Here is a 144,179-nt window from a genome sequence, read left to right as displayed (position 1 = left end):
TAAACTGAAACGTGTGGAGAAATGCCCATGGAAATGTATAGGCCTGTGTAATTTGCCATTATTTAATACCACGAGAGGATTTTTCATTGAGGGTGTGTGTCCATGCTGCCGATGTTTATCTCATTGACATTCAGATTAATCGAGGTGGAACATATTTGCTTGTTATTTAATTTAGGCTGGTGGGGAATAACATGAAAAATAGATTATGAAAATAATGAGTGCATGAAAATAAACAGTAGGGGTAGGATAAGTGATGAGGATCCAAACTGGGGCTAAATGGTATTCGTATCTATTTTGATTTCCTACAGTCAGTCCTCTCTCAGATTGCCTTTAGTCTGCCTACACTCACTAATGCAGAAAGGTTGCTATTCAGCAGTAAGTGAAGTAACATCTAATTATGGCAAGAGAGGAACATGCTCTCTCAAGGCTTGTTTCATACACCATTGAGTTCTGGGCATAGTCTCTCCTGCAGGAAACTGTTGCAGCTGTTGGTTGTAGGAACAAAGGTACTTATGGAACAACAAAGGACAAACATTTTAACAGTTCTGCATTAGCATTTGGTTTCACTGAAGAGGGTGTTCGAGGGCAAAAGTGAATTGGAAAGTGTGCTATTCCCAGCATTTAAATGAGATAGCTTTACAAGTTTGACTCTGAGTGCAGAAATTGTTGTATTGAAACTTTATAGCGTACATATACAGTGGTGTAAAGTACTTAAGTAAAAATACTTGAAAGTACTACTTAAGTAGTTTTTTGGTGTATCTTTACTTTACTATTTATATTTTTGACAACTTTTACTTCACTACTGTACGTTCCTAAAGAAAATAATGTACTTTTTACTCCATGCATTTTCCCTGACACCCAAAAGTACTCGTTACATTTTGAATGTTTAGCAGGACAGGAAAATGGTCCAATTCACTCACTTATCAAGAGAACATCCCTGGTCATCTCTACTGCCTCTAATCTGGCGGACTCACTAAACACACATGCTTCGTTTGTACATGATGTCTGAGTGTTGGAGTGTGCCCCTGGCTATCCGTAAATTAAAAGAACAAGATAATGGTGCCGTCTGGTTTGCTTAATAGAAGGAATTGTATCTTTACTTTTGATACTTAAGTATATTTTAGCAATTATATTTACTTTGATACTTAAGTATATTTAAAACCAAATACTTCTTGACTTTTACTCAAGTAGTAGGCGACTTTCACTTTTACTTGAGTAATTTTCTATTAAGGTATCTTTACTTTTGGGTACCTTTTCTACCACTGCATATACAGTAGTTCATGTAGTTAACGAAGTAAGCCTACAAAACATAACATATTTTGAATTTCAATATGTCTATGTCCTAAAATGTCTTTGGCCTAAAACACCTTTTGACCACAGCAAAAACGACTTCCATCTTGGTTAAAGTAGCAGCGGGGTAAACATGCACATGCCCAGTTCGATCAGGACATCTCTCCGGTTCTCAGGGGCAAATTTGATTGAAAAACGAAAATATACGAGCCATCAGGGAGAGAGATGATTGAAGATATAACTGGGTTTAATGCCCAAACGAACATCTGGAGATCAGTCTCCTCTCACCAACACTTGATTTTCTGTTATTCTTAACTTGCAATAACGGAGCATGTGCACCCGGTTGATCCATAGGGGTCATGGGAGCCTAGAACAGTTATCATTTCACTCTACAGTGCAGTGTTGTGGTTTCTGAAGGGGCTTGTTTTAGAATGGTGGGGCACTAGACTAGATATGCCAAGACATTCTGGGTATGGCCTACTTTAGTATGTGGTGCAGCAGAGAATGGCTTTGTCAATTTGTTATGAGCAAACTCCATGTTCATTTTAGAAATGAAAGTCAAACTAACTAACTTTGCTATGGAATTCTGTGTGACATAATGGGCATATGGCCGGAAGGTTAGTGGGGTTCATAATAATGTTGATGGTGATGATGATGGTTCATTGGTTGTAGCACAGATAGCTGGAGAGGTGGAGAGATCAGAGAAGGAGAGTAGTACAGTGTGTGATAGATGTTGAGGGTTGTCAGGCCAGACACACACACACACACACACACACACACACACACACACACACACACACAAGCGCCTCTAGTGTTTTGGGGGCCCACCTCACAGGCAAAACATTTTAGTGGACCCCCTCTTGGAGGCGGAGAGAAAAATTGGCAGCTTTAAAGTTAATGTCCTGCAATTGTACACATTTTGCCAAGGGGCAGAGAAAACATTTTGCAGTTTTAAAACGAATTACATGCGATTCTACTCATTTTGCCATGGGATGGAGAGAAGATTTAGCCGTTTTAAAGCTAATTCCCTGCATTTCTACACATTTTGCCATGACTTATGCCATGTTCATATGATATCTGAGTGAGAGTGACTAACAAAATCAATGGGGGCCTTCTGGAGGTCAGGGCCCCTGGGCACCTGCCTTGCGTGCCCGGTCAGTAATTTGGCCATGATTACTACAAGGTTTAGATAGTTGGCTAGACTAATTTAGCAATCTATAAACTGTTAGCTGACATGGGCTAGTTGAGTGACTGTCAGTGACTGACAAGTGGAAAACTGCTGATGCACTACCATATTTGGGTCCTGATGCATAGCACATAGTCTTAGTATAGGCAGAGGCACTTCTGTAAACATACACACACTCAGTCTCTTAGTCTCTCTTTTTCTCACACGTTAAGAAAGTCTAGCCATAGACCGACACTGCTGTACAGATGATCTAGCTGTGAAGTTATGGGAGTGGTTTGGAGTGGTAATAGGAATGTTTTTGGGTAGTTGATGTATCATCCCCTCGCTGTCCAGCTGGTGATGGGACAGAGAAAAGTAGAAAGATTTCAGGTACTCTGGCCAATATAAATAATAAAGTACAGTCTGTAAACATGGATGTGCCACTAATTATGAAAACAGACATAGGCCTATTGCTGGATAACTGATGTGATATTCCTACACAAGGTCTTGTGAGCCACTTTACATAGCGGTTCAGCCATGACTCATTCTTTGCTCACAAACATCTAAAAAATGCTTGTCTGAGGAAAGGTCAACCAAATAAATCAAGAACTTGTCATTGCAAAAAAGACAGATGTCTGAAGAACTGCTAGTTTGTAGCATGGAATTGTATTGTATTGTAATTTGTAAGAGTATTTTGAAGGTGTTGAGTGTATCTTTGTTTGTTTAGCACCATTGCTTCCTATGGGGCGACACAATTCAGTCCAATTGTTTCAAAAGTGCCAAATTCTTCTAACATCAAGAGTTGGACTGGTTTAGAGGCAGAACATTAGCAGGCAGATAAACTCTTTCTCCTACAGTAGCAACATCTTATCTATGTTTTCCTCTATTAAAAAACTAGAGATCTGCCAAAGAGAATATTTCTATGATGCCTGAAATGCCCTTGAAAAAAACAGTACAACAGGCTTGCTGCATTACTGGTCTTCAGTCTCTACCATTGAAGATATTCAGTACTCAAATCTTTCTAATGGCAAAAGCAGGAAATGAAGATAATGCTGACTACCTGGGGAGTGTACGTGTTCTCCACCATGATATAAAGACCCCAAAGTAGCACATCCACAGACACATCGACCCATCTGTACCCACATGACTGGGGGGGGGGGGGGGGGGGGCTCTGTAACCTCTCTAAGGGGCTTCCCTTTCAATACCCAACCTCTGACGAACTGTTGAAAACTCACTTTCTGACTAAATATTATTTTTGAGGGCCCTTGTGTTTTGGTAATGTTTTGCCCCTCTAGTCGCACTTGTGGCATTTCTCAGTCACACATTATCAGCAGGACTGGAAATGGCTGCCTACATGTCAGATTTCCCTGAGGAAATGGCTTCACGGTCCTGTGAGAAAGAGAAGGCCTTCGTTCAATCACTTACTCCTGCTGCACGCGACCCACCCCATTTATACTGTAAGGACCTACCGGCCTAATGGAAAAACAGAACACACCTTGAACAGAGGATGAAATACAGGCAGTCTAATGACACACAGTTAGAAGGAAACACAATACTCAAACTTTCCTAAGCGGGATAACCTTTCTTAAGGGCTATTTCCCACTTCGGGCTACCAGCTGAGGACATAGCGTCTCCCGGGTCCGAGAGTTGAGTCCATTCATGGTGTAATGCAGCCCACATGGTATGAGTATGTCATTTAGTCTTCAAAGAATCATACGTACGGCTCTGGCAAGTCTTGGATGTCAAAACGCTTCCTAGTGATAGTGGGGAATGTTCCTATATACTTGAACTTGACTGATTACACACTGTGCCCTTCCTGTGGTTGAATACCAAGGAAATAGCCAGTGACAATACCAGAAAGTTAAGTCAATATTTGATTTGAAAGGTTGTAATAGTTTTCATGAAATCTGCATCCGGCACCTGAAGAGAAACATTTTAAAGTAAAGACTGATGTTGGGTACATTGTTCGTGTTCTGGGGATATTCACACTATTTGTATCTGTCCAATAGCTCCTGTAAAGTTAGGGTCATGGCATTTGATAAGGGTAAATGTTTAGTGTGTGGCAAATGTATGAATAGAATTCAAGCATCCTCCTCTGCTTCAATGGATGAGGATCCATGTGGATGAGGATCCATGTGGATGAGGATCCATGTGGAATTAATTAATTAAAAGGGTAAGACATAACAAGACTGAATGGATATCTTTTCAGTTCTAAAGGGAGCCAGTGTCTCTCTCTCAACACACACACACACACCGGGTAGTTTTATTAAAACCTTTAGAAAATGAGCCAAGCTTATGTAGACAGCACAGCTGCAGTCCCAGTTTGTAAGGGAGGTTCTTCTATAATAGAGCTCACAGCATATTATGGTGAACAGAGACACTAAGCTCTCCTGTAAACACCCGATATTGGACAAACAATAATAACTTCTCACTGAAAGGTTCAATTAACCACAGTAATGCAAAGGCATTTAAGGCAAAGAGGGTATTCGGCTTTAATGAACTTTTCTCTCATTTGAAATGTCATTTCTAGGTTATATGAAATTGTGCACCACATGATTTACACTTTTGCGCATTAGTTGATAAAAAAAATGTTGGTCCATATATAATAACTCCTAAACGTAAACTGTGCTGATCAGTCAAGCATTTCGCTACACCCGCAATAACATCTGCTAAATATGTGTATGTGACCAATAACATTTGATTTGATTTTGATTTGAAAGTTTGGGAATGCCTATTTTCGAGACAATTTATTTGCTGCAACATGCAGGGGTGTGATGATTGTTTGGTTTAGTCTTTGTTATTTTATCTAATCAAGTGACAATGTCCTTGCACACCTTTATACGTACGAGTAGCCTAGTTCAGAGAGAGGTCAAGTTATCCAAGTGAACTGTAACGTTTTCCCCAGTGCGCAGTGTCGCTTTCCACCTTCTACATTGTGCAGTGATTCATCCATGCAATTTTACAACAGTCATTGGGCTTGTTCTACATTGCAGCCGACAGCTGACAGTGCAGCCGACTGCCGACTGACTGGTCTAAAAAGAATCTTGCATCATAAATAACTACTCATTATTATTTGCAGATCAGTCAGACATTTTCCCACACGATGGGCCTGTAGCCTGTAAAAATATTGTTTTATATTGTCCATCTAAGCTATAAAAAAGTCACAAATCCAATGCAGAATTTACATTTTTACCTAAATTAGGCCACTTTTTGGAGCGACTGGTTTTACACGGAGGACAAATGTAACCTCACATAAACCAGGCCTAAATATTAACTTAAAAGGTTACAAATAATGCATGCATTTATGCCTATAATTTTTTGACATCGCATAAATGCATGGTTTTACTTGCGGGAAGAAACAGGCACGACTGGTAATGTGATACAAGGGGCAAACATGCTGTAGAATACATTCTGTCCATTAAAGTGTTTACATTGCGCGCGCAGGAGAACCTGAGAGAAAATGTAGACCTAGTAAATTAATTAGCCTGCATGTATCCTCACTTAAATTATTTATAAAATATGTGGGATAGTGTAATTATGAGGTCCAGTATTATTTTGCTTTGGTGGTAGTCCTAATAGCCCTCGTATACAAATATTTTTCTGTAGGATAATTACATTGACTAAATTGTTAAACAACTTTAACAATGACAATAATAAACAATGATGATGATTTAGACTAACCTTATTATTATTAGTAGTAGTATTATATAGCACTAATATAGCCCAAAGCTTATGTAATAGTGCTGTTTTAGGTTACTGTAGGTTAATTAATATTCCACATTGTGTCTTTAACTTTTGATATGCATTTTCATGGAGCCTAAAGTGAGACAACCTTCAGTTCCAACCCTGAAAGTGCAGCACAGTACTTCTTCACGTGACGCCTATTCATATTTTTTATCAAATGTGCTATCAGTTATTAAACATTATGAATATTTATAATATGCACACACAGACACACTTCCTGACTTTGACTATGTTTACACAGGGAGCCCAATTCAGATATTTTTCCCAATTATTGGCAAAAGAGCTGATCTGATTGGCCAAAATAAAAAATATCAGAATTGGGCTGCCTGTGTCAATACAGCCTTTGTGTTCCTTTACATGAGAACATTTGAAACAGTACTTTAAACAAGAGTTCCCCCTAGTGGATACAACATTTGTAATAGCCTCTTATGAATTACATTTGACTGTATTTGGGCACATGTCTGCATTGTCAATAAAAACCCCGAAAGATGTACAGGGCCATTTTATTGGAGATCAACTGATCAAATGTCCAACTGCACAAGAGCATTGTGGTCTAGACATCTGATAATGATCCTCATTTAAAACCATAATCCTTAATTGAAACAATAACAAAGCGGTCAACCCACCTTCTGTTTAGGTCAAAGGCTGAGGGATGGGAGAAATGTAACCACTCTCCGATCCATAGACAAGGACAGACCATCCATTATATACACATTGCAGTTGTAACAGTTTTTTGAGGCTGTACCGCATTTGTTTACATTTACATTGTTCACAAACATTGGAGTAAAACAATCTTATATTTCAGGCTCTGAAGGGGTAAGACCATTAAACGAAGCTCATGAGGCATTTATAAATTATAGTCTTCAAGAATCAATTAACATATAGGGTAACGTGGGGTAACTCTCATCTCATATTGCTCAAATAAACAGCAAACCTGGTAAAAGAAAAACCCAGATAAAGCAACACCTCACGGCACAACGCCTCTCCCCTATTTGACCTAGATAGTTTGTGTGTATGTATTGATATGTAGGCTACGTGTGCCATTTTTAAATTGATGTAGTTCTGTCCTTGAGCTGTTCTTGTCTATTAATGTTCTGTATTATGTCATGTTTCATGTTTTGTGTGGACCCTAGGAAGAGTAGCTGCTGCTTTCGAAACAGCTAATGGGGATACTAATAAAATACAAAAATACGAAAACTAGTCCCACCTAAGAACAATGGCCAATTGCTGACACAAAAAAGCGAAGTTAGTTAAAAATTAGGTATGTGGATGATGGTCATGTTTAGGCAAACAAACTATGAAGGGAAATAAGTGTCTGCAGTTAACACTTTTAAAGTTATTTAATTAAAATGTAATTGACCCCTCCTTCATAGTTTGTAACTGGCCCTCCGAAGATCAGTATGTTAAAATCTATTTTATAAATGTTATTTATATATATATTTTTGTAATTAACTCTTGAAAGCTAAAGTCTAGGTATCTTATTTTAATTAAATGAATCAAATATTGAAACAAAATAGCATTGCCCATCTCACTATTAATATCCTTACTATGATGAGGTTTTGATGTAAGGTCCATCTTTTAATTTTCACGCCAAATCATGTCCAAATCATCGTAATGGTATATATACAGTGCCTTCAGAAAGTATTCAGACCCCTTGACTTTTTCCCCATTTTGTTATGTTACAACCTTATTCTAAAATTGATTTTTTTTAAATTATTCTTAGCAATCTACACGCTGTACCCCATAATGACAAAGCAAAAACAGGTTTTTAGAAAATATTGCAAATGTATTAAAAATAAAAACAGAAATACCTCATTTACATAAGTATTTAGACTCGTTGCTATGAGACTCGAAATTGAGCTCAGGTGCATCCTGTTTCCATTGATCATCCTTGATATTTCTACAACTTGATTGGAGTCCACCTGTGGTGAATTCAATTGATTGGACATGATTTGGAAAGGCACACACCTGTCTATATAAAGGTCCCACAGTTGACAGTCCATGTCAGAGCAAAAACCAAGCCATGAGGTTGAAGGAATTGTCCGTAGAGCTCCGAGACAAGAATGTGTTAAGGCACAGATCTGGGGAAGGGTACCAAAAAATGTCTGCTGCATTGAAGGTCCACAAGAACACAGTGGCCTCCATCATTCTTAAATGGAGGAAGTTTGGAACCTCCAAGACTCTTCTTAGAGCTGGCCGCCCGGCCAAGCTGAGCAATCGGGGGAGAAGGGCGTTGGTCAGGGAGGTGACCAAGAACCCGATGGTCACTCTGACAGAGCTCCAGAGTTTCTCTGAGGAAATGGGAGAACCTTCCAGAAGGACAACCATCTCTGCAGCACTCCACCAATCAGGCCTTTATGGTAGAGTGGCCAGACGGAAGCCACTCCTCAGTAAAAGGCACATGACAGTCCGCTTGGAGGAAACCTGGTGGTGGCAGCATCATGCTGTGGGGATGATTTTCAGCAGCAGGGACTGGGAGACTAGTCAGGATCGAGGGAAAGATGAACGGAGCAAAGTACAGTGAGATCCTTGATGAAAACCTGCTCCAGAGCGCTCAGGGCCTCAGACTGGGCCAAGGTTCACCTTCCAACAGGACAGCGACCCTAAGCACACAGCCAAGACAATGCAGGAGTGGCTTCGGGACAAGTCTCTGAATGTCCTTGAGTGGCCCAGCCAGAGCCCGGACTTGAACCCGATCGAACATCTCTTTTTTTTTCATACTGGCCCCCCGTGGGAAACGAACCCACAACCCTGCTGTTGCAAGCGCAATGCTCTACCAACTGAGCTACACAGGGCCTATTGATGAGTGGAAAAAACAATTTAATAAATTTTAGAATAAGGCTGTAACGTAACAAAATGTGGAAAAAGTCAAGGGGTCTGAATAGTTTCCGAATGCACTGTATATACATAGTACCAGTAAAAAGTTTGGACACACCTACTAATTCAAGGGTTTTTCTTTATGTTTACTATTTTCTACATTGTAGAATAATAGTGAAGACATCAAAACTATGAAATAACACATATGTAGTAACCAAAAAAGTGTTAAACAAATCATAATATATTTTATATTTGAGATTCTTCAAATAGCCACCCTTTGCCTTGATGACAGCTATGCACACTCTTGGCATTCTCTCAACCAGCTTCACCTGGAATGCTTTTCCAACAGTCTTGAAGGAGTTCCCACATATGCTGAGCACTTGTTGGCTGCTTTTCCTTCACTCTGCGGTCCAACTCAACCCAAACCATCTCAATTGGGTTGAGGTCAGGTGATTGTGGAGGCCAGGTCATCTGATGCAGCACTCCATCACTCTCCTTCTTGGTCAAATAGCCCTTACACAGCCTGGAGGTGTGTTGGGTCATTGTCCTGTTGAAAAAAAAATGATAGTCCCACTAAGAGCAAACCAGATGGGATGGCGTATCGCTGCAGAATGCTGTGGTAGCCATGCTGGTTAAGTGTGCCTTGAATTCTAAATAACACGAGCAATGGACATTAGACCGGTGGAAATCTGTCCTTTGGTCTGATGAGTCCAAATGTAAGATTTTTGGTTCCAACCGCCGTGTCTTTGTGAGACGCAGAGTAGGTGAACGGATGATCTCTGCATCTGTGGTTGTCACCAGCAAAGCACCCCCACACCATCACACCTCCTCCTCCATGCTTCGCGGTGGGAACCACACATGCAGAGATCATCCGTTCACCTACTCTGCGTCACACAAAGACAAGGTGGTTTGAACCAAAAATTTGGACTCATCAGACAAAAGGACAGATTTCCAAATGTCCATTGCTTATGTTTCTTGGCCCAAGCAGGTCTCTTCTTCTTATTGGTGTCCTTTAGTAGTGGTTTATTTGCAGCAATTCGACCATGAATGCCTGATTCATGCAGTCTCCTCTGAACAGTTGATGTTGAGATGTGTCTGTTACTTGAACTCTGTGAAGCATTTATTTGTGCTGCAATTTCTGAGGCTGGTAACTCTAATGAACTTATCCTCTGTAAGTCGCTCTGGATAAGAGCGTCTGCTAAATGACTAAAATGTAAAATGTAAATTCCACAAATTAACTTTTAACAAGGCACACCTGTTAATTGAAATGCATTCCAGGTGACTACCTCATGAAGCTGGTTGAGAGAATGCCAAGAGTGTGCAAAGCAGTCATCAAGGCAAAGGGTGGTTATTTGAAGAATCTCAAATATAAAATATATTTAGATTTGTTTAACACTTTTTGGTTACTACATGATTCCATATGTGTTATTTCATAGTTTTGATGTCTTCACTATTATTCTACGATGTAAAAAATTGTAAAAAATAAAGAAAAACCCTTGAATGAGTAGGTGTGTCCAAACTTTTGACTGGTACTGTATATATACAGTTGAAGTCAGAAGTTTACATACACTTAGGTTGGAGTCATTAAAACTTGTTATTCAACCACTCCACAAATTCCTTGTAAACAAACTATAGTTTTGGCAAGTCGGTTAGGACATCTACTTTGTGCATAACACAAGTAATTTTTCCAATAATTGTTTACAGACAGATTATTTCACTTATAATTCACTGTATCACAATTCCAGTGGGTCAGAAGTTTACATACACTAAGTTGACTGTGCCTTTAAACAGCTTGGAAAATTGGCTTTAGAAGGTTCTGATAGGCTAATTGACATAATTTGAGTCAATTGGAGGTGTACCTGTGGATGTATTTCAAGGCCTACCTTAAAACTCAGTGCCTCTTTGCTTGACATCATGGGAAAATCAAAAGAAATCAGCCAAGACCTCAGAAAAAAATGTGTAGACCTCCACAAGTCTGGTTCATCCTTGGGAGCAATTTCCAAATGCCTGAAGGTACCACGTTCATCTGTACAAACAATAGTACGCAAGTATAAACACCATGGGACCACGCAGCCATCATACCCCTCAGGAAGGAGACGCGTTCTGAACGTACTTTGGTGCGAAAAGTGCAAATCAATCCCAGAACAACAGCAAAGGACCTTGTGCAGATGCTGGAGGAAACAGGTACAAAAGTATCTATATCCACAGTAAAACGAGTCCTATATCGACATAACCTGAAAGGCTGCTCAACCGCCATAAAAAAGCCAGACTACGGTTTAAAACTGCACATGGGGACAAAGATCGTGCTTTTTGGAGAAATGTCCTCCGGTCTGATGAAACAAAAATAGAACTGTTTGGCCATAATGACCATCGTTATGTTTGGAGGAAAAAGGGGGATGCTTGCAAGCCGAAGAACACCATCCCAACCGTGAAGCACGGGGGTGGCAGCATCATGCTGTGGGGGTGCTTTGCTGCAGGAGGGACTGGTGCACTTCACAAAATAGATGGCATCATGAGGAAGGAAAATTATGTGGATATATTGAAGCAACATCTCAAGACATCAGTCAGGAAGTTAAAGCTTGGTCACAAATGGGTCTTCCAAATGGACAATGACCCCAAGCATACTTCCAAAGTTGTGGCAAAATGGCTTAAGGACAACAAAGTCAAGGTATTGGAGTGGCCATCACAAAGCCTTGACCTCAAACCTATAGAACATTTGTGGGCAGAACTGAAAAAGTGTGTGCGAGCAAGGAGGCCTACAAACCTGACTCAGTTACACCAGCTCTGTCAGGAGGAATGGGCCAAAATTCACCCAACTTATTGTGGGGAGCTTGTGGAAGGTTACCCGAAACGTTTGACCCAAGTTAAACAATTTAAAGGCAATGCTACCAAATACTAATTGAGTGTATGTAAACTTCTGACCCACTGGGAATGTGATGAAATAAATAAAAACTAAAATCAATCATTCTCTCTCCTATTATTCTGACATTTTCACATTCTTAAAATAAAGTGGTGATCCTAACTGACCTAAGACAGGGAATTTATAATAGGATTAAATGTCAGGAATTGTGAAAAACTGAGTTTTAATGTATTTGGCTAAGATGTATGTAAACGTCCAACTTCAACTGTAAATACACATTTTCCTACTAACCCTACCACCCCTCCCCTAATTGGAGTAAACTAGTGAACAACAATGCTTAGGCCTCTACTTCCAGCTTATACATACAGTGCCTTGCAAAAGTATTCATCCCCCTTGGCGTATTTCCTATTTTGTTGCATTACAACCTGTCATTTAAATGGATTTGTATTTGTGTTTCATGTAATTGACATACACAAAATAGTCCAAATTGGTGAAGTGAAATGAAAAAAATAAATAACTGAAAAGTGGTGCGTGCATATGTATTCACATCCTTTGCTATGAAGCCCCTAAATAAGATCTGGTGCAACCAATTACCTTCAGAAGTCACATAATTAGTTAAATTAAGTCCACCTGTGTGCAATCTAAGTGTCACATGATCTGTCACATGATCTCAGTATATATACACCTGTTCTGAAAGGCCCTAGAGTCTGCAACACCACTAAGCAAGGGGCACCACCAAGCAAGCGGCACCATGAAGACCAAGGAGCTCTCCAAACAGGTCAGGGACACAGTTATGGAGAAGTACAGATCAGGGTTGGGTTATAAAAAAATATCAGAAACTTTGAACATCCCACGGAGCACCATTAAATCCATTATTAAAAAATGGAAAGAATATGGCACCACAACAAACCTGCCAAGAGAGGGCCACTCACCAAAACTCACGGACCAGGCAAGGAGGGCATTAATCAGAGAGGCAACAAAGAGACCAAAGATAACCCTGAAGGAGCTGCAAAGCTCCACAGCGGAGATTGGAGTATCTGTCCATAGGACCACTTTAAGCCATACACTCCACAGAGCTGGGCTTTACGGAAGAGTGGGCAGAAAAAAGCCATTGCTTAAAGAAAAAAATAAGCAAACAGGCATGCGGGAGACTCCCCAAACATGTCAGGTCAGATGCGACTAAAATTGAGCTTTTTGGCCATCAAGGAAAACGCTATGTCTGGCGCAAACCCAACACCTCTCATCACCCCGAGAACACCATCCCCACAGTGAAGCATGGTGGTGGCAGCATCATGCTGTGGGGATGTTTTTCCATCGGTAGAGACTGGGAAACTGGTCAGAATTGAAGGAATGATAGATGGCGCTAAATACAGGAAAATTCTTGAGGGAAACCTGTTTCAGTCTTCCAGAGATTTGAGACTGGGACGGCGGTTCACCTTCCAGCAGGACATTGACCCTAAGCATACTGCTAAAGCAACACTCGAGTGGTTTAAGGGGAAACATTTAAATGTCTTGGAATGGCCTAGTCAAAGCCCAGACCTCAATCCAATTGAGAATCTGTGGTATGACTTAAAGATTGCTGTACACCAGCGGAACCCATCCAACTTGAAGGAGCAGGAGCAAAAATCCCAGTGGCTAGATGTGCCAAGCTTATAGAGACATACCCCAAGAGACTTGCAGCTGTAATTGCTGCAAAAGGTGGCTCTACAAAGTATTGACTTTGGGGGGGGGGGGGGGGGGGGGGGGGTGAATAGTTATGCACACTCAAGTTACATTTTTTTGTCTTATTTCTTGTTTGTTTCACAATAAAACATATTTGGATCTTCAAAGTGGTAGGCATGTTGGGTAAATCAAATGATACAAACCCCCAAAAAATCAATTTTAATTCCAGGTTGTAAGGCAACAAAGTAGGAAAAATGCCAAGGGGGGTGAATACTTTCGCAAGCCACTGTACTATATACATTTTATGGACACAGTCAATTTGACAATAGTTCTATTTTGTCTCACCTTTGTGTCTCATCAGATTAAAAACTCTATCGCTCTCTTTGCTTGAGATGTCCGCCTTAATTGTTTTGTCGTTCTGGCATCCGCCATGTTGCTTTTGCTGCCCTCCAGACCCGTGCGCACTTGGCCGTTGTGAGCAAGTAAAATAAGCAAAACATGACTCTGTAAAGTAGTAAATCACAAGCCCCGTTAGCGATGCATTTACCCATCTATTAATCCTAATGACTCGCTAATAGACTGTGTCATTCCTTGCAGGGCCTCTGTGCTAAAGAGCTCTATGACTGTTTATGCAGCCATACAAGTGGTCACGGTTTGTTTTTTAACCATTTACACTTGTAATTTAGGGTCGTTTGATGAACCTTAAGTGGTTTGTGCCAAATGTTGCAATGCACACGTTCATGACCGATAACTAGGTGCTTGTTCAATTTTTCAAATTATATTAATAAATGATATTCCATATTATATTATTTCTCCATAAAGAGTGGCATTAACTGAAGTCATTAATTCAGTAAAGGGATGGAATGAGAAATTTATGGCAGGTCAAGTTTGCACGTGTCTCATATTGTAGCCTCTTTCATGTGTGTTTTGAGTCATGACTGCAGGTTGCAGTGAGGATTGGGTTGGTTGGGGCAGGCCAGCTGGCTTGTGTTGGGTGTCACTAGGTGCAAATCTCTCTCTCTCTATATTGTGTCTTACTCTCTCTCACACACAAGCTCTCTCTTTCTTTCTCTCTTTCAGGGATGTCGATGTCCCCCATCTCACCATGTTAGAGGTGGTAGCCCCTCTGTGGACAACGTCACCCTCCTTGCAGCATTTGGAACCCATTTAGAACTCAAGCCGTGAAAATCCTGTGTGAATCCAGCGCCAGCCCTTTGCCTCTAACCCATCCCCTGTGCAAAGCCCTGTCAAATTAGCCTTGCTTAACCCCACAGACAGGGAGTGTGTTTTCACAGACCACAGCCTATTAACATACACACAGAGACACACACAGACACACCATCACACAGGTACACCCAGACTCTACAGTCTAGTGTCCAAATGACTCAGGCTCTGACAGAAGAGCAGACGACGGCAACCAGAGCTGAATAAATTGTTCCTCTCCCTGAATTAGAAGAGAAAAGACGGAAAAAGGAAAAGGCCAGATCCTGAAATGAAATAATGTTTTCATTAGCCCCTGCCACACACACAGACAGTCATACATGGACATGCATGCACGAGCACACACAAACACACTGATTGCTGAAGAAAAACAATAGCTAATTGTCACTGGTATAACATTTAACAGTGTTCCTTTCTCTGCGGAGAGCTGGGGTATTAGTTCTGATGAAATCCAGACCCTCCTATCAATACTCCCTACGGGATGGAAGACTTGCTCTGGAAAATGTAGTTCTGCATCTATAATATTGCGGCCTCCCTTTTATCCTGGGGCCCCTGGACCCTGGGGACTAATAGTTCTTAGTCAGTTAGCTGGCCCCTAGACCCTGCTCTCCTCCCGATGGCAGACATATGGCTTCCGGCGTTGTGTGCGCCATACAACAGCCCAAAAACTAACTCACAGATATGTGCATAAATACATGCCCACACATGCGTGTGCATGCACGCAAACACATACACACACACAAGCATGCTTAGACTTAAATTTACAGAAAATAGTCCTGTTGTCTCAAGTGATCAATCAAATAGTGGTTTTCATTGTACAGCTACAGTATATTAACATTATTTCTTGACAGCACCTCTCCCCTACTTCCCCTCATAAACACTCAATTTTTGTAAGTATATCTGTATTGTGTTCAAGAGTGTTCAGACATTTAATAGGTTCATTGAGAGTGTATAGTAAATGCAAATATACTCACTGTACATCTGGACTGCGGTGAAGGATGAATAAACAGCCTACATATAACCAAACCCAGAGATTAAGGACCAGAGTTTGAATGGTAGTCTAATTGCAGTGACTGTCATGGTTGCTTAAGCAATTCTCGTTCTTATACATTTTTATAACTTTGATCAAAATCCCATTTCAGTTTCCATGATCACACTAGCTAACATTAGTGTTAGTAACAATATAACACAATTACAATGTAAGAAACCACCGTTTTTTGTCAATGTTTAATACTGGTGGTGATTAAAGGGGTTCAGTATTTTACAACTTAATGTTATGTCACCCTGAAAGTAGTCTATGGGCCAGGAGAAACTGTAATCCATGGATTGGTTTTCTTTAAACAGCCACTACATACTTCAGCTTAATTTAGCCACAACAAGCAAAACATTAAATAGAAGTGATTTGGGTAATAATGGCCAAATCAGATTTAAGTAATATCAAATCCAAATAATTGAATTGAGTCTGGAACCAACAGGACCCTGAACAGCTTCTACCCCCAAGCAATAAGAGTGCTAAATAGTTAGTTAAATAGTTAACCAATAGCTATATCTATTTTTCTATATATTCCTGGTGTTATTATATTTATATTTTTTCTACTATTTATATTTTTTTCTCTCTGCATTGTTTGCAGGGGCTGTAAGTAAGCATTTCACTGTTAGTCTACACCTGTTGTTTACAAAGCATGTGACAAATAACATTTGATTTGATTTCAGTTGATTTGGCCCTGAAATTTTGAAAATTGTACTGTACAGAAAACGTTCTCAGCAATGTTTGTGTTAGCTATAGAATTGCTCCATTCTTTCTTTACCTCTCTTTTTTGCGTCTCATTTCAACCACCTGCAAATAGTACCTTGGGTTGGCACTGATAAAGACCAGCAGACAGTGTATTGAAATAGAGAGAGAAAGAAGATGGAGAGAACGTGGAGAAAGAGAGTGTTCAGCCATCTGTTAGGCTATCTGTCAGAAGACTCCTAGCACAAAGCAGAGATCCAGCTGGAGGGATTTGCCATTGCTCAGACTAGACCCCCAACAGGTAAAGATAACAATAACAGGTCTATAGCCGTACCCAAGCCCTCTCCACCTTCCTCTCAGCTGGACTAGCTCTCGCCCTAATTTGGGTCCTCTCGCCCACTTACAATAAACACATGGTGCCTGCTGCCCAGCCTCCCAGCTCAGAGAACAAGCCCCGCCATTAAGATTTATTAAGGTTAAAATAAACAGATAATTAAATTACACCAGATCTGTTTCCTATAACCATAAGTGAGGGGGATATAGCTGTCAGGCTCATTTTCTGGTTCCTATTAATGAATGTGGGTCCAATTACACGCTGTTCCAAACCGTTCCAAACCGACATTCTGTTCAAAAAATATATAATAGATGCCCATGTTTTATTTCAAAAAATGTCTGCAAGAAATTACAGTGATTATCTGCGTAGAATCTGCGTAGTATTTGTGTGTAGTATGACTTGACCTGTTCTCAACACCCTAGTCTAGGGCGTTTTTCCCTCTAACTGTGGTGTGTAAAGAACCTTTTTGATTAACAAAATGGAGCCACACGCTCTAATGCAATTGTTACCTGTTCAACTCCACAAAATTAACTATGTTGAAACTTTGATTCACTGTAGAATAAATCAATTTCTTATGAATTAAGATTATTTTATTATTTTACCAAGGCTGGAATTCAATGAGGAAAAGGTGCACCTTCACAAGTGTTTGATTTCACAGCGGTGTCCCAGGTGGACGGAGTTGACGTTGGGTAAAAATTGGCAGTTCTGTGGTGTTCGGTGAATGACCCGCTCAGTATAGCCGTGGGGAGTAGTTGGAGTTGGGGGTGCTGCGATTTTTGTTTCTTTTTTAAAAATATTTTTCAAGGGGCACCCTCAGCACCCCTACTTCCCGCAGCTATGCCACTTAGTACTTGCTGTGATGATCTAGTTTCTCTTCAAAGTTACAGTGGGGGAAAAAAGTATTTAGTCAGCCACCAATTGTGCAAGTTCTCCCACTTAAAAAGATGAGAGAGGCCTGTAATTTTCATCATAGGTACACGTCAACTATGTCAGACAAATTGAGAATTTTTTTCTCCAGAAAATCACATTGTAGGATTTTTAATGAATTTATTTGCAAATTATGGTGGAAAATAAGTATTTGGTCACCTACAAACAAGCAAGATTTCTGGCTCTCACAGACCTGTAACTTCTTCTTTAAGAGGCTCCTCTGTCCTCCACTCGTTACCTGTATTAATGGCACCTGTTTGAACTTGTTATCAGTATAAAAGACACCTGTCCACAAACTCAAACAGTCACACTCCAAACTCCACTATGGCCAAGACCAAAGAGCTGTCAAAGGACACCAGAAACAAAATTGTAGACCTGCACCAGGCTGGGAAGACTGAATCTGCAATAGGTAAGCAGCTTGGTTTGAAGAAATCAACTGTGGGAGCAATTATTAGGAAATGGAAGACATACAAGACCACTGATAATCTCCCTCGATCTGGGGCTCCACGCAAGATCTCACCCTGTGGGGTCAAAATGATCACAAGAACGGTGAGCAAAAATCCCAGAAACACACGGGGGGACCTAGTGAATGACCTGCAGAGAGCTGGGACCAAAGTAACAAAGCCTACCATCAGTAACACACTACGCCGCCAGGGACTCAAATCCTGCAGCGCAGACGTGTCCCCCTGCTTAAGCCAGTACATGTCCAGGCCCGTCTGAAGTTTGCTAGAGTGCATTTGGATGATCCAGAAGATGATTGGGAGAATGTCATATGGTCAGATGAAACCAAATTAGAACTTTTTGGTAAAAACTCAAAGAATGCTGAGTTGCATCCAAAGAACACCATACCTACTGTGAAGCATGGGGGTGGAAACATCATGCTTTGGGGCTGTTTTTCTGCAAAGGGACCAGGACGACTGATCCGTGTAAAGGAAAGAATGAATGGGGCCATGTATCGTGAGATTTTGAGTGAAAACCTCCTTCCATCAGCAAGGGCATTGAAGATGAAACGTGGCTGGGTCTTTCAGCATGACAATGATCCCAAACACACCGCCCGGGCAACGAAGGAGTGGCTTCGTAAGAAGCATTTCAAGGTCCTGGAGTGGCCTAGCCAGTCTCCAGATCTCAACCCCATAGAAAATCTTTGGAGGGAGTTGAAAGTCCGTGTTACCCAGCGACAGCCCCAAAACATCACTGCTCTAGAGGAGATCTGCATGGAGGAATGGGCCAAAATACCAGCAACAGTGTGTGAAAACCTTGTGAAGACTTACAGAAAACGTTTGACCTGTGTCATTGCCAACAAAGGGTATATAACAAAGTATTGAGAAACTTTTGTTATTGACCAAATACTTATTTTCCACCATAATTTGCAAATAAATTCATTAAAAATCCTACAATGTGATTTTCTGGATTTTTTTTTCTCATTTTGTCTGTCATAGTTGACGTGTACCTATGATGAAAATTACAGGCCTCTCTCATCTTTTTAAGTGGGAGAACTTGCACAATTGGTGGCTGACTAAATACTTTTTTTCCCACTGTAGTACATTTGTCATAATTTGGTTGTAATCCAGAGAGGTTAGAAAATGTATATAGATCCTCTATGAGGCTGTGGAGTGATTCTAGTTGTGGATTTAAAAGAAAACATGAAGCCCTGGATTTCTAATCCCCTGATATTATTGTTGGATCTGATTTTAATAGCTAACATCTCGATGGCCACAATAAATAGATATGCCGATAGTGGACAACCTTGTTTCACTCCTCTTGACAGTTTAAAACTTTCTGAGAAATAGCCATTATTTACTATTTTACACCTAGGGTTACTATACATGATTTTGACCCATTTTACAGTGGGGAAAAAAAGTATTTAGTCAGCCACCAATTGTGCAAGTTCTCCCACTTAGAAAGATGAGAGAGGCCTGTAATTTTCATCATAGGTACACGTCAACTATGACAGACAAAATGAAAAAAATCCAGAAAATCACATTGTAGGATCTTTAATGAATTTATTTGCAAATTATGGTGGAAAATAAGTATTTGGTCAATAACAAAAGTTTCTCAATACTTTGTTATATACCCTTTGTTGGCAATGACACAGGTCAAACGTTTTCTGTAAGTCTTCACAAGGTTTTCACACACTGTTGCTGGTATTTTGGCCCATTCCTCCATGCAGATCTCCTCTAGAGCAGTGATGTTTTGGGGCTGTCGCACAATTGGTGGCTGACTAAATACTTTTTTTCCCCACTGTATAAGAGATTCACCAAAATTGAAATGCTCCAGGCATTTATATATAAACCCCAGTTGTACTTTATCAAATGCCTTTTTGAAGTCTGCTATGAATAGCAGGCCTGGTTTCTCCGATTTTCCATAATGTTCTATTGTTTCCAATACTTGCCTTATATTATCTCCAATGTATAGCCCATGTAAAAAACCTGTCTGATTAGAATGAATAATGTCCGACAATACCTTTTTTATTCTATGCGCTATACATTTTGCTAGAATTTTTTGCATCACAACACTGAAGTGTAAGGGGCCGCCAATTTTTTTAATGGACTGGATCTTTATATTTTCCACTTGTATCCTGTTTCAGTAATAATGAAATCAGACCTTCTTCTTAAGTGTCTGATAATCTACCATTTACATAGGAGTGGTTAAAACATGCTAATAACGGTCCTCTGAGTATATCAAAAAAGGGTTGGTATACCTCGACTGGTATGCCATCCAACCCTGGAGTTTTCCCGGACTTAAAGTCTTTAATTGCATCCAGAAGTTCCTCCTCTGTAATTTCACCTTCACATGAGTCTTTCTGTATGGCTGTTAATTTTACATTATCAATTTGCTTTAGTTAGAGGAGATGGAGGCGACTGAAACAAAAACATATGCTTAAAGTACTTTGTTTCCTCCTTTAAAATATAATTTGGAGAATCATGGGTGACTCCGTCATTTGTAACCAGTTTCAATAAATTATTTTTGGTAGCATTCCTATGTTGAAGATTAAAAAAAGAATTTGGTGCATTTTTCCCCATATTCCATCCAGTTTGCTTTATTTTTATAATATATTACACTTGATCTTTCTTGAATAAGTTTCTCCATTTCTTTTTGTTTTTTTCTCTAATTTATTCTGAGCCTCTATGTTACAGTTTTTATTGCTATCTATCTGTTCTGTTAGACCTTCTATTTCCTTTGTTAGTGTGGACTCTTTTGACCTAAATTGCTTTTGTTTTCGAGATGAGTACTGAATTGCATGGCCTCTAAAGGCACATTTAAAGGTGTCCCATACAATAAGGGGATTTGCTGTACCTATGTTATGTAGGAAAAAATCAGTTATAAATTCCTCTGTCCCAGTTAAAAACAAGTTATCATCAAATAGGCTTTGATAAAATTTCCAATATCCTCGCCCATGTGGAAATTCAGTAAGAGTAATGTATATGCCAATTATATGATGGTCCGACCGCATTCTGTCCCCTATCAACATTTTAAAAACTTTTGGTGCCAACGAGAATTACATAAGAAAGAAGTCAAGACGACTAGCTTGATTGAGTCTACGCCATGTATGTCTCACTAGATCAGGATATTTAAGCCTCCATATATCTACTAGTTCTAATGTATCCATGACATTCACGATTTCCTTAAGAGCATGAGGGTGATTGTTTGTAGTGTGATTTCCTTTACGGTCCATTGAGCTATTTAAAATGGTATTATAATCTCCCACCATAATAATAGAGTCTTGAATTGCTTGCAAGGTCGATAATTTATTATATATATTTTCAAAGAAGTGTGGATCATCATTATTTGGTCCGTAAAGGTTAATGAGCCATATTTGTTTATGGTCCAATAACATATTTAAAATAATCCATCTACCTTGCGTATCTGTTTGGACAATTTGCACATTCGGATCGAAATTACTGTTAATTAATATCATCACCCCTTTTGAGTTTCTTAGCCCATGGGAGAAGTATATTTCGCCCCCCCCCCCATTCCTTTTTCCACGCAACTTCATCTAGAATTGTTGAATGGGTTTCCTGTAAACAATAGATATTATATTCCTTCTCTTTGAGACATGTAAATATTGTTATTTTTTTGTTATTATCTGCTAAGCCATTACAATTATAACTGGCTATACTTATTTCACCACATACCATAATGAGATACAAGTTTCAAATCTATTTGTCATTATATATGTTTATAAATTTACCAATAGAAAATACCATAGTGATTGAGTGTCCATATAGCTATACCATGATATTTGCAATGTTACTAAATAACCCTCCAATTGTTCTCCACTAATTCCCCCGCTAAAACCCCTCCCCATCCCAAGTTGGGCCGTCATCCCAGTGATCAGCATACCACCCCTGTCCCCCCGGATCCCTATGCCCTGAGGGGCCAGGACCCATCCATCAAAAACATCACATAGTGCCACCCACAAAACAGAAGCAGGTCAACACAGTTGACATTTCTTTGTATATATCCATAAAAATTATGCCAGCTGATTCATGATTTTGACTGGCTGAGAAACGCTGCCTGTCTGTCTGTCCGTCTCGTCCCGACTCCCGACACGTTCATTACTATGGGACAGCTGGAGATTGAATTTGAATATTGAAACAATGTTGCAAATGTCGGAGAGACAGACAGCAAGGTTTATACAAAACTCCGCTGTTGAAAACCAAATATTAGTCTAAAAGAATAGTGAGATAATGTCTAGATGCTTTTTATAGTGGAGATCAAGTTTATAAATTGCTTGGCTGGGCTGATGAGACAGTGGATTGCGAAGTCAGATGGAACAGAATAAATATGCATTTTAAAGTCATAGATTTAGCCGGTGCTAACTTGTGGAATAGACACCGGCTGGAATGCGGTTTTAACCAATCAGCTTTCAGGATTAAACCCACCCGTTGTATAAAGGGAAATAATGCAGGCTCTAGAATGACCTTCAAGACAATCAGAAACAAGTATTCAACCACTGAAAAATCATAATTAAAAAATACAAGTATTAAAAAAAATAATACATTTCATTTTTTCACAAAGGTAGTGCACTGGGCCTTTACTGGTCCTGTATTAACAGACCCATATAGCCATTGGTAGCACATGCCAAAAATAAATCCATGTTTTATTTCCGCCCCTGAGCCCATGCACACACCTACACACAAACAGACTGAAATAGACTCACTTACACACACTCACAGGCACACACAACCTCATGTAGGCCTACATACACTTTTGTTGATTAATAATGTAATAATCTCGGTTACCCAGGGCCAGAAGTAAAATTCTCTAGCGAAAGTTTGTTTTACTTTTGGGGGGGAATGCCTTTAACAATAGCGCTCTCCAGTTTGTAGTCCTAAAAACCGGAAATGAGTTACCTCTGGTTCATTCAGCCATTCATATGGGGAAAATGAATGGGAAAATAATTGGGTTTTGGCATAAATGTCGAAAATAAGGTCTAAGGTTAACACAGGCTTAGGAGATATTCTACGTTTTGTTCCAATATCATTCAGTTAACATTACCTTTTATGAATTATGAAGCCTTTATGTGCTTTTTTAAATTACATAAATGTTTCAAAATTCAAAAAGTGACGTAAGCTGAACAAAACCTATAAGATCTCCTAAACCTGTGTTTACCACATACCTTATTTTTGACATTTATCAACAACAACAAAAAATACGCCATTTATTTACCCCAGAGGCTTTGTCCAACGAACCATGGTGGAGGTAAAGGCGCTACATGGTCATTCTTACGTCTGTATTGGTCGTGCAGCATTTACGGTGATATGGCCTCTGCAGAAGTCAGGGTATTCATACTTCTTGCACTTCGCGGAGCAGCGCAGAGCTGTTGTGAAGGAAGTTGTCAAGGAACCAGGAACTACAGATTCTCGCCGTTTCATTTGTCTACGAGCAATTAATAATCTTCAACTGCTAATTTAATAACATTACAAAATCACAGTTTACTCCACATCAATTGTACGTCTGCATGGACGGCAGAAGAGGGAGCTCTTCTCTAAAATATGTCTCTATTCAACACCACAGCTTGGGGAGCAACAGTCAGCAGTTCCCTTCAAAACTAGGATGAGTTTACCCCCCCAGCTTCTTCTAATGTTAACCATAGGGGGGAGTGCGGGCATATATGGACTGCATTTTAAATCAATGTGTAGTAAGAACAACTTAATCTTACCCCGACAGCAGCGGTATCACTGACTGACGGTGTGCACTATGCAGGGCCAGCATCAGTGCTAACGAGAGAATGTATTGCTGCAGGCTGTATTGCTGCAGGCATTCCATTTGGATCAGGTGTGGGCCTACTCTTGACAGTTTATAAGGTCTAGAAAGGCACAGCAATGGGGAAGTCTCTGGATTTTTACTTCTGATGCTGAGATGTGCTGTCTGTTGCGGATCATCATTCTCATTCTCAAGTCATCCTATAATAATGTGGCCACATACAGTGCCTTCAGAAAGTATTCAATGACTTTTTCCACATTTTGTGATGTTACAAAGTGGGATTAAAATGGATTCAATTTTCATTTTTTTGTTAACGATCTACACAAAATACTCTGTAATGCCAAAGTAGAAGAACAATTCTAAAAAATTTAGACAGCCGTTTTCAAGTCTTTCCATTGAGTTTCAAGCTGATTAAAGTAAAAACTGTAACTAGGCCACCCAGAAACATTCAATATCATCTTGGTAAGCAGCTCCAGTGTATATTTGCCTTGTGTTTTAGGTAATTGTCCTGCTGAAAGGTGAATTTGTCCCCCTGTGTGGAAAGCAGACTGAACCAAGTTTAGCTATAGGATTTTGCCTGTGCTTAGCTCTACTCTGTTTATTTGTATCCTAAAAAAAAACTCCCTAGTCCTTGCCGATAACAAGCATACCCATAACATGATGCAGCCACCACCATGCTTGAAAATATGAATAGTGGTACTCAGTGATGTGTTTGATTTGCCCCAAACATAATGCTTTGTATTTAGGACAAAAAGTTCATTTCTTTGCTAATTTTTTTGCAGTATTAGTTTAATGCCTTATTAATTCAAATATTTTTTCTTCTAATCTTTTCACGCTGTCATTTATGCTAGTATTGAGTAAATACACTGAACAAAAATATAAACGCAACATGCACAATTTCAAAGAGTTACAGTTCATATAAGGAAATCAGTTAATTTATATAAATTCATTAGGCCTGGGAATACAGATATGCATCTGTTGGTCACAAATACCTTTAAAAAAGGCCTCCTGTAGCTCAGTTGGTAGAGCATGGCGCTTGCAACGCCAGGGTTGTGGGTTCGATTCCCACGGGGGGCCAGTATGGAAAATGTATGCACTCACTAACTGTAAGTCTCTCTGGATAAGAGCTCTGCTAAATGACTAAAATGTAAATGTAAAAAGGTAGGGGCGTGGATCAGAAAACCAATCAGTATCTGGTGTGACCACCATTTGCCTCATTCAGCGCGACACATCTCCTTCGCATAGAGTTGATCAGGCTGTTGATTGTGGAATGTCGTCGCACTCCTCTTCAATGGCTGTGAGAAGTTGCTGGATATTGGCGGGAACTGGAACACGCTGTTTTATACGTCAATCCAGAGCATCCCAAACATTGGTGACGTGTCTGGTGAGTATGCAGGCCATGGAAGAACTGGAACATTTTCAGCTTCCTGAAATTGTGTACAGATTCTTGCGACATGGGGCTGTGCATTATCATGCTGAAACATGAGGTGATGGCGGCGGATGAATGGAACGACAATGGGCATCAGGATCTCATCACGGCATCTCTGTGCATTCAAATTGCCATTGATAAAATGCAATTGTGTCTGTAGCTTATGCCTGCCCATACCATAACCCCACCGCCACCATGGGGCACTCTGTTTACAACGTTAACATCAGCAAACCGCTGGCCCACACGACACCACACACTCTGTCTGCCATCTGCGTGGTACAGTTGAAACCGGGATTCATCCGTGAAGAGCACACTTCTCCAGCGTGCCAGTGGCCACCGAAGGTGAGCATTTGCCAACTGAAGTCGGCTACGACGCCAAACTGAAATCAGTTCAAGACCCTGGTGAGGACGACAAGCACATAGATGAGCTTCCCTAAGACAGTTTCTGACAGTTTCTGCAGAAATTCTTCAGTTGTGCAAACCCACAGTTTCATCAGCTGTCCAGGTGGCTGGTCTCAGACAATTCCGCAGGAGAAGAAGCCGGATGTGGAGGTCCTGGGCTGGCGTAGTTCCACGTGTTCTAAGGTTGTAAGGCTGGTTGGATGTACTGCTGAATTTTCTATAAGGACATGGCTTATGGTAGAGAAATTAACATTAAATTATCTGGCAACAACTCTGGTGTACATTCCTGAAGTCAGCATGCCAATTGCACACTCCTTCAAAACTTGAGACATCTGTGGCATTGTGTTGTGACAAAACTGCACATTTTAGAGTAGCCTTTTATTGTCCCCAGCACAAGGTGCACCTGTGTAATGATCATGCTGTTTAATCAGCTTCTTGATAGGCCACACCTGTCAAGTGGATGGATTATCTTGGCAAAGGAGACATGCTCACTAACAGGAATGTAAACAAATTTGTGCTCAACATTTGAGAGAAATACGCTTTTTGTGCATATGGAAAATTTCTGGGATCTTTTATTTCAGCTCATGAAACATGGGACCAACACTTTACATGTTGTGTTTTTGTTCAGTTTATTTGGTTGTTTCATATCCTTCGGAATGCAAAGGCATAATCTACAATACATCCATAGGACACCCTTCAGCTACAGTGTAACCTACCACAGGTTGTGACTTGATATGAGAATACTGTGTACAGTATAGTGCTCAAGTATGGTTTTAATTAACTGTAGGCCTAAATGCAACATTCCAGTATCTTATCATACATTTTCTCTGTGCTTTTATGCTGAAATTGCCAATAAACATCTCATAAATCCTTTCAAAGGTAATAAATCAAATATTACATTGATAAAGTCATAGATGAAATATGCAGTGGTGGAAAAAGTACCCAATTGTCATACTTGAGTAAAAGTAAAGATACCTTAATAGAAAAGTAAAAGTGAAAGTCACCCAGTAAAATACTACTTGAGTAAAAGTCTAGAAGTATTTAGTTTTAAATATACTTAAGTATCAAAAGTACATGTAATTGCTCAAATATACTTAAGTATTGAAAGTAAAAGTATAAATCATTTCAAATTCCCTATATTAAGCAAACCAAATGGCACCATTTTCTTGTTTTTTTTATTTACGGAGAGCAAGGGGCACACTCCAACACTTAGACATAATTTACAAAATAAGCATTTGTGTTTAGTGAGTCCGCCAGATCAGAGGCAATCGAGATGACCAGGGATGTTCTCTTGAGAAGTGCATGAATTTGACAATTTCCCAGTCCTGCTAGCCATTCTAAATGTAACGAGTACTTTTGGGTGTCAGGAAAAATGTATGGAGTAAAAAGTACATTATTTTCTTTAGGAATGTAGTGAAGTAAAAGTAAAAGTTTTCAAAAATATAAATAGTAAAGTAAAGTACAGATACCCCAAAAAACTACTTAAGTAGTACTTTAAAGTATTTTTACTTAAGTACTTTACACCACTGGAAATATGTTACAATGCAAAATAGCCTACCACACGTAGGCCTAGTCAGTCACTAATCATCACTATAGAGGATTCGAGTACCGTGGGAATATGGACATATGGCAATTAGGGAATACGCAAAGTGGGCATAGCTTTGCCATGCTACTTCTACTGTATGACGAAAAATTACACGTCATTTCAATATGCCAAGTAGCCTAGCTCCTCCCCCATTTCCTATGCTACAGCGTTGTAGGGGTTGGACTGGAGTAGAGCGCATAATTATGTCCATAAGGAGACGAGACATGAAGGAATTGACGAAACTATAGTTTCACACATTTTTATCGGGGTTACCTCAGGGACTCGAAGCTATTCAACTCCTTGTCCAGATGTGACTTTTTCAGAACCGTTATGTCAAACATGAAACGACAAAGTTCATGGCAGGAGGATATCGGCCGAAACTTTTCAAGACTTTTTCAAATAACTAAGTCGCAGGACCCTGAGAAAACAGAGGAAAGCAACATCAGGTATGAACCACAAGGTTAACATTGTAACAATAACGATACATCAATGTCATGGTTTTAATTGTAGTTATTACAAGATTGTATCAAAACCGCGCTTGACTATGATGTGAAGCACGAGGACCAGAGTTTTGACCCGAGCGGCAGAGACAGTGGACGCAATCTGTTATATTTTCCATCTACATTGAAGGCCTAGCTAACCGTTCTCTCGATATCTAACATTATCATTCTGTTTCTATGTATCTACTTCGCTGTTTATATATATATATATATATATATATATATACATACATACAATGTAACCACATTCATTTGCTTTTAATGGCAAAGTAAACAGCATTATAATTGTTAACGTGCCAGGCAGTGGCGAGTGCGAGAACTGGCACACATCTGACCATCTGTCACAGTGGAGAAACAATTGAGTGGTTTAGAGTAACCCTCTTCACACAGCTACATTGGTCGCCATAGAACAAACATTTTCGTTTTTGCCTGCTCTGATAGAGTAGGGCCGTAATAAACTTTAATAATACATTTTTTATTTTAAACGCTTAGGCTACTTTTGTCTTATGGAATGATAGCGTTTTTTACATGGCAAAAACGCTGTACGAAACAGTTCAGATGTAGGAGGATGTCGATACTCCGTGTTGCTGCAAATGCCTAGGTGCCGTCTTTTGAGAATCGCTGCCCCCTTGAGACTTGTGGGAACTTGATACATGTCAAACTGGTTGAGTCAGGGAAGGATTCATACTTATAGTGCCTTCAGAAAGTATTCACACCCCTTGACTATTTCCACATTTTTGACAACGATCTACACAAAATACTCTAATGTCAAAGTGTAAGATTATTATATTTTTTATTCTGTACAAGCTTCCTTCTTTTCACTCTGTCATTTAGGTTAGTATTGTGGAGTAACTACAATTTTGTTGATCCATCCTGAGTTTTCTACTATCACAGCCATTAAACTCTTAACTGATTTAAAGTCATCATTGGCCTCATGGTGAAATCCCTGAGCGGTTTCCATCCTCTCCGGCAACTGAGTTAGGAAGGACGTCTGTATCTTTGTAGTGGCTGGGTTGTATTGATACACCACCCAAAGTGTAATTAATAACTTCACCATGCTTAAAGTGATATTCAATGTCTGCTTTTAAATGTTTTACACATCTACCAATAGGTGTCCTTCTTTGCGAGGCATTGGAAAACCTTCCTGGTCTTTGTGGTTGAATCAGTGTTTAAAATTCACTGCTTGACTCAGGGACCTTACAGATAATTGTATGTGTGGGGTACAGAGATGAGGTAGTCATTCAAAAATCATGTTAAACACTTATTGCACACACAGTGAGTCCATGCAACTTATTATGTGACTTGTTAACCAAATTTCTACGCCAGAACTTATTTATGCTTGCCATAACAAAGGGGTTGAATACTTACTGACCCAAGACATTTCAGCTTTTCATTTGTAATTCATTTGTAAAAATGTAGAAAAACGATTCCACTTTGACATTACGTGGTATTGTGTGTAGGCCAGTGACAAAAAATCTCAATTGAATCCATTTTAAATTCAGGCTGTAACGCAACAAAATATGGAAAAAGTCAAGGGGTGTGAATACTTTCTGAAGGCACTGTATGTCTCAGTGAAGAGTGTGCTGTCAATATTGCTGGGTAAACAAATGACACGGCAGAAGTGTGTTTGGTTGGGAGGCCCAATGAGTACACCATTTTCATCAACACAGTACTATCTGGTGTATGGCAATAAACCCATCTGTTAGCCCTCATTCTTCCGCCGGTGTGTAGTCTAATATCCCCCATGTTCCCGGAGCTGAAGGTGTACAGATGCAGATTAGTTATAATTCCATGAGGAGAGTGACCACCATGGGGCTAACAGTTGTCAAACAATGTCCTATTGAAGATGGTGTACTCAGTACTGTACTGTCTACATACCAGTAGTACACAACTCTAGTGCTCTAAGGCTGCAATGTATGCTTGTTTTCATCCTTGCCTTTCGATCAGTGACCAGTGTGCTGCAATGCCAATTGAGTGCCAGGGAGAACCAGAAATCCAGCAGGACTTCCACTGTATAAAACGAATGTTGTGCACCTCTGGTTTATTCTTCTGAGAATTGTTTTTCTCCCATCACCAGTGAATGGAATGGAGTCAGCAGCAGCCTCCGCAGTGAGACCAGTGAAGGGGAGCCATCCCTGCACCAAGAAGACCTGGAGCTGTCCAAGGTATGGATGTCAAGCAGAGCTGACTGGTCAATCCATACCTGGTGCCTATGACTGTGTACAAGTAAACAAGTCTCACACAGAGAGAACCTGTAACACTAACAGTACTGCTGTCGGATGTTGAGTAGAACAGTTGAAGACACGCGGCATGTGCTGAGGATGATGATGATTGCATAAGAAGTGGCCCAAGGGGGGTATTTGTGTGTGGTGTGTGTGTGTAGTGCATAAGTAAGGAATCTAACCATCAACCAGGGCGGTTTGGTTTTGCAGTCAGGGCTGAGAGCTCACATTTTCCACATAGCTTACTGCTGGCAAATTATAATGCTGACCCTGGCAGTATATTATTTGCACATAACCAGAAATAATTCTAGCATTGCTTTTAAAGCCAGCTTAGCAACAGGATTTGCTCCTGGATGTAATTAGACTCAAGTGGTCCTTTTTATAGTAGGGCTGAAATTAATGCCATTTCTGTAGCCATCTTGTCCTTAATATTTGGTGTCATCTTTCTACCAGACATCCTCCAGCCAAATAAATGCTTACATGTTTCTGGGAAAATAAATACAGGTCTACTGGGCTTGTTAGGCATACATTTCGGTTAGATTATTACAAAAATAATCACAGTTTTCGGTTTAAATTGTTTGTTCTTTTACATTAAATGCACTATGCATTATGTGGGTTGAATGCTGAAACAACACAGAATACAACAATTAATAAAACTCAAATGATGGTAGTGACTGCCCATTAATGCTTATCACTTATTAACCATAATTTATTCACATGACTTTACTTTAATATATTATTTCAGTTGTTGTGTATATTACATTTGTTTTATTTGATGACTTTATTATTTCATTCCAAGCCATCATCTCATCTCTATAGAGCTGCTGCCTATGCTGTCTAACAAAATCACTATTTTAATAGTTCTTCAATAGATACAGTACCTCCAGTGCTTGGCTTGGGCAGGAGCTCACTGGAGCTGAGTACCAGCACCTCAAATGCTCTTCTGCTTGAGACCTCTATAGAATATTATTATTATGTCGAGCTCCTGCACCTAAATATAAACAGTACTGGCACCCAAAATGAGGACCGGCACCTATTTCAGTCAAAGTCAATCACTGGATATCTCCCGAAGCAAATGCTCTCTATCCTCTCGAACGCACGTTTTTCGGTCTCTTCTCTCCGTGTCTGCCCCACACAGACCGGACAAGTAGGCACGCAATGGATTATGGTCATTGTAGTTAATTACCATGTTTCTGCGCTAAACTATGTAGAATATTGGTCTGTTGGAAACTACAACTCCCTACTACATCACACAGTTCGGGCTTGATCTGATTTATCTCTAGAGAAACTGCGCATTGAGCTCACAGAAAAAACCCTGAACGAAATGGAATTAAAATAATTTAACTGATTAGTTGTTTAAAAAATGAAAAATAACAGACATTTCGGTTAATTGCTCAGCACTACTAGCCAACGTCGTCATGACATCGCCTACAAGCGTTATCAGGGATTTCTATTGGAGAAGCAGTTTCTGCCTATCTTCATACTGGACTGTCTTTGTTTCAATGGTCTGCTGGCACCCAGAAGCAACATTTTTATTGGATGTTCCATTTCAAGAACCCTACCCCCACACGCCCGTAGAAGGGGTGCTGTGTTTTCCGTCCAAATAGGACACATTTTCTAGAGTTGTTGCGTATGCTAGTTTCAAGTGCTAGTTTTCAAGTTATCAAGTGTGGCCGACAGTGCAATTTATATTTATTCAATTGAAAGTGGATTACGCTTGTAAAGTCAAACGTCACAACATGTTCTAAACCGCTCTGGTGACAAACACACTTTTTACCTTGTCTCCATTTGTCCACATGGCTGCTGGCTGAGCTTTGCTACCACCAAAGAAATTGGGAAGATTGCTCATTATTTCGTTTTTGCAAGGACCCAACGAACAGAGGCAGTGGGAGAACCTATTCAAGTAAGTAAATACATTTTTTAAATGTGAAACAATGTATTATTAGCTAGTTAGCTAGGTAGCTGGCTACAGTCAGTAGGCCACTTTGTAGGCTAACTCAACTGAGCTGCTTGCTAGGTAACTTTACACACTGTTTAGCGAAGTGAATTAAATGTCATCAGCCAGTTAACTTCATGTTAGCTAGATATCTTGATGTTATCATTGTCAATTAAAAACACAGTCTCCAAATGCATTTGTAGATAACAGCTATTTAAAAGGGTGAAATTGCAGCTCCAGCTGTCAGTAAAGGGAGAGTGTAGGCTACTGGATAGGGCATGTCATTTTGTGGGAGGACATTATGAAAATATTATCCAGTTCCAGTCCATAGAGGGGAACACTTTGAGGACAGAGAGATAATAGCAACATAATATTAGTTGCTGTCTTATTTGAGTATAACGAAGCCTGTTTCTTTGTGATGTTTCTGTCCTCAGATATGGAAAGCTGTGAAAGCCTGTTTGCAGATGAAGAGAAAGGTCCCAATGACTGTCCCATGAGACGAAGGGTACATCCTATATACCATGGGTTATAGGTGTAGGCCTCCCTTTGCTAGCAAATGTTGTATACAAAAATACAGTTAAACATCACACACAATTTATAAACCTATTACAATTGGAGCAGGCCAACCCTGCTGGAGGTCTGCTGGGTGTGCAGGGTTCTGTTTCAGCCCAGCAATAACACACCTGATTCAACTTATCAAACCTAATGAGTTTATAATCAAGTGTGCTATTGCTGGGCTGGAATAGAAGTCTGCTCACCTCACCCAGTAGATCAGGGTTCAGTGGAGCAAGGTTGGTCACCGCTGCAGTGTTTTCCACTGGCGCCGGCTGTCGGCTCTACAGCCGATTTACAGACACATTATCAGCCACAAGAGCATTAGTGAAGTCGGGCACTGATGTTGGGCGATTAGGCCTGGCTCGCAGTCGGCCTTCCAATTAATCCCAAAGGTGTTCGATGGGGTTGAGGTCAGGGCTCTGTGCAGGCCAGTCAAGTTCTTCCACACCGATCTCGACAAACCATTTCTGTATGGATCTCGCTTTGTGCATGGGGGCATTGTCATGCTGGAACAGGAAAGGACCTTCCCCAAACTGTTGCCACAAAGTTGGAAGCACATAATTCTCTAGAATGTCATTGTATGCTATAGTGTTAAGATTTCCCTTCACTGGAACTAAGGGGCCTAGCCCGAACTATGAAAAACAGCCCCAGACCATTATTCCTCCTACACCAAATTTTACAGTTGGCACAATGCATTGGGGCAGGTAACGTTCTCCTGTTATCCGCCAAACCCAGATTTGTCCGTCAGACTGCCAGATGGTGAAGCGTGATTCATCACTCCAGACAACACGTTTCCACTGCTCCAGATTCCAATGGTGGCGAGCTTTACACCACTCCAGCCAATGCTTGCCATTGCGCTTGGTGATCTTAAGCTTGTGTGCGGCTGCTCGGCCATGGAAACCCATTTCATGAAGCTCCCGACTAACAGTTCTTGGGCTGACGTTGCTTCAAGAGGCAGTTTGGAACTCGATAGTGAGTGTTGTAACCGAGGACAAACAATTTTTACGCGCTTCAGCACTCTGCGGTCCCGTTCTGTGAGCTTGTGTGGCCTACCACTTTGCGGCTGAGCCGTTGTTGCTCCTAGACGTTTCTACTTCACAATAACAGCACTTACAGTTGACCCGGGCAGCTCGAGCAGGACAGACATTTTACAAACTGACTTGTTGGAAAGGTGGCATCCTATGACGGTGCCACGTTGAAAGTCGATGAGCTCTTCAGTAAAGCCATTCTACTGCCAATGTTTGTCTATGGAGATTGCATGTCTGCGTGCTGGATTTTATAAACCTGTCAGCAATGGGTGTGGCTGAAATAGCCGAATCCACTAATTTGAAGGGATGTCCACATACTTTTGTATGTATAGTGTACATTGATGACTGCTTCACGGCAGACTGGAACTCCTTTGATTAAGTAAAAGGTCCTCTGTCGTTTGTGTTTCGTCTGTTCAGCTTTCTTTGGACGTTGTGTCATGTCACTCCAGTTCACACTGACAGTGTTCAATATTCCAAGAATCATTGCATCTTTGTTTCTCTGTCATGGATGCCGTGTTTGTCCTTTGCTTGTAGATGTAATCCAGTGAGAGTTGTTTTATACAAGGGCCTTCTGGGTTCTCTTTTCGACACTCTCTGAATTTGCTATCAAACTTACACATTTTGTCCATCTCCTTCTCATACTCTGCTTCCCAACAATGCAGAGAGAAAAAATTATAATAATAGAAAAATAATAACATGAGGAATAAATACACAATGAGTAACGATAACTTGGCTATTAACACGGGGTACCAGTACCAAGTTGATTTGCAGGGGTACGAAGTAATTGAGGTAGATATGTACAGGTCATTCAGAAAGTATTCAGACCCCTTGACCTTTTCCACATTTTGATATGTTACACCCTTATTCTAAAATTGATTAAATTGTTTTTTCCCCCTCCTCAATCTACAGACAATGCCCCATAATGACAAAGCAAAAACAGGTGTTTAGAATTTTTGGGAAATGTATAAAAAATAGATGTTCGATCGGGTTCAAGTCCGGGCTCTGGCTGGGCCACTCAAGGACATTCAAAGACTTGTCCCGAAGCCACTCCTGCGTTGTCTTGGCAGTGTGCTGAGGGTCGTTGTCCTGTTGGAAGGTGAACCTTTGCCCCAGTCTGAGGTTCTGAGCGCTCTGGAGCAGGTTTTCGTGAAGGATCTCTCAGTACTTTGCTCCGTTCATCTTTCCCTCGATCCTGACTGGTCTCCCAGTCCCTGCCGCTGAAAAACATCCCCACAGCATGATGCTGCCACCACCATGCTTCACTGTAGGGTTTGTGCCAGGTTTCCTCCAGACGTGATGCTTGGCATTCAGGCCAAAGTGTTCAATCTTGGTTCATCAGAAAAGAGAATCTTGTTTCTCATGGTCTGAGAGTCCTTCAGGTGCCTTTTGGCAAACTCCAAGCGGGCTGTCATGTGCCTTTTACTGAGGAGTGGCTTCCGTCTGGCCACTCTACCAAAAAGGCCTGATTGATGGAGTGCTGCAGAGATGGTTGTCGTTCTGGAAGGTTCTCCCATCTCCACAGAGGAAATCTGGAGCTCTGTTAGAGTGACCATCGGGTTCTTGGTCACCTCCCTGACCAAGGCCCTTCTCCCCCGATTACTCAGTTTGGCCGGGCGGCCAGCTCTAGGAAGAGTCTTGGTGGTTCCAAATCAAATCAAAATGTATTTGTCACATACACGTGTTTAGCAGATGTTATAGCGGGTGTAGCGAAATGCTTGTGCTTCTAGCTCCGACAGTGCAGTAATATCTAACAAGTAATATCTCATAACATATACCTAATACACACAAAACTAGTAAGGAATGGAATTTAAGAAAATATACATATATGGACAAGCAATGACAGCAGCATGGACTAAGATACAGTAGAATATTATAGAATAGAATGCAGTATATACAGTGGGGGAAAAAATTATTTAGTCAGCCACCAATTGTGCATGTTCTCCCACTTAAAAAGATGAGAGAGGCCTGTAATTTTCATCATAGGTACACGTCAACTATAACAGACAAATTGATTTAAAAAAATCCAGAAAATCACATTGTAGGATTTTTAATGAATTTATTTGCAAATTATGGTGGAAAATAAGTATTTGGTCACCTACAAACAAGCAAGATTTCTGGCTCTCACAGACCTGTAATTTCTTCTTTAAGAGGCTCCTCTGTCCTCCACTCATTACCTGTATTAATGGCACCTGTTTGAACTTGTTATCAGTATAAAAGACACCTGTCCACAACCTCAAACAGTCACACTCCAAACTCCACTATGGCCAAGACCAAAGATCTGTCAAAGGACACCAGAAACAAAATTGTAGACCTGCACCAGGCTGGGAAGACTGAATCTGCAATAGGTAAGCAGCTTGGTTTGAAGAAATCAACTGTGGGAGCAATTATTAGGAAATGGAAGACATACAAGACCACTGATAATCTCCCTCGATCTGGGGCTCCACGCAAGATCTCACCCCGTGGGGTCAAAATGATCACAAGAACGGTGAGCAAAAATCCCAGAACCACACGGGGGGACCTAGTGAATGACCTGCAGAGAGCTGGGACCAAAGTAACAAAGCCTACCATCAGTAACACACTACGCTGCCAGGGACTCAAATCCTGCAGTGCCAGACGTGTCCCCCTGCTTAAGCCAGTACATGTCCAGGCCCGTCTGAAGTTTGCTAGAGTGCATTTGGATGATCCAGAAGAGGATTGGGAGAATGTCATATGAAACCAAAATATAACTTTTTGGTAAAAACTCAAGTCGTCGTGTTTGGAGGACAAAGAATGCTGAGTTGCATCCAAAGAACACCATACCTACTGTGAAGCATGGGGGTGGAAACATCATGCTTTGGGGCTGTTTTTCTGCAAAGGGACCAAGACGACTGATCCGTGTAAAGGAACGAATGAATGGGGCCATGTATCGTGAGATTTTGAGTTAAAACCTCCTTCCATCAGCAAGGGCATTGAAGATGAAACGTGGCTGGGTCTTTCAGCATGACAATGATCCCAAACACACCGCCCGGGCAACGAAGGAGTGGCTTCGTAAGAAGCATTTCAAGGTCCTGGAGTGGCCTAGCCAGTCTCCAGATCTCAACCCCATAGAAAATCTTTGGAGAGAGTTGAAAGTCTGTGTTGCCCAGCGACAGCCCCAAAACATCACTGCTCTAGAGGAGATCTGCATGGAGGAATGGGCCAAAATACCAGCAACAGTGTGTGAAAACCTTACAGACTTACAGAAAACGTTTGACCTGTGTCATTGCCAACAAAGGGTATATAAAAAAGTATTGAGAAACTTTTGTTATTGACCAAATACTTATTTTCCACCATAATTTGCAAATAAATTCATTAAAAATCCTACAATGTGATTTTCTGGATTTTTTTTCCTCATTTTGTCTGTCATAGTTGACGTGTACCTATGATGAAAATTACAGGCCTCTCTCATCTTTTTAAGTGGGAGAACTTGCACAATTGGTGGCTGACTAAATACTTTTTTTCCCCACTGTACATATGAGATGAGTAGTGCAAGATATGTAAACATTATTAAAGTGACTAGTGGGCCATTTCTTAAAGTGGCCAGTGATTTAAATAGGCAACAAGACCAAACTTCTTCCATGTAAGAATGATGGAGGCCACTGTGTTCTTGGGGACCTTCAATGCTGCAGACATTTTTTGGTACCCTTCCCCAGGTATATGTGTCGACAAAATCCTGTCTCAGAGCTCTACGGACAATTCCTTCGACCTCATGTCTTGTTTATTGCTCTGACATGCACTGTCAACTGTGGGACCTTATATAGACAGGTGTGTGCCTTTCCAAATCATGTCCAATCAATTGAATTTACCACAGGTGGACTCCAATCAAGTTGTAGAAACATCTCAAGGATAATCAATGGAAACAGGATGCACCTGAGCTCAATTTAATCCATTTTAGAATAAGACTGTAACTTAACAAAATGTGGAAAAAGTAAAGGGTGTAAATAGTTTCCGAATGCACTGTAGGTAGGGATAAAGTGACTAGGCAACAGGATAGATAATAAACAGTAACAGCAGCGTATGTGATGAGTCAAAAGAGTGCAAGGTCAATGCAGATAGTCCGGGTAGCTATTGGTTAACTATTTAACAAATTATTTATCAGTCTTGGGGGTAGAAGCTGTTCAGGGTCTTGTTAGTTCCAGACTTAGTGCATCGGTACCACTTGCCGTGTGGTAGCAGAGATAACAGTATGACTTGGGTGGCTGGAGTCTTTGAACATTTTTACGGCCTTCCTCTGACACCGCCTGGTATAGAGGTCCTGGCTGGCAGGGAGCTCGGCCCCAGTGATGTACTGGGCCATACGCATTACCCTCTGTAGCGCCTTGCGGTCGGATGCCAAGCAGTTGCCTTACCAAGCGGTGATGCAGCCAGTCAAGATGCTCTTAATGGCGCAGCTGGATAACTTTTTGAGGATCTGAGGGCCCATGCTGAATCTTTTCAGCCACCTGAGGGGGAAGAGGCATTGTCGTGCCCTCTTCAGGACTGTGTTGGTGTGTGTGCACCATGATAATTCCTTAGAGATGTGGACACCGAGGAACTTGAATCTCTTGACCTGCTCCACTACAGCGCTGTCGATGTGGATGGGGGCGTGCTTGGCCCCTCTGTTTTCTGTAGTCCACAATCAGCTCCTTTGTCTTGCTGATGTTGAGGGGGAGGTTGTTGTCCTGGCACCACACTGCCAGGTCTCTGACCTCCTACCTGTAGGCCGTCTCATCGTCTGCAAACTTAATGATGGTGTTGGAGTCGTGCGCGGCCATGCAGTTGTGGGTGAACAGGGTGTACAGGAGGGGACTAAGCACGCACCCCTGAGGAGCCCCTGTGTTGAGGGTCTGCGTGGCGGATGTGTTGTTGCCTACCCTCACTTGGGGGCGGCCTGTCAGGTAGTCCAGGATCCAGTTGCAGAGAGAGGTGTTTAATCCCAGGGACCTAAGCTTAGTGATGACCCCTCTTTAGCTGATTTCTGCCATGGAACTTACTCAGGCTGCCCTGACCTCCGCCTACATCAACACTGTCATGTGATTGTTTGCATGTGCCTACATGTGTCAAAGCTCTCTGTCAGTGAGCCTATGAAAGTGTGTGTGTAGGGGGGTGGGGTTGCTCACACTAGTGTAGCACAAACCCTTCAACCCCCCACCCCCTCCCCAGATAGCAAATGAACACGTCATAAGCCAAAAACATATAATTAATTTAAAACTGCAACATTTTCTCTCAGCCTCATGGCAAAATGCGGACCTTGCGTGGGGGCCTTGCAGAACTTCGCTATGCCACTGGTTGCTCATGTGTGAGTATACAGTATATAATGTAGAAGGGCGTCAAATGACTCATGGCCAGGAGGAGCTATATTAGGAGCACTCTATAAAGACTCTCCAGAGTTTGAGAATCCTGCAGGATATTTTCTGGATCAAAATGGGGCTTAGGTGGTGGGCGTGCAGTTGCTGACTGAAAATTCTAGAGTCCCTCCTGTTGGTGGCAATATAATTGTTTTGCTGTTTTAAAGCTGATTTCCTGCAATTCTACACATTTTGCCATGGCTTATGTTATCTGAGTGACTCAAACATCATAAAAATAATAATTGGGGGCACATGCAAATACAAAAATACTCCTGAATAGCTGCCTACAGAGGGTGGAAAATGCTGGCAATTGCTGGAAAGACAGAACTAGCAGCATTTTGACTAGAATCTAACCAATAATAAACACCTCTCTTTGAAGGGTACCTACTGTAAGGACGTCATAATACATTTTAGCAGACGCTCTTATCCAGAGCGACTTACAGTTAGTGAGTGCATACATTATTTTTTATACTGGCCCCCCGTGGGAATCGAACCCACAACCCTGGCGTTGCAAACGCCATGCTCTACCAACTGAGCTACATCCCTGCTGGCCATTCCCTCCCCTACCCTGGACCAATTGTGCGCCGCCCCATGGGTCTCCCGGTCGCGGCCGGCTACGACAGAGCCTGGATTCAAACCAGGATCTCTAGTGGCACAGCTAGCACTGCGATGCAGTGCCTTAGACCACTGCGCCACTCGGGATAATACATTCATACACATTCATAAGCAGTGGGTAAGCATTTTATAAATATTTACGCTTATGTCAAGACCACCAAGTTCACATTACCGTTATGTCACTTACGGTAGGTATACTGCAATGTCCAGCTTGGGGTCGCTGATCTAAGCATTTATGAAATGCCTGTTTTTCTTAGGAATGTGTTATGTATGGATATGAAGGTGTCTGGTGTTGTTATGTAGGTACCCTTCAAATAAAGTGTTACCATCCCCTCTGTCAAACAGCAAAGCAACATTAGCATCTTTCCTCATTTTCAATTTGCTCTGTGCTAGGTCTTAGCTATAGCATGCTGAGTGTTCCTGGCTTGTCACCCTCTTCCTCTGTAAAGGTTGTTCTTGGAAATATGAATTAGGTCAGGAGCAGCAACAGAAAATAGGAGGTTGCTTTTCTCCCTCAGTTTGTTGGCTTTGTCAGCTGGCCAAACAAGCAGAGAATGAGCTCATCAAAACACACTCCCTAAGCTCGCGGCCAGCCGCCCTTTCAGCCCTTATCAACATCCTGGCGGTGCGTCTCGCCACAGAAACAGAGGGGGGAGGGAGGCATCTGTCTGAGTGTGATGTTGTCTGGGTGCAGGATATAGCTAGGGGCCACATCAACAGACTGGCTCTACTAGATGGAGAGTCATCTGTGACTAAGTAGGTATACCACATGATGACTGTTCATCCGGTCACCTAGAGTGTATCAAATCACAATTTATTGAAATTGTGTCGAAACACTCTACAAAAAAGATAAAACAAATTAATAAAAAAGAAAAAAAGAAAAAAATCTAACAGAGAAACAGCAGTCAGACAGTACAGGGGGGGAGGGGGGGTCCAGTAGTGCAGGGGGAATACATGGGGTTAAGACGTGTGGAACAGTAAAACATTAAGGGAGTCCAGTAGGGCAGGAGTGACAGTGACGCCCGTGAGGAATGGTGGAGGGATCGCAGGGTAGAGTGTAGAGTGCATCTGGATTATGAAGACATTTGGGACAGTGAGGACTATTTATGCCTACTCTCTCTATTAGTCCAGAGAGAGTGTCTGGCTTCAGTGCCCTTTGATGACAATGTCCTGGACTCATGCCTGCCCAAAAAGTTTTATTTCTATAAAGTAAGCATGGTTGGCAATGTTTTTGACCTATAGAAGCTCAGGTCATCGTCAAAGCCTATTTGAAGTATACTTTTTGGGAGTATTAAAAATATACGTTCTGCGCTGAATAACCATTTGATATTCATTTGATGTAAGTCTGTGAGACATGGTGGAGTGCTAAATCCAATCCCAGCCTGTCTGTCTGTGTGTTCTCATCCTTTGTGATGAGCTGAAGGATAATTGAATGAGTTGTTCACTTAAGGCCTCCCTGTGAAGGGTGAGGCACACACAGTGATACCAGAGCTAGTTCACTGGTTGAAGCTGTCACAGAAGAGGCATTGTGCCCATATGCTAAAGGATCATGGGCTTTATGTCCATGTAATGGTTATAATATTAAATGTTAATATGAATTCATTTTAATGACTTTCCTTCGTAATGTTCTCAGAGGACTGGAGGAACAAAGCAACATGGTTAAAACCTTTGCAATCCTTTTACCTACCTTGAAGGAAAAGCAAACGAAGAGAGGAGTATTGAGAATCAGCCCCCTACCTTCTGCTCTCCACTCTGTGGTCCATTGTGTCTGGACCTTGACAGCAGCTGTCTGATTTGGTGACCCTAATTCTGCCCCCTGCTCCCTCCCCCCTCCCCCCCAGCCCCCACATCCTAAGATTTGTCATGCTAAAAGCTAGTCTGGTAGCACATTACTTTGTGTCTCCTTGTGGATACTGTAGTCTCAAGACAGGAAGTGATTTACAGTAGCTGAGGAAAGTAAATTAAACCACAACATGAGTGTATGCTTTGCTTGTTGACTACTAATGGATAGAGAGTGAAGGATGTCCATATGCATGTGGGCGGGGTGAGTGTTTCCCATGAGTTTCCTCCTACACGTTACAAACAACATTTGACAACAACAGACAACATTTTGAGTAGGGTAATAATATGGGGGGACCTTTCAAAAGAAGATGAACCTAGTGAGAAAAACGGATTGAAATGACATCATAATTACGTCATTTGGTCATGACGTCATTTCCACCTGTTTTACCTGCTGGGAATGGTTCAATTAGACAGCCTTGATTCGTACATTCTATGCAGGAATGGTTTAGTTTGACAATGGCTATGACATAAAGGCAGCATAAGAATACATGTGGTGCTCTTTTCCCTCTGTATTACTCATGCGGGGACGTAGGTGTGTGCAGCATGCTGTAAACACAGACTCCATCTCTTTTACTACCCTGGCTGATTGCTGCGGTGCTGAGAGAGTTAACTACATTGTGGGCAGGGCTATGGGGGAGGGGAGCGCTGTGTGTTTCATAGACACATTTGCATTAGAGAGCCGTTGCTGCCACTTAGCTGATGTTGCTGAAGAGGGCACAGCTGATGGAAAGAGAAGAGGGAGAAAGAGAGTTTACTGGCTTTTCATGGGAATCTCACTTCGCTCTCGTCCTCTGTTCTACCCTTTAGCCAGGGTGCTGCTGTGTACTGCTTTGTCAGTGACAAGCCTGCGGCTGAGAAAGTTCATCTGATTTGCTCTCACACACCCCTCTCTTTCTCTCTCTCTCTTTCTGTGTCATTCTCTTGGGGTTCCAGGCATTCCAAGGCACGGAAGAAGAGGGAGACGGAAGAGAAGGAGTGCTGGGAGAGGCACTGGAGGACAGAGAGAGCAAAGGAAAGGAGAAAGGAGGAGAGGGCAGCAGCAGCATATCAGACGATGCGGGGGGGTCCTCCGAGGACCTCGTCCCGCCCCCCTCAGTGGACTCTGTGCCTTGCTCTCCGGCGAGCCCCCCGGGGCCCAGCTCTCCCACGCGTCCTCCCCCTTTAGATGCCTTCTTCAGGAGACTGGGGAGTCTGTTCCACTTCAAGGCTGAACCCACCAGAGCAGCCCAGCAGCAGGAGGAACAGCAGCAGGCAGAGGAGGGAGGAGAAGGACAAGAGGAGGAGGAGACAGCATTAGCAGTGGTGCCTATTGAGCCAGACCTCTCAGGAATTACATGTGGTGCAGAGGGGGACCAGGACCACTATGACTCTGCCGGGAGGCTGACGGGAGAAAAGGACACTCGGCACACAGAGACAGAGGACAGGAGAGAGGGAGAGTCTGACCTACACAGTGTATCGACGTCCACAGACCTAGAGACTCTGGAGAAACCGTGAGTACTGTACTTCCTTCACGTGCTTGTGTCTGTGTGTGTGCGTGCGTGCATGCGTGAATGTGTATAATGGTTGAAGGACAGTAATAACTTACAACTCCCTTTATCTATGTAACTGTCAATGTATGTGAACAACAAACTAGACATATTTTTGTTAATCCCAAGCCTCAGTTTCTCGCCCTTTCCTGGGTTGTTTCTGGAACAGCACTTTGAGTTTCCTAAGACACAGTGTAGTAATACGAGTAGCTTGAACGGCTTAAAGCAGAATTGGGACAATAACAACAACAACATCCAGGAAGTGGATAGCCTTAGCGGACCTGCTAGTAATTAGCACTAGTGGTGCCAGGCCTGGAATGTATACTAGAGGTCGGAGGTGCCCCTGGGCATGGGTGTTGGCACCCCTTGGCACCAGCGATGTACACCGTGTGAGCAGGGATGTGCGGACAGGCTCTGCCCCGATATGGAACCTTACACCATCTCACGGTGGGTTGAATGAACCCTTGAGGTGTCGCAGAATGTTTGGGATACAACAGGGCTGTGTTGTGGCACCCCTACTGTTTGACAGCGCTGCCTTTCATGTGGCTGCAAAACTAGAAGTAGGACGAAGTGCCACTAGACACTGATCTATAATCAGTTTTGCATTTCTTATCTAATGGTTAAAGTTTGTATTTGGGGGGATGGTAAACTGATCCTAGATCTGTGCCTATGAAGAAGTTGAGCAATCTAGGTTCATGGTTGCTGCTCCATTCGAAGGAGAGGAGCTGGGCTCTGTGATCATATCAGGGTAATGCTAACATCTTTATTTAAACCCACAGCCAGTTAAAAGAGGAAGGAGCCTTTTACTTAGCCCTAATCCTCCTCAGTTACCTCAGGTTGCCCCCATGGAGAAAACTACTGATTTATGTAGCTCACCAGTGATCCAAACTGGTTTGTCTTAACACTGGCCTCACTGCATCCAGAGGGATAGGTTGCCAAGGTCAGCATTTATCAGTTGGAAGTGCTTCACGGTACAGTAGCTGATAGGAGTAGTAAAGATAAGAGAGGCTAATACATGTACAGCAGGCAAGTAGTACTTTATAGATAAGTGCTATTTAGCAGTAGACGTGCTGTCACAAATCAAGTCAGTACTCAGAAGGGACAACATATTCTTCTTAAGTCTTCCTGGAGACTCCTGTCAAACCTAAATACTATTGGTCAGTGACCGAAAGATGTAGTTCATTATGGTGTGTCTGTGTGTGGGGGGTACGTGTGTGTGTACATGTGTATACAGTGCATTCGGAAAGTATTCAGACCCCTTGACTTTTTTCACATTTTGTTACGTTACAGCCTTATTCTAAAATTGATTAAATAAAACATTTTCCTCATCAATCTACACACAATACCCCATAATGACGAAGTGAAAACAGGTTTTTAGAAATTTAAAAATAAATAAAAGCAGAAATACCTTATTTACATAAGTATTCAGACCCTTTGCTATGAGACTCGAAATTGAGCTCAGGTGCATCCTGTTTCCATTTATCATCCTTGAGATGTTTCTGCAACTTGATTGGAGTCCACCTGTGGTCAATTCAATTGATTGGACATGATTTGGAAAGGCACAAACCTGTCTATATAATGTCCCACAGTTGACAGTGCATGTCAGAGCAAAAACCAAGCCATGAGGTCGAAGCAATTGTCCGTAGAGCTCAGAGACAGGATTGTGTCAAGGCACAGATCTGGGGAAGGGTACCAAAAAATGTCTGCAGCAATGAAGGTCCCCAAGAATACAGTGGCCTCCATCATTCTTAAATGGAATAAGTTTGGAACCACCAAGACTCTTCCAAGAGCTGGCCGTCCAGCCAAACTGAGTAATCGGGGGAGAAGGTCCTTGGTCAGGGAGGTGACCAAGAACCCGATAGTCACTCTGACAGAGCTCCAGAGTTCCTCTGTGGAGATGGGAGAACCTTCCAGAAGGACAACCATCTCTGCTGCACTCCATCAATCAGGCCTTTATGGTAGAGTGGCCAGACGGAAGCCACTCCTCAGTAAAAGGCACATGACAGCCCGCTTGGAGTTTACCAAAAGGCACCTAAAGGACTCTGACCATGAGAAACAAGATTCTCTGGTCTGATGAAACCAAGATTGAACTCTTTGTCCTGGATGCCAATTGTCACGTCTGGAGGAAACCTGGCACCATCCCTACGGTGAAGCATGGTGGTGGCAGCATCATGCTGTGGGGATGTTTTTCAGTGGCAGGGACTGGGAGACTAGTCAGGATCGAGGGAAAGATGAACAGAGCAAAGTACAGAGCGAGATCCTTGATGAAAACCTGCTACAGAGCGCTCAGGACCTCAGACTGGGGTGAAGGTTCACCTTCCAACAGGACAACAACCCTATACACACAGCCAAGACAACGCAGGAGTGGCTTCGGGACAAGTTTCTGAATGTCCTTGATTGGCACAGCCAGAGCCTGGACTTGAACCTGATCAAACATCTCTGGAGAGACCTGAAAATAGCTGTGCAGCGACGCTCCCCATCCAACCTGACAGAACTTGAGAGGTTCTGCAGAGAAGAATCAGAGAAACTCCCCAAATACAGGTGTGCCAAGCTTGTAGCGTCATACCCAAGAAGACTCTAGGCTGTAATCACAGCCAAAGGTGCTTCAGCAAAGTACTGAGTAAAAGGTCTGAATACTTATGTAAATGTGATATTTACGTTTTATTTTTTATTTTTTTGCAAAAACATCTATAAACCTATTTTTGCTTTGTCGTTATGGGTTATTGAGTGTAGATTGATGAGGGGAAAAAAACAATTTAATCAATTTTATAATAACAAAATGTGGAAAAAGTCAAGGCGTCTGAAAACTTTCTGAATGCAGTATGTGTGTGTGTTTTGCCCACAGTGGTAGCTGAGTCTTAAATGAACAGCTGTGACAGCTTTCTCTTTCTCTCACTCTCCCTCTCTCTTTCTCTCTCTTTCACTTTCTCTCTCCCTCTCTTTCTCTCTCTCTAGTCCCTGTCTAGCCCCTGGGCTATATTTTAACACCCTGTCCATGCCAATGTCAGCCAGGAGTGATGTCTTCCATGTCTCCAAATACACCACAACAGGCCACAAGAGCTGGGGAGGGTTGAAGTAGAGGCAGATTATTTCCTGATGTTCAGTCTCTCTGAGGATAGACTATGTTGGACTTGACATTTTCCTCTAAAATGCTGTTTTCAGGGCCTGTTAGGGGTTTAGCCTGTGGGTATTTAGGTTGGCACAAAGGTAGACAGAGTTGTCCCTGAACCAGCCAAGGCCCTGTAGTGCATCTCTGCCCTTTGCCTATCAGATCAGATTACACTGATGTGTACGTGTGTCAGCACTGAGAGGTGACCAACCATGACTATGCACCACATACACACACACACACACAACACACATGTTATGTTCTTCTACACACACACACACACACACACACACACGTTATGATATTTTATCCCTGTGGGGACCTAAAATCAATTTCCATTCCAAATCCTATTTTCCCTAACCCTAACCATAACCCAAACCCTAAATCTAACCCTACACCTAACCACTAACCCCTTACCCAAACCCTAATTGTAACCCTAACTGCAATTGTAACCCTAACCCTAAACCTAACCCCTAAGCTTAAAATAGCCTTTGTCCCACGAGGGAGAACTGGCCCCTAAGCTCGTTATTAAACCCTATTAAGTGTTGGCACACTGTCCCAATGCAATACTATACCGTCAACCACTGCACTATTCCACTTTCCACACAGTCTGTGTGGAAAGTGACAGCTTATCACATATTGAACTAAGCAAATCCAGGCATTAGGTGCCCATTGAAATGCATAAGCCTGTTGATTTCAATATGGATGGACAGCAAGGCAGATGGATGGTCTGAGATGCTGTGTAATGAAAGACAATAAAAGACAGGGAGACTCAGAGGCCCTGCGGTCCACTGGCAGTTCTGTTCTGTTCTGCCCCCGTTATGGAACAAGAGAGGAAAGCAATAGTCAGACTCTGAGAAGGAGGAATAGGCCAAAAGACACCATGACCTCAGCAGAAGGGAGGGAGAGTGGGAAGTGGAGAGAAGAAGAGAAGCAGTGTGCGCGGGGAGCTGTGGGGAGAATGAGGGAAAATCACAGAGGAATTTGATAGTCATGATGAGAAAACAGACATTTGAAATACAAACAAGCTGTGGAGTGAGGAGATTTGGCTGCCTGGGTGAGACCCACTTGATTTGGGTACTCCGTAGATGCTCACTATCAACAAACTATCCGTTTATTTTCTTAATGTCTGACAGCTGACCTTGAGAAAAAAGGTAATCTCTGAAATGAATGGTATTATTTTCATATTCACACATGCCTATCTCCATTACTCACGCTCACATAACTCCATTCAGAATTCAATTCAGTCAAAGTGTTGCAGTTAACTTGGCTGATGTTCTGCTACATATGTCCCTCTGTCAAGGCCTTGTTGAATCATATGGGGGATTTTAGTTCACTCCTAACCATTGGTAACATGGTAATCTCAAAACCTTAGTTTATCAGCTGCACATGCATAAACTAGAACTGCTGGGTAAGATAGTTAGTAGTGAATGTATTTATTGCACATCACAGTTGCATCAGCCAAGTTAACTGCAACACTTTGACTGAATTGAATTCTGAATGGAGTTATGTGAGCGTGAGTAATGGAGATGGGCATGTGTGAATATGAAAATAATACCATTCATTTCAGAGATTACCTTTTTTCTCAAGGTCAGCTGTCAGACAGGACTGAGTGGAAGTTAAGGCAGTGTTCTGAGTAGAAGAATGACGGAGAGACTAACAGACCGTCCCTGCATCCCAATAGGGGGGTGACCGTCCCTGCATCCCAATAGGGGGGTGGGAGTGAGAGAGAGAGAGGGACGAGATAAAGTGACAGCATTGTCATTGAAGGTGAAACTGCTTTTCACACACTGGGTGAAGAAGTAGGCCAAACAACAATTCTATTCATAGCACAGCAATTAACTACAGGAGAATGGAGAAGCCACTAAGACAGCTGGGGCTGACGCTGGGGAACCAAATGAAATGAAAATAAATGAAATGGGGGATGTGTCACGCCCTGGCTCTGGGGACTCTGGTATGTTGAGCCAGGGTGTGAGTTTTCATTTGTGTTTGTTCTAGTTGTTGTATATCTATGTTGGCCAGGGTGGCTCCCAATCAGAGACGGCTGTAGCTCGTTGTCTCTGATTGGGAGTCATACTTAGGTAGCCGTTAGGCATTCATTCAGTGTGGTTTCTTGTTCCGTGTTGGTTCGTGTATGTAACCAGGGACGTCACGTTTTTGTTTTGTTCGTGTGTTCATTCAAATTAAATTAAATGTTCGCATTCCACGCTGCGCCTTGGTCCTCCTCTGTTCCCGACGAGCGTGACAGAAGAAACCACCAAGACTGGACCAAGCAGCGTGTCCAGGAGCCATCGCCAGGGAGATCTCTAGCAGATCTCCTTCGCCTCCTCGACTGGGTCAAGCCGGGTGAGGAAGAGAAGGGCCGGACTTGGAAGCAGAAGGGCGAAAGTCTGGCGAGGGACATGGAGACCTGGTCCACGGGTAGGAGAGACGGCCAGAACATTTTTAGGGGGGGCTCACGCCGTGGACGACGGGGCAGCAGGGGGCCGCGATGGAGCGGTTAGTAGAGGAGGCCGCCAAGTTACGGGGGCCACTGGTCACAAAAGGGGAGGAAAGTGTAGAGGCACGGTGAGAGGTACTGGGGTGGGTTACCAGTCCGGTCCGGCCCGTTCCTGATCCCCGCGTAGGGCCAGTGGTGTGTGTCCCCAGTACGGTCCGGCCTGTTCCTGTCCCTCGCACCGAGCCTGTGGTGTGCGTCGCCAGCCCGGTTCGGCCTGTTCCTGCTCCCCGCACCAAGCCAATGGTGCGCGTCGCCAGCCCGGCCCGGCCTGTTCCTGCTCCCCGCACCAAGCCAATGGTGCGTTTCGTCAGCCCAGCTCGGTCCGCTCCTGCTCCCCGCACCAAGTCAGTGGTGCGCTTCGTCAGCCCGGCTCGGCCCGTTCCTGCTCCCCGCACCAAGTCAGTGGTGCGCTTCGTCAGCCCGGCTCGGCCTGTACCTGCTCCCCACACCAAGTCAGTGGTGCGCTTCGTCAGCCCGGTCCGGCCCGCTCCTGCTCCCCGCACCAAGTCAGTGGTGCGCTTCGTCAGCCCGGCTCGGCCCGTTCCTGCTCCCCGCACCAAGTCAGTGGTGCGCTTCGTCAGCCCGGTCCGGCCCGCTCCTGCTCCCCGCACCAAGTCAGGGGTGCGTTTCGTCAGCCCGGCTCGGCCCGTGCCTGCTCCCCACACCAAGCCAGTGGTGTGCGTCGTCAGTCCGGCACAGCCCGTGCCTGTTCCACTGGTGCCTGGTTCAGCACGGGTCAGCTGCTTCACGCCGGAGCTAGAGCAATCCGCTCCACCAGTGTGCAGTCCAGCTCCGGTCAGCAGGGCCAGACCGGACCAGGGGTACTTTGGGGGGTTAGAGAGCGAGTGGGGATCATGCCCGGAGCCGGATCCGCCGCCAAGGCGGAGTGCCCACCCGGTCCCTCCCCTGTGGTATTTGGTTGGCGCGGTCGGAGTCCGCGCCTTTAGGGGGGGGTACTGTCACGCCCTGGCTCTGGGGACTCTGGTATGTTGAGCCAGGGTGTGAGTTTTCATTTGTGTTTGTTCTAGTTGTTGTATATCTATGTTGGCCAGGGTGGCTCCCAATCAGAGACGGCTGTAGCTCGTTGTCTCTGATTGGGAGTCATACTTAGGTAGCCGTTAGGCATTCATTCAGTGTGGTTTCTTGTTCCGTGTTGGTTCGTGTATGTAACCAGGGACGTCACGTTTTCGTTTTTTTGTTTTGTTCGTGTGTTCATTCAAATTAAATAAAATGTTCGCATTCCACGCTGCGCCTTGGTCCTCCTCTGTTCCCGACGAGCGTGACAGGATGTAGAGTTTTTCTTCTGCATGGATGTAGGACGGGAAATGTAACAGTGGGATTTGATGGGAGGGAAACATCTGATTGGAACAAGATTTGATTTGATTAGTGGTAATGACTCTGATTAAAAAAGGGATTGGCAAGCACTGCCTGGGCCAATAGTTATCAAACACCAGTGGATTCTCCTCATCACACATACGCAATGACCATGAGCTAGAAATAGAATGAGATATGAGAGGGAGAGATTATCTAGGTTTCATCCAATTGGCAACAGATTTTCATGCGAATATTAAAAAATCTGCTTAAAAACAAAATATGCGCATTTTCCCACCAAAGAAGTGTTTCCATCAAATTGACTTGTTGCGGATAAGGCTGTGCGTGATGACGTAGTGCACATAAAATAACTTTTGCGATTAAATTGTACCAAATAAAAAATACAAGTTAAATGGGTTTCTATCACATTTTCAACTTTACTGATGGTTTTTTCACAAAAGTTTATTAGGTACACCCATCTATTACCGGGTCGGATCCCCCTTTGCCTCCAGAGCATCCTGAATTCTTCGGGGAATGGAAACGTTGCTCAATTGATATCAAGGGACCTAACGTGTGCCAGGAAAACATTCCCTACACCATTACCAGCCTGTAATGTTGATACCAGTCAGGATGGGGCCATGGACTCATGCTGCTTACGCCAAATCCTGACTCTGCCATCAGCATGACACAACAGGAACTGGGATGTGTCGGACCAGGCAATGTTTTTCCGCGTGCCCCAATATTACTCGCATAAAAAGGTTGGATGGAAACCTGGTTACAGAAAGTGAGAGAGAGGGTCAGAGGGAGGAGGTGTGACGGGGAGATTGGGGACAGAGCAGGGACAGATCTGCCTGTTTGAGATAAGCCGCCGGTCGATAACTAAGACAGACTAGAGAACCCACAGCGTACACGCACACATATATACATACACACACACACACACACATACTGAAAATTGAGCTATTTTATGCCGAATGTGTAGCACTACAGTGAGGGAAAAAAGTATTTGATCCCCTGCTGATTTTGTACGTTTGCCCACTGACAAAGACATGATCAGTCTATAATTTAATGGTAGGTTTATTTGAACAGTGAGAGACAGAATAACAACCCAAAAATCCAGAAAAACACATGTCAAAAATGTTATAAATTGATTTGCATTTTAATGAGGGAAATAAGTATTTGACCCCTCTACAAAACATTACTTAGTACTTGGTGGCAAAACCCTTGTTGGTAATCACAGAGGTCAGACGTTTCTTGTAGTTGGCCACCAGGTTTGCACACATCTCAGGAGGGATTTTGTCCCACTCCTCTTTGCAGATCTTCTCCAAGTCATTAAGGTTTCGAGCCTGACGTTTGGCAACTCGAACCTTCAGCACCCTCCACAGATTTTCTATCGGATTAAGGTCTGGAGACTGGCTAGGCCCCTCCAGGACCTTAATGTGCTTCTTCTTGAGCCACTCCATTGTTGCCTTGGCCGTGTGTTTTGGGTCATTGTCATGCTGGAATACCCATCCACGACCCATTTTCAATGCCCTGGCTGAGGGAAGGAGGTTCTCACCCAAGATTTGACGGTACATGGCCCCGTCCATCGTCCCTTTGACGCGGTGAAGTTGTCCTGTCCCCTAGCAGAAAAACACCCCCAAAGCATAATGTTTCCACCTCCATGTTTGACGGAGGGGATGGTGTTCTTGGGGTCATAGGCAGCATTCCTCCTCCTCCAAACACGGCGAGTTGAGTTGATGCCAAAGAGCTCCATTTTGGTCTCATCTGACCACAACACTTTCACCCAGTTCTCCTCTGAATCATTCAGATGTTCATTGTCAAACTTCAGACGGGCCTGTATATGTGCTTTCTTGAGCAGGGGGACCTTGCGGGCGCTGCAGGATTTCAGTCCTTCACGGCGTAGTGTGTTACCAATTGTTTTCTTGGTGACTATGGTCCCAGCTGCCTTGAGATCATTGACAAGATCCTCCCGTGTAGTTCTGGGCTGATTCCTCACCGTTCTCATGATCATTGCCACTCCACGAGGTGAGATCTTGCACGGAGCCCCAGGCCGAGGGAGATTGACAGTTATTTAGTGTTTCTTCCATTTGCGAATAATCGCACCAACTGTTGTCATCTTCTCACCAAGCTGCTTGGTGATGATCTTGTAGCCCATTCCAGCCTTGTGTAGGTCTACAATCTTGTCCCTGACATCATTGGAGAGCTCTTTGGTCTTGGCCATGGTGGAGAGTTTGGAATCTGATTGATTGATTGCTTCTGTGGACATGTGTCTTTTATACAGGTAACAAGCTGAGATTAGGAGCACTCCCTTTAAGAGTGTGCTCCTAATCTCAGCTCGTTACCTGTATAAAAGACACCTGGGAGCCAGACATCTTTCTGATTGAGAGGGGGTCAAATACTTATTTCCCTCATTAAAATGCAAATAAATTTATAACATTTTTGACATGCGTTCTTCTGGATTTTTGTTGTTGTTATTCTGTCTCTCACTGTTCAAATAAACCTACCATTAAAATTATAGACTGATCATTTCTTTGTCAGTGGGCAAAGGTACAAAATCAGCAGGGGATCAAATACTTTTTTCCCTCACTGTAATGTATTTTCTGTGAAGGAAAGCTATAGTTGCACATCCCTGATCACTCTATTGAAGCAAAAAACCACTGTTGACTTCCAATATTAAATGTGACTCCTGTCAATACACAGCTGGACTCACCTGCTCCCGCTTTCTCCTGTTCTGCTATTTACAAACAAACACGTGACTGGCTCAACTGTGCTGGGGAACTAAGTAAGCTTTATAATGTAAAATAATGTGACAGGTGAAATAAGAACGTGATCTGCTTTATCTCCTAACGCATTGCACAAGTTGACTGCAGGTATTTACTTAAAATAGCTACAAATATGTATTGAAAAACTTAAAAGAAAGAGTTTCAACGGTATTGACGGTATTGGAAAACCATCCCGTGGCTATTTCCAAATACCCCGCTATACTGTATATACGGTATACCGCCCAAGCCTAACACACACACACGCCAAAGGAAATGCAACATCGAGCCCGCAGTCAGCATACCAGACATTAACACCAAAGTCCATACACCATTGAATCCACAGACACCACACACCATGAAGGACACATATACATACTTGGGCCATGAAGGCATGTTAACTTTATCTAGCTGCTATGTCATTCCAACATTCCTACAAAGCTTGCCAAAGCATACCAACCTGAGATGCGGCTTCATCCACCCGACAAAACTCATCTTGACCTTCCAGAATACAACACACACGTTTTCCACTGTCAAGGAGGCTCGAGACTTCTTCGAGAAGCACATCAAACCCAACACAGAAGGGTATGTGTGACGAGGTGTGAAAGAAGGAGTCAGGCGCAGGAGGTAAAATACCGAAGTCCAGAGTTTAATCCGTTTGCCTAAATCAAATGCCCCAAGCATCAAACTAAACTGTACAAGGGAAATAACACAGTGAAATATAGCTCTACCGAGATACACGCTCTCACAACAAAACAATCACTCACAAAGACAAGGGGAACAGAGGGAACACTTCTACACATACTAATTAGGGGAATGAGCACCAGGTGTGTGTGATTGACAAGACATGACAAGTGGAGTGATGAGAATGGGATCGGCGGTAGCTAGTACGAACGCCGAAGCCTGCCCGAACCAGGAGGGGGGGCAGCCTCGGCGGAAGTCGTGACAGTACCCCCCCCCCACCCCCCAACCCCAGACACGCGGCTCCAGCAGTGCGTCGACGGCCAGGAGGACATGGAGCAGGGCGAATCGGATGGCGACGGTGGAAATCCCTCAACAGGGAGGGATCGAGGATGTCCCGCCTTGGGACCCAGCACCGTTCCTCCGGACCGTACCCCTCCCACTCCACAAGATACTGAAGGCCCCCCACCTGACGCCTCGAATCCAGGATGGAATGGCCCGAGTATGCTGGGGCCCCCTCAATGTCCAGAGGAGGTGGAGGAACCTCCCGTACCTCAGACTCCTGGAGCGGACCAGCTACCACCGGCCTGAGGAGAGACGCATGAAACGAGGGGTTAATACGGTAATCAGGGGGGAGTAACAACCTGTATGTCACCTTGTTTATTCTCCTCAGGACTTTAAACGGCCCCACAAACCGCGAGCTCAGCTTCCGGCAGGGCAGGCGGAGGGGCAGATTCCGGGTCGAGAGCCAGACCCGATCCCCCGGTACGAACACCGGGGCCTCCCTGTGGTGGCGGTCAGCGTTGGCCTTCTGACGACGCACGGCGCGCTGGAGGCGAACGTGGGCAGCGTCCCAAGTCTCCTCCGCGCGCCGAAACCAGTCATCCACCGCGGGAGCCTCGGTCTGGCTCTGGTGCCACGGTGCCAGGACCGGTTGGTAACCCAAAACACATTGGAAGGGTGTTCGGTTAGTGGAGGAGTGGCAGAGAGAGTTCTGAGTGTATTCTGCCCATGGCAGGAACACCGACCACTCCCCCGGCCGGTCCTGACAGTAGGTCCGCAGGAACCTACCCACATCTTGATTCACCCTTTCCACCTGCCCATTGCTCTCGGGGTGAAAACCAGAGGTCAGGCTGACCGAGACCCCCAGACGTTCCATGAACGCCTTCCAGACTCTAGACGTGAACTGGGGACCTCGGTCGGACACTATATCCTCTGGTACCCCATAGTGCAGGAAGACGTGAGTAAACAGAGCCTCTGCAGTTTGTAGGGACGTGGGGAGACCGGGCAGAGGAAGGAGGCGGCAGGACTTTGAAAAGCGGTCCACAACGACCAGGATAGTGGTGTTACCTTGGCAGGGGGGAAGATCAGTGAGAAAATCAATACTCAGGTGAGACCATGGTCGTTGTGGAACTGGTAAAGGTTGTAGCTTACCGCTGGGAGGTGCCTAGGTGCCTTACACTGGGCGCACACTGAGCATGAGGAAACATACACCCTCATGTCCTTAGCCAAGGTAGGCCACCAGTACTTCTCGGTCAGGCAGGGCATTGTACGACCGATACATGGATGACCAGAGGAGGGTGACATGTGTGCCCAGTAGATCAGACGATCACGGATAAGCGCAGCCACGTACTGCAGCCCAGCTGGACACTGCGGTGGAGATGGATCTGTGCGTAATGCCTGCGCTATATCTGCGTCCATCGCCCATACTATCGGCGCCACAATGCATGTATGGGGGTGTTGTCTCTGGGCCTCTCCTCTGTGTCATACAGCCGAGACAGTGCATCTGCCTTCACATTCTTCGTACCCGGAATGTATGAGAGTGTGAAATCAAACCGGGTGAAGAAGAGGGCCCACCTGGCCTGGCGAGGATTCAGCCTCCTCGCTGCCCGAATGTACTCCAGGTTACGGTGGTCTGTCCAGACGAGGAAAGGGTGTTTCGCCCCTTCGAGCCAATGTCTCCACACCGTCAAAGCTCGGACAACAGCCAACAGCTCCCGATAACCAACGCCGTAGTTCTGCTCCGCCGAGCTGAGCTTCTTAGAAAACAAGGCCCAGGGGCGGAGCTTGGGTGGCGTGCCCGAGCGTTGGGATAAGACAGCTCCTATCCCTACCTCGGACGCATCCACCTCCACTACGAACAGTAGTGATGGATCGGGGTGAGCCAGTATCGGGGCTGAGGTGAACAGACCCCGCAATCTACTGAATGCCAAATCAGCCTCAGCAGACCAGCGGAGCCGGGACGGCCCACCCTTCAACAAGGAGGTAATGGGAGCTGCGACCTTGCCAAAGCCCCGAATGAACCTTCGATAGTAGTTGGCAAAGCCAAGGAAGCGCTGCACCTCCTTTACCGTGGTTGGAGTCGGCCAATTACTCACGGCTGCAATGCGGTCTCCCTCCATCTCCACACCTGTGGTGGTAATGCGATATCCGAGGAAGGAGATTGACTGCTGGAAAAACTCACACTTCTCTGCCTTGGCATAAAGATCATTTTCCAGCAGTCGGACCAGTACTTTGCGAACCAGGGACACATGCTCGGCGCGCGTAGCGGAATACACCAGGCTGTCATTGATGTAGACCACCACACCGCGCCATGTCCCGAAACACCTCGTTCACAAAGGACTGGAAAACGGATGGAGCATTCATCAAACCGTAGGGCATCACCAGGTATTCATAATGCCCCGAGGTTGTGCTGAATGCTGTTTTCCACTCATCCCCTTCCCAAATACGCACCAGGTTGTAGGCACTCCTGAGGTCTAATTTGGTGAAAAAACGGGCCCCATGCATTGACTCAATCACTGAAGGAATGAGGGGAAGAGGATAACTAAATCGTACTGTCACATTATTCAGTGCACGGGCGTAAACCACAATCTTTCTTCTTCACAAAGAAGAAACTCGAGGAAGCAGGTGAAGTGGAGGGACGTGTATATACCCCTGGCGCAGGGACTCAGTGACGTATATTTCCATAGCCTCCGTTTCAGCCTGCGACAGGGGATACACATGACTCCTGGGAGGTACAGCGTCTACCCGAAGGTTTATCGCGCAATCCCCCTCCCGATGAGGTGGTAATTTAGTCGCTTGCATCTTGGAAAACGCGAGCGCCAGATCATGATATTCGGGGGGGGCTCCGGCCTGATGCTGGAGAAATACAACTCCAGTTGGAGTAGGAATCCCTTACATCGCGCTGCAGTCCCGTCAAACGCAGGTGGCCGGGATATCTGGATCCCTCCAGGGTCTGGGGTGTAGGTGGCTGGATCCGGTTGACCAGCTGGTCTCGATAGATCGGATCCTCTCCTCTCCAGGCGTTCTACCACCTGAAGAACCCGATCCATCGCTTCCCCCAAGCTGGCCAACATTGAGGAATGCTCCTGGACCCTTGCCACAACTCCAGGCATGCGGTCTTCTCCTGCTGACTCCATATCAGATCAGGGTGAGTGATTCTGTGACGAGGTGTGAAAGAAGGAGTCAGGCGCAGGAGGTAAAATACTGAAGTCCAGAGTTTAATCCGTTTGCCTAAATCAAACGCCCCAAACGTCAAACGAAACTATACAAGGGAAAATATCCACCTTGGCAATAACACAGTGAAATATAGCTCAACCGAGCTACACGCTCTCACAACAAAACAATCACTCACAAAGACAAGGGGAACCGAGGGAACACTTCTACTAATTAGGGGAATGAGCACCAGGTGTGTGTGATTGACGAGACATGACAAGTGGAGTGATGAGAATGGGATCGGCAGTAGCTAGTACTCCGGTGACGATGAACGCCGAAGCCTGCCCGAACCAGGAGGGGGGGCAGCCTCGGCGGAAGTCGTGACAGTATGAGCCGACAGATCTAGGCTAACCCCAATTTGACTGACTCAATATTCAGGTATGCTATCCATGCACAATCACACAGCCATGGCTGTGATCCCACATATAATAGAGAGACACGTGATCATATGCAAATGTAAACAAGGTTTGAAATGATTGTTTTAGTCAAACATACACTACCGTTCAAAGGTTTGGTGTCACTTAGAAATGTCCTTGTTTTCGAAAGAAAAGCAATTTTTTGGTCCATTAAAATAACATCAAATTGATCAGAAATACAGTGTAGACATTGTTAATGTTGTAAATGGATATTGTAGTTGGAAACTGCTGATTTCTAATGGAATACAGTGAGGTAAAAAAGTATTTGATCCCCTGCTGATTTAGTACGTTTGCCCACTGACAAAGAAATGATCAGTCTATAATTTTAATGGTAGGTTTATTTGAACAGTGAGAGACAGAATAACAACAAAAAAATCCAGAAAAACGCATGTCAAAAATGTTATACATTGATTTGCATTTTAATGAGGGAAATAAGTATTTGACCCCCTCTCAATCAGAAAGATTTCTGGGTCCCAGGTGTCTTTTATACAGGTAACGAGCTGAGATTAGGAGCACACTCTTAAAGGGAGTGCTCCTAATCTCAGCTTGTTACCTATATAAAAGACACCTGTCCACAGAAGCAATCAATCAATCAGATTCCAAACTCTCCACCATGGCCAAGACCAAAGAGCTCTCCAAGGATGTCAGGGACAAGATTGTAGACCTACACAAGGCTGGAATGGGCTACAAGACCATCGCCAAGCAGCTTGGTGAGAAGATGACAACAGTTGGTGTGATTATTCGCAAATTGAAGAAACACAAAATAACTGTCAATCTCCCTCGGCCTGGGGCTCCATGCAAGATCTCACCTTGTGGAGTTGCAATGATCATGAGAACGGTGAGGAATCAGCCCAGAACTACACGGGAGGATCTTGTCAATGATCTCAAGGCAGCTGGGACCATAGTCACCAAGAAAACAATTGGTAACACACTACGCCGTGAAGGACTGAAATCCTGCAGCGCCCGCAAGGTCCCCCTGCTCAAGAAAGCACATATACAGGGCCGGCTGAAGTTTGCCAATGAACATCTGAATGATTCAGAGGAGAACTGGGTGAAAGTGTTGTGGTCAGAAGAGACCAAAATGGAGCTCTTTGGTATCAACTCAACTCGCCGTGTTTGGAGGAGGAGGAATGCTGCCTATGACCCCAAGAACACCATCCCCACCGTCAAACATGGAGGTGGAAACATAATGCTTTGGGGGTGTTTTTCTGCTAAGGGGACAGGACAACTTCACCGCGTCAAAGGGACGATGGACGGGGCCATGTGTCGTCAAATCTTGGGTGAAAACCTCCTTCCCTCAGCCAGGGCATTGAAAATGGATTGTGGATGGGTATTCCAGCATGACAATGACTCAAAACACACGGCCAAGGCAACAAAGGAGTGGCTCAAGAAGAAGCACATTAAGGTCCTGGAGTGGCCTAGCCAGTCTCCAGACCTTAATCCCATAGAAAATCTGTGGAGGGAGCTGAAGGTTCGAGTTGCCAAATGTCAGCCTCGAAACCTTAACGACTTGGAGAAGATCTGCAGAGAGGAGTGGGAAAAAATCCCTCCTGAGATGTGTGCAAACCTGGTGGCCAACTACAAGAAACGTCTGACCTCTGTGATTGCCAACAAGGGTTTTTCCACCAAGTACTAAGTCATGTTTTGCAGAGGGGTCAAATACTGCATCAGCAATTGTGGGTTCGATTACAGGCTCAAAATGGCCAGAAACAAAGAACTTTCTTCTGAAACTCATCAGTCTATTCTTGTTCTGAGAAATGAAGGCTATTCCATGCGAGATATTGCCAAGAAACTGAAGATCTCGTACAACGCTGTGTACTACTCTTTTCACAGAACAGCGCAAACTGTCTCTAACCAGAATAGAAAGAGGAGTGGGAGCCCCAGTACACAACTGAGCAAGAAGACAAATACATTAGAGTGTCTAGTTTGGGAAACAGACGCCTCACAGGTCCTCAACTGGCAGCTTCATTAAATAGTACCCGCAAAACACCAGTCTCAACGTCAAGAGTGAAGAGGCGACTCCGGGATGCTGACCTTCTAGGCAGAGTTGCAAAGAAAAAGCCATATCTTAGACTGGCCAATAAAAATAAAAGATTAATATGGGCAGTCTGAGATATGGCTTTTTCTTTGCAACTCTGCCTAGAAGGTCAGCATCCCGGAGTCGCCTCTTTACTGTTGACATTGAGACTGGTGTTTTTCTTATACGCGTGATGCCAGAATGCACTCACTGTTACAAAATGTTATTGTTATGCAACAGGACAGTTAACCCGCGCTGCCCTCAAACTAAGGCACTTTGCCTGCTAATTATCTATAGGCTATGTTTCAATTTGTTAATTTCAAATTATTTTCTAACAAGTTTGATTTTCTAACAACAGTTTGAATTGAGTTGTGTTCCGCCTCCTCATTAATTCACATAAGAAAGTAGCCCATTTCACTGTTGCGGACAATTTATGTTTAGGCTTTACTGAGCCGGACAAACTTCTCTCTTCGACGAGAGCCCAAGCACTTCCCCAGTGTTTCCCCAGATCAAGTATGAAGACATCTCTAGTCAGAACAGACCTTGCACAAACTTTTCCCCCCTGGCACATTTTCTGGCTGGCGCCCGCATTGCCTTCATTGTTGTTTTCATTACAAATAATAACTTTGGACATGTGTGCGTTCCTATCAAAGTAAGTGCCTTATTTTCTGTGTATCGTGTTGTTGTTTCTGCTGTAGCATACTGTATGTACTGTATGTATGGAGCGCAATTATTTTACTGATTATGATGAGCTAATACAAAGCTATTTGCCAGCTATGTGTGGCGCCATGTTTGTTGACATCATAAAATGCATTCTGGTTGTCACGTAAGCATCTGTCAGACCAAAGATGTTATAAAAGAATGAGGTGAAGGGATAGTTCAGTCGACTGACTTATGGTGCTTTCAAGACAACTGGGAACTCTGAAAAATACAAGGTCAAATCATGACGTCAGTGATCTTCAGGTCGGAAAGTTGGAGCTCTAGAAAGAGGCCAGAGTTGACGAGTTGGAATTCTTGGATGACCTTTCCCCAAAGAAATCCCAGTCGGAGCTAGTTTTTTTTCCAAGTTCCCAGTTGTCTTGAACGCGGCATCAGATTGGAACTATGGTACCTCAGGGTTGCCAGCTCAGACTCCCCTTTCCAGGGGTTTTATTTTTATTTATTTGCCCCCCATTTATTGATAAATAAACCCCATCATAGTAATATTTCCTGCACCATATCCCCCCACGATACCTTCCCCCATTTCTACCACCAATGGACTTGAAAACCCCCCACAAATTAAATGAACCCCCCCCACAAACCCCCCTAAAATGGTTTCATCCCTGTTTAGCTTTCGCGCTACGGTTAGGCTACGCAGTAGGCTTGTATTTGGGGTGATGATCTGTGAGGTGATAACATTTTATTTACTTTGTGTTTTGTCAAAAACGGTAAATGACGTTTCATGTGCTCCGGTTCTTGTATACACTGTAACAAGTACAGTTGAAGTTGGAAGTTGACACACGTAATTTTTCCAATAATTGTTTACAGACAGATTATTTCACTTATAATTCACTGTATCACAATTCCAGTGGGTCAGAAGTTTACATACACTAAGTTGACTGTGCCTTTAAACAGCTTGGAAAATTCCAGAAAATTATGTCATGGCTTTAGAAGCTTCTGATAGGCTAATTGACGTAATTTGAGTCAATTGGAGGTGTACCTGTGGATGTATTTCAAGGCCTACCTTCAAACTAAGTGCCTCTTTGCTTGACATCATGGGAAAATCAAAAGAAATCAGCCAAGACCTCAGAAAAAAATGGTAGACCTCCACAAGTCTGGTTCATCCTTGGGAGCAATTTCCAAATGCCTGAAGGTACCACGTTCATCTGTACAAACAATAGTGCGCAAGTATAAACACCATGGGACCACGCAGCCGTCATACCGCTCAGGAAGGAGACGCGTTCTGTCTCCTAGAGATGAACGTACTTTGGTGCGAAAAGTGCAAATCAATCCCAGAACAACAGCAAAGGACCTTGTGAAGATGCTGGAGGAAACAGGTACAAAAGTATCTATATCCACAGTAAAACGAGTCCTATATCGACATAACCTGAAAGGCCGCTCAGAAAGGAAGAAGCCACTGCTCCAAAACCGCCATAAAAAAGCCAGACTATGGTTTGCAACTGCACATGGGGACAAAGATCGTACTTTTTGGAGAAATGTTCTCTGGTCTGATGAAACAAAAATAGAACTGTTTGGCTATAATGACCATCGTTATGTTTGGAGGAAAAAGGGGGTAGCTTGCGAGCCGAAGAACACCATCCCAACCGTGAAGCACGGTGGTGGCAGCATTATGCTGTGGGGGTGCTTTGCTGCAGGAGGGACTGGTGCACTTCACAAAATAGATGGCATCATGAGGAAGGAAAATTATGTGGATATATTGAAGCAACATCTCAAGACATCAGTCAGGAAGTTAAAGCTTGGTCGCAAATGGGTCTTCCAAATCGACAATGATCCCAAGCATACTTCCAAAGTTGTGGCAAAATGGCTCAAGGACAACAAAGTCAAGGTATTGGAGTGGCCATCACAAAGCCCTGACCTCAATCCTATAGAACATTTGTGGGCAGAACTGAAAATGCATGTGCGAGCAAGGAGGCCTACAAACCTGACTCAGTTACACCAGCTCTGTCAGGAGGAATGGGCCATAATTCACCCAACTTATTGTGGGAAGCTTGTGGAAGGCTACCCAAAACGTTTGACCCAAGTTAAACAATTTCAAGGCAATGCTACCAAATACTAATTGAGTGTATGTAAATTTCTGACCCACTGGGAATGTGATGAAAGAAATAAAAGCTGAAATAAATCATTCTCTCTACTATTATTCTGACATTTCACATCCTTAAAATAAATTGGTGATCCTAACTGACCTAAGACAGGGAATATTTACTAGGATTAAATGTCAGGAATTGTGAAATACTGAGTTTAAATGTATTTGGCAAGGTGTATGTAAACTTCCGACTTCAACTGTATATCTACAGAAATACGACAGATCCTGCTTCTGTTGCCTCTTTGAGTGTTTGTTTAATAGCATACTGATTCCGTGAGCACCAAGCCGCATGCAAGGCGGATAAACAATTTCACAAATTCAGCTGTTTTTAATCTTTGCTATGCTGTAATAAAGGATTTACACTTTTTTTTTCGTTAGACCAGCCTCTCTGGTATTATTTATAATTTATTTAGTGTTCCAAATTGTCCAAAAAATGATATTTATAATAATAATAACCCTCCTTTTTCCTTGATCTCCTTCTTCTTATTACTATTATTAATATGATCATCATTATAATAATAAGTAATGTCATTATCATTAGTAGGTTTAGTATAGCAGCTTTGTATAACCACCATCGAGCTGTAGGCTTAAAAGCGCATCCTGTTTAGTCTTAATACCGTAACTTACTTAGGCCTATATTTCAATACTTATATAGGCTACTGTATCAATCTATCATTTATTAGTTCATGTCACCACACAGCATACGAGTCATTTATTACATTTTAGTCATTTAGCAGTCCCTCTTATCCAGAGCGACTTACAGGATCAATTAGGGTTAAGTGCCTTGCTCAAGGGTACATCGACAGATTTTTCACCTAGTCGGCTCAGGGATTAGAACCAGCGACCTTTCGGTTACTGGCACAACGCTCTTAACCACTAAGCTACCTACCTGATTTGAAATGCAATCAAGCATTTTAGTTTGAAAATAAAATAACAAAGCGACTATTGAATAGGCCTAATTAGCGTAAACAATTAATAGGCCTAAACCGCTCCATTTCGGAAAATGCATTTACGAATCAATATGACTGTTTTTAGTCTTTGCTGTAATAAAGGCTTTACAAAAAACAAAGAAACGTTACAACAGACTCTCTGGCACGCTTATAATTGATTTAGTGTTTACATTGTTCCAAACGGTCAGAAAAAGTATAGCCTATTGAAATCTAACAGCACCTATTTGGCACACATAATATGCACGCAGCGCTTGTTCCTTACCTTTTTCTTGATCTCCAGTATTTTCTACAACTAGTCAAATTTATTCCACACATCTGACTTCCTCTTTACCTCCTGAGCAACCAGTAAACATTCCCCCGTTTCGAGTTTATTTGTCACGTCCTCTGCATCCATTTTGCTGTCACATGTGTTACTGTGTTCAGAGTTTGTTTATAACCAGTTTATTGATGTGATTATGATATGTCATAGGTCAGGCCCTATTGGTCACGTGCATGCGATGCATACAGAGAGCAAGGGTTGAGAGAATAGGGAATGTTTTTTGGTAACAACTTTTCAGTCAGAAATGGCTGTTTTTATGTTGCAGCTTCAGCAACACGGACACTGTCGATGTTCCGTGGTGTTCGCTGCAGCAAGAAGGAAAGAGAAACAATGGGTGCTAGTCACTCGCTGTCTTTTTTTAAAAACACAAGTCTGAGCCAGGCCCGGCACAATCAAATCAATTGCGGTCAGACTCCCTCTAGTCATTTGTGTCTTAATTATTTAATCAAACAGTTCGCTTACAGCATCAGACAAGCTCAGTGCATATAGTTGATTTGATTAAAACAAATAGGATGTATCTATATATGAAAAAATACACATTTTTAAATTTCAACCAATCGATTGGTCGAAGGAAAGGAAGACTCTTTGTTGACCAATATATTTTTTAGTCGGGGACAGCCTTAATTATGTTACTTAACGATGATAGCCCCTTAAATCTCTCAATCAATCAGAGAAGATTAATTCATTTTAAATTCAGGCTGTAACACAACAAAATGTGGAATAAGTAAAGGGGTATGAATACTTTCTGAAGGCACTGTAAATGTTTTGTTACCTCAAGACTAAAAACACAAGAGCAATTGACTTCTGAAGGTTGAGCATGCCTTTGAAAGCCTTACCATAGGAGATTTACTAGTAACTTATTTTAGAGCACAAATCTTACAGGGCTACATTCTTTGACAGTGGTTTCTTGTGGTTCTGCCGGGTCTGTCATTGAGCCGTGGTAATATGTAGGCTGGGTGTGTGTATAGGAAGACAGAGGGAGCAGGATAATTGTCCAGTGTAGGCTAGGGTGGAGACTGGTTATGGTGTGTGTGTGTGTGTGTGCGTGTGCATTCGTGCGGGTGTGTGTGTGTGGTGGAGGAGGGAGGCATCTGGCTCTCGCTCTAGCTAAGCCCTCCTGGAAGCCAGTCAGTTACTGGTGCTAAGTCAGGGTGGGGAGACGACGCATGGAAACACTGACAGGAATCTAGATCATTTGACACTAGAGCGTGCCTACGTGCTCTCTCTCTCTCACTCACACACACACATATACACACATATACACACACACACACACACACACAGAGGTCCTCACACTCTTTCACACAGCACAGCATGTAGAGGGGAAATGTTGGTAATGATTCGTCCCTGTGTGTCCGAGATGCTGGCAGGGCTGGAAGAGCATCACTGGTTGGAATGGTTTCAGCCATTTGGCTGGTGAGCAGGAAGTGGGAGCATGGCTAAGTTGCAGGAATGAGCCAGCCTGGCTTCCCTTCTCGACACTGATTAGTGCTTTGACATCCCTTTGCACTGTATTGACCACAGATCTATTTCAATATGCTAAGGTGCAGAGAGAGACAAGAGTCGCACAGTCATTGGATAACATGCTGTTACACTCAAGTGGCGTGAGTGGTTCACACCCTTTAACAAGTTTGAGACCTGTAACTTTCCAAAAGGAAAAGTAAACGTACATGGTAGAACTGTAGGTGAAATATAATATATACTGTAGGTCACAAGTCAGTGTCATGTTTTTGGCCCAAAGTCTCCTCTCCTCCTGTGGCACACACCTCATCATACACACAGTGACTCATATTTTGTGGCTCAACCAACCATCTATAAAAGTCATCTACCTGGGCCCCTTTTTGTGATGCGTCAAAGCCAAAGTTGGTATATGGTGTCCTGTGGGGAGCTGTTACGACGCACTGATGTCCCTGGGGCCTTGGAGTCTGAAAACTGAAAGCCATCAAGACAACGCTACAGACTAACAATCAGCTCCTTGTCAATGTACTGTATTTATAGTCCTCTTGGAGAATCCAATTAGACATTGTCGTTGTTATACCAAAGGCTTTTTTGAGCAGTCAAGCTGGAGATATACACTGCTCAAAAAAATAAAGGGAACACTTAAACAACACATCCTAGATCTGAATGAATGAAATAGTCTTATTAAATACTTTTTTCTTTACATAGTTGAATGTGCTGACAACAAAATCACACAAAAATTATCAATGGAAATCAAATTTATCAACCCATGGAGGTCTGGATTTGGAGTCACCCTCAAAATTAAAGTGGAAAACCACACTACAGGCTGATCCAATTTTGATGTAATGTCCTTAAAACAAGTCAAAATGAGGCTCAGTAGTGTGTGTGGCCTCCACGTGCCTGTATGACCTCCCTACAACGCCTGGGCATGCTCCTGATGAGGTGGCGGATGGTCTCCTGAGGGATCTCCTCCCAGACCTGGACTAAAGCATCCGCCAACTCCTGGACAGTCTGTGGTGCAACGTGGCGTTGGTGGATGGAGCGAGACATGATGTCCCAGATGTGCTCAATTGGATTCAGGTCTGGGGAACGGGCGGGCCAGTCCATAGCATCAATGCCTTCCTCTTGCAGGAACTGCTGACACACTCCAGCCACATGAGGTCTAGCATTGTCTTGCATTAGGAGGAACCCAGGGCCAACCGCACCAGCATATGGTCTCACAAGGGGTCTGAGGATCTCATCTCGGTACCTAATGGCAGTCAGGCTACCTCTGGCGAGCACATGGAGGGCTGTGCGGCCCCCCAAAGAAATGCCACCCCACACCATGACTGACCCACCGCCAAACCGGTCATGCTGGAGGATGTTGCAGGCAGCAGAACGTTCTCCACGGCGTCTCCAGACTCTGTCACGTCTGTCACATGTACTCAGTGTGAACCTGCTTTCATCTGTGAAGAGCACAGGGCGCCAGTTGCGAATTTGCCAATCTTGGTGTTCTCTGGCAAATGCCAAACGTCCTGCACGGTGTTGGGCTGTAAGCACAACCCCCACCTGTGGATGTCGGGCCCTCATACCACCCTCATGGAGTCTGTTTCTGACCGTTTGAGCAGACACATGCACATTTGTGGCCTGCTGGAGGTCATTTAGCAGGGCTCTGGCAGTGCTCCTCCTGCTCCTCCTTGCACAAAGGCGGAGGTAGCGGTCCTGCTGCCGGGTTGTTGCCCTCCTACGGCCTCCTCCACGTCTCCTGATGTACTGACCTGTCTCCTGGTAGCGCCTCCATGCTCTGGACACTACGCTGACAGACACAGCAAACCTTCTTGCCACAGCTCGCATTGATGTGCGATCCTGGATGAGCTGCACTACCTGAGCCACTTGTGTGGGTTGTAGACTCCGTCTCATGCTACCACTAGAGTGAAAGCACCGCCAGCATTCAAAAGTGACCAAAACATCAGCCAGGAAGCATAGGAACTGAGAAGTGGTCTGTGGTCACCACCTGCAGAACCACATCTTTATTGGGGGTGTCTTGCTAATTGCCTATAATTTCCACCTGTTGTCAATTCCATTTGCACAACAGCATGTGACATTTATTGTCAATCAGTGTTGCTTCCTAAGTGGACAGTTTGATTTCACAGAAGTGTGATTGACTTGGAGTTACATTGTGTTGTTTAAGTGTTCCCTTTATTTTTTTGAGCAGTGTATATTTTTAAGAATAACTGATGGTGATGAATAGAGCTACAAGGAAATATCTATCTATAAATAACGCTACTTGTATTCGAACTGGCTGCAATGGGGTTTCTTATTTTCATTATGTGCAAGGACCCACTGAAGTGTTTTATTGTGACAAGATGACAAGATGTCTTTTGGGGTATAAACCTATTTTTTAGTTGCGGGGTAACGTCATGAAAACATGGTGCAAATCAACCAAAATAACCCCCTTATACCATCACCTCATGACTCTGACTGACTCATCCAATAAGGTGAATTCTTAAACTGAATACCCGCCTGCTGTTTTGTGCTCTTTTCAACCTTAAAATGCTACCAGCTTTATTTAGATGAATGACATTGATTACAGAGTTAATCTTAGATACATTTTTATTAACAGAACCACTGGCATCAGCACTCTTCATTACTAATTTACTCTGTTGAGGTACCTGCATTTATCACCCCTGTAGTTTGTTTCTCTCACACATACACAGGCTACAATCAATAAACAAACCAAAGTCAATCGCCAACGTTGGTGTGTCAGTTGAACACAAGGTGGGTGGGTTGGGGTGAGGATGAAGGAAAGTTGCTGTGAGCTGCTTTGTACTAACAGAGGGTGCAGGAGGTCATTGTAATGGCTGTAATTATTTGATGTGTGTTTCCAGGCAGGAGGCTAATTGAAAACACTGTGCACCATTGTGTTTGGAAGGTAACAGCCTTGAAAAAGTAATTTTCCTCCTGAACACCATTATCTTTTTTGAAGCATTGTACTGTTTGATTTCTCATCAAGCCCTTTGAAGGATTAAGATGGGGGGAGGTGAGGGGAAAGGAAAGGGTGCTGGTTGTGGGGTGTCAAAGCTGGTAGATCTATGCATTGCCCTGGGGCGTCTTTGTCCAGTAGCTGTGGATGAATATTTGATGAGGAAGTTCTTGAACTGCTGTATGAGTGGCTGCTTTTTACACAACACTGCTTATATGTGTATGAATCACCTAACCCCCCTCTCCTCACCCAAAGAAGCACTGAGGGAATATGTGTGTCCTTGGCTGTATTCTTATTCACCTTGTCTCTCTGTGTATTAGGATCAGAGCCTTGGAGGAGACGCAGGCGAAAGGCCACAGGGGAGGATGCCGAGAGGGCGAAGCAGCGGCAGACAGCAGCCCGTTGAGCGAAGTTGAGGCGGCGGTGGACGAGCATCAGCGGCGTCTGGCCCTGGCCTGTCCGCCTGTGGTGACGTACGGGACATACCGTGGCCAGAGGGACAAACGCAGGATGAGGCGGAGGCACCAGTTGCAGGTAGAATGCCCCACCTCAGGTGTGGAGGGCAGCCCCTTGGGTGGGGTGACACCCTCCACTTTAGAACTTGCCATTTCAAAGCAGAGGGACATTCAGACTGTATCGACCAATCAGATTGGAGCTCCAACCTCAGAAACCAATGAGCGAGGAGCTTGGACTTCCGAAACAGACTCCGCTGTTTTGGGTCCAACTGGACCTGAGTCTAGTCACATTCCACTAACAACACATACAGCAGAAAGGGCTGGGAGTCAAAGTGCCTTCCCTTTACTCGGAGAGACAGACCTGGCTACTGTAGGAGGCCAGGCCAACGATTCTCTCTCTGGGGTTGGATCCGTCACAGGCCCCCCTCCTGCACCCACAGAGGACTCTGCTGATGCCGGGACTAGTACAGCAGTCAGTGAGACCCACAGTGTAGAGCAGAGCCCACGGGATAAAATTACTCATACGGAGATGGCCAGCGAGGACACTGACAGGGACACAGACGGGGACAGAGACACAGGGCTGAGTGAGCAGACAGAAACCTTATCTGCACACTGTTTTCAGACTGGGTCACCTTCATTTGCTGCTGCTGCTGCTGCTGCGTGGCCAGGCGCCGGGGGGACTGCACAGCACACACATCTGCCTGCCGCTGTTTCCGATGGAGATGGAGGCCAGCTGGCTCCGCATCCCATTTCACCTTCTGCCTTGCTTTTATCAGCGACCGAAAGCCAGGGACTCATGCCAGCAACCAGGCACTCAGATTCTGGTGATGCACTGAATTCAGGCCCTGGTGCTGGACTGCACTGCTTTGAGTCAGGGAAGGAGGAGGGGGACGTTGGTCCTCCAGACGATCTGTTTGAGGAGGCCCTTCATTTGGAGTCTAAAATGATGGTGGATAACATTCTGATTAATGCTCTAGCGGCCCTGGAGAAAATCGAATCCTCTGAGTTGGAGGAGGGTAAAGTGATCCAGAAGGCCAGTGAGGAGACTTACCTGGTCCTACCCGTAGGCAGAGAGGAGGAGGAGGAGGGTGTGGATCGGTCCTTCGAGCCAGATAAGCTGGAGGAGGTAGGGCCTTCAGAGACAGGGGATGACAGACACCCATCAGCCATCCCGGCAGAACAGACTCTCTCATTAAACCCCAACCCTCTGGCGGAGGGCCCCAGGTCCACCCCCTCCTCGGGGTACGAGTCTATCGCAGGCTCGGACACTGACATCAGGAGCAGCCCTGGGCCGGCCTGTGAGAGCAGTGCCCCAACCATCGGTGTCTCAGACCACAGGCAGGGAGAACACTGTGCCGAGGGGACCCAAGGCACTGGTCACCAGCTACTTATCAAAGGTCAACGGCTAATGGATGCTAAAGCTAATGAGCAGCCGCAAGGGGAAGAGGATTCCCAGCTAAATGATCCTATTGAATCTGTATACAGTGGCGATAAGCACCAGAGAGATGTGTTGCCTCTCTTGGGCGGTGGAGTGTCCTTAGAGAAACCAGGTCTCTATGGTGATGACGGAGATATTATTCAAGTAATGAGAGCGAGTCATGAGTATGAGTCTGTCTCAGGGAAAACTAATGAAAACAAAGATCAAGTGCTCGGCACTTTAGGGGACAATGGTTGTAACGAGGTGCTAGGCGTTAAAGGAACACAGGTCGGAGACGGCGCAGTCCACGTAGCCAAAGATGATATCGAAAGCAATAGACATAGTCCTAAACAAGACTGTAATGCTCAATATGGTCATGTTTCTGTGTCCAATACCTCGGAAAGTCCCAATAAGCTCAACAGCACTCTGAATGACAATACTTACCTGAGAAACCAAACAGCATTTCCTGAGCCTGATCTGCTTAGGAAAAGTTCCAAATATGAAGCTAAGGGCAATTCTGAGGCAGACCTCATGTCAGTCAGACCAAAACACACCCACAACTCACTAGAACCATCTCAAGTCAGACATGCTATAAGTCAGAAGCCTATTGCCTGTATAACTCTTTATGATGAAGGCCAAGAGAACGGTCCTGAAATAACATTGAAAGTTCCTCAGACTGAGACCAATGGGCTGAATGACATCCCGGTCAGTGGGGATCAAAGCTTAGTACTGGTTGAGACTTACTTAGCCTCTGTGTTCTCAGAGGGCTCTGACTCTGGGGGTGAAGAAGATGAGGCTGACAGCAGACCAACAGGCACCATCAGCGTGCACCCCTCTTTTTCAAGGAGACTTCCCAAGGACCTGAGCACCTCAGAGGGCCTTGTGTCTAATTCAGCCCCTGACTCCAGTAACGAGGACAGGCCACAGTGGAGCTCGGTGAGCGCGTATCGATGCGACGTCTCTCAGCAGCAGCAGAGTCAGGACTCAGAGACACCGGGACACAGTGGTGCAGGTTCAGCAGCAGCAGCTGTGGCAGGGTTTCACCAGGACCTGGGCATCAGGCTAGCTGGGCTCCATACTACAGGAGGCCGGAGAGCCCCAGGCCTGGAACCTCTCCTCCCCGTCCCCCAGCTTGCCTTCCACGACATGGAGACGAGTGGTTTCTCCATCATCGACGAGGAGGAGGAGACGGATGCGGTGTTCGTCAATGACACAGGCCCCATGCTGAGCCCCACGGCGCGGCGGGTCAAGGCCTACCCTTTCTCCCTGTCTCCCATCGTGGAGGAGGACAGTCTTCGTGGCGAGGAGGTGGCGGAGGGGGGCCTGTCGCAGGAGGACAGGGGCCTCATGGTGCCCCCAGCCACAGAGGAGCTGAGGAGTCTGAGTGGAGGTGTGGGGATGGAGCAGGTAGCCTCATCCTCCTCCTTGTCCATCCTGTCCCTGCTGCAGTCAGTCAGCGAGCGCCTGCAGTCCAGCGGCTACTCCGACACAGACGCAGGCTCAGAGGAGCCCTCCACCCCTCCTCTACGGCGCCCCCTATGGGACTTTTTCAACAGGGGCCAGGCGGAGGCTGAGGAGGGGGATGGCCAGGGAATGGATGGAGACCAAAGCAGCAAGCAGGAGGGCCCAAGCTCTCTGACACTTCCTACTGATTTATTCACTATGGGACCTCGAGATGGGGATCCAACGAAGGACGTGAAGAATCTTTCCACCCCTCGGATTACAATCCAAAAGCCTGCAGATTCACCCATGTATCAGTATTTGAAATCAGTGCAGCCAGTGTTGCCAGAGCCTGACAATGACAACAGTAAACATCATGCCAAACTCGTTCCGTGCCTCAGTGATAACAACTGTTCATCAACAGCAACTGACATGGTAAGTTCAACAGCAACTGACATTTTTATTCAATAATATTATATTAAAAGCTAGTTATGCAGCCTGACATTTAGAACTAATATATGTTAATATTTGACCCCTGTTGATATCATTTCAGGGGGGAAATTGGAGTTATGGGAAGGTCATCCCAAGGCCTACGCTGGTGAGATCACATGTATTACATGAGTCCTCTACTTTCTCACTGTCGTGCTAATTTCTGATCTCATCTTAATGACTGTCTTAATGTTTTAGGCAGTCTGCCTCCTAATTGCTGTGCTGCTGAATAGATTGGAGATGCCAGACTGCCTTTGAGCTGGACAGAACATTTCTCTTTCATTAGTTAATGATACCTCAGGCTGCAGAAAGTAGGGCAGCAACTCATCTTTTCAGTTGAATCTCTTCCTAAGGCCTGTCATAAATGGAGATGAGATTGCGATTATGCAACAGCCTATTAATTGTTGTAAAAGGCTATCTCATCTGCTGTCGAGGGCTGTAGTTTCTCAGAATCTGTACAGAGGAGTGTGGATCTCTTCTAAAGCACTATAATGATAGTCTACAGCCTTGAGAGCTGAATGCAACAGTGAGTCAGGAACTTGGAGCACAATCACATTAATATTCCTGTGGTCTAGCACTGTATATGTCAATTGTTTTATCCAAACCAAGCAAATCAGGAATGGGTTTTTCCTACAAACAACTTGTATGCGGTTTTACATAGATTATGAAGCTTATAGGCTCACAACACAGGCAGTGAACAAAGCACTGAGTGCCAGGGGTTTTGTCTGCATTGTTGTTTCACACAATCACTAATGGAATTGCTTTGCAACCGCACAACCACGGTTTTCTGTTCTATTAGCCGCGTTGAAAAAGTATTTGTTATCAAGGAGGAAACAAAGGGAGCAAAGCAGCAAAACTATCAAGACTTGGAATTAAAGCAGTATGAAAGCAGGCAGAGTCTCGTAGGCTGTTAGGAGTGAAAAAATATGAAAAAACACAGGGTGTTAATTATAGAAGAGGCTGTGCTCTATAATGACTGCTTGGGGCATCTTGTGGGCTGGTTAGGGGATTAACGACACCCTTCCCTCCTCCTTGGCCCCCCCTCCTCTCTCCCTTTCTGTCATCAGAAATGTGTTGGGGGCCTCAGGCATAGTCACTCAGCACCAATGTTACCTCATATTTCTTGGGGTATTGAGCAAATTTCAGGTCTGCTGAGCGCAAACTTGGACGTTGTGAAAATTCTGTGCAACTTCCGGTGCCCGTTTACTGTGAACACTGAGGCTGTACCCGCTTGAAGTTCTAGTTTTAACAGTGGCAAAGTAGGCAACTGTGGCTATTTGATCATAATCTAAGCCTACCAGAGTGGGCTACCATTAAAAGACAATGGAGAAAATGCATCCCATAACATTTTAACATGGAAATAGCAGTTATATTATTCAGCCTACAGTAGCAGCCAATGTGTGGTGTTCAATGTAGGCCTACATTCCATTAGTCTTTTTTTCCACTTGTCCTTCAGACAATGAGGTGACTGAAAATGTTGTTGTATTGTGTTTGATGCAAGAAACCACATTACAAAATAAAATTCATTATTATTCCCATACCATTATTAATGTAACAGAGATTCAGACAAAATGTATGCTACCCTCTGCTGTCTCAAAATACAACACTGCCCCTTTTAAAGACATAAATAAAAAATATAAAGTTCTTTACTTGACACATTTTTCAAAGATGGCTAGAAATGTACACGTTTTGTGCTCATGTAGGAAGCAATCACTCCCCCATTGCTGACCAGAAATGAGCTATAACTGGTCTAATGCAGCTACATGCAGCTCTCGCTTTGATCTCAAAACAAGCACATCTACTCGCGACCACTTGTGCCTGTCAATGCAATAGAATCCTACTCCGATGCGCTCTGCAAAATCTTTTACGTAGTTAGTTTTGCATACTAAGGGTGGATTTACTTTAGTAAAATATGTCTAGTGAGATCTATCGCTTTTCACCATCAGATTAGCAACTTTTCTGTTTACACTAACCTTGGATGTGATGTGTCCAAAGCCACATTCCTGCTTCATGTGTGAATGCAGCTATTAGCATACTGTAAATACCATAGTATATAGACAAACAAAATAAAGATACTGTAGTAATTCAAACCAGGGGTTGGAACCGGTTCAGGGAACAGAACCGAAAACCGGAAAATAACAAACATTTTCGAGGAACAGAATCAGAACCCGGGAACTGTTCGGGAACAGAACCGTTATTTTAAAAGCATGGAAACCGGTTAATAACGTTATTTTATGTTTCTGTTATTTTTTTCCAGTCCCACAAAAAATGCAACAAAGCACCTATGCAAAGCCCTCACTCTGTCACTCAGAAACTTCTTCCAGTGTCTGCCTGCCAACTGAACATCTTTGCCAGTGTGTGTGCGTGTGTAGGCTACCTGCCCCTCCCCCTCTGAAGCATAGTCTACTGTAGCCTACTGACATTACAAGCGTGATTCAGAAATTAGGGAGCAATATTTTTTATTAGAGAAGAATGGATTAACCTTTTCAGTGCTATTTAAGGATACTAGAGTTATCACGTTTCACATTGGATTTATTAATTAATTATTTAAAAATAATAATCTGATGCCGCTCTGCACATACAAGCTTGTTAGCTATCTAGCTAGCTAGCTCTGGTCCAACGTTAAGCCATCTCTCTGAAGTTGAAAGACATTCAAAGTTCCTTCATAAAATCCACTCCTCCGTAGGTATAATTATGAAGGCCTAATTCAGATAATGCATGTCATAACAAGATGCCCAGCGCTTCAAGCCATGCTGCCTCAATCCCAATTCCCAAAGTAGAGGGAAACGTTGATAGTGTTAACTAACAGGAAAGCCTCTAAATTGAGTGAAGGTCAATCTTGTTCTTCTTTGCGCGGGCTGGTATTTCTTCTGCACTGCAGTCCCGGGGGAGCTGCACATTGCTCAGCACCCTGCTCCATGCTGGAAACCCTTTTCCTCAGGCTTTTAAAACCTGACTGTTCACTCGCACCAAGCTTGCTGTAATAATATAATTATGAAAACAACACCCAACCACCACAGTTCAGCTGTCACACAAATATGATCTAACTTTGAAAAACATTGAATTATTGTATGGTTCCCATGTATTGAGTCAATAAATCAAATTCAGTTTAAAGATCATTTGCGGAGGTTGACTGTCAGACTGTATCTATTTTACCATATATTTAGCCTACATGTTGCTGTATGTTTCCTAATGACGTACTCTGTTTCTCCAGATGAGCATCTATGATGGTGTGACGTTCTCTGGGGAGATGCGGGAGATCCACAGAGACCAGGAGGACTCTGGGATGGTGTTTCCGCAGGGTGCCTCGGTGCGAGTCCTGGGAGGATGGTAAGAGGACCTTTAGAGCAAGTGGACTTCTTTTAAGGTTGCTTACTCCTTAAACAGAAGGGATGCTCTTTATGAGGTTATAGATCAGTCTTTGAATGACCAACAGTCTGGGCTTCCAGAAGTAGTTCTGTCGGATCAAGGCTTAGAGTTTGTTGAAGCAGGTAGCTGAAAATCTGTCAAACTTGTATTAAGTCCCCTGTAAAATAGCCCACCTGGATCAGAATGAGCCAGCCTTTCTGTAGCGTCATCCTCTGCTTTGGCCTTATACCCCTGTCTCATCCACTCCCTGCCTTACTCATGCACTCTCACGGAAGAAGGGCCTTATTACTGAACATGAGGCTTAGGACTTTTAGCTTATGTCAGAACAGAACATCTTGTTTGAGACTCCATAATGTTCCTTCCAACTGTGTTGGGGGGGGGGGTTAATCTCCTGGGCTGGCTGTGACAGACAGTAATTGGGTAACTCATCGCTGTTCGCTCCCATTAAAAAGGCCTGTCTGCTGATGAATCTGCCCTCGCCAGACCTTAATGTGTTACATTTTCCATCATAATGCCACAAGCTGCTCTCTGCCCCACTCACAGTGTGAGGTAGCACTATTAATCATAAGGATTACATAATAAACCACACAAACACTGCCATCACTGGGAATCAAGGCCTCGTCCAAGTTTGAGATCTTGAGTTCTTCTCCTTGGCGTCATCACTATTTGCTACTTAAAAAGTGAATGGGGATGTTATGAGCATTACAGATACTTTTTTTAAATTCTCAAAATAAGTATTATTATGTATTCAATCAATCAGCAGAATAAACAGCATTGGACAAATACTTTGTCAGCGCACGTCCATATCACATGATAATCTTTACATGCTTTTCAATAACATAAGGTACATACAGTGGGGAGAACAAGTATTTGATACACTGCCGACTTTGCAAGTTTTCCTACTTACAAAGCATGTAGAGGTCTGTAATTTTTACAAAAATCCAGAAAATCACATTGTATGATTTTTAAGTAATTAATTAGCATTTTATTGCATGACATAAGTATTTGATACATCAGAAAATCAGAACTTAATATTTGGTACAGAAACCTTTGTTTGCAATTACAGAGATCATACGTTTCCTGTAGGTCTTGACCAGGTTTGCACACACTGCAGCAGGGATTTTGGCCCACTCCTCCATACAGACCTTCTCCAGATCCTTTAGGTTTCGGGGCTGTCGCTGGGCAATACAGACTTTCAGCTCCCTCCAAAGATTTTCCATTGGGTTCAGGTCTGGAGACTGGCTAGGCCGCTCCAGGACCTTGAGATGCTTCTTACGGAGCCACTCCTTAGTTGCCCTGGCCGTGTGTTTCGGGTCGTTGTCATGCTGGAAGACCCAGCCACAACCCATCTTCAATGCTCTTACTGAGGGAAGGAGGTTGTTGGCCAAGATCTCGCGATACATGGCCCCATCCATCCTTCCCTCAATACGGTGCAGTCGTCCTGTCCCCTTTACAGAAAAGCATCCCCAAAGAATGATGTTTCCACCTCCATGCTTCACGGTTGGGATGGTGTTCTTGGGGTTGTACTCATCCTTCTTCTTCCTCCAAACACGGCGAGTGGAGTTTAGACCAAAAAGCTCTATTTTTGTCTCATCGGACCACATGACCTTCTCCCATTCCTCCTCTGGATCATCCAGATGGTCATTGGCAAACTTCAGACGGGCCTGGACATGCGCTGGCTTGAGCAGGGGGACCTTGCGTGCGCTGCAGGATTTTAATCCATGACGGCGTAGTGTGTTACTAATGGTTTTCTTTGAGACTGTGGTCCCAGCTCTCTTCAGGTCATTGACCAGGTCCTGCCGTGTAGTTCTGGGCTGATCCCTCACCTTCCTCATGATCATTGATGCCCCACGAGGTGAGATCTTGCATGGAGCCCCAGACCGAGGGTGATTGACCGTCATCTTGAACTTCTTCCATTTTCTAATAATTGCGCCAACAGTTATTGCCTTCTCACCAAGCTGCTTGCCTATTGTCCTGTAGCCCATCCCAGCCTTGTGCAGGTCTACAATTTTATCCCTGATGTCCTTACACAGCTCTCTGGTCTTGGCCATTGTGGAGAGGTTGGAGTCTGTTTGATTGAGTGTGTGGACAGGTGTCTTTTATATAGGTAACGAGTTCAAACAGGTGCAGTTAATACAGGTAATGAGTGGAGAACAGGAGGGCTTCTCAAAGAAAAACTAACAGGTCTGTGAGAGCCAGAATTCTTACTGGTTGGTAGGTGATCAAATACTTATATCATGCAATAGAATGCAAATTAATTACTTAAAAATCATACAATGTGATTTTCTGGATTTTTGTTTTAGATTCCGTCTCTCACAGTTGAAGTGTACCTATGATAAAAATTACAGACCTCTACATGCTTTGTAAGTAGGAAAACCTGCAAAATCGGCAGTGTATCAAATACTTGTTCTCCCCACTGTATATAGTACATGCACAGACCTATGAAGCAACAATTGATGCTACACTAGTAAAACAAAAAACAAGATGAATTAGAAAATAAACCCCAAATAAAACCCACCCTATCACACAGCTCCCATCTGAGTGACCCTTTTGATTGAACTCGTCATAGCAAGAGATCTTACACTTACAGCTGCATTTGACCACATTGTTAAGGTTCTTTCATTAGCACCATGAGAACGAGTAGTGGGCATTACAGATACTTAAATGTTTGGAGGGCCTAACTATAGATAGATTGAAATCTATACTATTTCTAAAGAATCTCTCATATATCAATGTACTATCAGCTTCATATCATCTTACTACTGCAGTTCGAAAAATATGTTGCTTTTATTTATATTTAATGATGAAAAAGCTAAAAAGTATTAATATATACTAGTCATAAGTTTAGTTGTTCATATTAATCTCATATAATGCTGCACTAGGTTTAACTAATGCACATGACAGTATGTCTCTGTGCCTCTCTGCCAGGGGCAAAGCAGGTTCACGTACAAAAGAGCCTGGTAGCTGTGTGGCTATGTTGTAACACTGCTCTCATATTTAATGGATACAGAATGAGAAATGTTCAGTCTTGCGAACATGTTCTGGCGCTGTGTGCTTTTTGTCAAATGACTCACTCAAGGGCAGGCTCGCTCGACTCTGCGCGGCAACGCTAGTGAAAGTTTGGTGCCTTACGCAATATCTCATGCTTTATGGATTGACCCACCTTCCATTTGTGTACTAGTGCGTTGGCTCAGCCCCCCTTTCAGAGCCCTAGACCTGTTGTATTATTTACACCAAACCAGCCTTCCCAAGCAAAAAGTGGGAAAAGCAAAGCAGCTTTCCAACAATTTGAGTAGGAGCTCTCTCCCCTGTCCACCAGAGGGGAGGAGAGAAAGGAAGTGAGTCACGTTGTAGCTGCATTGTTGTGTTTGTGTGTGTTCTCCTCCATCCAATTCTCAGGTTAACAGACCGACTTGGGTCGTATTGTTCCCTCTACGGTCCACAGTGAAGGACCACTTAGAGTTGTTCCCCAAACTAGTTTTGATTTGCAGTACAAGGGCTACTTTACAGGTTGACTTATTTAAGTTTGACAGGTTTTTGACAGACTACATTACTCAACAAATTCCTAGGCACTTCTGGACAACCAGAGTGTTGGTCATTCAACGTTTTTTGTATTCAGTTCAAGTTAATCAGTGAAGGCGTGAGCCACAAAAAGACTCTCCTACATGCTAATTATGAGGGATTTGACTTTCTCGGGAGATGTTTCCTCCCTCCTTGGGCCTCATCCCCAGCAGCCTATACTATTAGGCGATATTGATCTCTGTCTCTCATGGTGGATGTATAATCAGTGAAACCAGGCACTAAACCATTTAGGAGAGACCTGGCTGTCTGTCTGAGTCAATATAGACAGACTCTTACCGCTTCAAAGCAGTTCCTGACCATCCAGATAGATTATTTATGGGCTACTGGCGACACAAATACACACACACACACACACACACACACACACGATAGTGTTGTTTACACTGCACATATCACACCGCCCGTGTTATTTTCAGAATCTACAATATTTGTTGACTGTTGGCATGTTTATCCTCAGATAAAAGGCAGTATTCTGGCCAGGTCTCAGCAGGGATATTGAAGTATTGAAGCCCCCAACTGTGTGCTGTGGGCCTGTAGTTCAGGGGCATTAGTAAGCAGCTTTTAATATTTCAACAAAAAAAAACATTGGTGAGAGCCAGATTGATTTACATTACTGTCAGCACAGCGCTGTAATCTTCTCTTCAACATGTAACTTTAATCATCAACTGTTATAGTTCATGTGTTGGGTGTGTGTACTGGTAGGGGATGATTTTATTTTATACATTATTATTTATTTATATTCTGTCACCAAGGAATAGGGAAGGTGGGGCCTGGTTTCCATGGCAATGCCCTTGCTCTGTTTATGTGTGAGCTCTGTGCAGTCAGTTAGTTGGTGGCTGGCATCTCTTTTTGTGCTGAGTGGGTGAGAGAGAAAAAAAGAGAGAGAGGGAGAGCGAGAGAGTCTGTGTGTGAGAGGGACAGAGAGATGGAAGTGGGTGCTCACACAGTGTGTTTGTGTCGTAGCTGGCTGTTGTACCTGGAGCCGGGGTTCCGGGGCCCCGGGCTGCTGCTGGAGGAAGGGGAGACAGTACTGAGCCACCAACCAGGTCAGCAGCAGGCCAGCCAGGGGACAGAGGACAAGCCCACCGCAATCACCATCGGCTCCATCAGAAGACTAGTGAAGGTGGGCATATTTATTACCATGACATTACAGTGCCATGCGCCATTAGTGATTTCCCTCCAACATTTCTATTGGGAGACAATGGTTCAATTATTTAGACCTACCAATTTGCCTCAGGTCGCACTCTATAGGTTTCCGAGCTGGTCATGGGTGCACCTCAGCCACGCTCAGGGTCCTAAACGATATTATAACCGCAATCGATAATAGACAGTACTGTGCAGCCGTCTTCATCGACCTGGCCAAGGCTTTCGACTCTGTCAACCACCGCATTCTAATTGGCAGACTAAATAGCCTTGGTTTCTCAAATGACTGCCTCGCTTGGTTCACCAACTACTTCTCAGATGGAGTTCAATGTGTCAAATCGGAGGGCCTGTTGTCTGGACCTATGGCAGTCTCTATGGTGGTGCAACAGGGTTCAATTCTCGGGCCGACTCTTTTCTCTGTGTATATCAATGATGTCGCTCTTGCTGCTGGTGACTCTCAGATCCACCTCTACGCAGACGACACCATTTTGTATACATCTGGCCCTTCATTGGACACTGTGTTAACAAACTTCCAAACGAGCTTCAATGCCATACAACACTCCTTCCGTAGCCTCCAACTGCTCTTAAACACTAGTAAAACTAAATGCATGCTCTTCAATCGAATGCTGCTGGCACCCGCCCACCCGACTAGAATCACTACTCTCGGCGGGTCTGACCTAGAGTATGTGGACAACTACAAATACCTAGGTGTCTGGTTAGACTGTAAACTATCCTTCCAGACTCACATTAAGCATCTCCAATCCAAAGTTCAATCTAGAATCGACTTCCTATTTCGCAAACAAAGCCTCCTTCACTCATGCTGCCAAACATGCCCTCGTTAAACTGACTATCCTACCGATCCTTGACTTCGGCGATGTCGTTTACAAAATAGCCTCCAACACTCTACTCAGCAAATTGGATGTAGTCTATCACAGTGCCATCCGTTTTGTCACCAAAGCCACATATACTACCCACTACTGTGACCTGTACGCTCTTGTTGGCTGGTCCTCACTACATATTCGTCGCCAAACCCACTGGCTCCAGGTCATCTATAAATCACTGCTAGGCAAATCCCTGCCTTATCTTAGCTCATTGGTCACCATAGCAACACCCACCCGTAGTATGCGCTCCAGCAGGTATATCTCACTGGTCATCCCCAAAGCCAACACCTCCTTTGGCCGCCATTCCTTCCAGTTCTCTGCTGCCAATGACTGGAACGAACTGCAAAAATCTCTGAAGCTGGAGACTCTTATCTCCCTCACTAACTTTAAGCATCAGTTGTCAGAGCACCTTACCAATCACTGCACCTGTACACAGCCCATCTGAAATTAGCCCATCCAACTACCTCATCCCCATATTGTAATTTATTTTGCTCATTTGTACCCCAGTATTTCTATTTGCACATCATCTTCTGCACATCTATCATTCCAGTGTTAATACTAAATTGTAATTATTTTGCACTATAGCCTATTTATTACCTTATCTCCATAACTTGCTACATTTGCACACACTCTATATATATTTTCTGTTGTATTTTTGACTTTATGTTTTTTTACCCCTTATGTAACTCTGTGTTGTTGTTTTTGATCGCACTGCTTTGCTTTATCTTGGCCAGGTCGCAGTTGTAAATGAGAACTTGTTCTCAACTGGTTTACCTGGTTAAATAAAGGTGAAATAAAATTTAAAAAATCAGGTCATTCATTGTTTTAATAAATCCTCTCCATCTAAATGGCCTGGCTTGAATACGATTCTCTGTAGATTTCCACTCACCTGTCCCTGTTACAAATAGAAAAGAGACCAGTTGTAAAGTGAACAGTGTAGCCAAGCTGTAGTCTCTAAGGAGACAACAGGGGGGAGGATGCAGAAAAACACACAGCTGGAAGGACACTGAGAAGCTTTGGCAGAGGGCCAGGGTCTCTCTGTCTATCCCTCTCTCTCTCTCATTCTCTCCTCTTTTCTCTGACTTTGTCACTCTCTCTATTAGCCTCTATCTGCTCCCCCCTTTTCTCTCAATGCTCTCCTCTATCTTCCCCTTTCTCAGCCTTAGGCATTATAGTGGGGCCTGATAGAGAAGGATTGATAGAGCTGTGTGTAGTGGAATGTGTCCACATATTAAGGGAATGTTGTTGTGTCTCTCTCACCGTTCAGGATGACGGCACTCCAGAAATCCATCTGCTTCCGTCCGGAGCGCCAGGAGGAGCCACGGAACGTTTCAACTCGGAAGTAAACAGCTTGGGAACATGTGGTGGACCTATCCACCTGTCAAACCTGACTGTCAAGTCTGGCTGGTGAGGAGACCTATCCTGTTGCTTGACTGTTAGTGGTAACTGTAACTGTAGAGGAACTCAATGCCATTGTCTGAGCGGGTGCTTTAGGAGCTACAGGCTATATAAACTGAAATAGGAAGCACTAACAATGCTAAAACAATGGGGGAATGACTCATTGAGGAGATGTGTCCTTGCCAACCAGCGTCCGTATTGTTTCAACAGAATTTCGGTGGATTGTTCTCTGCTGAGTCATTGAGCTCCAGCTCTCTAGCATGCACCTGCTAGGAAAGGGCATTTCCTGCTCAAACTGTTCTTTTCAGGTGTGTTTATAAAGCACACACATTTGGTACAGGAATGTTTAAGGGTGGTAATAGAAGTGACAGAATTAACACTTAAAATTAAGTTTCATAATGACTCACTTCAGGGTGGAGGTAGTGTGGTAGTTATTGTGGTAACTCTTCAATAAAGACCATGTCATCAGACTCTGTAAAATGTATTTACAAACACACCCATATTTACAGTTGAAGAATTGTAAAACATTTAGGATCAGAATTTGACTGCCAAAGTATGATGCAATTAGGGATGCGGCAAATTGACAGTTTTGCTTAATGTTTAAACATTGGTTTAAAACATCAGTTTTCCGTAAGTCGCTCTGGATAAGAGCGTCTGCTAAATGACAAAAATGTAAATGTAAAAACGATCAGAAAAAATCACATCAATTCACAATGCAGAATAATGGAACTATTACGTATATATGACCACTACGGCTGGGCAATGTAGTTGTATCTACTGCAGTCATATACCCTTGAAAGCGCCTCGGCTACAACATGCTTGTTTGACTGTAAGGGTACACTACGGCAACTACCACAACTGAAGTTGCAAGAAATTGCGAGCCAAGAAATTGCTTTTGATTGCAGATCGATAGGCCTAGTGCACGGTTCTGACTCCGTCTGTGCCCCTCCCCTCTCTCTCCTTCCCCCGCTAGCTCGCTATGAAAGATGCAAGTGTTTGTGTTTTCGAAGGTACGGAAACTAATCAGTCTCCTCTGTTCCAAAAATACTGAATCTTAGGAGTCAATTCCTAGCCGTAGATGTATTTTCTTTCTACTAAATGTCTTGATAAGTCACAGTAAACTTTAAAGCAGGGCCTATCATCAAAGAATAGGCTAGGATATTCTACACGCAACAGACTGAAGACTGAACACACACTCGCATCATTGGCGAAGAGAAAGAGCAAGCGAGCCAGCTGCACTGTGATTTAAATGTTATGGGGAAAAACATTGTTTTTCCGTTAGGGATTTTCCTTTGTTGTTCCATAGTAACACATTTTCAATAAAATAGTTTTCTTCTCACAGAGAAGATGAGTGGTTTCTATTGTAGTGGAGATTAGTGACACTGACAGTATGACTGTGGACAAAGTATTTGTGTTTGATCATGCATTCAACCATGCATACATTTCATGCATAAAGCAATGAACTGAGCAGCCGCCATAAATGTGGTGCCACATAAATGGACAATGTTTACCTGTAAATTAAAAACAATATCAGCGACGCCCGATGCTTGTAACATACGTGTCTGCTTAGCAAACAAGTGAGATTAGATTACCTGGGCCTCTCATTGATAATGCCTTGATCTTGTTTTTCCACCTTAGTTGGCTTGCCTACGCTAGCCCTGGTTTCCATGGGAACTATGCGGTTATGGAACCAGGCGGCTCCACAACACCTGGCATTGGTCATCCCCAGGTCACCACTGTGAGGTCACTGAGACCCCTCAGAATGGTAAGGGTTCACCAAGGTGGCATCACTTCGAGGTGGCTGACACTGCTTGGCTGTGGTCGGGGTTGGGCCCAATTACATTTCAATGCTGTACACTCAGGAAAGGAGTTTATATTCGATTTCCAAATTGGCCCATAGGATTTCATAAATGTAATGGGCTATGTCTCAACGTCTCAGAAATATATACGTCTGGGCCTCATTTTCATCAAGGTTAGGTTTCATTGTGTTCTGTGTCTTTCTGACAGAGTGGGCTCAGAGTGAGCAGACCACTGGATCCTAAGGTAAGACATTATCAATAGTGAAAGTAAAGCACAAACCCCTGTTCCCTGCAGTAAACATCCGATCTCATACAGTTAAATAATCACTTCAATTTGCACAATGATGTTGAATTATAATGATAATGAATGTAAATTAATTTAGGAAGTGCATGAGATATCGTTTTTTGTTTGTGATTTTTTTTTAGATGTTGGTATTCGAGCAGCCCCTCTTCCAGGGGCGGGGCAGAGAGCTGGGAGGCCACACCCCCAGTCTGGGAGCTGTGACTGGGATGAAGGGGGTGTCGTCGCTACGGGTCATTGGTGGAGTGTGAGTCCATGTCACTGCCCTCCCTCCTGTTTGTCTGCCTGTTTGTGTCTGCCTGCCTGTCATCCACAGCTGATGGAGACAGACGAGGACTCTCACTCATAGACTCAGATTAATGAACATGTCTAAACCCTCTTAGTTAAATGTCATTCCAATTTCTATGGAGAATATAAGGTTTTGTTTGTTTGGGAATCCACATGCATTTGTTTTTTGTGAGTGAGAGAGTGAGTGAGTGAGGGACGGAGTGAGGGAAGGAGAAACTAAGTGCATTCATGCCAAGCTGCATACTTACTCTGGAATGCTACCTCTACTGAGGATTTTGTAAGGTGTCTTTCTGCTGCAAACAGTTTCACAATCTGCTGGTCATGTGATTACTCAGGAATGCTACCTCTACTGTGATATGAAGCAAATGTAGTTCACCTCCCTGCGCAAACATAAGCCAAGTAGAACAGGAAGTGTGTGTGTGTGTGTGTGTGTGTGCGCATGCATGCTTTGGTGTGGTGTTTGGTTACAGAGAGGGTTGGTACGCCTGACATCTGATAACATTTCAATTGTAACACCTCAAAAAACCCAAACAATCACGATCAATCAAACAATAAATCAATCAAACATTCCTTGCCATTAACTCAAGTGGCATATCCACCGCTAAGACACTGTTATCAGCACCACCATATCATTGACACCCAGGCTCCTATTCAAGCTGTGTTGGTATAAGTGTGGGTAAGAATATTTAGCTGTGGTTTGACCTGTGACCTATGTGTTTGACAGATGGGTGGGCTACACTGGAGAGGACTACACAGGGTGGGAGTATTTACTGGAGGAGGGAGAATACAGTGACTGTGCAGATCTGGGTGGAGCCGATCACCCTCTGTTGCTTTCTTTCCGCTTCTTACAGGCAGTAAGTTACGGGATTTTAATAATATGGTTATTTACAGTGTATTCAGTATATGTGGCCTATGTGGGAATGTGTACATGTACAAAGCCTATCCTGAAAGCTTACACTTGATTTGAAAGAATGAGGGAAGTCAATAAAATGTGTTGGGGTCTATGAGTGTGCCTGCATGTGTGTGTGAGTTTTCCAACTCTCAATGGCAGAAGCATTTGTCTGAAACCAGGCCAAATGTTTTATATTAGCCATCGGTATAACCCAGTTGACAGCCAGCAGACCTCTATTCCACTCCCTTTCCATCACCTCACCACTGTCTAAGTGTCTATTTTAGCCTCCTGATATCAGTCAGAAGCACTAGCTAGTAGAAACGCTCTAACAGCAAACTCCTGGCTAGGATAGGTTAGGCTACGCTTCTAATGGGATTAAACAGGTAGAGTTCATTGCTAGCTGTCTATCATACCGCAGGTTCATTAGCATTCCAGTTACCTCCACCCCAGTGCCCTCTGGCTGTTAGCGGCACAACTCTTTTGATCAACTATACCCTGTCGTGTAATCACCAGCCACCAGCAGCCATTCTGTAAAGCTCCCACTACGGCTAGTGCTTACTACCTGAGCTAAATGCAGCAGTTATGTAAATGCAGCTTGTAGAGTTTTTCAGTTCGAGGCTAAAAAAGGGAAACTTCATAAGAATTGGATAAAGGTGGTTTGTACAGTTGTGCTAGTTTCTATACAGTTAACCAGCCCACATTTCTTCATATAAACTCTGTTTATGCACTAGGCTTCTTTAGTGTAAGAGTTGTTGTAGCTATTTTATAAAGCAGTCTCTTACTCATTGAGCTCTTCTGCATGGTTCCCATTGCTAGGACTTCATAGAGCCCTCAGTCTCACTGCAGGAGGAAACTAGCTCGCCTGGAGCCGGGAGAAGGGACATTTTGGATCTGGACGTCCCTGATCTGGAGAAGGCTGGAGCCACTGAAAAGACCACCACCTTCTGTGTGAAGAGTGGAGTGTGAGTATCAATTAGAGGACCAGGGTTGTCGTCAATTCAGGAAGTAAACTGAAATTCTGTTTACTTCCTGAATGTAGCCCTTTACACTCGTACCCGTATATGGGTTGAAAATTGCAGATTTGGACACTGATAAGTGTCTAAATTGGAAAGCAGTGGCTGTATAGTAACACGCTATAAATTACGTCAGAGCTCTGGCTCTGCGCTTCACAGCTCTGTATGGGTTTTGACTGACAGCCGTTCTGAACTTGAGCACAGCACGTGACAAAAAGTTGCCCCCTACCCTCCCGCTAATTGGGCAACTTTTGCACATGTCTGAGTTAAGGAAATGCTGTAAATTAAGAGGACTCAATGTATCTTGAAAGATGAGATGTTGAGGATTATAATAAATACAGCTTTGATGTCATACAAGCATGCCAAACACCCGTGAATCCAAATGTGCACTTCACATTTCCATATCATAAAACTCATGTCATATACACTGAGTGTACAAAACATTAGGAACACCTTCCTAATATTGAGTTGCATCCCCTTTTGCCCTCAGAACAGTCTCAATTCGTCGGAGCATGTACTCTACAAGGTGTCGAAAGCATTCCACAGGGATGCTGGCCCATGTTGACTCCAATGTTTCCCACAGTTGTGTCAAGTTGGCTGGATGTCCTTTGGGTGGTGGACCCTTCTTGATACACACAGGAAACTGTTGAGCGTGAAAAACCCAGCAGCGTTGCAGTTCTTGACACGCTCAAACCGGTGTGCCTGGCACCTAATACCATACCCCGTTCAAAGGCACTTAAATATTTTATCTTGCCCATTCGCCCTCTGAATGGCACACATACACAATCCATGTCTCAATTGTTTAAAGGCTTAAAAATCCTTCTTTAACCTGTCTCCTCCCCTTCATCTACACTGATTGAAGTGGATTTAACATGTGACATCAATAAGAGATCATAGCTTTCACCTGGATTCACCTGATCAGTCTGTCATGTCTTGTACACTCAGTGTACAGTGTCAACGTTTATGATCACTATGTTTGATGTACAGTTACAAGATGACATGGCGTCATACCCTGGGTTGTTTTGAACAGAATGAGCCTATGTTTGTCGATTGTGAAGAAAATTATGATCTATTTCTCTGATTTGCCTTGTGAAAGCCTAACACTATTATATCCTATTTTATAACTTAGCTAGTCATGTTGGCAATAGAACAAGCATTCAAATGATGCCCACCTGACCCAGAATGTGATTTAAAATGGGCCGTTTTTGGATTGCGTTAACAACAACAGTAATTGTGTGATGGCGGGGATGCAGGGTTGTGTTCTAAACAAAACAACTACAAGTGTGCTTGTTCTAGTTCCTCAACGGCACAGCTAGGAGAGCTCACAAAAACACCTTATAGCTGAAGACTTCTTGGTCATGAAAATGCATTGAAATTACTTAGGAACTGTGCAGACTTTGGAGAGGTGTGTGGCCACTTGGAGACACCAGTTAGTCCTCTCACTCAAACCCTTGTATTGTTTTTGTCTTATGTTGCACCTACCCCACATTTCCCAGGAATAGTCTTATCATGTTACTGAATGTATCCAGAGTGTTTTCAAATTTTGTTATCAACAAATGCTGCGAAAAATACAGTAAATATAAAATCAACAGTGTAATGTTTGCATTCAGTCTTGTCAAGTGAACTGTTGTGTCCTCAACTTTGGTCTAATAATTTTCCCATAATCTCCAAACTGTTCCCTTTCAATTGCTACCATGTTTATGCATAAGCTTTTCATATTTCTTCTGTAAGAAATATAGGCCAATTCCATATAGGCCAATTCCCACGAGTGTAAAGGGTTAAATGGAATTGACCCCAACACTGCAGAAGACCAGTCATAATAACATCTCAATAGAGGTGCATCTTAACTAGGGTTGCAAAGCTACCTGTAATTTACCAAAGTTACCAGAATCTTCTGTAATTGTGGTAATTAACAGGTAATCTATGGTAACTTTGGTAATTTATACTTGATTAACTTTTTAAAAAATGTATTCATATATAGTATTCATTTTTTTTTATATATGTCCATATTGTCCATTAGTTTCTAGTGGATAGACCATATGGTTAAAGATATATATATATATAGATAGATATATATATATATATTTTTTTTTTTTTATCTAATCAACAATGCCATTATTTTAAATTAACTCTGCATCTCTTCCAACTATTTACTTTTTTCACAACTGCCACCAGTTTGGCACCAAAACATTTACAACAAAGACATATTGACATAGTCAAATAAATAAGTGTGTTAAGAAATATATAAAGGATATTTCATGCTGAAACCCTAATATTAAATCCCAATGATATTCCCTAAGTTGATGGTTTATATTTAGGACAATGTTTTAAATCTTTGTCATTCTATTTTGTATTTTAAAATCATCATATTTCATTATTTTATATATTTTACAAGTGGTAAGGTCTCACAGAGGTCCAGAGATAATTACAGACACCTGTGATAATCTGAAGTACCCAAAGAGGCCACTAGATGTCATCTGTTAAAATTAAAACTTGAAAGTTACCAAAATTCTGGTAGTTCCCCGTAATATACCCTTCCTATGCAACCCTAATCCCAACAAACTAAAGTTCACATAGTTTCACATGACTTTGTCATTCACTATTCACTGTGCCTCTGCGGTGCTGATTGTCTCTGGGCTGTGCTGTGTTTCAGATGGGTGGCGTATAGCGAGCAATGTTTCAGTGGAGAGCAGTGCATACTGGAGAAAGGCAAACATCCTGCCACTCTGTACTGGGGTGGCAACCATGGGGCAGCCAAGTCTATCCGACCCATACGATTGGTGAGCTCCATTTCATAGCCTATTAGAGGAATAGATCATAAGACTGACATAAGAGTGTCATGCAGATGAAATCCCTCCTATGTCTCTTCTATGTAGCTCTATGTTGCTCTCTGAAAAATATATGGTATAGATGTTGGAAAATATGACTTGGGAAAATATGTCAAAACACTTTTTTTTTATTACAGCAGCACCTTTGTTGCACCGGAGAACCAAAGTTCTTGGTATGTATATGGAATTACACCACATTAATTTCACCTGTCAAAAAGAGACTAGGGAAAGGGGCTATCTGAGTATTGATATCCAGCTGTGAAGTGTGTACTAAGTTGTGCTTTTGTGTCTCCAGCTGTGGGCCTACAGCCAGCCCCACTACAGGGGAGTGAGTGAGGAGTACAAGGCGGAGGCAGGGCACTGTGGCTCTGCCTCCCCCATGTCCTTCAGAGTCATCAGGGGAAGGTGAGTACTAGAGGACTACCATTGTACTATTGGATCTGTATTGATCCTAGAGGTGGAGTTATGTCCCCTTTTACTATGTAAAGCGCCTTGAGCACTGGAAAAGTGTTATATAAATCCAATCAATTATTATTATGGGTTAATGCACATTTTTACTTAACAATTTTCTTTATAGGTTGCTAATTATGGCTTGTCAGTACTCTACTGTAGGCATGCCACAATGTATCTTTAATTGTAGTTGCCATAGGAGGCAGAGAACAATGTCTGTGATGCTGATTGTCTTACTCACGCTCACTGCTCTTCTTGCCCCTGTCCAGCTGGCTGCTTTTTGATGAGGAGGGTTGCTGTGGAAACCAGTACGTCCTGGGAGAGGGCCTTTATCCTGACCTCATTTCCTGTGGCTGTGTGGCCACTTCTGTCAAATCACTGAGGCCCATTCCTTATGTGAGTGAACCTGGCATGACCTCAGCCCATTTACTGCTATCTTTAGGTAGCACAACAAGCTAGATGAGACACGTGAGCACACATTCAGTTTAACAGTATTATATGCCATGATAAATAGATGGTGATAAATACACTATATATACAAAAGTATGTGGACACTCCTTCAAATGAGTGGATTCTGCTATTTCAGCCACACCTGTTGCTGACAGGTATATAACATCGAGCACACCGCCATGCAATCTCCATAGACAAACATTGGCAGTAGAATGGCCTTACTGAAGAGCTCAGTGACTTTCAACGTGGCACCGTAATAGGATGCCACCTTTCCAGGAGAACGCTACCTGCCCAAATGCATAGTGCCAACTGTAAAGTTTGGTGTTTGAGAAATAATGGTATGGGGCTGTTTTTCATGGTTCGGGCTAGGCCCCTTAGTTCCAGTGAAGGGAAATCTTAATGCTACAGCACACAATGACATTCTAGATGATTCTGTGCTTCCAACTTTGTGGCAACAGTTTGGGGAAGGTCATTTCCTGTTTCAGCATGACAATGCCCCCTTGCACAAAGCAAGGTCCATACAGAAATGGTTGGTCGAGATCGGTGTGGAAGAACTTGACTGGCCTGCACAGAGCCCTGACCTCAACCCCATCGAACACCTTTGGGATTAATTGGAACACCGACTGCGAGCAAGGCCTAATCGCCCAACATCATTGCCCGACCTCACTAATGCTCTTGTGGCTGAATGGAAGCAAGTCCCTGCAGCAATGTTCCAACATCTAGTGGAAAGCCTTCCCAGAAGAGTGGAGGCTGTTATAGCAGCAAAAGGGTGGACCAACTCCATATTAATGCCCATGATTTGGAATGAGATGTTCGACGAGCAGGTGTCCATATACTTTTGGTCATGTAGTGTAGATGAAGGTAGTTTCCGTTCAGCCACCATTGGAGCATCACAAATGACAACCTTTTCCCCATAATGTCCTACTTTTGACCAGAGACAAGTCTTAGTATGACTCCAGCCAAAAGTAGTGGACTGCTTTACGAATATAGGGAGAAAGGATGTATTGTGTAGTTTGCCCTAATATAGTTCAATACAGGCACTTATTGAAAAAGGACAGAACATACATAAAGTAAATCCAATGGCATTCTCATCTAAGATGGCTCCCTTCCCTTCCTGTTACCTCTGTAGAGTTTCTCCGACCCGTCCATCAGCCTGTTTTCCCTGGGTTCCTTTGAGGGCCTCAAGATGGTTGTTGTGATGCCCACAGACCACATGAAGGACTTCTTCACCCAGTCTCTGCAGGTCCACAGTGGACTGTGAGTAGAGAGATAGCCTATCACCTCTTATGTCACTGAACAGCTAACATTACTGCCAGACACTATACATAGAGAAGGAACTTACTGTTTCTTTGGCCTCTGACGTGTGTCATGTTCAGTAAGAAAACAAGTGAAACAGGGAGGTACTACCTGAACTTGTCCAATAAGAAGGCTCATTTTTATTTTCAGCTTTAAGATGTTTCTCTGCGTTGCACCCTAATGAATATGGCCCTGTTTCAGCTGTGTGTGTGTCTTTGGCAGGTGGGTGGTGTATGAATACAGTAACTATAAGGGCCGTCAGATGCTGCTGCAGCCAGGGGAGCTTCCTGTGTGGGGAGAGCACAGTGGCTGGGACACCATTGGCTCCTTACGGCCCCTCAAACAGGTAAAACACACACAAAATTGACATTTGAGTCACTCTGTGTCATTTCCCAGCTAGCACATTTGGTTCCTTGGAAGTTGTGGGAACGTATGTTTTTCATTTCCAATTGGTTCTGGGAATAAAGCTATACGTTTCCTGACCTGTAAAACTGAATGTTTTTTTTAAATGTTCTGAGAACGGAAGTAAAAATGTTGCCTGTTCTGGGAACATCAATGTTTATGTTGCAGGGAGGATCTGAGAACATTTTACTATGGTTCCCTGAAAGTTTTCCTGGGAAGTTTTATTAACATTTTGTGAATGGAAATTATAGGTTATTTTGAGGTTTTGGAATAACTTCCTTAAAATTTGACCTAATGTTTCAATAAGACTTTTAATAACACTGCTAGCTTAGTTTGGGTTAACTGTTTTGAACTCCAAACACAGATAGGACACATTAAAATTAATTTGCTTAGGCATTAATCATGCAAACAGATTAATTTTTTTTTGTGGCACCGCGTCAGTGAGATTCGAACCTACAGTGCCTTCAGAAAGTATTCACACCCCTTTACTTTTTCCACATTTTGTTGTTACAAAGTGGGATTAAAATGGATTTGTCAACGATCTACACAAAATACTCTAATGTCAAAGTGGAAGAAAAATTGTAACATTTGTAAATGAATATATACAGTTGAAGTCGGAAGCCAAATACATTTCAACTCAGTTTTTCACAATTCGTGACATTTAATTCTAGTAAAAAGTCCCTGTTTTAGGTCAGTTAGGATCACCATTTTATTTTAAGAATGTGAAATGTCAGAATAATAGTAGAGAGAATTATTTATTTCAGTTTTTATTTCTTTCATCACATTCCCAGTGGGTCAGAAATGTACATACACTCAATTAGTATATGGTAGCATTGCTTTTAAATTGTTTAACTTGGGTCAAACATTTTGGGTAGCCTTCCACAAGCTTCCCACAATAAGTTGGGTGAATTTTGGCCCATTCCTCCTGACATAGCTGGTGTAACTGAGTCATGTTTGTAGGCCTCCTTGCTCGCACACGCATTTTCAGTTCTGTCCACAAATGTTCTATAGGATTGAGGTCAGGGCTTTGTGATGGCCACTCCAATACCTTGACTTTGTTGTCCTTAAGCCATTTTGCCACAACTTTAGAAGTATGCTTGGGGTCATTGTCCATTTGGAAGACCCATTTGCGACCAAGCTTTAACTTCCTGACTGATGTCTTGAGATGTTGCTTCAATATATCCACATCATTTTCCTTCCTCATGATACATCTATTTTGTGAAGTGCACCAGTCCCTCCTGCAGCAAAGCACCCCCACAGCATGATGCTGCCACCCCCGTGCTTCACGGTTGGGATGGTGTTCTTCGGCTTGCAAGCATCCCCCTTTTTCCTCCAAACATAACGATGGTCATTATGGCCAAACAGTTCTATTTTTGTTTCATCAGACCAGAGGACATTTCTCCAAAAAGTACGATCTCTGTCCCCATGTGCAGTTGCAAACCGTAGTCTGGCTTTTTTTTGGCGGTTTTGGAGCAGTGGCTTCTTCCTTTCAGAGCGTCCTTTCAGGTTATGTTGATATAGGACTTGTTTTACTGTGGATATAGATACTTTTGTACCCGTTTCCTCCAGCATCTTCACAAGGTCCTTTGCTGTTGTTCTGGGATTGATTTGCCCTTTTCGCACCAAAGTACGTTCAACTCTAGGAGACAGAACGCGTCTCCTTCCTGAGCGGTATGACGGCTGCTTGGTCCCATGGTGTTTATACTTGCGTACTATTGTTTGTACAGATGAACGTGGTACCTTCAGGCGTTTGGAAATTGCTCCCAAGGATGAACCTGACTTGTGGAGGTCTACAATTTTTTTTCTGAGGTCTTGGATGATTTCTTTTGATTTTTCCCATGATGTCAAGCAAAGAGGCACCTAGTTTGAAGGTAGGCCTTGAAATACATCCACAGGTACACCTCCAATTGACTCAAATGATGTCAATTAGCCTATCAGAAGCTTCTAAAGCCATGACATCATTTTCTGGAATTTTCCAAGCTGTTTAAAGGCACAGTCAACTTAGTGTATGTAAACTTCTGACCCACTGGAATTGTGATACAGTGAATTATAAGTGAAATAATCTGTCTGTAAACAATTGTTGGAAACATTACTTGTGTCATGCACAAAGTAGATGTCCTAACCGACTTGCCAAAATTATAGTTTGTTAACAAGAAATTTGTGGAGTGGTTGAAAAACTAGTTTTAATGACTCCAACCTAAGTGTATGGACACTTCCGACTTCAACTGTATAGACAGTACCAGTCAAAAGTTTGGACACACCTACTCATTCCAGGGTTTTTCTTTATTTGTACTATTTTCTACATTGTAGAATAATAGTGAAGGCATCAAAACTATGAAATAACACATATGGAATCATGTAGTAACCAAAAAAGTGTTAAACAAATCAAAATATATTTTATATTTGAGATTCTTCAAAGTAGCCACCCTTTGCCTTGATGACAGCTTTGCACACACTTTGCACGCTTCATGAGGTAGTCACCTGGAATGCATTTCAATTAACAGGTGTGTCTTGTTAAAAGTCAATTTGTGGAATTTCTTTCCTTCTTAATGCGTTTGCGCCAATCAGTTGTGTTGTGACAAGGTAGGGGTGGTATACAGAAGATAGCCCTATTTGGTAAAAGACCAAGTCCATATTATGGCAAGAACAGCTCAAATAAGCAAAGAGAAACAACAGTGCATTATTATTATTATTATTATTATTATTATTATTTTTTTTTTTCTGGGGGTAGATCAGCTTAATATTGCAGATAGATTGTAACTTCCATCAATGTAATTGTCTGCATCACTTCCAATCCCCCATGTTTAAAAAAAATATATATACATGTATATATATATATATATATATATATATATATATATATACACATATATACATACATATACATATATATATACACATACACATACACACATACAGTGGGGGGGAAAAAGTATTTAGTCAGCCACCAATTGTGCAAGTTCTCCCACTTAAAAAGATGAGAGAGGCCTGTAATTTTCATCATAGGTACACGTCAACTATGACAGACAAATTGTGGAAATAAAATCCAGAAAATCACATTGTAGGATTTTTTATGAATTTATTTGCAAATTATGGTGGAAAATAAGTATTTGGTCACCTACAAACAAGCACGATTTCTGGCTCTCACAGACCTGTAACAACTTCTTTAAGAGGCTCCTCTGTCCTCCACTTGTTACCTGTATTAATGGCACCTGTTTGAACTTGTTATCAGTATAAAAGACACCTGTCCACAACCTCAAACAGTCACACTCCAAACTCCACTATGGCCAAGACCAAAGAGCTGTCAAAGGACACCAGAAACAAAATTGTAGACCTGCACCAGGCTGGGAAGACTGAATCTGCAATAGGTAAGCAGCTTGGTTTGAAGAAATCAACTGTGGGAGCAATTATTAGGAAATGGAAGACATACAAGACCACTGATAATCTCCCTCGATCTGGGGCTCCACACAAGATCTCACCCCGTGGGGTCAAAATGATCACAAGAACGGTGAGCAAAAATCCCAGAACCACACGGGGGGACCTAGTGAATGACCTGCAGAGAGCTGGGACCAAAGTAACAAAGCCTACCATCAGTAACACACTACGCCGCCAGGGACTCAAATCCTGCAGTGCCAGACGTGTCCCCCTGCTTAAGCCAGTACATGTCCAGGCCCGTCTGAAGTTTGCTAGAGTGCATTTGGATGATCCAGAAGAGGATTGGGAGAATGTCATATGAAACCAAAATAGAACTTTTTGGTAAAAACTCAACTCGTCGTGTTTGGAGGACAAAGAATGCTGAGTTGCATCCAAAGAACACCATACCTACTGTGAAGCATGGGAGTGGAAACATCATGCTTTGGGGCTGTTTTTCTGCAAAGGGACCAGGACGACTGATCCGTGTAAAGGAAAGAATGAATGGGGCCATGTATCGTGAGATTTTGAGTGAAAACCTCCTTCCATCAGCAAGGGCATTGAAGATGAAACGTGGTTGGGTCTTTCAGCATGACAATGATCCCAAACACACCGCCCGGGCAACGAAGGAGTGGCTTCGTAAGAAGCATTTCAAGTTCCTGGAGTGGCCTAGCCAGTCTCCAGATCTCAACCCCATAGAAAATCTTTGGAGGGAGTTGAAAGTCTGTGTTGCCCAGTGACAGCCCCAAAACATCACTGCTCTAGAGGAGATCTGCATGGAGGAATGGGCCAAAATACCAGCAACAGTGTGTGAAAACCTTGTGAAGACTTACAGAAAACGTTTGACCTGTGTCATTGCCAACAAAGGGTATATAACAAAGTATTGAGAAACTTGTTATTGACCAAATACTTATTTTCCACCATAATTTGCAAATAAATTCATAAAAAATCCTACAATGTGATTTTCTGGATTTTTTCTCATTTGACGTGTACCTATGATGAAATTTACAGGCCTCTCTCATCTTTTTAAGTGGGAGAACTTACACAATTGGTGGCTGACTAAATACTTTTTTCCCCCACTGTACATACACATATACATACATACACATACATACTTTCCAATCCCCACTTGGAGTAAACTAGTGAACAACAACGCCTAGGCCTCTACTTCCAGCCCATACCCACTATCTACATTTTATGGACACAGTCAATTTTACAATAATTACATTTTGTTTGTTCTTTCTCCTGAACTTCTTCTACTCTCAACCTCTCCTGATCATTTTCATGATGTCCATCCGGTTCGCTTGTATATGCCATATCTTTCTAACTGTGCTCCTTCACAAAAGCTCCCAACCTACAACCCATACTCTTATTATGGACATAGCGTGCCTACATTATTAGTTATCTTGTTATTGTTTGTTGTTAGTTGTTATTAGTCCCATCCTTCAATTCCATTCAACACCTCCCATTCAACACCATCCATATAGGATTTCTATTTGCCATATATATTTCAACTGTACTGTGATGTCTTACAAAAGTTCTGAACCTTTCTATTCTCATTGTTTCTACAGATTGTGAATTGAATTTTTTTTTGCTAATAGTATTATTATGTTATTGATCGATTGACTATGACTTTTCAGATCACCCAGTAATGCTATCTGCAGGGTTAGCTCCAGGTAAATATTGCAATCCTTTAGCCATTCCTGGACCTGTGTCCAAAAACAAGCTACAAATGGACAGTACCAAAACAAATGATGTAATTTCTGTCTCTTCGCAGCAAAATCTGCAGAGCTGGGAAGATTGTATCCCCCATATAAATAACATTCTATTGGTAGCAAGAATTTTATATAATAATTTAAATTGAAAGATTCAAAGTTTTGAATCCGGTGTCGTTTTGCGTATCAGTTCATAAACACTATGCCATGGGATCGGTACGTCAAAAATCTCTTCCCAACTATTTTGCAATCTATATGGGACGGCTGTCAATCCTTTGGTCCTTAAATTAAACTGATATACTTTTTTATTTATCACAGTTTTCCTTAACCAATTATGTTATTTAATGCAAGGCCGACAGACAAGTTCCTTACTTTCTCCTCCTTCCACTTTCCTCTTCCATTTTTGCGGTAAGGCTGCAATTATTTGGTTGTAAGTTTGGGTAGAGCAGACATTTCCATATGTTTTTGTTAGCTGCATGTGCGACATAACTCCACCAGTCCGTCCTACCGATGATATCATTTACAAAGATTATACATTTTTTAAACATTTTGTCAAAAAAATAAGGTTTTTTGTCAATTATTATATTTGAGTTTAACCACAATATTTGTTGCATTATTTGTTCTGTCGTTTCTGGAGGATTACATTTAAATTGCAACCAACTTTCTATGGCTTGTAGAAATAGTGATATCTGGGAGATGATTTCCTTTTCAAATAACTGAAAGTGAGTGGTTGTAATCTGAATAAAGGGAAAAAGGCCATTCTTGAACATTGGGTGAGACAATCTTACTAATTTGCTAGAGAACCAGTTCGGATTTAAGTATAACTTTTGTATGACTGAAGCTTTTAGTGATAGGTCTAATGCTTTAATATTTAATAATTTCTGTCGTCCGAATTCATATTCATTATATAAATAGGCCCGTTTAATTTTGTCTGGCTTGCCGTTCCAAATAAAATGGAATATTTCTTTCTCATATAATTTTAAAAACTGTTCGCTAGGCGTAGGCAAGACCATAAGCAAAGGGTGATTTTTCCACAAATTGACAGGCACCCACCTTTCCATGGTAGCAAGATCTTATCTATTTTTGCTAACTTTCTATTATAATTTATTGAAGTGAGATCATTTATTTCCTTTGGGATATGTATTCCGAGTATATCCACATCACCATCAGATCATTTTATTGGTAAACTACATGGCAATGTACTATTTTTATTTTTTATTGATCCAATACGTAATATAGTAAATTTGTCATAATTTGGTTGTAATCCAGAGAGGTTAGATCCTCTATGAGGCTGTGGAGTGATTCTAGTTTTGGATTTAAAAGAAAACATGAATCATCAGCGTACAATGACACCTTTGTTTTTAAGCCCTGGATTTCTAATCCCCTGATATTATTGTTGGATCTGATTTTAATAGCTAACATCTCGATGGCCACAATAAATAGATATGCCGATAGTGGACAACCTTGTTTCACTCCTCTTGACAGTTTAAAACTTTCTGAGAAATAGCCACTATTTACTATTTTACACCTAGGGTTACTATACATGATTTTGACCCATTTTATAAGAGGAGCTCCATGCTTGGGACTTTGAGCCTGAAGCCTGCTGGGTCCTGATAAAACCCACTTCCCAGAAAGTTATTTATACCCAGTGAGCGACACAGGGCTTAGCACTGACTCGTGTGTGTGTGTGCGTACGTGTGTGTGTGTATATGTGTGGCGGAGCGCTTCTCTCACTGTTTGTTGACAAGGCAAACGGTGTGAAAGGGGTTGTGGTGATTTATACCCGTTTCTCGCTCGAGCTGATTTGACTGGAGCCATATGCAGCTCTATAGAGTACCACAGTATTAGTCATAAAACCTAGTGGTCAAACAAGAAAATGTTTCAAAAAATTTTCCCACCATTAATTTTTCCCATAGGGGATTTTAGAAACACTTAAAATAAGGGCTGTGTTTCATGTAGGCTTACCCTGGCATGACGTTTTGATAACCGTGTAAATCTCTCTAGGACAAGGTGACTTTTATCAATACCTGTATTTACCCCCCCCCCAAATGAAATGCTAATTAGCTGATAATGTGGCTATCATAAAGAACTACAAATGCCATGATGATCTGGGCAAGACTGACGAATTGAGGCAAAGGTAAGAATCTCTAGATTAATTCATGTTAGCTACATTTTGTAATGAATAAATTGCCAACATTTCTTTAAATTGACAATTCTGTGAACTGTCTTGTGCAAGTTTTAAATGGACACTACCTGTTAGCAAAGGCGTCAGCTAGAGATGACGTGCAGGGATTTGTAGTCTTGCATGATGTCTACTTTGATGCTAATTAGCATTTTCGAATCTGAGAGTAATTGGAGGTGAATATATTGATAAAAGACACCTTGTCCGAGAGAGATTTACATGGTTATCAAAACGTCATGCCATGGTAAGGCTACATGAAACACAGCCCTTATTTTAAGTGTTTCTAAAATTCCCTATGGGAAAAATGAATGGCGGAAAAACGATTGGATCCATTTTCCTGTTTGACCACTAAGTTTTATGGGTATTATGACACCTCCACTGTGGGGCTCTATACAGGTAACTGCCAAAATAAAGGAAACACTAACATAAAGTGTCTTAATAGGGTGTTAGGGCACCATGAGCCACCAGAACAGCTTCATGCGCCTTAGCATAGATTCTACAAGTGGCTATAACTCTTATTGGAGGGATGCGAAGCCATTCTTGAACAGGAAATTCCATCATTTGGTGTTTTGTTGATGGAAAACGCTGTCTCAGCCACCGCTCCAGAACCTCCCATAAGTGTTCGATTGGGTTGAGATCTGGTGACTGAGACATACACACCCTTTAAACCCCCTCTGCTACTTTGAGACTCCTCTTTCAAAGTCACTGAGATCTTTTCTTCTAGCCATGGTAGCCAAAATAATGGGCAACTGGGCATTTTTATACATGACCCTAAGCATGATGGGATGTTTTAATTGCTTAATTAACTCAGGAACCACACCTGTGTGGAAGCACCTGCTTTCAATATACTTTGTATCCCTCATTTACTCCTGTGTTTCCTTTATTTTGGCAGTTACCTGTAGGTTCTTCCACTTACACGTATTTAATGTGGCATGGCTCACGTTTCCCATTGACCTCTGAGTGAAGCACTCTCGTCTGTGCTGTGTACCATAGATGGCAGTGCTAGCTGTCATGTGTTACATAGCGGTTTTCACATTACACAGTCCTTAGAGGAACTACCAGTAGGATAGCAACTGTTATTATTACTTTGTTGCAAAAGTAAGTACACTGAACAAAAATACAAACGCAACGTGTAAAGTGTTGATCCCATTTTTCATGACCTGAAATAAAATATCCCAGAAATGTTCCATTTCAAAAAGCGTATTTCTCTCAAATGTTGTGCACAAATTTGTTTACATCCCTGTTAGTGAGCATTTCACCTTTGCCAAGATAATCCATCCACCTGACAGCTGTGGCATATCAAGAAGCTGATTAAACAGCATGATCATTACACAGGTGCACCTTGTGCTGGGGACAATAAAAGGCCACTATAAAATGTGCAGTTTTGTCACACAACACAATGCTACGCGCAGCTGGCATGCTGACTGCAGGAATGTCCACCAGAGCTGTTGCCAGATAATTTAATGTTCATTTCTCTACCATAAGTCGCCTCCAACGTTGTTTTAGAGAATTTGGCAGTACGTCCAACCAGCCTCACAACCGCAGATCACGTGTAACCATGCCAGCCCAGGACCTCCACATCTGGCTTCTTCACCTGGGGGATCGTTTGAGACCAGCCACCCGGACAGCTGATGAAACTGTGGGTTTGCACAACCAAAGGATTTTTGCACAAACTGTTAGAAACCGTCTCAGGGAAGCTCATCTACGTGCTCGTCGTCCTCACCAGGGTCTTGACCTGACTGCAGTTCGGCCTCGTAACCGACATCAGTGGGAAAATCCTCAACTTCGATGGCCACTGGCACACTGGAGAAGTGTGCTCTTCACGGATTAATCCCGGTTTCAACTGTACTGGGCAGATGGCGTGTATGGTGTCGTGTGGGCGAGTAGTTTGCTGATGTCAACGTTGTGAACAGAGTGCCCCATGGTGTGGTTATGGTATGGGCAGGTATAAGCTACGAACAACAAACACAATTGCATTTGATCAATGGCAATTTGAATGCACAGAGATACCGTGACAAGATCCTAAGGCCCATTGTTGTACCATTAATCTGCCGCCATCACCTCATGTAATAATGCACAGCCCCATGTCGCAAGGATCTGTACACAATTCCCAGAAGGTGAAAATGTCCCAGTTCTTCCATGGCCTGCATACTCACCAGACATGTCACCCATTGAGCATGTTTGGGATGCTCTGGATTGACATGTATGGCAAGAGTGTTCCAGTTCCTGCCAATATCCAGCAACTTTGGACAGCCATTGAAGAGGAGTGGGACAACATTCCACAGGCCACAATCAACAGCATGATCAACTCTATGCGATGTAGATGTATTGCGCTGCATGAAGCAAATGGTGGTCACACCAGATACTGACTGGTTTTCTGATCCTCGCACCTACCTTTTTTTTTTTTAGGTATCTGTGACCAACAGATGCATATCTGTATTCCCAGGCATGTGAAATCCATAGATTAGGGCCTAATGAATTTATTTCAATTGACTGATTTCCTTATATGAACTGTAACTCAGTCAAATCTTTGAAATTGTTGCATGTTGCGTTTATATTTTTGTTCAGTGTAGTTGGAGTACAATACAACTGGCGAAACCTACACACCCGATGCGAGGTAACCACTTAAGTTATTTTAAGTTATAAGTTAGTTTTTCCCTTTTGTGAACAATGTAGTTTCCTTGCAGCATTGCCTAGGGTCTATATAATGTGCTGTGAAAGTTGTTGATCCTCATTCAGTCTGTACTGTGTGCTTTGTGTGTGGTCTCCCTCCAGCCCAGGCTGTATGTACAGGTGAGGAGCCGTGCTCTGGGCTCACTGCTAACCTCTGAGAGTGACCAGGACGACTCGTCCCCAGCCAGAGTGACCCTGTCCCCGGCCTGCTCTCTGGACACCCAGCGCTGGCTCTTCACTGGAGGACTGCTCCGCTGCAAGGTGAGTGAGTGAGTGAATGTGTGTGCATGCATGCATGCAGTGGAAGTGGTGTACTAGAGGGTGTGACAACCATATGTGTGTATGCATGAGGGGAGTGAAAGAGGTAAAGTCTCAACATTTACGCAAAACTAGAATGGGAATATTCTGGGAAATATGCAATCCTCTTCCCTATGGTATGCTATGGTAAGTATCTGTGCATGTGTGTGTGTGTGTGTATTATGCAGTATCTGTGTGAAATACTGACAAGGTGTGTGTTGCCTGTAGGCCAGTAAGGCATGTCTTTCAGTGATCGGGGGGAAGGCCACAGTGGGGGCCAGAGTGGCCCTGTGGCCGGAACATGGACGCACACACCAAAGATGGAGCCTGAACCACAACGGAACCATCTCTTCCCATCTCAACCACAAACTAGTACTGGACTTGAGAGGTGAGACCATAAGAGTTACACTATAATGTATGGTCTTTGATAAACACAGAGGAGCCTACTGTAATAGTGGAGAGCTGACAGATCAGACAGGTTTCTGTTGTGTATTGCTGCTGAAACTCAACTACCGTATGCTATACTTAGTGGAGGATCTATTTTGAGATCATAACAACCATATTTGCAGAGCCGTCTCAGAAAAGAGGTAGAAATTGTATTGGTATAGAATTGGTTATTCCCAGAACCAGGAAATGCTGTATTTCCAGTTATACAAATACCAATCATTAGGGGAAAAAAGCAAGGACGTAACTTATTTTCAGTTGTCTCCAAGACACAGTAGAAGAAAGATTGTTGCCTAAAAGGAACCATTTGTGAAATGTCTTTCAGGTGGAACAGGTTTTGAGAGGGACCACCTGGTCGTCAATGAATTTGCCACTGATCAGGCCACACAGTTCTGGGACATAGAATAATATTTCAAAGACTCATAAAAAGTCCGGCCAAAGCCCTGCAGTGTCCCAGTGCAGTATGGGAGATGTAGTGTTTGTTTCTATCCTGGGAGAGCACTTCTCCCAGCCATCTGGCCCACGTGTCCATGACGACAGAGCAAGAAGCATTGTGTTCATTTCCTGTCTTTTTCTGTTTGATCTCAAGACCCAGAAACCATTGCAGCAGAGCTGACACCGAGTAGCGATACAGAATCCAATTGTCTTTATCTACTTGAACATGTCAGTGTGGCACTTAATTTGTAGACAGTTGAGAACTGACAGAGGAATAATTAAATGTCAAATTAGAGAGGAAAGTTTTTTTTGCTGATGTCAAGGAATTTGCTGCTGTAAGCTACCCTCGTCCTTAAAACATCATGATTTCATGTCACCACTAACTGCCGCTAGCCCAAGGTTAAATAGTCACTGGCCCTCTACAAATGTGTTTAGTGGGAGTGTTTTAAATGAGCGTCTGGTTATTTCACTGAAGCAAACGCAGAACCTTAATATATACAGTTGAAGTCGGAAGTTTACATACACTTAGGTTGGAGTCATTAAAACTCGTTTTTCAACCACTCCACAAATTTCTTGTTAATAAACTATAGTTTTGGCAAGTCGGTTAGGACATCTACTTTGTGCATGACACAAGTAATTTTTCCAACATTTGTTTACAGACAGATTATTTCATTTATAATTCACCATATCACAATTCCAGTGGGTCAGAAGTTTACATACACTAAGTTGACTGTGCCTTTAAACAGCTTGGAAAATTCCAGAAAATGATGTCATGGCTTTAGAAGCTTCTGATAGGCTAATTGACATCATTTGAGTCAATTGGAGGTATACCTGTGGATGTATTTCAAGGCCTACCTTCAAACTCAGTGCCTCTTTGCTTGACAACATGGGAAAATCAAAAGAAGTCAGCCAAGACCTCAGAAAATAAATGTAGACCTCCACAAGTCTGGTTCATCCTTGGGAGCAATTTCCAAACGCCTGAAGTTACCACGTTCATCTGTACAAACAATATTACGCAAGTATAAACACCATGGGACCACGCAGCCGTCATACCGCTCAGGAAGGAGATGCGTTCTGTCTCCTAGAGATGAGCGTACTTTGGTGCGAAAAGTGCAAATCAATCCCAGAACAACAGCAAAGGACCTTGTGAATATGCTGGAGGAAACAGGTACAAAAGTACTGTATATATATCCAAAGTAAAACGAGTCCTATATCGACATAACCTGAAAGGCTGCTCAGCAAGGAAGAAGCCACTGCTCCAAAACCGCCATAAAAAAGCCAGACTACGGTTTGCAACTGCACATGGGGACAAAGATCGTACTTTTTTGAGAAATGTCGTCTGGTCTGATGAAACAAAAATAGAACTGTTTGGCCATAATGACCATCTTTATATTTGAAGGAAAAACGGGGACGCTTGCAAGCCGAAGAACACCATCCCAACAGTGAAGCACGGGGGTTGTAGCATCATGCTGTGGGGGTGCTTTTCTGCAGGAGGGACTGGTGCACTTCACAAAATAGATGGCATCATGAGGAAGGAAAATTATGTGGATATATTGAAGCAACATCTCAAGACATCAGTCAGGAAGTTAAAGCTTGGTCACAAATGGGTCTTCCAAATGGACAATGACCCTAAGCATACTAAGTTGTGGCAAAATGGCTTAAGGACAAAGTCAAGGTACCATCACAATGCCCTGACCTCAATTCTATAGAACATTTGTGGGCAGAACTGAAAAAGCGTGTGCGAGCAAGGAGGCCTACAAACCTGACTCAGTTACACCAGCTCTGTCAGGAGGAATGGGCCAAAATTCACCCAATTTATTGTAGGTAGCTTGTGGAAGGCTACCCGAAATGTTTGACCCAAGTTAAACAATTTAAAGGCAATGCTACCAAATACTAATTGAGTGTATGTAAACTTCTGACACACTGGGAATGTGATGAAATAAATAAAATCTGAAATAAATCACTCTCTACTATTATTCTGACATTTCACATTCTTAAAATAAAGTGGTGATCCTAACTGACCTAAAACAGGGAATTTGTACTAGGATTAAATGTCAGGAATTGTGAAAAACTGAGTTAAATGTATTTGGCTAAGGTGTATGTAAACTTCCGACTTCAACTGTATGTATGATATTCAGGTATAGGTGTATTCAAACATTTCAAAAATAATTGATGTCCATAAAGATGATAAGATGACAGTGTTCGGTTCAGGCAAGCTGATGGTATATTAATAATAAATGTTTGTTTTTAAATCTGTGATTAATATTAAAGGTCAATGTCATATCTGTTCACTTGCTATGGGTTGTTATTCAAAAGGTTCTGAGAAGGTTGGGAGAAAAGGATTGACAGGTACAGCATTCAGTACATTTTCAGAGGATACACTCCAAAGTAATGCAAGATTTTCAAAGCCATTAAATTCTCTTTACAAAATAAAGAGAATTTAATGGCTTTAAATCTTCTTGCATTACTTTGGAGTTTATCCTCTGAAAATGTATTGAATGCTGTACCTGTCAATGATCAAAAGGTCCATAGTTCCAAATGGCTTTTTGCAATTCATAGAGAGATAATGCCACAATGTGGTGCAATATGTAAGTTGCAAGCTTGAACAATGATTTCTGTAAATGTTTGTTCATGGTGCACACACGCACAGGCTATTGATGTTTGATGGAGAGACATATCGTTTGCCAGTGTGAGTCAGTAGTCAGGCGGTTTGCACGTAGGCCTGGATGACTACAGTAACAACTTCCACAGTAGTTACAATACAGTACAGACATTTGGCTGGGCTGATCTTACTGTGCACCTCATTGTCCTCGTCACATGGGACACTGCTGAACAATAGCAGGCCCTGTCCTGGAAGAATACTGTATCACAGACCAGCCATGTGCCATCTATCTGAACAGTTTTTTTAAATAAATTGTGTACAGACAGGCACGTGTATGATAATCAATTTTGAGAAGTGTCACAAGTTGATGAAATATGTCATGATTAGATCTAGGGCTCTATTCAATCTGTATCGCTGAAGCAATAGAAATGTAAAGGTAATTTCCGATTGAGCCGACATGTAGCGTTTACCGTGAATGCAGTCTCCACTAATGCGGGAACATTGCCTTTCAATTTAAATCACAAATGTAACGCTTAACTTCTGCGATACGGATTGAATAGTGTCCTTACAGTAATATCCGATCTGTAAACAGAGATTCAATTGTAATTTGTATTGTGTGATAACATGTTCTTAAAGATCTCATTTCACACACACACGTCTCTCGTGACGGACGAAAACATAGCGCTCACGCACAATTTGGTTCTGGTTTGCCGAGATTACTTAATTACCCATACATGCTTGTGTGTGTAATGTTTAAACTTTAAATAAATTAAGCACACACCAAAGCAAGGTACACTGTCAACTGCTGGAATTGGTTGTGTGCACTCCTCTAGCTCCATCTATTGGAAAGATTCCTTTATGGCCTAGTTCCCTCTAGATGTAGAACTGATGTACAACACATTTCTTAAGGCATATAACACTTCAATCAAACCCATTCACTAAAACACATGTGTTTTCTAAAAGAAATTCAAACAATAGAATGTGCACAGATGTCCAACTCCATACTCCTTTATAAAATAATTTGTACTTGGAAAATTACAATAAAATACAAAGTACTCTTTACAAACTCTTCTCCAAACATCCTTCTTGAAAAATAAAATTCTCCATTTGCAGAATAGGACTACCATCCCAAATTAATCTGCAAGGTGGTCATTTAAATGTGGATGCAGAAGTCATTACATTATAAATGCCTTCATTTTAGTGGCCCATTCAACATACTGGCATCACTGGAAATAATTATGTCTTATCAAGAGACTAACAGTACTATGAAGTAATAAGACTGAAAATTAAAACTGCTATAAGTTGGTAATAACTAGCGATATTGCGGGAGTTAACTTTTGTCTCCCAGTCCCAAATATTACAGCATTTCTTTCATAAATGGCGAACCACTACACAATGATCTATTTGCCAAACCTGTGTGTAATTGCTGTCGATTGTCAGAAAAAAAAGAAAAAAAAAAGTATATTCATATATATATATATATATATATATATATAATAAAATGGTTACTATTAAGTATTACAATTACTCCAAAATAACATCAAATGGTCAGTGTACATGCTAACCTGATAAAATAAATTTCCTAATTTCACTCAAGTAAAATATGACAAAACATCTCTCTGAGAAAGACAAGTGCTTCTTTGGGTTACTAAGGACGATAACTCAAGCCAGATTTTAGACAAACAATCTGTGTTCATTTTACAAATGACTCTTACTTAAATAACTGAGACAACATCTTTAAGAGATAAATAAAACATAAGGACCTAGTATCATAATTTAAGTAACTTCAAAAACATCAGATACAGTACTTGTAATTTTGAAACATTCTACAATGTTAAACTTTGTGCGTTTGATTTGCACACCAGTGTGTCCTGGATGGACGGATATAACACTTGATTTAGAAATCGGCAAAACTGACAAAGATCCTGACAGCTAGCATTGAGTAAACAAGTGGCAATGGCACAATATGAAGCTGCATTCAAAATAGAGCCAATCAGACTTGAAACCTACAACACTGACCATAGCTTAATTCAACTATTACTTCATAAATTGCCTGTCATTGCTTTGCAATAAATAGTTTACATTTTGGAGACAGTAAACGGTATTTCCCAAATAAAATTAAAAGGACAGACATGTAACCTACCAGACTGCACTACCTCGAGAGTGCTGGTAGAGTGCTTTGGTTTTGTATTTGGCTGTTAATCCATTGAAACTAAATAGTGTAAAATAAACTACATATTCATGGGTCCTTTGAGGGAGAAACTAAATCACTTTGAAAGAGATTCAATATAAAACCATAACAAGTATGGTGGTCCTTACATACAGTGGGGGAAAAAAGTATTTAGTCAGCCACCAATTGTGCAAGTTCTCCCACTTAAAAAGATGAGAGAGGCCTGTAATTTTCATCATAGGTACACGTCAACTATGACAGACAAATTGAGGAAAAATAATCCAGAAAATCACATTGTAGGATTTTTAATGAATTTATTTGCAAATTATGGTGGAAAATAAGTATTTGGTCACCTACAAACAAGCAAGATTTCTGGCTCTCACAGACCTGTAACTTCTTCTTTAAGAGGCTCCTCTGTCCTCCACTCGTTACCTGTATTAATGGCACCTGTTTGAACTTGTTATCAGTATAAAAGACACCTGTCCACAACCTCAAACAGTCACACTCCAAACTCCACTATGGCCAAGACCAAAGAGCTGTCAAAGGACACCAGAAACAAAATTGTAGACCTGCACCAGGCTGGGAAGACTGAATCTGCAATAGGTAAGCAGCTTGGTTTGAAGAAATCAACTGTGGGAGCAATTATTAGGAAATGGAAGACATACAAGACCACTGATAATCTCCCTCGATCTGGGGCTCCACGCAAGATCTCACCCAGTGGGGTCAAAATGATCACAAGAACGGTGAGCAAAAATCCCAGAACCACACGGGGGGACCTAGTGAATGACCTGCAGAGAGCTGGGACCAAAGTAACAAAGCCTACCATCAGTAATACACTATGCCGCCAGGGACTCAAATCCTGCAGTGCCAGACATGTCCCCCTGCTTAAGCCAGTACATGTCCAGGCCCGTCTGAAGTTTGCTAGAGTGCATTTGGATGATCCAGAAGAGGATTGGGAGAATGTCATATGGTCAGATGAAACCAAAATATAATGTTTTGGTAAAAACTCAACTTGTCGTGTTTGGAGGACAAAGAATGCTCAGTTGCATCCAAAGAACACCATACCTACTGTGAAGCATGGGGGTGGAAACATCATGCTTTGGGGCTGTTTTTCTGCAAAGGAACCAGGACGACTGATCTGTGTAAAGGAAAGAATGAATGGGGCCATGTATCGTGAGATTTTGAGTGAAAACCTCCTTCCATCAGCAAGGGCATTGAAGATGAAACGAAGGAGTGGCTTCGTAAGAAGCATTTCAAGGTCCTGGAGTGGCCTAGCCAGTCTCCAGATCTCAACCCCATAGAAAATCTTTGGAGGGAGTTGAAAGTCCGTGTTGCCCAGCAACAGCCCCAAAACATCACTGCTCTAGAGGAGATCTGCATGGAGGAATGGGCCAAAATACCAGCAACAGTGTGTTAAAACCTTGTGAAGACTTACAGAAAACGTTTGACCTGTGTCATTGCCAACAAAGGGTATATAACAAAGTATTGAGAAACTTTTGTTATTGACCAAATACTTATTTTCCACCATAATTTGCAAATAAATTCATTAAAAATCCTACAATGTGATTTTCTGGATTTGTTTTCTCATTTTGTCAGTCATAGTTGACGTGTACCTATGATGAAAATTACAGGCCTCTCTCATCTTTTTAAAGTGGGAGAACATGCACAATTGGTGGCTGACTAAATACTTTTTTTCCCCACTGTATGTCTGGCCCTTAAAATGTGTCTATTGCAGTCATCGGAGGATAGACTTGCGGTCGTGCAACTCGCTGACTAAAAGCTAAGCAGGGCTCAAATCATTTTATTTTTAAATCAGCAAATTAGTTGAGTTCCATTTTTTTTTTTTATGTTTTGTTCAATTTGTGAACCAGAAATGTCCTTCATTGAAAATGATAAGACAATTTTTCCAAATCAAAAAACAAGATTCAACAAAGTGCCTGAAGTGAAATGGGTCTGACCCTGATGCTAAGTGTTAGCTCATCATGGAGGAGCTCTGCAGGATGGAGTTCTGCTCAGAACACACCCTCTTCAGTGGCGGAGCTCCAGAACACTCCTCTTCCTCCTGTGTGGGGAAATACAGCTAGGTTTGTTTGAATCCATGTTTTATCAGTTTAATGTATAATGTTCTGAGTAGATTGTTGGACAAACTGAGTCTGATGTGTTGTCTTGAAAGTATATTGAACAAAAATATAAAAATGCAACATGTAAATGTTAGTCCCATGAGCTGAAAAAAAAAGCACAAAAAGCTTGTTCTTCTCAAATATTGTGCACAAATTTGTTTACATCCCTGTTAGTGAGCATTTCTCCTTTGCCGAGATAATCCATCCACCTGACAAGTGTGGCATATCAAGAAGCTAATTAAACAGCATGATCATTACACAGGTGCACTTTAAAAGGCCCCTCTAAAATGTGCAGTTTTGTCACAACACAATGCCACAGATGTCTCAAGTTCTGATAGATTGTGCAATTGGCATGCTGCCTGCAGGAATGTCCACCAGAGCTGTTGCCAGATAATTTCATGTTCATTTCTCTACCATAAGCCGCCTCCAACGTCATTTTAGAGAATTTGGCAGTACGTCCAACTGGCCTCACAACCGCAGACCAAATGTAACCATGCCAGCCCAGGACCTCCACATCAGTCTTCTTCACCTGTGTGATGGTCTGAGACCAGCCACCCGGACAGCTGATGAAACTGTGTTTGCACAACCAAAGAATTTCTGCACAAACTGTCAGAAACCGTCTCAGGGAAGAGCATCTGCGTGCTCATCATCCTCACCAGGGTCTTGACCTGACTGCAGTTCGGAGTCGTAACCGACTTCAGTGAGCAAATGCTCACCTTTGATGGCCACTGGCACGGTGGAGAAGTATGCTCTTCTTGGCAGACAGCGTGTATGGCGTCGTGTGAGCGAGCGGTTTGCTGATGTCAATGTTGTGAACAGAGTGCCGCATGGTGGTGGTGGGGTTATGGTATGAGCAGGCATAAGCTACGGACAACAAACACAATTGCATTTTATCAATGGCAATTTGAATGCACAGAGATATTGTGACGCGATCCTGAGGCCCATTGTCGTGCCATTCATCCGCAGCCATCACCTCAAGTTTCAGCATGATAACGCACGGCCCCATGTCGTAAGGATCTGTACACAATTCCTGGAAGCTGAAAATGTCCCAGTTCTTCGATGGCCTGTATACTCACCAGACATGTCACCCATTGAGCATGTTTGGGATGCTCTGGATCGACGTGTTCCATTTCCCACCAATATCTAGCAACTTCACACAGCCATTGAAGAGGAGTGGGACAGCATTCCACAGGTCACAATCAGCAACCTGATCAACTCAACACGAAGGAGATGTGTTGTGCTGCATGAGGCAAATGGTGGTCACCCCAGATACTCACTGGTTTTCTGATCAATGCCCCCCTCTTTTTTTTTTTAAGGTATCTGTGACCAACAGATATCTGTATTCCTAGTCATGTGAAATTCATAGATTAGGGCCGAGTGAATTAATTTCAATTGACTGATTTTCTGAAAATCTTTGTAATTGTTGCATGTTGAACTTATAATTTTGTTCAGTATAAATAGGTTGAGTAACAAAGCTGTGGTGTCGAAGTGGAATGATCCTTGAGATGTTCGATGCGTTTTACCTGAGTAGTGAGTGGCAACAGGTCCTCTTTAATCAGTAATGGAGGTTCGTCAGCCAGTTCACTTGGCAATGACGGCTCTGAAAACAAAAAAAAGTCTAATAAATAGACATTTACTTAACACCTCTAAGAATCAGAAGATACATGTGACCTTATTAGTTGACATCAAAATAATTGAAAAAGATCTTCAGTTAACGTTTCCATGTAGAGGTAAGTGTGTGTACATCTGTCTGTCCTTCTGTCTGTCTGTCTCACCCTCCATGATCTCCTGGCCCAGAGTCGGGGGCTGTGAGTCATCTGTGCGGAAGTCACACAGGTTCTTGGGGCTCAGAGGTTCACTCGGCTGGGGGCTGGAGTTACTGCTGCTGTCCACTTTGGGCTGGTACGCATCAGACAGGGAGCTCTGGTTACTGTTCTCATCTGGGGAGGAAGAGAGTACAGGAATAGGAGGAAATGGAGAGAGCTCTAGAACAGCATATGGTGAGGTCATACAGTGCATTTGGAAAGTATTCAGACCCCTTTACTTTTTCCATATTTTGTTACATTACAGCCTTATTCTAAAATTGATTAAAATTAGTTTTTTTCCCCTCATCAAGCTACACACAATACCCCATAATGACAAAGCAAAAACAGGTGATTAGAAATGTTTGCAAATTTATTAAAAACTCATATCACATTTACATAAGTATTCAGACCCTTTACTCCTTCGGCAGCGATTACAGCCATGAGTCTTCTTGGGTATGACGCTACAAGCTTGGCACACCTGTATTAGGCGAGTTTCTCCCATTCCTCTCTGCAGATCCTCTCAAGCTCTGTCAGGTTGGATGGGAGTGTCGCTGCACAGGTATTTTCAGGTCTCTCCAGAGATGTTTGATCAGGTTCAAGTCCGGGCTCTGGCTGGGCCACTCAAGGACATTCAGAGACTTGTCCCGAAGCCACTCCTGCGTTGTCTTGGCTGTGTGCTTAGGGTCGTTGTCCTGTTGGAAGGTGAACCTTCCCCCCAGTCTGAGGTCCTGAGTGCTCTGGAGCAGGTTATCATCAAGGATCGCTCTGTTCACCTTTCGCTCGATCCTGACTAGTCTCTAAGTCCCTGCCACTGAAAAACATCCCCACAGCATGATGCTGCCACCACCATGCTTCACTGTAGGGATGGTGCCAGGTTTCCTACAGACGTGACACTTGGCATTCAGGCCAAAGAGTTCAATCTTGGTTTCATCAGACCAGAGAATCTTGTTTCTCATGGTCTGAGAGTCCTTTAGGTGCCTTTTGGCAAACTCCAAGTGGGCGGTCATGTGCCTTTTACTGAGGAGTGGCTTCCATCTGGCCACTCTACCATAAAGGCCTGATTGGTGAAGTGCTGCAGAGATGGTTGTCCTTTTGGAAGGTTTTCCCATCTCCACAGAGGAACTCTGGAGCTCTGTCAGTGACCATCGGGTTCTTGGTTCACCTCCCTGACCAAGGCCCTTCTCCCCCGATTGCTCAGTTTGGCTGGGCAGCCAGCTCTAGGAAGAGTCTTGGTGGTTCCAAACTTCTTCCATTTAAGAATGATGGAGGCCACTGTGTTCTTGGGGCCCTTCAATGCTGCAGACATTTTTTGTCCTTCAACCTCATGGCTTGGTTTTTACTCTGACATGGACTGTCAACTGTGGGACCTTATATAGACAGGTGTGTGCCTTTCCAAATCATGTCCAATCAATTGAATTTACCACAGGTGGACTCCAATGAAGTTGTAGAAACATCAAGGACGATCAATGGAAACAGGACGCACCTGAGCTCAATTTCGAGTCTCATAGCAAAGGGTCTGAATATTTATGTAAATAAGGTATCTGTTTTTATTTTAAGAAATTTGCTAACATTTCTAAAAACCTGTTTTCGACTTTGTCATTGTGGGTATTGTGTGTAGATTGATGGGTGGGGAAATAATTTTATTCATTTTAGAATAAAGCTGTAACATAACAAAATGTGGAAAAAGTGAAGGGGATGGAATACTTTCCGAATGCACTGTATGTCACTGAAAACGGTTCTCCATTCTCACCATGAAAATCGAGAAGACTTGAATGTGTGTTTTCTGAGGCTGGATCTGTGGAGAAGCTATTCAGCTCCCTGACTGCTCCAACCGGGACCGCCTTACTCTTCTCCTACAAGAAGACAAAGCATTACAAACTGACATTGCTATTTAGGTTATTAAATAAGAAAATAACTTACTTCTTTTGTATCCACCACTGGCACCCATTTGAATATCCTCAAAGATGTGTCTCCGACAGTTACCCATTTCTTCTCCCTGTAGAAAACAATGAGTGCTCTCCTTTACAGTCAGATAGTTCAAGGGTCAAGTGCACCCATTGAAGTTGAAATGTAAAATGGTAAAGGTTAGGGTATGGACGTCCCAAGGATCCCGGATAGCATTAACCGTTTACATATCCTTTCCATAGAGTGGAATTATACCAATGAGTGCGATGATATTAGTGGAAGCTGCTACAAATAAGCGAGGATACACCTCACTGGCTATGGTTGGCTAGTATCTTATTGATTACTACATGACACTGCATAGTTCGCTTGCTAGCCTGTCTGTCCATTCACCAATTATAAGCGTATTAGCAAGCTAGCTAACGAGCTTTCCACGAGCTTTGCGCAAGTCTACTTTTGGGTCGCCTCTTGTTGAAAAGCCACTTGTCTCGAGGGAGAAAGCTTCACAGTGCTTCTCATTGGCTGTGCTCTCGGTCTTTCGCTGTCATTCTGTCTCAAACCACGCCTCCGTGTCGCTGAACTTTCTGTATCCGCAATCTTTTATGATCTTTCACACAAATAAACAGTGTTGTACTTACCATCTTCTGACCCTTTCAATGGCCGCCATCACCTTCTTCATGTCATCTTTAGCGCGGCTTCGTGTCTCAGCGCGAACCGAGCGTCCAGACATCTTTGTGCTTGGTTTTAGTTTTACTTGCCTCCGACAGACTGTTCAGCTTTCGCTAGCTCTCCGTCCTGCCCACCGAATCTCGCGAGCTTTCGGGACCCATTCGCTTGTTCTCACAGAACGCCCTCACTAAATGTGCATGTTTATCATCTGGGGTCACTTGCTACATTGCAGTTACACTGGCATCACTAAGGCCGTGTCTAGACTTGACAGTTCATGCAGCTTTCTTATTCTTATCATGGAGTTCTGATCATGGAATTCCGAACACGTCATGCGTCTACTACACCTACATTTAAATGTATCTACCGTGTCCAGGTTCCCTTTTCCCGCGCTATATTGAAATGCCGGTACGCATTCTGCAAATTGTAAAACAGGCTAAATCTGATAGCAACAACTTGATGGCAGTAGCCAACTACTGTAGCTAACTAGCCAGCAAGCTAGCTAGCAAAGCAAAAGGGATTGCAAACAGGTTAGCATAACTCTAGCCAAACAACAATATCACAGGCTAGGAACGTATTTCCTAGCCTCGCTCCCAAAACATACGTTTTATGGAGAGTTGTGGTCGAATTGCTGACGACGTCGCCCACTGTATGCGCTGTAGGTAGCCTGGTTGCGTCCAGACTGAAGAGAAACCCTGACCACCAGTGGTTGGTTACTGCCATCAAGTTGTTGTGTTATCAGATTGAGGCGCTTCCACCGTTTACAGAATGCATACTGGCATTTGAATATAGCGCGGGAAAAGGGAATCCCGACGCAGTCGACATTTAAATGTCGGTGTAGACGCATAATGTGTTCACTAGTCAATCAGAATACAAAAGCTGCATGAACTATCAAGTCTAGACACCGAGGGTACAAAACATTAGGAACACTTTCCTAATATTGAGTTGCACCCCTTTTGCCTTCAGAACCTCAATTCGTTGGGGCATGGACTCCCAAGGTGTCGAAAGCGTTCCATAGGGATGCTTCCCAGTTGTCAAGCTGGCTGGATGTCCTTTGGGTGGTGGACCATTCTTGATACACATGGGAAACTGTTGAGCGTGAAAAATCCAGCAGCTTTGCAGTTCTTGACACTCAAACTGGTGCGCCTGACACCTACCATACCCCGTTCAAAGGCACTTCAATCTTTTGTCTTGCCCATTCACCCTCTGAATGGCACACATACACAATCCATGTCTCAAGGCTTAAAAATCCTTCTTTAACCTGTCCTCCCCTTCATCTACACTAATTGAAGTGGATTTAACAGGTGATGTCATTGGGATCATAACTTTCACTTGGATAGTATGTCATGGAAAATATTGTTAGTTTAGTATGTCTTATGTTTCTACAGAGGAACACCCCAGCTGAATTCTGGTCCTATTATACAAAAGTTTAAGGTACAACGACCCCCACAGCCAAAGCAAGCTCTCAAAGCAAGCTCTTCTATAGTAGTAGGATTACTGGTCCAAGAAGAGAGAGAACATAGTATTCCTGACTTTGAGGCAGGCAGAGCATTCACAAAACAAAGCTATATTTCTATAGAAACATATCATGATTTATTTATTAAAATCAGCATGCAAATGCCACATCCCTGACAGGAGTTGAATTGCATGCCATTCTGTGGAGGCAGTGTGTGAGAGAAGGGGAGAGAGAGAGATAGTAAGAGGGGTCTACACAGCCAGCCTGGGGGGGGGGGTCTTTAGTTCTTTAATCCTTGGGTGCTGTGAGCACAGTGTCCAGCGCGCTCTGTGCCTCCTGTATCTGCTGTTGCAGCCTTTGTTTCATGCCCTCGTTCTGGGCCTTCTTCAGCATGGCCTGCATGTCCTGGATTGCCGCACGGTAGCCCGGCGCATTGTGGAACACACGTACTGCCCGGTCCCCGCTGCACACCAGGTAGCGGCTGTTGATGTCAAACCTCAGGTCAGTGATCTCCTCGCTGTGGACTCCGTGGAACTCCTCCTCCAGTTGACCTGTGGAGGTGCTGTACATGGCCACGCTGCAGCTGTTGGAGATGGCCACCACGCGAGCGTCCGGCGACAGGGCCACACGGCTGCCCTCCGACGACTGGCAAGGCACTGACTTCAGTAGGTAGGGGTCCTGTTGCTTCTTGTACTCCACGTCCGTGTCCCACAGCCGCCACGTGCCGTCCTTGGAGACGGTGGCCATTCTGGGGGGAAACGAAAGACTGTTTCACATACCTCAATTGGGAAATCTACCTTATGAATGTTATCATAATGTCATCCATGGAAATCAACCATCAATGTTTTGATAGGATACCACACAATGCATGCCTTACCTGCTTGAGTCATTAGAGAACGCAAAGGAGTGGACTCCAGCTGAATGGCCCTTTAGGTCGAAGGCGCGGGCCACCTCTTTGAACTCGCCACCCTTCCCGAAGCACACCTCCCACACCTTCACGTCAGGAGTGAAGCCACAGGAGGCCACAAACCTGAGGACAGAGAACCATCCAGAAATGATCTACCTGAGAGTACTATTATATTAGCTATAAAACCCACACAGACACATTTAGGGTACTGACCTGCCACATGGTGAGATGGCAGCGTAGGAGTTGGTCATCTGGTTGGTGATGATAGAGGCCAGTACCTCTCCTTTCAGGTCCCAGATGAGGATGTTGGTGTCGGTGGAGGCACTCATGATGAACTTGCCTGGAACACAGAAAACAAAAGGGAGACAGATGAGATTTTAGACAACTGGAACAAGGGTCTCTTTCATAACTTCTAACAGTCATTAATCATAAAAATTAGCATATCACGCATTCACATCTTCCTGCCTTTTAGTCATTCAGTCTGAATACATTCAGCGGTCATACCCGTCTCTGCGATGCCGATGTTGATGACATTGGTCTTGTGTTTCTGAGGGAAGTCTTCAGGGGCAGCTTTGAAAGTGAAGCTACCATCATCCTTCTTGGTCATCTTGAAGATGCGAATAGTATCTCCGTTAGCCAGCCAAGTAATGAACGCCCTGCATACCAAGACAGAGTGAAAATAAGTATAGAAAGACAAGCGGAAAGTATTGAGACCCCTTGACTTTTTCCACATTTTGTTACGTTGCACCTGAGCTCAATTTCGAGTCTCATAGCAAAGAGTCTGAATACTTATGTAAATAAGGTATCCGTTTTTTATTTGTAATAAATTTGCAAACATTTCAAAAAACCAGTTTTTGCTTTGTCATTATGGGGTATTGTGTGTAGATTGATGAGGGGGAAAAAACAATTTAATCCCTTTTAGAATAAGGCTGTAACGTAACAAAATGTGGAAAAAGTCAAGGGGTCTGAATACTTTCCAAATGCACTGTATCTATACCCTTTGTTCTGGACAGGAGTGTGTGTGTGTGTACTTTGAGTCCGGGCTGAAGCGGACCAGTGTGGCGTGGTCCAGCTCTACGTTGGCCCTCAGACATTTATGGTCTCTGTCCAGGAAGTCCTTGGTGCTCCATATCCTGACAGTGCGGTCGTCAGCACAAGTGGCTAGGTACTTCCCGTTGCTGCTGAAGTCCAGGGACGTCACATTGCCACTGTGACTCTGGGGAGAAAGACAGAGACGAGTGAGCCAAGCTGTTGTCGAATTGCCCCTACACTGACTGCCAGTCTTCTCATCCAACCACAACCACCATTCACCTGTCCAATCCCCCTCCAGCAGAGGCGGAACTTCAGCCAATCCACCAGGTTAAACGCTCACACCTGTCACTAATCAATGTGGCAGACCAAACTTTACAGTTCGCAAAAGTGTTTTCTGCAAGACCTTTCCTTTGTGTTTTTGGATGCATTTATGATAAGTTTGTTCTCATTTCTTGATTTATATTATCACCTGATTGGAGAACATTTACTGTTATTATTTCCTTTGCTTGTTTTTTCAGTTAACCATCCTTTGACCATCTCCAACCATTGTGAATGAACGGGCATCAGCCCTTTAAACTGCAACCTCCATCTCTGTGCTTTAATAGACACCGCCACGATAGCCCCAACTCAAACCAGCAAACTAAACTCTGACCAGTTTTTACACAAGCGATGATCAAGCATCAGATGATTCTGTAACCTCGTCACACACCACTGTCATTACATCATGTGCCTTGTTGGTGCAGCTTATCATGCATTACACAACTGGCTTATGGGCTGGTTTTTATAATGTAGATAAGACTTCTTAGCTACCCTTAGCTATGACATCATTCACTCTAGTAAATGGCAGAGTATGCCTAAATATGTCCAGAGAGGAAAAGGTGAAGCGAGAGGATTTACTCCGCATGAGATAAGCAGACCAAGTGGGGATTTTTTGTATGGAGGACTATGAGTGTTGAATTACGTGAGGCTTATTTGACCGAATATCCGTTTTGTAATGTTTAGGCTGTTACAAATGCACTGATATAAGTGGATACATGTGGCATTCCGGCAACTTTGGGTGAAAAAACTGTTGTTCACATGCGTATCTGCCCTCATTAGCTAGAATGGTCCCACTGATCTCGCCTCCCTTCCATCTTTGAGGACATGCATTTCCATTGTTAGAGCGGTCACTTGACTATCTTGTCAATATAATAGATCATCTTTGATATGGCGTAATATGGGGTTCACAGTATGTGAAGCATGGCCCACCTTCAAGGAGGATGCCAGGAGAGGGTGGCTGAAGGTTTGCTGTTGGGCTTTCTCCTTGCGAGGACGCTGTTGTTTCTGTTTCTTGGCAGTGGAAGCCTTCACTGCACTTTCCTCTACTGCAGGGGATGAATTGGCATCACGTTACACAAGACGTTCAAGCAGACACTTTCTAGTAACTTCCATTATCAAAATGTTCAAAATTCTGGTTGCTTTCACCTCTGGAAACGGTAAGATGTTGCCTCAAAACATTTACAATTCTGTAACAAAACAATGTTTTGGTCAGAGATCCTATTAAATTACTAGACATGTCATAAACCTTCAAATTTCTGAAATGGGGTGAAAATGGCAGCCATATTGGTCTAAGAGAAATCCAGTCTAATTGGAATTAATGGCAGTAGAGGCATACTCCTGATTTTACTTATGCAGGAAAATAAAATACATTTGTTATCAGAAATTGTGTAATAGAATTGTAAACCTAAAATATTTTCAAATAATTATAAATACAGTTTATAAGGATTTTATACAAATGTTCTGTACAAATAGCCTCTAAAATATATGTAAACAGACCATAAATGTCTACATTTTTGTTTCCTTGGAAAGCTGTGAGTGATATGATACAATATTGGTCCTTGTTGCATTTACAACATGTCTAAGTCCTATCATCAACTGATTTCAGCCAGTCTATGGTGGAGGATTGACTGCATTGTTTGAAAGGAATGTTGGCATATTGGCAGTTAATTTGAAAAATGTATGATATCATTCCTCTAAAACTAGCAGCCTAGTTAGCTAACAAACAGTGCAGATACAGTCTTCAAAAGCATTATTTTACACTATCACAGAACTTGCGAACCATGGTTGACCAACTCCCTGACCCACAGAAGTATGAATTAGAATACTAATTAATTTAATAGGATCTCTATGGGCTGACCTTCATCCCATCATATGAAAATTAATGTCCCTTCTAGTATTCTAATTATATGGTTTTGGTCACCATTTAATTCAAACTTTCTTCCATAACTTTTCTTCCAGCAACAAGTTTATGGCTGTAGATAATTTTGACCTGGTGCCAATACTTTTAAATGAATAGATCTATTGTAACTATCATCAAGGGCCACTGGCTTATATTACATTGTGTAACTTGCACCTGTTTGACGCTTGCTAACGTTAGTACAATTGCAATCCATCGCAACAAGACATGCAAGGAGAGCAACTTACCAACTGAATCCTCTTCTTTCTGCTCTAGTTGTTCACTTATTTCTCCTTTCTGCTTTCCCACTGCGATGGCGACCAAAATTATCAGCATTCCTATTAATACGGTCAAGGCAATAAGAGCAGCAAACTCCATCTTCACCCAGTTTGTGCCACGTTAGCACTGGCTAGAATTGTAGCTAGGAAACTGTGAGAGGCTAGCATGGGTAACGTTAGCTACTTGCTGTGCCTGCAGCTTTGCTCAGCTAGCAATATCGTTGTATTTAAATATAAATAATGTTGTAGTTATTAACTGTATGATATCCAAAAGCGACTACTCTAACTTGCTTTACAAATGCATACAAATTCGTCTTCATTTCGTTTCTGAAGTCAGTAGCAGAGCACGGTCAAAGACAGTCCAGTATGAAACTCTATCGCACGGTCTTAGGGACTTTGATTTCTAACGTAAATCGATACCTACATTTTTCATCAGGCCGTAAAGTATATTGCCCACTTGCAGAAACGTGGGTGTCGTGGAGATATATTAATGTTGTTGTACATAATGATAACACATTCTCTGTAAAAAAAAGTATTCTAAACTAGTTTTGTACATGAAAGCTGCTAGATTCTCGAGAAAGAGGAAGCAGGCTGCTGTATAGACTTTGGTTTACGACAGTACATTTCAGGTAATTTGCTCCAGTGTACTGAGTACAGTAGCTAACGCCTTGCTCTGTAAACATTTACCACGTAGCTAACCAGTAAACATAAAATAACACAGGCAACACCTTGCTGTTCATGCCTAGAAGCAGAATATATTTTCTCCAAAGATAAACTTTCCAGCAGTACTGTGTGTGTTAATATTGTTAACTATAATGCTCTCACCTCACCAGAATATCAAGCATATATTTGCCCTGGTGTGAGACACAGAAGTTTTCATCTATCCTCCAAGAGATCATTGAGTCCACTAAGCTCCTCAAACAAACTAAAATAAAAATTAATCTTGCCAAGGTAATGTGAAACACATTGGACAGTTCTCTCCCCCATCATGCCTTTTTGAACAAGCACAGACTAAGTCCATTCAGTCCCTCCAACATATAGTTCTTCAAGCCTGGTCCTTGGAACCCACAGGTCATAATATGCAGGCATTTGTTTTGGCCCAGACAAACACACCTGATTAGCTTCTGTAATTGAATCAGGCGTGTTAGAACATGGATAGAACAAAAGCTGCACACCCTGTGGATCAGATCCCCGTGGACCAAGATTGAAGAACACTGCCCCAACACTATGGCTGGTCACTTACCTCTTGTTTGGTCCTGTCCATTACACAGGTTCTGGTGTATGACTTGGTTGTCGGTAAGGGGCTGAAGTGTGGCGGGGCCTGGAAGGCTCTGATGATTAAGCACTGCTCCATACTGCATGCTGCCCCGCATGAAGATCAAGCAGAAGGTCAGCTGCAACCAGGACCTACTCTCCTCCAGTCTCCAGCAGCCTGAAGGTTGGATTGATTGATCCTTATTACTCCTGTTAGACATTTTTGAAAATAAGACATTTGAGCTGCAAGAGGTAGAGTGGCATAGTAGTCTTAGATACAAAATGTACATGCACTAATGTTAGTGGCTTAGCTAAGTTGACTCAAACTCTACATTTGGCTGCTTCTGAAGTCTGTACAGCTGGTCATCTTTTTGCATTATTCCCACTGTCTGGCATACTTCACTGGAAATATGTTAAATGTTACTTGCCTTTGTTTAGCTAAATAACAATACTTTTCCTTCCTCAGGCAATCAGCTCCTGAGGTATGTGAGTGTGAACACATTAAAGACCACGGTGGAGGACGCCATCGATTACTTAAAGAGAGAGGGCTTTCGCCTACCTAGGACAGGCCTACAAGTCAGTCAGTGACAAGCCTTGGATGTTTCTTCCTTCCCTGTTAATTATATTGACTGAGCATGGATTCATTCTAGTGATTGAGCTTGACATGAGGCAAATTGAAAACAGAATGTGTGTTTCTGATGTCCAGGCTCAATTACCTGAATCTGAAGAGGAAATCCTTTGTGGGTGACCTGCAACTTTTAGACCTACTGGTTTTCTCTGCAAAGACAGACTTCCATGACCACAATCTGTACAAGGCTGGCCACATCATTCTACAAGACAAGGTGAGGATTCTAAATGCGTCCTTCCATCCTTCTTTCCTTCCTTCCTTGAGGTCATCACTGATCTGTACATGATTGGATGAGGTTACCTTGTTAGATCTATTCTGATAAAAGAAAGAAGCTAAGATGCATTTCTAAGGTATTCTAACAGGGCCCATGGACTTGCCTGTCTACTATTGTCTCCCTTATATCCCAACAGGCCAGCTGTCTCCCTGCGTACTTCCTGAACCCTCTTATAGGCAGCCACGTCCTGGCACCTGTTCAGCGCCGGGGAACAACACCAGCCACCTCGCTGCCATCATGAATAACAAAGGGTAAAGCTTGATTGAAATATGGAGGGTCAATTTCCCAGACCCAGATTAAGCATACTCCTGGACTAAATGTTCAATAGTCCAGCAATATACTTATTCTGGGTCTGGGAAGCTATTATGTTTGGTAGGACTAGGACATAAAAAAATATTGTGATGTTAATCCTGAAAAAAGTTAAGGTTACAAAATGATAGCTCTTTTGATCAGATTTCAAAGCACATTGTAAGGGTTACTTGCCTCACCTCACACATTTGACCAAAACCTCCTCTCTGGCCTGTGTTGAAGGAGACTGTTTGCCTTCGACCTGGACGCCAAGCATCTCTCCTCAATGTCCACTGGCCTGCTCCGCACCGGAGTCACATGTCAGCAGCTGGCCAATCAGGACTTCCTAAAGGTGGACCCGGATGGGCCGCTGTATAAGTGTGGCGTACATCCTACTTGACCCGTTGTGCAGCGGATCAGGTAACAACATGACCTGTCTGTCTGAGGGGTATACTACAAAGCAGGTTCAATTAGTTAGCCAGCTAACTTTGATAAACAACCAGAAATAACCATACATTTTCTGGTTTATTAATAAAGCATAACTTAGGCATATGTTTTTAGTTGTTGTATCAGTTAGACCATGCCCATTTCAAGCTTATCCTTCTAAAAAAAATTGTTATTTCAGAATATTAAGGCAAGTTAGCTGGCTAACTCATTGATCCTGCTTTGTAGTATACCCCGCTGATGTTGTTAAAACAAAATACAGATGTTTAGGGCTTGTTTATGTCTCCAGAAAGATGCACCTCAATGACCCAGAAGTACTCACAAGTCAAAGTATCTGTATGACCTCTAAAACATGTAACTTCTTTGTACTCTCAATGTCATTATTGAGCCAAAATAGTATATTTGTGTGTTTCTCTCTCAGGGATGGTGTGCCTGCGGGATGAGACACCGGCCTCCCAGAAGGAGCAGGACAGTCACCGTCTGAAGGCCCTGTCAGCGTTCCAGCTGCACTGTATCAACCACGCCAGGCGCTTCCTTCGTCTGCAGCGACTCCACCGGCTCCATCCACACCGAGGAGAACGAGCAAGTGGTGGCCGCCTGCCTGCAGCAGAACCCAGGCTTCAGGTAGGGAACAGAAATTAATATAATGATCAATTCCCAAATTGAATAGAGATTATGATGGAACTGACTAAGTATTTTACCTATCTGTGTTTCTGGGATTTTAAGAGCAGTAAAGCATTGTCTTGTGGAAACTGGTGGAAACCTTTTGATCTGAGACACCAGCTCTGTTTCCACCCTTTGTTTATGCAGGCTGGTTCCTCTGCTCCAGCAGTGGCCAGAGCGTGGTCTGGCTGCCCTCACACAGTGTCTCCAAGCCAGCACCACCAAAACCCTCACCCACAGCTTATTTGTGGCCCTGCTGGAACGACACACGGCACAGAGTCTAGAACAGCAGGCCTCTCAAACACTGTGAGTAGCAGTCATACATTTGAATTACATCACATTCAATGAAACTCTCATTAATTGAAATAGAGGATATTTATAGAGAAAACGTCTAGATTATACTGTTTGCTGTGTGAAGTTTTAACCACCAACAAAAATGCAACATTGTTAATGCTCGTCTTCACTATTGTAGCAATCCGGTTGCTGAGATGAGTCCAAGTAGTCCTTCTGCCAGTGAGGACAAGCATGAGGCTGAAGAGGCTGATATCACAGAAGATAGGGATGAGGAGGTTCAGGAGCCTAGTAGCACCACTGAGGATATGGACGTGGCTAAGGAAGCCAACCCCACTGAGGAAAAGACAGATCAATCAGAAGGAGCAAAGAAAAAGAGGAAGAGGAGGAAGAAAAATAAAGATGGGGATGAGGAGGCTCTGGAGCCCAACACCACTGAGGATACAGTGCCTTGCAAAAGTATTCATCCCCCTTGGCATTTTTCCTATTTTGTTGCATTACAAAAAAAATAATCTGCCGTGTTAGAACATGGATAGAACAAAAGCTGCACACCCTGTGGATCAGATCCCCGTGGACCAAGATTGAAGAACACTGCCCCAACACTATGGCTGGTCACTTACCTCTTGTTTGGTCCTGTCCATTACACAGGTTCTGGTGTATGACCTGGTTGTCGGTAAGGGGCTGAAGTGTGGCGGGGCCTGGAAGGCTCTGATGATTAAGCACTGCTCCATACTGCATGCTGCCCCGCATGAAGATCAAAGTGGTACGTGCATATGTATTCACCCCCTTTGCTATGAAGCCCACAAATAAGATCTGGTGCAACCAATTACCTTCAGAATTCACATCATTAGTTAAATAAAGTCCACCTGTGTGCAATCTAAGTGTCACATGATCTCAGTATATATACACCTGTTCTGAAAGGCCCCAGAGTCTGCAACACCACTAAGCAAGGGGCACCACCAAGCAAGCGGCACCATGAAGACCAAGGAGCTCTCCAAACAGGTCAGGGACAAAGTTGTTGAGAAGCACAGATCAGGGTTGGGTTATAAAAAAATATCTGAAACTTTGAACATCCCACGGAGCACCATTAAATCCATTATTAAAAAATGGAAATAATATGGCACCACAACAAACCTGCCAAGAGAGGGCTGCCCACCAAAACTCACAGACCAGGCAAGGAGGGCATTAATCAGAGGCAACAAAGAGACCAAAGATAACCCTAAAGGAGCTGCAAAGCTCCACAGCGGAGATTGGAGTATCTGTCCATAGGACCACTTTAAGGCGTACACTCCACAGAGCTGGGCTTTATGGAAGAGTGGCCAGAAAAAAGCCATTGCTTAAAGAAAAAAATAAGCAAACACGTTTGGTGTTCGCCAAAAGGCATGTGGGAGACTCCCCAAACATATGGAAGAAGGTACTCTGGTCAGATGAGACTAAAATTGAGCTTTTTGGCCATCAAGGAAAACGCTATGACTGGCGCAAACCCAACACCTCTCATCACCCCGAGAACACCATCCCCGAGAACACCATCCCCACAGTGAAGCATGGTGGTAGCAGCATCATGCTGTGGGAATGTTTTTCATCGGCAGGGACTGGGAAACTGGTCAGAATTGAAGGAATGATGGATGGCGCTAAATACAGGGAAATTCTTGAGGGAAACCTGTTTCAGTCTTCCAGAGATTTGAGACTGGGACGGAGGTTCACCTTCCAGAAGGACAATGACCCTAAGTATACTGCTAAAGCAACACTTGAGTGGTTTAAGGGGAAACATTTAAATGTCTTGGAATGGCCTAGTCAAAGCCCAGACCTCAATCCAATTGAGAATCAGTGGTATGACTTAAAGATTGCTGTACACTAGCGGAACCCATCCAACTTGAAGGAGCTGGAGCAGTTTTGCCTTGAAGAATGGGCAATAACCCAGTGGCTAGATGTGCCAAGCTCATAGAGACATACCCCAAGAGACTTGCAGCTGTAATTGCTGCAAAAGGTGGCTCTACAAAGTATTGACTTTGGGGGGGGTGAATAGTTATGCACACTCAAGTTTCGAAAATATTGACGGCTGTCAATATTTTCGGGACAACATCAATATTTTAATTACAAAGTGTCTGACCACCCGCTCCCAATCGCAGCGTGAAATATGCCTACCGCGCCGTAATGATCTCTGTGGGCATCCCGCGAGAATGCAGCCCTCCAGTTCAGACAGATCAGTCACAAAGATCTCTCTTTATCACATTTTATTTAAAACCAGTACATTTCAAGACATGAGCAGCGGGGATAATGTTACTAATACATTGCCCAGGTCTGAACATTCACTCTCCTCTCCAATCCTCCAATGGAAACGTAAACATCTGCTAACATACATTAGCTAGGTTTCTATACAATTGGCGACAGATTGTGAATATTCTCAAATCTGTTTAAAGAAAATATGCCAATTTTCCCCACCAGTGGTGCTTCCACCAAATGGACTTGTTGCGGATAAAAATCAGTGCGTGATGACATTGTGCACAAAAAAATAAATGTTAGGACCACACACCTAATCATCGCGAGTCCAAGTTTACTTCCATACGATGGTTATTATATCAATATTTGTACATAAAGGTGTTTCCACCACCATTTCTCGCATAATCAATTTTACTGACACAAAAAGATCCCACCATGTCAAAAGAACAATCTGTCGGCATTTATGTAATTGTACCGAAAATTTGTGTTTACATCACAGCAGTCATGTTATTTTTTTTATATAGGCCTATGGAATGACTTTACTCGCATAAAAACTGGATGGAAATGTGGTTCCTGTCACACAAACACACTAACATCCCTCCTCCATACAGTAGATTATAACTGATGCTGGCACTAAAATATACAGCTCATTGAGTGCAAAGGCCAAAAGCAAACAGGAAAACGCTCATCCAGAGGCAGCGCTCCTAGTGGCCGGAAACTTTAATGCAGGGAAACTTAAATCCGTTTTTCCTAATTTCTACCAGCATGTTAAATGTGCAACCAGAGCTACAAAAACTCTAGACCACCTTTACTCCACACACAGAGACCCGTACAAAGCTCTCCCTCGCCCTCCATTTGGCAAATCTGACCGTAATTATATCCTCCTGATTCCTGCTTATAAGCAAAAACTAAAGCAGGAAGCACCAGTGACTCGGTTAATAAATAAGTGGTCAGATGACGCAGATGCTAAGCTACAGGACTGTTTTGCTAGCACAGACTGGAATTGAGGAGTACACCACATTAGTCGCTGGCTTCATCAATAAGTGCATCAATGATGTCGTCCCCACAGTGACGACAGGGTAGAGCTGCCGCTTTCAAGGAGCGGGACTCTAACCCGGACGCTTATAAGAAATCCTGCTATGCCCTCCGACGAACCATCAAACAGGCAAAGCATCAATACAGGACTAAGATTGAATCGTACTACACGGGCTCCGACGCTCGTCGGATGTGGTAGGGCTTGCAAACTATTAGACTACAAAGGAAAGCACATCCGCGAGCTGCCCAGTGACACAAGCCTACCAGACAAGCTAAATCACTTCTATGCTTGCTCCGAGGCAAGCAACACTGAAGCATGCATGAGTGCATCAGCTGTTCCGGACTACTGTGTGTTCACGCTCTCCGTAGCTGATGTGAGTAAGATCTTTAAACAGGTCAACATTCACAAGGCCGCAGGGCCAGACGGATTACCAGGACATGTACTCCGAGTATGCGCTGACCAACTGGAAAGTGTCTTCACTGACATTTTCAACCTGTCCCTGACTGAGTCTGTAATACCAACATGTTTCAAGCAGAACACCATAGTCCCTGTGCCCAAGAACACTAAGGTAATCTGCCTAAATGACTACAGACCCGTAGCACTCACGTCTGTAGCCATGAAGTGCTCTGAAAGGCTGGTCATGGCTCACATCAACACCATTATCCCAGAAACCCTAGACCCACTCCAAATTGCATACCGCCCCAACAGATCCACTGATGATGCAATCTCTATTGCACTCCACACTGCCCTTTCCCACCTGGACAAAATGAACACCTACAGTGAGGGAAAAATGTATTTGATCGCCAGGTGATTTTGTACGTTTGCCCACTGACAAAGACATGATCAGTCTATAATTTTAATGGTAGGTTTATTTGAACAGTGAGAAACAGAATAACAACAAAACAATCCACAAAAACACATGGGAAATAAGTATTTGACCCCTCTGCAAAACATTACTTAGTACTTGGTGGCAAAACCCTTGTTGGCAATCACAGAGGTCAGACGTTTCTTGTAGTTGGCCACCAGGTTTGCACACATCTCAGGAGGGATTTTGTTCCACTCCTCTTTGCAGATCTTCTCCAAGTCATTAAGGTTTCGAGGCTGACGTTTGGCAACTCGAACCTTCAGCTCCCTCCACAGATTTTCTATGGGATTAAGGTCTGGAGACTGGCTAGGCCACTCCAGGACCTTAATGTGCTTCTTCTTGAGCCACTCCTTTGTTGCCTTGGCCGTGTGTTTTGAGTCATTGTCATGCTGGAATACCCATCCATGACCCATTTTCAATGCCCTGGCTGAGGGAAGGAGGTTCTCACCCAAGATTTGACGGTACATGGCCCCGTCCATCGTCCCATTGATGCGGTGAAGTTGTCCTGTCCCCATAGCAGAAAAACACCCCCAAAGCATAATGTTTCCACCTCCATGTTTGACGGTGGGGATGGTGTTCTTGGGGTCATAGGCAGCATTCCTCCTCCTCCTCCAAACACGGCGAGTTGAGCTGATGCCAAAGAGCTCGATTTTGGTCTCATCTGACTACAACACTTTCACCCAATTCTCCTCTGAATCATTCAGATGTTCATTGGCAAACTTCAGACGGCCCTGTATATGTGCTTTCTTGAGCAGGGGGACCTTGCGGGCGCTGCAGGATTTCAGTCCTTCACGGCGTAGTGTGTTACCAATTGTTTTCTTGGTGACTATGGTCCCAGCTGCCTTGAGATCATTGACAATATCCTCCCGTGTAGTTCTGGGCTGATTCCTCACCGTTCTCATGATCATTGCAACTCCACAAGGTGAGATCTTGCATGGAGCCCCAGGCCGAGGGAGATTGACTTTTGTGTTTCTTCCATTTGCGAATAATCGCACCAACTGTTGTCACCTTCTCACCAAGCTGCTTGGCGATGGTCTTGTAGCCCATTCCAGCCTTGTGTAGGTCTACAATCTTATCCCTGACATCCTTGGAGAGCTCTTTGGTCTTGGCCATGGTGGAGAGTTTGGAATCTGATTGATTGATTGCTTCTGTGGACAGGTGTCTTTTATACAGGTAACAAACGGAGATTAGGAGCACTCCCTTTAAGAGTGTGCTCCTAATCTCAGCTCGTTACCTGTATAAAAGACACCTGGGAGAAAGAAATCTTTCTGATTGAGAGGGGGTAAAATACTTATTTCCCTCATTAAAATGCAAATCAATTTATAACATTTTTGACATGCGTCTTTCTGTCTCTCACTGTTCAAATAAACCTACCATAAAAATTATAGACTGATCATTTCTTTGTCAGTGGGCAAACGTACAAAATCAGCAGAGGATCAAATACTTTTTCCCCCTCACTGTACGTGAGAATGCTATTCATTGATTATAGCTCAGCGTTCAATACCATAGTGCCCACAAAGCTCATCACTAAGCTAAGGACCCTGGGACTAAACACCTCCCTCTGCAACTGGATCCTGGACTTCCTTACGGGCCGCCCCAGGTGGTAAGGGTAGGTAACACACCACCTGCCACGCTGATCCTCAACACAGGGTCCCCTCAGGGGTGCATGCTCAGTCCCCTCCTGTACTCCCTGTTCATCCATGACTGCATGGCCAGGCATGACTCCAACACCATCATTAAGTTTGCCGACGACACAACAGTGGTAGCCCTGATCACTGACAACGATGAGACAGCCTATATGGAGGTGGTCAGAGACCTGGCCGTGTGGTGCCAGGATAACAACCTCTCCCTCAACGTGATCAAGACAAAGGAGATGATTGTGGACTACAGGAAAAAGAAGAGGACCGAGCACGGCCCCATTCTCATTGACAGGGCTGTAGTGGAGCAGGTTGAGAGCTTCAAGTTCCTTGGTGTCCACATCACCAACAAACTATCATGGTCCAAACACACCAAGACAGTGGTGAAGAGGGCAAGACGAAGCCTATTCCCCCTCAGGAGACTGAAAATATTTGGCATGGGTCCTCAGATCCTCAAAACTTTCTACAGCTGCACCATCGAGAGAATCCTGACTGGTTGCATCACTGCCTGGTATGGCAACTGCTCGGACTCTGACCGCAAGGCACTACAGAGGGTAGTGCTTACAGCCCAGTACATCACTGGGGCCAAGCTTCCTGCCATCCAGGACCTCTATACCAAGTCTAGGTCCAAAAGGCTTCTTAACATCTTCTACCCCCAAGCCATAAGACTCCTAAACAGCTAATCATATGCCTACCCGGACAATTTGCATTGTTCCCCCCCACCCCCTCTTTTACACTGCTGCTATTCTCTGTTTATTATTTATGCATAGTCACTTTTACATGTACATATTACCTCAATTACCTCGACTAACCTGTGCACCCGCACATTGACTCTGTACCGGTACCCCCTGTATATAGCCTCGCTAATGATATTTTACTGCTGCTCTTTAATTATTAATGTTTTTACTTAACACTTAAAAACAGTTGTTGGTTAAGGGCTTGTAAGTAACCATTTCACTGTAAGGTCTACACTTGTTGTATTCGGCGCATGTGACAAATACAATTTGATTTATATAGCCGCATCACTCTCAAACACTCATAACTTTAAGACCCAGTCAAAACGTGACTTTCCTGCGTTTTATATTTCCACACTGAGATTGGAATAATACTGTGAAAATGATGATAATGCCCTGTTGTAAGAGCTGTAAGAGAGGGTGAATATCCATAGGGGGAGTAGGTAGCTGAATAGCTACCTGCTTCCCCCTTCCCCTGCTAATCCCCCTATGGACACCCCCCCAACAGTCTTTACTCTGCCTCCACCCCAAAGGCCATTTATTTATTAATCACTGCCAGAGTTATGTACATAGTGCTATTTCTATTGTTTTTTTAAATTACCATTTTCATTATTTTATTTCACTTAGTCCTGCATGTTGGAGCTTTGAAGCCTAAGATTTTCACTGTACCCTGCAATCACACCTGTACATGTGACTATTAAACCCCTAAAGGTCGATGTCCACGCCCCCACGTCAATCTTAGCATAATAAAAAAAGCCCCATAAAAATCCCTTCAATTTAAGCTAGATAGTTGTTTTTTTTTGCATTGGATGCGTCTCAAACCACTGCATCCGCCTATGTCGCACTTCCGCATCTGTGGTGAAAGAGCTAGAGCAGTGTGTCAGACCATGAGACATCTTCTCACAAATTGTCTGTAGAGTCACTCTTATGGGTTAAACATTGAATCTTAAAACGACCACCTGAAATTTCAGTCTGTTTGGGTGGGATGGTGTTTTGGCCTGCCTGGTGACGTCACCAGGTGGTAAATTTGTTAATAGGCCAATAAGAAAGTGTTTCAAACCTCTCTGCCAATAACAGCTAGTTTTCCCCTCCCTACTCCCAGAAAGTTCTAGCAAAATTCTTGCTTGAGAATCTGCTCTTTGCTAAGAAGCTATTTGTTTCTTTTTGACTATTTTTATTGCCTTACCTCCATAACTTGCTACATTTGCACACACTGTATATATATTTTCTGTTGTATTTTTGACTTTGTTTTTTTTACCCCATATGTAACTCTGTGTTGTTTTTATCGCACTGCTTTGCTTTATAATAATAATAATAATAATAATAAGCCATTTAGCAGACGCTTTTATCCAAAGCGACTTACAGTCATGCGTGCATACATTTTTTTGTGTGTATGGGTGGTCCCAGGGATCGAACCCACTACCTTAGCGTTACAAGCACCGTGCTCTACCAGCTGAGCTACAGAGGACCACAGAGGACTTTATCTTGGCTAGGTCGCAGTTGTAAATGAGAACTTGTTCTCAACTGGCTTACCTGGTTAAATAAAGGTGAAATAAAAATAAATAAATAAAAAACAATCACAATAAGGTACTTAATTGTTACCCTCACATTATTTAATAATGAGATAAAAACTGCTGCATTGGACCTTTAAGACATCCAGCTCTCGAAAACACTGTCACATTTGATCAAAAGTCATTTGGTGACTCTTCGACAATAAAAAAAAAAAAAAAATCAAACACATGGAATAGCCTGAGCCCCTGGTTAAATCCATACGGGTAAGTATGGCCACAATAAGTCAAAATGTTAAACACCTCTACTTATTTACACAGCTCTGTACAAGGCTGAATGACGATGTACAATTTACAAATGACTTAGGTGTATGCGAATTTGCCGATCTACTGCAGGACATCAACGTTGTACTAAATGGGTAAAGCACAAAAAATGTCTATAACAAATTATCAACAGAAAAAAAAATGACAAATCAGAGTACTAAATATTATACTACTATTCAATGTTCTGTGCTTTTCAAATTGTGCATACCGGAAATCTCTACTAACAACATAAAAGACAATGATTAAGCCCTGTCTATGGGAACAAACACTTCAACAAAGGTGGCCAGGCCATTCAAGGTGGTTTGAGTTAACGCCATCACCACATTTTCCAACCATGTGTCATAAGCATATTTCAAGACACAATAACATTTTATATCGCAAGATGTAAAAACAAGCCTGGTAAATGAGCGAAGCATGCATCAAAAGCTGTCAGTCAAAATGACCACAGGGCAGAGTTTTCATTTATCTCACTTCACATCCAAATAATTGAGGTGGGGTGCTATCAATTGTTTTAAAGGGATTAAGTATAACACAAAAACATGGGTATCATACATAATGACATACTGGAATAATGCTACATATTGAAACAGATAATTTAAAAGAACAAACAGGGGACTTGAGTGTCCCAGCAAAACAAACGCATTAAAGTCAGTATTTATCTATACACACCTACACTCTCAGCCACACACAAAGCCAGTCTCTCTCTAAATCGACACAATTCACGTTTGTCAGGCTTGTACACAATCAGACAGCATTCACATACAGTACTCATACAGTAGCAGACCCAGTACGCTCTTGTATAAAAAAAAGTGGAGCTCTTCCAAAGGGAAACTTTTAGACGCTTTTATTCCACCATTGCAATACAGTTGAGGAATGATTAACAAATGAAAAGTCATTCAATAACTATAGACCAATTGCTTCAGTGAGCCAAGCTTGAAGGAATTCTAAAAGGCAACCTGCTTTAATACAAAAATAAAGTTTGTGCGTTTTTCTTTCTTCATGTTTAGCATTCATTGCCACTATTTAGCCAAATCATGCCCCACACACACACATTCACACACTTCTCTTACAAACACTAACTGTCTCGAACAGGAGAGGTTCTGATTAAAAATTAGTATTCAAAATCCTAGTTCTGTCTCAAGAGGGGCGGACCAATTAACAACTGATTCAACACCCGAGGTAATTTTTGTAACCTACATGGTTATTAAAGATGTTTAGCGCACAACAAAGAGGTTAGGTTTCACTTGAAAGAAGACAATACCCCTCCAGTTCCTTTAGTCCTGAGTTTCGATCCAGCATTAAATGACAAGAACACCTCTCCTGTTGTGCACATTTGTGGATCTAGTTGTATAGTCACACCCAACACATTCATCATTAAATTGTTAAAAAGTCAACAAAACACCTTACCTCACCCATTGGACTTGCAGGTAAAACCCATGTCCGGCACTACCAATATGCCGCCATTCACCACATTATTTCCTCCAAGCCAGACTCACCGAGGCAAAAACAGTAACAAGCAAAAAACACCAGAAAAGACTTGAAGGGAATCATACAAGGGAGGGGAAAGCGGTTTGACTGCTGAAGGCGCAAGTATGTCCATCTTCAATGCATAAGAGGGGAGCATGTGAGCACCAAGCTCAGTTCGTCTTATAAATGCACTCAGCTTTGTCTTGGTAGTATACAGATGCAGGCTATTGTGGTACAGTGCCCAGATGTTTCTAGTTTCTGTCATGGCCAGTCAGAACCTAATAATAGATCTTATGGGGCTATATGTGTGAAGGTGGGGGCTGGCTTTCAAGACAGATAAATTGTTCTGTGCCATATTGGTGGGGAACACTTACAACGCCATATTTAACTGATCAAACAGGGTCTTTAATCAAGACTGTGACTAGTTAGATCTGGTGTTTCAGTGCTGGGCTGGGGGAAAACCTTGCATCTCCTATGGCTCGCCAGGATCACCATACCCATTCCTCCCATAGCATACAACTGCTCTGATTGACCACATTCAAAATGCATCCTTACATCCTCTCCCTTGAAGTAATCACTAGGTTAGGATAAGTGGAAGCTGCAGTAACTAACTTTTACCCATCCAATGGAATACAATCCTCAGAAGTTACTTCAAGGAAAGGAGGAAGGATTTGTTAACATTCTCAAACAGTGCACCGATCGGTCTTGCATGTCCCCACCTCCCATCTTCACTATGGCGATAGCAGGATTAGAGAGTGGGGAAAAGGACTTAGAGGTGGTAGAAGAGAGAATATTTTGTAGGTCAGGCCTTTGGTTTTTAGCGCAAGTCCAGGGTAGCCCATTTACACCAACACAATATTGACCCACGAATGACTACTACCCTGGGACTCCACATGATCATAATGCCATCCCCAGATCGGTTAAACATAAATTATCTATATCAAAGGATTTTCTTGTTCACCTTATTCTGTCATTCAGGATCAAACGAGCAGAACAAATTCCATTGTAGGAATGCTTCCCAGTGCCCGTGACAATGTACAATAATACAAGGGCATCTCTGAGACCACTACACTAAGCACTCATTCAAAACACAGGTAGGCCTAACTAGTTTGCCCTTTTAAGTGCAGAGATGCCACATACCATTCTTCATTAACTGAGTGAAACAGCCTTTAGGAATCCAAATTGAAACGCTTTACATGCAAAATAAACGCAATTCATTATCTCAGAACTGTCAACATCTCCTATACATTATGGTTGCCATGTACAGCTGGATACGTCCACACAGATCATAATGTACGTGAATTTTGACCGTGGGCATACATCCAAAAAACCTGTTCAGCCCTTGTATAGCCGTTAACACACAGCCCTGCTTAGAATTGTATACAAAAACAGAGTGAGTGAGAAGCATGTCTCGATTCGAATGTACCACGTCGGATCTGAACAAAACCTGCTCTGTTAGCAAATCAAAAACTGGTGATAAACAGGTGTAGTAGGGGAAATCCAAAAAGCGGGGGAAAAAAGTTGTTGGAATTGGATATGCTACACTTAAAGTCAAATGGATTTCAACAAGTCTTGTCTTTCAAGTATAATACATTTTATCGTTCTGCCTCCTATCCCCCTTTTCTTCCCTCCCTGGGAGAGTGGCTACACTGTCAGAGCAGTAGGCATCCTAGGAGGGGTGTGTGCTCCTCTGCTAGCCTTGTACCACAAAGCGGGCCAGCCCAGGCCGGCCAGGGGAACAGGAGGGTAGGGGAGGGATGTTGGTCTGACTGGGGTTACAATGGAAAGCAGTGTTAGCCATAGCAGCAGTTCAGCTCCTCTGGAGGATGTCATGGGCGTCGTCCATAGCAGTGCTGAATGGGTAAGGGCTTCCAAGCCATTCCATATGCTACCTGCCCTGGCTAGGCTACTTCTTCCTGGGGTGCTGCCTTCGGGCCTGTAGCCTCTGGCGTGCCCCTGACGTTTTGGAGCCAGCGCCAATGGAGAATGAGGGAGCTGATGGAGAGCCTGGTCAACAAAAAACACATCAATACAAAGACGCACCTGGCTGTTGACTATAACCATTGCAGCTTCTCAGTCAGGAAGAAACACAGACTATGCTTTTTGCTGCACACTTCAGACAGAAGGCTGGAGAATCAGAATCAAGCTCTAGTTATTTTCTTACCGAATGCTGAGGGTGCCAAAGCACTGAATCCTTGAACTGGAGTTCCTGGGCTTCCAAAGGGGATAGGACCTGCAGCTGTGCTCTGGCCAAAAGTAGGGGTAGACGTCCCTGTACAATAAATGAACAATTAGAGCTCACTAACTGTAAGTCGCTCTGGATAAGAGCGTCTGCTAAATGACTAAAATGTAAATGTAGAATAAAATACATTATTAAAATTGGCCAATACTGTAAAATCTCACTGCCACCAAAACGCAACATTGAACAACATCTGCGATTTTTTTTAAATCATAAAATTCAGTAAATGAGTTTTTGTATTATATTATACTAAATCTACTGACCGAAGGCTGGCTTGTCACTAGCTGCAGCCCCAAAGTTGAAGCCTGGCGTCTGCGTTGTGAGATTGGGGGTTCCAAACTGAGTGCCTGAAATGGCTGCGCCAAAGTTGAATCCTCCGGTGGCTGGCTGGGCAGGGGTAGTGGGGGCCTGCTGTGCAGACACACCGCCAAACGAGAAGTTTGGGGTGGAGGCTGGGAGTGTGCCGGCAGTCTGGGTGCCAGAGCCAAAGGCAGGGGCTGCTGGGGAAGCTGTGGTGTTGCCAAATGCAAAACCTGTGGAGCTGGCTCCAAATGCCAGCTTAGTGGGGGTCCCAAACGTAGAAGCCGCCGTAGTGGCAGCTGCGCCAAAAGCGAAGGGGGCAGGGTTGGCCCCAGCTCCAGCTGACCCAAATGTGAAAGGATTAGCTGCTGCAGTAGCAGCCGGGGCCTGAGTGGCGCTGGGGAACGCCGATGCTGCCGGGGCGTCGAACGACGACTTCCCAAACGTGAACGTGGACTGGCTTGCAGGTGCTGCAGCAGTAGTAGTGGCTGCAGTGGCCATGCCAAAGCCACTGAAGGATGCAGTGGTAGAGTTTTGGGTGGCTGCAGCCTGGCCAAAGGTAAATCCCCCAAGGACGGTGGCTGGGGGGGCAAGTTGAGTGGCAGCAGAGGTGGTGGTCATAGCACCAAACGAAAAGCCGTTGTTGCTAGTGGTGTTGGCGGCTGCAATGGAGCTGAGGGTGGGTGCAGGAGCTGTGGTGGAGGTGGCGCCGAACTGGAAGGTACTTCCTGTGGCAGGGGCAGTGGTCGTGGCAGAGGTCATTGCAGGCGGCGCACTCCAGTTTCCAAACAGAGACTTGACAGGTGGCGAGGCAGCTGGGGCTGTGGAGGGGACTGGGGCAGGAGCGGTGCTGCAGGAAAGCCCAGTGAACAGGGAGGCGGCAGGGGCCATTGTACTGCTGTTGGTGAGCCCGCTGAACAATGAAGCAGACGCGCTGGCTGTGGATGGGGCGGAGGTGGCGGCTGGCTGTCCAAAAGCACTGGTGGCTGTGGCACTTCCAAATATGGGCTTAAAGGTTGGGACAGCAGGTGTGCTCTCTGGGGCTGAGGAGGCTGGGGTCGAAGCCCCGAAGATGGGTTTGAACACAGAGGCCAGGAGGGGATTATTACTGCTGGTGGTTTCTGTGGTGGCAGTTGAGGTGGGGGCCAGTGAGGAGGAAGGGGCTGTCAGTGTGTTGGCCAGGCCAAACAGGCTAGCTCCACCCAGTGTGGGGACACTGCTGGGGGCCTTGGTGACTTGGCTCAGCACCTGGGTGAAGGTAGAGTGCATGGGGCTGGCAGGCTGGGAGTTCGAGGCTGGTGTGGGCTGAGGAGCAGTTAAGCTGGTCTCAGACTTCTGCTCTGCAGGCACCAGTGGTGCAGGGGTCGTAAATGCTTTCACCAAGGAGACAGACTGAGCTGGAGGAAAAAACAAGAGAAAAACAGGCTTATGAGTAACATCAAACGATCTTCACTCAAAGACAACCACCAAAGAAAAGTGTCTCCCAACATTAAATGATTGATATGTGATAACAGACCTGCAGTGGTGGCAGCAGCAGCACTGGCGAGGGTGTTGTTCCTCATCATTTTAAGAGACTCCAGGAGGGGGTTGGCAGTGGTGGTGACGGGGGCGGCTGTGGAGGGGGCGGCTGCGGAGGTGGGGGCTGTGCTGACTGTGCTTGAGGAGACAGGGTCCAGGTTGATCACAGGGATAGGAGCCGCCACACTGGCAGGTGTCGATATGGGAAGAGGGCTGGCCAGCAGGGTGGCCAGGGTGGGTGTGGGGTCGCTTGACACGGGAGGCTGAGAAGATGTGGTCACTACTGGAGCTGGTGCAGACTTCTCTGGAACTAAAAAATGACCCCAAATCAATATTCCATACTTTTTTTGGTTGACAAACTGGTTTATAAAAGTCGTGATTTGGGAATACTCACCACACTCTTCGAGGACAGTATTGATCTGGCTGAGAGCGTCTTTCTTCTCCTGATCCAGGTCTTTCACAGTGATGGTGTAGCCCAGCTCAGGAGGTGGAGGCTGCAAAGACAACATCAATGTTAAGACTCCCCATCTGTCTGATGATTAGCTACGTGTCCCATTTGAGTACATGTTCTATTACGCAGAATTTCTCACCAGAGAGATTTGGTCTCCTCTACGGCTGGACACCAGCGGAATCTTGCGTTTCCGTTTCCCTCTACCGGCAGAGTCTGACGCCACATGGACCTCAGGGGCTGGAGTCAGTTTTTCTGTAACAGAAAATATAGTGCATTGACCATTAATGTGGTGGCTCCAGTTATTTTCAATTATTTAAAATAAAAATGTAAGTCTCTTTTGGGACAAGGCTAAAGCCCTGAGCCTGATCTGGAATACACATGCTCTAACCAGTGGTGGGTGCTGGGTCCGTCAACATCTTGTCAGACCTCGCTGAGGACGCAGAGCTGGGTGAGCGAGCATCCTCTTCCCTGACAGACAGAAAAAACAAGGTCAAACTGCTAGCAACAATGGCAGCTCTCATTTCATCACAGGACATAGTGTGAACCTAGAAATGTCTAGAAGGAAGACCGGGTGAATACCTGGGCTTTTTAGAGGCTCTCTCTGGGGTCTGGGAGCGGGACGACCCAGGGCTGGAGAGAGGGGAGAGGCTGCGGGTGGAGGCCTTTTTCCGCTTGAAAACAAACGTGAAAATGAGGGTTAGGTTAAAAGGATACCTAGTCAGTTGCTCAACTGAATGCATTGAACTGAAATGTGTCTTCCGCATTAAACGCAACCCCTCTGAATCAGAGAGGTGCGGGTGCTGCCTTAATTGAAGTCCACGTCATCGGCACCCGGGGAGCAGTTGTTGGGGGTTAACTGCCTTGCTCAAGGGCAGAATGGCATTTTTCCACCTTGCTGGCTCTGGGATTCGAAACCAGCAACCTTTTGGTTACTGGACCAACACTCTTAACCACTAGGCTACCTGCTCTCCCCCGGTTTTCCGACAATACCGCTCAGTGTAGGTCAGCTCTGTCAACTGAACTCCTGGCTGTTGATCCCAACAAGAGGAATACCCAATCAGAGGAGTACTGTCCATCCAAATTATAAAAAGGTACCTGAGCAAAGCCTTGTGAGGAGCTGAGGGAGCTGCGGATGGAGTTGCGGACCGAGCCCAGGGTGCCGCTGGGGGTCAGGCCACAGCTCACAGAGCTGATGGAGGAGGTGCGTGACTTCTTCATCATCGACTCCTCCACCATAGCGTTCAGTCCTCGCTTCAGAGTACCGGGCCTAAAGAGGAGACAGGATTTCAGGAGAGATTGGAGGAGGGGATACAGTATTTGAATAACTAATGATTTAGATATAACTAAACATATCTATATAACACACTGAATGAAAGCAAAGTCGCATTCAAGTGTAATATCAGGACTTGAATTATGGAGAGAAACTTTTTGTACTGGCATTGCTCATACTCACTTGGGCACCAGCTGTGTAGGAGCTCCATTGGGCAGCAGTGGCTCAAATGCCGAGTGAGCACTCCCACTGCTGTCATGGCGCCTAAGTGAACAAAGAGCAGGTGTATGTCGTAAACCGTCTTCAAGAGCCACACAATACCAAGAGAGACACTGAAGCGTGAGAAGAGCAGTACGTTGTATACAATAATATTTAATCATGTGGTAGTCACATACCTCCTTTTGCACTTTTTCCCTGCAGTGAAGCTCCTGTCATCTTCATCGTCCACCTCTCTCTTGCGGCTATCTTTGAGCACGCTCAGAACAGTCTCCCTGGAGCAGGGGTCTGCAGGGGCCCCCAGGCCTGGAGAGCCCAGGACTACCGGGGAGTTGAAATTATCAAAGCTGCAGACACAACATCAATTACAGAACAAATGTCAAAAGGTCCACCCAACAACTAAGGATGTTTTCAAACTTCACATGGACACTCAAATAATGTGGACACTCAAATAATGTGCCACAGAATGATCACAGAAGTACAAGTTGCTTGCATTATCACCAACAGATCTCTGAAAATGTTGATAGAAAACTTAAGGTGAGGCAAGACAGGGCCAATATGACTTACAAAGGGGATAGAGTGGTGTTGTGATCTGGCCTAGCAATCTTCACTGTGACTGGACTGTGGACTGCCGGGGAGTTGCGAGGGGTGAGAATGTTCTTCTTTCTGAAGCCGTCCCACTGGGCCGGGGGCAGGATGCCCACAGAGGTGGTGCCAATCTGCTGGAGGGGGTAGTGGCGCTGGGGAGTGATGGTGAACCTGCCCATCATGCCAAGGGGCTCCCTGTACACAATAGTTACCACAGGATTAAGTCATTGCATTCTATACAAGAAACTGTCTGGCATATATAATTCATAAGCTGATTTTATATGCCACAAAACAGGAATTTAAACAAAATAGGGGACATTTTATCTGTCAAGAGCCTGAGCTCTGACCAACCATTTGTTTACATAGCTATTTTAATAACTATCAATGTTTTGAAAATGATAGTAAAAGCTATTGTAACTGCAGTTATCATTAAGTGGAAGTGTCTTAATGTAAAACTTCCTATAATGCATGTTCAAAACATTGTTATCGCTTGTCTCATGCCATACAAGCATCCAAAGAACGAATATAGTCTCGAGCACTATCGGAGGGGGAAGGAACACTTCCTTGTAGAGAATGGAGCCGATAGCAACTCCCACATTTTCAAATCTTGGAGGGAATGTTAGTACGTGTTGCGGCGAAGCAGCACGTCTTCTCAATAAATTTCAAAACAAGCAACTGTTTTCCTATTTACTGATGACTAGCTACGATACGAACTTTAGCAACATTGGAATCGTTTAAAATCGTGTTTGACAACTGCACTATCATGTGTGCAACATGATCCGTAAGCGCATTTTTTTTTTCCAGAATTAACTAACGAACGTTACCGTTAGCACACATTGGCTACTGACAGTTGCAAACCAGTTAGCTACGTTAGCTGATGATGCTAGGCTAACTACCTAGTCACTGTTAGCTTGCCTAAGAACTTTAATGCTAATGTTAGCTAGTTAAACATTATTTCAGTACTCACCCTCCGAATGACAGTCTTTTGTTTGGAGTATAAACAGCGTGGTTGGGTCGCGCCAATATTTCGCGCAGTTGCTCTCGTGCGTTTGGTTTAACACCCGAACTTGCACCGGCTCGCGGCCTCCCCACAACTGAGGGAGGACTTTCTGCCTTCCCAATGTAACTTCCCATGAGTATATCCCGAGGACTGAACATAAATGAGTCACTGTGTCCCGCGTCTTTCCGATAAATTGCGCTCTCGAAACGTCTTTGGCCGGTAAATACTACCGATTCCCTAACATCACCCTTGACCGTACGACTTCTGACTCTTCCTGCTGTGGGTAATCCGTTCGCAATCTCTGGCAACCAGCGTCGCAGCACGGGTGGAATAGTCAGACCATGGCGTGGATGAGGGCCTAACCTAGCGTTGAGTGATTCTCCGCTGTGATAATAACAGGCAACGCAACAAACTCCAAGAATGAAAACTATATAAAAAAAGGTTGGAATATAATAGAGAACTAGACAGAATATTACGATAGCACAGAACACGAGAGAGCTAAGCGCTATGAACCGCTTCTCTCTTGGAGACATGGCGGCACCGCGCCGCCGGAGGACTTTGATATCCCATGATGCCGCGCGTCAACATAGTACATAATTTATTCGCAAACCCCAATCAACGCATATTCTGCGGGAAAAAAATACATTACTGTTTACATTATTGCAAAAATAAATCCTTAAATAATCAGACAAATTAAATTGCTCTAACTTGGGTTTTACACCAGCCGGGTTTTTAAAATCATGATTACTTAGCCAATCATACAGATGATTGCTGAATAAACTCAGAGAGGAAGAGGAAGAGAGAGGCCCAACTCGGCGGAAAATCTGTCTCCCTCCAGCAGGTGGCGTTTTTTCGTTGTTTCGCCCACCAAGCAATGAGTTTTTGGAGGCCAATGAGAGAGTGGACGAAAGAAATGAATGGCTTATAGAGTACCACAGTATAATACCCACAAAACAGTCATAATACCCACAAAACCTAGCGGTCAAACATGGAAATGGTTCCAATCGTTTTTCTCTCTATGACAGGTGACTTTTATCAATATATTTGCCTGTATTTACCCCCAAAAATGAAATACTAAATGCCATGATGATCTGGAGGAGACTGCCAAATCGAGGCAAAAGTAATAATCTCTGGGTTAACTATCTAATGTTAGCTAAATGTAGTAATGAATAAATTGGCTAAATTATTTAAATGGAAATTCTGTGAACTGTCTTGTGCAAGTTTTAAATTAACACAATACCTGTTAGCAGAGGTGTCAGCTTGAGATGACGTTCAGGAGTTTGCAGAGATTTGTAGTCTTGCATGATGTCTACTTTGATGTTAATTAGCATTTTCGAATCTGAGAGTAAATAGAGCTGAATATATTGATGAAAGTCACCTTGTCCAAGAGATATTTACATGGTTATCAAAACGTCACGCCAGGGTAAACCTACACGAAACACAGCCCTTATTTTAAGTGTTTCTAAAATTCCCTATGGGAAAAATGAATGGTGGAAAAACAAGGCTAGTAGCATAGCCTCTCTCTTCATTGAATACAGGCGTCAACAACCCTCATCGTATATTCAAAAGAGGATTACAATAATGAGATGTATCCACCAATCCAAAGAAAGGACAGTCCGCCGTGCTGCATTATGGACAACGACTTTAATGTAGGGAAACTTAAATCCGTTTCTACCTAATTTCTACCAGCATGTTAAATGTGCAACCAGAGGAAAAAAAACTCTGGACCACCTTTACTCCACACACAGAGACGCATACAAAGCTCTCCCTCGCCCTCCATTTGGCAAATCTGACCATAACTCTATCCTCCTGATTCCTGCTTATAAGCAAAAACTAAAGCAGGAGGCACCAGTGACTCGGTTAATAAAAAAGTGGTCAGATGACGCAGATGCTAAGCTACAGGACTGTTTTGCTAGCACAGACTGGAACATGTTCCGGGATTCTTCAGACAGCATTGAGGAGTACACCACATCAGTCACTGGCTTCATCAATAAGTGCATCGATGATGTCGTCCCCACAGTGACCGTACGTACATACCCCAACCAGAAGCCATGGATTACAGGAAACATCCGCACTGAGCTAAAGGGTATAGCTGCCGCTTTCAAGGAGCGGGACTCTAACCCGGACACTTGTAAGAAATCCCACTATGCCCTCCGACGAACCATCAAACAGGCAAAGAGTCAATACAGGACTAAGATTGAATCGTACTACACTGGCTCTGACGCTCGTCGGATGTGGCAGGGCTTAAAAACTATTACAGACTACAAAGGGAAGCACAGCTGCGAGCTGCCCAGTGACACAAGCCTACCAGACGAGCTAAACCACTTCTATGCTCGCTTCGAGGCAAGCAACACTGAAGCATGCATGAGAGCACCAGCTGTTCCGGATGACTATGTGATCACGCTCTCCGTAGCCGATCTGAGTAAGACTTTTAAGCAGGTCAATATTCACAAGGCTGCAGGGCCAGACGGATTACCAGGACGTGTACTCCGAGCATGTGCTGACCAACTGGCAAGTGTCTTCACTGACATTTTCAACATGTCCCTGACTGAGTCTGTAATACCAACATGTTTCAAGCAGACCACCATAGTCCCCGTGCCCAAGGACTCTAAGATAACCTGCCTAAATGACTACCGACCCGTAGCACTGACGTCTGTAGCCATGAAGTGCTTTGAAAGGCTGGTCATGGCTCACATCAACAGCATTATCCCAGAAACCCTAGACCCACTCCAATTTGCATACCGCCCCAACAGATCCACAGATGATGCAATCTCTATTGCACTCCACACTGCCCTTTCCCACCTGGACAAGAGGAACACCTACGTGAGAATGCTATTCATTGACTACACCTCAGCATTCAACACCATAGTGCCCTCTAAGCTCATCACTAAGCTAAGGATCCTGGGACTAAACACCTCCCTCTGCAACTGGATCCTGGACTTCCTGACGGGCCGCACCCAGGTGGTAAGGGTAGGTAACAACACATCTGCCACACTGATCCTCAACACGGGGGCCCCTCAGGGGTGCGTGC

At 43.4% G+C, this 144,179-nt stretch overlaps 4 protein-coding genes and 1 pseudogene across 5 annotated transcripts; 2 read left to right on the top strand and 3 right to left on the bottom strand.

Annotated features, from left to right (window-relative positions):
• The first annotated feature begins 27,572 nt into the window (after nucleotides 1–27,572).
• LOC311143214 (uncharacterized protein) lies at nucleotides 27,573–105,067 on the top strand. The gene is made up of 22 exons (XM_084179015.1): nucleotides 27,573–27,824; nucleotides 29,956–30,043; nucleotides 42,355–42,911; nucleotides 68,051–71,477; nucleotides 71,596–71,640; nucleotides 74,746–74,861; nucleotides 79,446–79,605; nucleotides 81,774–81,913; nucleotides 83,543–83,669; nucleotides 83,912–83,947; nucleotides 84,130–84,251; nucleotides 85,017–85,146; nucleotides 86,001–86,146; nucleotides 88,851–88,977; nucleotides 89,163–89,198; nucleotides 89,321–89,430; nucleotides 89,745–89,871; nucleotides 91,055–91,182; nucleotides 91,444–91,567; nucleotides 101,707–101,865; nucleotides 102,130–102,289; nucleotides 102,671–105,067. Exons 1-22 carry the CDS (start codon nucleotides 27,709–27,711, stop codon nucleotides 102,751–102,753), a joined length of 6,264 nt encoding a protein of 2,087 aa, XP_084035141.1. The 5' UTR covers nucleotides 27,573–27,708; the 3' UTR covers nucleotides 102,754–105,067.
• Nucleotides 105,068–107,851: 2,784 nt separating this feature from the next.
• LOC311143032 (B-cell CLL/lymphoma 7 protein family member B-A-like) lies at nucleotides 107,852–114,183 on the bottom strand. The gene is made up of 6 exons (XM_084178830.1): nucleotides 114,018–114,183; nucleotides 113,398–113,473; nucleotides 113,228–113,330; nucleotides 111,448–111,612; nucleotides 111,196–111,272; nucleotides 107,852–109,614 (listed from the first exon to the last, which is right to left on the bottom strand). The coding sequence occupies exons 1-6, from the start codon at nucleotides 114,107–114,109 to the stop codon at nucleotides 109,525–109,527; spliced, it is 603 nt and encodes a 200-aa protein (XP_084034956.1). The 5' UTR covers nucleotides 114,110–114,183; the 3' UTR covers nucleotides 107,852–109,524.
• A 1,435-nt stretch (nucleotides 114,184–115,618) lies between these two features.
• Nucleotides 115,619–120,316, bottom strand: LOC311142006 (transducin beta-like protein 2). The gene is made up of 7 exons (XM_084177553.1): nucleotides 119,904–120,316; nucleotides 118,689–118,804; nucleotides 117,440–117,624; nucleotides 116,913–117,064; nucleotides 116,622–116,748; nucleotides 116,379–116,531; nucleotides 115,619–116,249 (listed from the first exon to the last, which is right to left on the bottom strand). The coding sequence occupies exons 1-7, from the start codon at nucleotides 120,031–120,033 to the stop codon at nucleotides 115,790–115,792; spliced, it is 1,323 nt and encodes a 440-aa protein (XP_084033679.1). The 5' UTR covers nucleotides 120,034–120,316; the 3' UTR covers nucleotides 115,619–115,789.
• A 432-nt stretch (nucleotides 120,317–120,748) lies between these two features.
• On the top strand, nucleotides 120,749–132,116 carry LOC311143069 (28S rRNA (cytosine-C(5))-methyltransferase-like; annotated as a pseudogene). Its single transcript has 12 exons — nucleotides 120,749–120,790; nucleotides 121,205–121,261; nucleotides 121,311–121,371; nucleotides 121,654–121,771; nucleotides 121,894–122,029; nucleotides 122,226–122,340; nucleotides 122,621–122,797; nucleotides 123,243–123,445; nucleotides 123,632–123,790; nucleotides 123,957–124,221; nucleotides 124,424–124,538; nucleotides 132,097–132,116. The product of its transcript is annotated as a 28S rRNA (cytosine-C(5))-methyltransferase-like (transcript).
• LOC311142364 (nuclear envelope pore membrane protein POM 121-like) lies at nucleotides 131,859–141,690 on the bottom strand. Its single transcript, XM_084178006.1, has 13 exons — nucleotides 141,116–141,690; nucleotides 140,128–140,343; nucleotides 139,740–139,907; nucleotides 139,528–139,608; nucleotides 139,170–139,341; nucleotides 138,654–138,745; nucleotides 138,463–138,542; nucleotides 138,214–138,326; nucleotides 138,018–138,117; nucleotides 137,622–137,933; nucleotides 136,069–137,502; nucleotides 135,731–135,838; nucleotides 131,859–135,573 (listed from the first exon to the last, which is right to left on the bottom strand). The coding sequence occupies exons 1-13, from the start codon at nucleotides 141,679–141,681 to the stop codon at nucleotides 135,473–135,475; spliced, it is 3,543 nt and encodes a 1,180-aa protein (XP_084034132.1). The 5' UTR covers nucleotides 141,682–141,690; the 3' UTR covers nucleotides 131,859–135,472.
• Between the last annotated feature and the right edge of the window lie 2,489 nt (nucleotides 141,691–144,179).

Source organism: Coregonus lavaretus, assembly GCF_964263955.1.
Source record: "Coregonus lavaretus genome assembly, chromosome: 15".
In the NCBI taxonomy this organism is placed as follows: domain Eukaryota; kingdom Metazoa; phylum Chordata; class Actinopteri; order Salmoniformes; family Salmonidae; genus Coregonus; species Coregonus lavaretus.
This window is presented reverse-complemented; position numbering and strand designations above follow the sequence as displayed.

Excerpts from the sequence above, each read along its gene's own strand:
- LOC311143214 (XM_084179015.1), top strand. The coding sequence starts at position 27,709 with ATGTCAAACATGAAACGACAAAGTTCATGGCAGGAGGATATCGGCCGA. Across the intron at positions 30,044-42,354 it reads AAGACCTGGAGCTGTCCAAG|GCATTCCAAGGCACGGAAGA; the intron begins GTATGGATGTCA and ends TTGGGGTTCCAG. Across the intron at positions 89,199-89,320 it reads CCGGAGAACCAAAGTTCTTG|CTGTGGGCCTACAGCCAGCC; the intron begins GTATGTATATGG and ends TTGTGTCTCCAG.
- LOC311143032 (XM_084178830.1), bottom strand. The coding sequence starts at position 114,109 with ATGTCTGGACGCTCGGTTCGCGCTGAGACACGAAGCCGCGCTAAAGAT. Across the intron at positions 113,331-113,397 it reads CAGTGGTGGATACAAAAGAA|GAGAAGAGTAAGGCGGTCCC; the intron begins GTAAGTTATTTT and ends GTCTTCTTGTAG. Across the intron at positions 109,615-111,195 it reads TGTTGCCACTCACTACTCAG|GAGGAAGAGGAGTGTTCTGG; the intron begins GTAAAACGCATC and ends TTCCCCACACAG.
- LOC311142006 (XM_084177553.1), bottom strand. The coding sequence starts at position 120,033 with ATGGAGTTTGCTGCTCTTATTGCCTTGACCGTATTAATAGGAATGCTG. Across the intron at positions 116,749-116,912 it reads CATCGGCATCGCAGAGACGG|GCAAGTTCATCATGAGTGCC; the intron begins GTATGACCGCTG and ends TCTGTGTTCCAG. Across the intron at positions 116,250-116,378 it reads TTCTCTAATGACTCAAGCAG|AATGGCCACCGTCTCCAAGG; the intron begins GTAAGGCATGCA and ends GTTTCCCCCCAG.
- LOC311142364 (XM_084178006.1), bottom strand. The coding sequence starts at position 141,681 with ATGTCTCCAAGAGAGAAGCGGTTCATAGCGCTTAGCTCTCTCGTGTTC. Across the intron at positions 137,934-138,017 it reads TACTGTCCTCGAAGAGTGTG|TTCCAGAGAAGTCTGCACCA; the intron begins GTGAGTATTCCC and ends GTCATTTTTTAG. Across the intron at positions 137,503-137,621 it reads TGCTGCTGCCACCACTGCAG|CTCAGTCTGTCTCCTTGGTG; the intron begins GTCTGTTATCAC and ends TTTTTCCTCCAG.